The sequence below is a fragment of the Heterodontus francisci genome, chromosome 16 (genome assembly GCF_036365525.1).
Source record: "Heterodontus francisci isolate sHetFra1 chromosome 16, sHetFra1.hap1, whole genome shotgun sequence".
In the NCBI taxonomy this organism is placed as follows: domain Eukaryota; kingdom Metazoa; phylum Chordata; class Chondrichthyes; order Heterodontiformes; family Heterodontidae; genus Heterodontus; species Heterodontus francisci.
In genome coordinates, this window is record NC_090386.1 from 64,518,890 (window position 1) to 64,663,068 (window position 144,179).

At 43.0% G+C, this 144,179-nt stretch overlaps 1 protein-coding gene across 1 annotated transcript; it reads left to right on the forward strand.

Annotated features, from left to right (window-relative positions):
- The first annotated feature begins 1,460 nt into the window (after positions 1 to 1,460).
- LOC137378292 (sterile alpha motif domain-containing protein 10-like) lies at positions 1,461 to 95,954 on the forward strand. Its single transcript, XM_068048533.1, has 4 exons — positions 1,461 to 1,473; positions 10,148 to 10,326; positions 66,529 to 66,697; positions 95,785 to 95,954. Exons 1-4 carry the CDS (start codon positions 1,461 to 1,463, stop codon positions 95,952 to 95,954), a joined length of 531 nt encoding a protein of 176 aa, XP_067904634.1.
- Positions 95,955 to 144,179: the final 48,225 nt, after the last annotated feature.

Here is a 144,179-nt window from a genome sequence, read left to right on the forward strand (position 1 = left end):
ACAGAAGTAAAATGGGATAAGGTCATGGAGGAACTTGAAGACAAGGATAAAGATTTTAAATAAAATATCTTGGCATGTAGATAAATGAGGATTGGAGTGAGGGCAAATGGGATATTGAGCAGGATGGTGATTGATATTCTGAGGTCAGTGGAACAGGGTGGTGAAAGAGGTAATAGGAGTAAGGAGGATGTTTGAGATGATAACCCCAAGAAACAAGTAGGGTGGAAGTCAGATTGATGAGATTTGAACAAGGAGTTGTAAGGAAAACAGGCATGAAGCTAGAGGTGACGGTTGGTCAACGGTTGGCTTTATGGGGAGAAGGGTGATGGTAATGATTTTTAAAATGAGAGGGGTGGTGCAAGATTAAAAGGAGCCATTACAATGTTGGCAAGCGTGAGGGTTAGGAGGAATAATATTCTTAAAATACCAAGGTCAAAAGTAAAATGGAATGTGTTCTAAGGCTGTATCACAAGTAAGGGGTTCTGATGATATCAAAAACTGAGATAGCAAAAGATTACCTTGAACAGTTTAGCAGGTTAGCAAAACTCCAGGAGTTTCTGAGCCCATAAAACTAATTCTCATATCATATACCATATTTACCTGGATGCCTATTTTAAAAATAAATGTTGGCCTGCACATTGTGTAAGTCACCTCATGGCTTGTGTTGCCATTTTCCTTCATGTTATTTGTTAGTGTGTGCATGTTTATTTCAGTAATCAGTGTGAGGAGCGGATAAACTTCCATCTGGTATAGAAATGGGTTGAGAGTGAACAGGGGTCACAGCAGTTATTGAGTAAAATAAAACACTCCTACTGTCATTGTCGAAATACAAAGAGACAGTTTTATTGAATGTCTGTTTCGGATGGTATTTTCTTTTTAGATACTAGAAACTAAATGAATAAAAGAGGATTTTTTTCCTGCGAATTTCACTCTTTTGGAGTTATGCACTATTTTAGATGATTATGAAAAAAACTTTCAGTGTTTCCGCTGGGGCTTTGAAAGTTAGTACAATTCCACGTTTATATCAGTAAATTTGCCGACAGTCTGTTCCTTTGTTCTGAGTCACCTCCCTTCGGGTGCTGCAAGGTAGGGTAGGGAAATACCAGAACCCATTCTTCAGGGATACAGGTTGTGACCTGCGTTTTAAGGATAGTCACCTTCGATCAAGTCACCTATTGGTGCTAATTTTCAGTCTCTTGAGAAGATTCTGCCTCACAAAAGAATCCTTTCGCACCGCAACCAACGTGACGTTGAGAATCGTGTGATTTTTGTGGATTGCCCCAAATTTAGCTCTTTGAAAGGAGGCTCCGGGCGTATTTCCGGTGGCCTGGAGGCGATGTGAGAGAGTAGAGGAGCTGAAAACATCCTGTTACTGTCCAGTAGCATCCAGTGATCCTGCAGCCGGCATACCGAGCGCCTGAATAGGATGGCAACCTTATAGACTGCTAGCATTCAACGCAATGGCTGTGGACGGTAAGTCAGGCACAAAGAAAGGATGCAGAGCTCTTGCAATGGATAATGCTGTTTGTATTTTGCTTGCCAAAGGCATTGTAACATTAATATGAGTGTAAGATATTCGCTGTGACCCATCAGGTAAAATGCACCTCAAGCTTTACTGTCTCATTATTGTGATGATTTGATATTGATTTTTGGTGCACAGCTCGTGTACTCGTAATATTTAGAGACTAAAGTGTGCGGCTGTTTCCAGTCTTGATTCATCAGGTCCCCTAACATAGTTAACATCAGCAAATGCTATTAATAAATCCTATAGTAAAGTGGTTATCCGGACAGGGTGAGATAAATATTGTTGTATTGTATCGTCTTCTCTTATTTTCCGTCACTGTAAAGCGTTTATCTCGGGTCTCTTTTGCTTGTCACGCTTATGTGTAGCCTGTGAGTCTGTTGTAATTTATTTGAAGAAATTATACATTAGTTTAACATCAAGAGATGGTTAATTGTATTCTCATTTACCTCTATTTAAGGACCGACGTCGCCTTGTTCAGCCAGTAAAATATATTGAGACCGGTCATATTTGTTAACTCATAGTTCCATTTGTTAATTGATGTATGACTTGTGATGCTTAATTAAAATGACTGAGTCGCAGTTGTGTAGAGGAATGTTTAACCAGGTTTTAATAAACTCGAATTAACTACTACTGCAACCATTTGTCCTCGTGAGAAATTGACCTCCCACCACCACCCCTCCCGCAATCAAAAAGAGGTAAATCTAAGGATCTTAAATGTAAAATTAATAGAGTATCAAATTGATAGTGAACCTAAGGAAATTTAGTTGTTTGGCTCTTGGTTTCACTCCGTCCATTATGGGAAAGGAAATGATGTGAGATATCCAGAGCCTTGTCTATTATATCAAAATGTTTCAGTGAGCTGAAATCAGATTGAAGTTGCACAAATTTCTGGCTGAACTTGCTGGCTTTTGAAGGCATGTAAGCCTCAAAATTATTATATAAAGCAATTGTAAATCAAAATCTTCTTTAGACATTGTTGTTCATTAAACTTTGCTTTTCAGTGTTGCGAATTTACAAATCTATTATTTTGGTAGCCGTGATATTTTAGAACTTTTGAATATATTCAAAACCTCAAAGGATAGTTAGTTAATGGAAATGTACGTTCATTATTCATCACACTGGGTAATTTAGAATTTATAAAGATTCAATATGAACTTAAGTTGCTTTGCATATGCTTCTTTATAGTAATTGACTTAAGAAGATTTTCCCTTATATCTCATTATTTTTTCAAATTATGTTTCAGATAACTTTTATGAAAAAGCCTGCATGCCCAGGTCTTGGGTGTACTAATACTAAGGCCAAATTAAAAGATTGTGTTATTGCTTCTTGATGGATTATTTTTTCATGCTTGTAAGGTAGTTTTAGAATAATGGAGAGAAATGCTAGTTCACTGTTACAATCTTCATAACATCGCTAGGTAAATAAACTGATTAATCCACAGAGAAAAATCAGTCTACAATCTATCAGCTCATTTATCCTTTCACTCTATCCCAAGACAGTGATGGTGGTTTAGTAAGATTTGGATGAGAGAATGGGGATCAATAATGAATTCTGCATGAGGTACAGATAGCAGTTAACAAGATATCCAGGCTGTGTAACTAATAAGCACATCAATATATTATTTCAAAAAATTCATTTTTTAAAGCTATTATATTTAAAGAAAATGAATTGAGTAAAGCAGAATTGAGATGAATTCTGGGACTATAATTTCCATAATCTGTCGGTGTTGATCACAAACGGGTTAGTGAATATTGTGGCCTCTCAGTTGAAAAGGTAGAATAGTTGTTCGAGTGAACTTTCTAAATTGAAATTTTGATAATTAATGGACTTTAGATTTCTAAAAAAAAAACAATCTTTGCACATAGTGCAGCTTCATGTGTGGATAAAATGACTTAATAATCTGAGTCAGTTGCCATATTGAAGAATCTAATAAAGTCATTTGTCTTCTCAGTATTCATGAATAAAGGCAGTAAATGAGTCTAATGTAATAGACAGGAATTGCCAGAAAAACGTAATTGAGCTTGCTGCATGGATGTCCTGAAGTAGAAGGTGTTATTTGATTGGAATGATGCAGGTTGGATTCCCATTGTTAATTGCTCAGTACAGACTGCTGCCAGGAGCCAAACCTGGAACAAATGTCTGTGAAATGAATTTTATTCTAAGGGGCATGTGCTGCTTGCAAACGCTGATACACAGCTGGAATATAAATGTAACTAGATCAAGATCAAAAGACGAGGTTCTAGGTGACCCAATCCTTTTGCTTAGCTATATCCTTTTGCTAAATGGTGGTGGTGGTTGGGGTGTGGGGATGGGTGATTAGTGGTGCAGTGGGTGAGGATGGGGGATGCATGTGACATAAAGCATTTTGAAAAGTCAAACTACAATTTTGGTTTAAATCATATTAAACAGTTATGCTTTAGCAAAGTATATGTTTTATTTGCATTGTTTTATAATCCTTAAAATAACAATTAAGTAATTAAAACAAGAAGCAGAAATGGCAAATTTAGTAGTATTTATCTGTAAATATTAAAGGTGAACTGATACTTCACACATATTCTAAAAAAGTGGATGTTCCTAACACACTCAAAGCTCAGTTTCTCTCGCCATTTCAATATGTTGTTTGTCAAAAAGGTAATACCTTAGTTGGTATTCCTTCATAGCCAGCCCAACTTAAATGGTGTTTGATAGTTAAAATTACTCTCATGTCAATTTTTTTTAACAAAGATAAAATGCCTATTTTTTCATTTTGTGGATACTTGTACACTAATTATCATAGTTTTCTTGCAGACGTTCAAATTTGTATGTATGAAGCTACTCTGAAAGTGTGAACATAAAGTGGGAGATTTGTGGGAGCAATTCAATCATTTGTGTTATTTTGCTAAAAGCACTGTAAGTATCAATAATGATCCTTCATGTTAATGTTATTATCAATTTGCACCTATCCAAAGTGAAATAATCACAATAAAGGCAAACTATATGTTGCTTTGTAAATTTATCTGTGGACAGATTGCTGACATATATTCTGAAAGCTATTAAACAGCAATACAGAAAATGAGAAAAGATCTCCCCATCATTTCCTGTTAAAATGTGATATGAATATCTAAGGTACACTTAATACAGCAGTTATAACATTTGAATTATGGAACAATCAGACTCATATTTGTAACTCAGAAATATATATTTCTTCTCAAACTATACTGCCCATTTTCCTCGAAGATGGAGAGAGAATTCAATGCCCACTGAGCAACAAAAGTGTGCCTAGATAAAAGAAAAAATAAACAACATATGAATACCAAAGAAAAACGATTATGTAAATTGACCGTAAGTAATGGAGCTGGATAAGAGAGAATAGAATTTGCTCAGCTTGATTGAACATAACCACTGTAAAATGAAAAAGGACTTGATTCGAGCAGGCCTCCAGTACATCTGAGAATGTGAACTGACTAGTCTTTTAAACTTGCTTCCTAATAGCCTTCTCACGCATATTTATGGAAAGTTGTTTCAAAGCAACTCAAAAGGGTGTTGCCAGACATGCTAAATTTCTGGGATAGTGTGATCTGAGCATTCTCTTTCAATTGCATTTATACTGCAGCTATTGGTCTCAGACTGTGGATTACAACCAGGCAGTGCCCTATTTAAACTGCCTGACTGGACATCCAATTGTCGTATCCAGCAGTCTGCTGTATGTATCTATGGTTCGAGCAACTAAATATTAATGTTTGAAGAATTCAGATGGGTGAAACACTCTCTCTAAATGTTTAACAGCAGCTAGTGGTCCAACAGTTCCTCCAAGTGCTTTATAAGCCAACTTTGACACTGCACTGGAGTTACGCTCTATGATGGGTCCAGTTCAAATACCGTGAGATTTTTTCTATTTCCCACTCTCTCCCAGGGATTCCAACACTGTTTCTCTCTGGAATCGGGACAGACCCTGACTTTGGATTAATTGCAAATTCAATGTTTGTGGAAAGGGAACACTGGTTTTTACCGAGGTTAAACTTGTCAGTGTTAAAATTACCTTAAATATAATCATGCCGGTTACACTTCAGGTGCTAAATCCTTGAATTTGCTTGTTTTGTAATTGCAGATTTTAGGTTGTTTGATTAGCTTGTATTTAATAAAATGTTGTACATTAAATAAAACATTTATAATATCTTTCAAGAAGGCTGGTATGATGATGTGGTTGAATCATGTCTGTACACACAGGAATATACATAGTTTCCATGGTGACAATGTCCTTTAAGGGCCCTTACAAAATAATAATAATGAAGAAAACAGTAATAATAAAGCAAAAAATGTGCCCATAAATAATTGCACCAATGTAAAAAAAAAATGCTAATTGCAAAGTTTTAACAATTTCAATATTGACTTTCCATGCCTGTACATTGCATTATCACTTATAAATTGCTACTTGGTGATGGACTTCTCACTGACGTCACATTAAATTTTTGCCAAACCATTCACATTTGGGTGCTCATCTCAATGTTATCCACATAATTTTTCATACAGAAAGATGCCCAGCATTTTAGTTGATAAATTTGAAGTGTAGATTTGGATCATTAGGTTTTAATAATTTAATATTGAGCTGTCTGAATTTTAGAAAGGTGCTATTAGGAAGGTGAAACTTTTTAGTTCAACAAAATGGTTGGAAGTTTTCCTGTTGACAATTGGTTATGTTTAACTTATAAATGTTTCCATGGTGCACAAAGCAAAATTGCTACTGTCCGTTAAACAAAGTCAGGAAAGTAAACCAGCCAATTATTTTGGAACTCTCACAGCATTACTTGATAGGACATCTGATATTTATATGGTTATATTTCATTTTTCCAAATGTATGTACATTTTCTAAATACATTCCAAACTTTACAAATGTCAAATAGGCTTTATTTTAAAAAAATTGAGGTTAAAAAACCCAATTACAGCTAACACATATGAAATAATTTAATTTTTGCAGTACAGAATTTGGTTTTACACGTCACAAGAAAATTATATATATGTGTATGTACAAAACATAAAGTTGCTGTTTGGTCACCATAACTGATTAGGCACAGGTTTTGTGATTTTCTGATTAGTTAACTTTGATTTATTGTGCATTTTCCAATCCTACCTATATCCACTGTACAATAATTAAATCCACTGAGCATGTTACATAAAGCTCTAAACACATGTAGAAATCTAAAAGCCTGCAGATGAGGGTCTAATGAAAACATTCAGTTGTGTTTTCATGGCATATTTGCCAATAGCTAGGAGATCTGGGCCAAAAATTCTGATGTCATCATGCCTGTTTTTCAGGCACTAAATGGGTGCTTAAGCATCCAATATGGCAGGCAGGAAGCACATGTTCATTATGAGCTGAAAGATTGGTGCCTGCCATATTTGTACAAACATAAAATAGGCACCCAAGGCCTGAGCTTGAAATAGGTCTGTTGCATTTACAACTAAGGGACTTAACATGTGTTTGAAATCACCTCTGCAATATTGGTCCAGCCCAGTCAGTGCTGGGACGAACTGCAGTCAGAAAAAAAAACAGGTTTACATACAGCCTAACAGCCATTTCTTAAAGGGCCCGCTGAGCCCACCACCAAAAAGGTAAGTTGGTTAAAAATACTGAGCTGAATATGGAGCCCTTGTTGACCAGCACCACGAGCCTCCCTAATCCTGACTACAGCTTCCTTCATCCTTGATGCCCAGTCTCCTGATTGCAGCCATCACTCCCTCTTTCCTGGTCTCTCCTCAACCCTCCATCTTTCCCAATTGCCCCTCTCCTAGTTGCCCCCCTTTCAAGGTACTCTTTAAGGACTTGACCCGAGGGCCACTGTTGGCAACACAGCGGTTCAACCTCTGAGGCCTCTTTTCTGGCGAGTTGCTGGAAGCGCCATATAAGTGTCTGCAACTTGCCAGTTTGATGATAATAAGGCATAAGGCTGAATATTAGGGGTGCACCTCGGATTTATCCATTCAGGTGCAAGGATTGTTCCCTGCGTCCCCTACCCCTGTGTGATCATTTTTGAGTATAAATGAGTATTCACCCTCCTGAACTCTTGACAGCACCACTTGAATGTTGTTTGTCAATTGTTATGTAACTGCCAAGGTGGATTGCTGTCATTTTACAGCAACTGCTGCACTACTGTCAAGAATGATTGTGTGGGCATCGGGTTCCTGTAGCAACCAATGAAAAAGTAGAAACGACACACTTCAACCAACGTGTCATTGACTTTGTTAAAGGTAGCTATCAGCCGTTATATCAATGTCACCAATAGATGAAGTACTGGTAAATGTTTGAGTGTAAGAGTATCAAGAGGTCAAGATACAAGAAATTGAATGAGAAATGGTAGAATGATTTTAAAAATTACTTTCTGAATCCCCAGCAGAAATTATCATCTGGAAAATGATGCAAAGTACCAATGTATCCTCATCACAACAGATAACTGTATTAAATACCAATCTTGAGTTCTATTTGAAGCAGATAATTGGTTTAATTTTTGTCAGTAAAAATTATAATGGCCTATACAAGAAAAATCAATTGAATATAGGTCAATGCAAGAATAGGCTGAATTTTACGGAGGTGGCGGGGGTCCCAATGCCGAGCCAGAAAGGTGGGGGGATCCTCACCTCGGCCGTTTCAGGGACCCCCGGCCACGTTTTACAGTGCTCAGGCAGTTAACTGCCTGGTGCCGGGGTTCTCGTCCCTTTAAGCATGAGGATACCGCCTCCAAGAGCTGCTGGCTGATCAGAGTGCCAGCAGCTCAGCAGCCTCAGCAGTCCCACAGGGAGTGGTGGCCACTGCTGGTACTTCACTCAGCTAGAAGAGGCAACATGGACGCTGGCCTTGGAAGCAGGTAAGTGGGGACGAGTTTGCTGGCCCCAGTGAGGGGGGAGGTTGGTTGTTCAGGGCGGAGTGTGGGCACAGGGGCAGCCTTTGCCGCTGGGAAGACTAGTGTGGGCCACAGAATGCCCAAGCAGGAAGGCACCTCACCCAGCCCGCAGGAAGGCCACCTGGTTCTACTGAGCAGTTCCCCCACGTGGCGGGGGCCCCACCAGTCACTGGTAAAATACCAGCGGTGGAAGGAAGAAGCCCTTAAGTGGCTATTAATTGGCCACTTAAGGCCCCCACTTGGCCTCTGAGCAGTAAGTTCATCCTTGACCATCCCCAGCCTTGGCTAAATTCAATGGCATTGGGAAGGTGACAGGCACTCCACCCCCCTGGATTCAGGGCCCCATGGTGGAGTGATGCTTTGGGATGAGTAGGAAAAAATCAGCATGGGGTGGGAGCCTATCCTACTACAGTAGCTAAAGGTATTTTTTTTAAAAAGGTGTTTTGATTTTGTTTACCTCTTCAAAAATAAAAATGAACTGCTATACACTAAAATTTTGTTTGCTTTGACTTCTATCTGTTTAATTCTACAACAGGAAGTTAGTTGTAGTAGTAGAGACATTTATTGTATAAGAAACAAATATACATTCCATATGATCCTAGTGGCAATCTTAACAATGCTTTGTACATAAAAATGATCACGGGTTGTCATGCATAATATCCATGGTGGCTGTGTAGCAGAGAAGTATTGATTTGATAATTCTCAACAGATCTCTTGTCATCTGACTGAAATGAGTGTACTGCAACTAATAGATCTGTACTATTATGAACAAGAATTTGCACAGCTCCACACCTGAGCCAGACTTCACATGTTTAATATTTTTCTCTGGCTCATTTTTAATGTTGATAATATGTATTTTGGAGCTATCTATTAGCTATCTGTTAGATATCTGTTAGCTATCTAATCATAAAGCTAAAGACAGGTGACAGGGCATATGAGACTTTATACTCCAATCTGATGCTAAATTACTTGTCAAAAATCAATTAAACCCGCCAATCAGTGGAGTCCGGACCACACTTTTACTTCCTTTTTTATGAATATGCAATTTTCATTCTTTATAGCTATGGACCTGTATCACTAATAACTTCATAAACCCCATTTACTGTATATATTCAATGTAACTTTCTTTTAAATTTTTAAGCGATGCAAGCAATGCAATCTAAACTCTCAGCATTGTTTCTTCTGGAAGTATTTGAAAACAACTATACCAATGTATGAATTCCATTTATAATTTCAACAATTCAAATAGTTTTTCTTGAGGTTTCCCATTATTTTGCTAATGAATCGACCTGTTTGGATTTTCAGAAAATACTTCAATAATGTAAAATGTATGTTTGTGTGCCCCCTCATCAATTTTCTTCTGTACTGGATTCTGCTGGCCCTCTGGTACTTTACCCAAGTGACCATTTTTCATCTGTGAACTTCGATGATGAGTGTCGGTAGGCTATTTGATAATGCAGCACATCATTGCTGAGCCTAATCTTGTTCTCACTTGATGTTCACACATGTTCATTTCAGGAGTCACAGGATGCCATTTTGCAGTCTCTAGTCCAGGGCACTGAGGTCAACTGCAGTGCCTTAATGGCTGAATGTTACAATAGGTAGTGTTGTAGTTTCATATTGGCTGCTGAGTTTAAAATGTTCTATTATTTAGTTGGTTTGATATAGTTATTCTTTCTGTGTAAATGAATGCAGAAAAGGGTCAAAGCTCCTCCTCATTGCATCTTTCTCTTTCTTCAATTTTCAGCGGCTTCACATTTCAGCTTTTGCCGAAATGCCCTGGATCAAAGTGTGTCAACAGATGACATAAACTGCAGGTTGCAAGATGATGCCGATAACCTTGCCTGGAATGATGGTAGAGGTCAACGAACAGCTGGGGGCAGGAACATAAAGCTGTTACAACAGCCAGGAACAGAGCATTTTCAGGTATTTGGAAGGATTTGCATGTTCGTATTGTTTCTTGTTTAACATGTAAGATTGTCCAATACATAATTGGCAGGCTGATGCCCCAAGAGTCTCCTAAGAAACATTTTTGATTTTTAACTTTTGTTTGATATACATGATAATGAATAGGCTTGACAAAATATCTCAGGAATTAATCTTGTAAGCTCAAGGATCTGTCATTTGTTACAAGAGGTTTTTTTTGTACAAAAATCTTAGAATTCTGTGTGTTTTAAAACACTGAAAAAGGATTTTTGCTCAGTGGACATTGACCTGCAAATAGCTGAAACTTTTGGGTGTTGACTCTGCACAAAAGAACTGGCAAGCAGGCAATTTCAAGGAAACAGCAAGGGGTTTTGACCTCCTAAGAGCAATGCTTTTGAATGACAGTGGAGATTCTCCGTCTGCTCACGTGATCGGTTCAGCAAGGTTTTTGCTTTCACTTTGGACTTTTAAAAACCAGTGAGTTGGACAAAGAGCAGGCATTTGAAACTTAGACCTGACCTGCCTGGAGACTAGAGAAAAAGACCTCTCTCTGTAAAGGAAACCTGCATCTTTTGCAAAGAAACCCCTGTATGTCTAAGGTGGCAGATTCCTATTGCCTCCTGTTTCTGAAGAATTTCTGCATCCAGTGTGGTTCCTGTTGCCTCCTGTGTTTTAGGAAATCCTAGAGTGTGAAGAAAGTTTCTACTGCTGTATTGCTACTGTGAGTCCTAAGCAGACCTGTTGCTACATCCCTGCTGAAAGAACTATCTGAGGCCTGCTGTAGTCGAATTGCCTTGAATGCCTACCCATCACAGACTGTTCATCAATCTCGCCTAGACAGACTTTGGGTGGCATCAATTATTCGTCTCTGGGACACCTCACCAACCCAAAAACATCCTAGCAGAATGTGACAAACTCAATTTTATTTTTTCCTTTTTATTCCTAAGAAACAGCTGTAAACCGAAAAATTATTTTTCCCCGGTTAACTGTTTTTTGAATATATGTGTGTGTGCATGAGGGTTAGAAAGAAAAAGGAGCTTTAAAAAATCTTTTTGTGTATAGATTTATCTCATTATTGTTTAAGACTTAGTTTATTAATAAATAGTTAATTTGTTGTTGATTAAAGAAACCTGGTTGGTGTGCATTATTCTGGGGGACATATAGAGTATGTAATTGGCTGTTTTTTTGGTTGGTGAGAAAAATTATTGATATGCTATGACCCGTGGAAATGTAGGACTGAATTAACAGTGCATTTCTCCTGTCTTGGTCTTAGCATATTTGATAACGCTGGAAAGTATGGTCTAGTCTGTTAGTATCTGCAAACTAGGATTTAAAGATATATAAGGGATAATTTTGTTTCCTTCCATCTGGTGTAAACAGGATAACAGTGACACAGAAATGGTGTTGGCTGACCTTCTGGATCACTTACACTGCTGATCTGGCCATTGTAGTCTTGGGAAGGATCATGTGGTGATTGGCCAGAGCTGCTGCCTGTTTTAGACCTGAGGCCACCTGCAATATGCAAATAGGAATGCTATGACATACATAGAGCTCCAATTACAATATCAAGATACAAATGGGTGGCGTGTTTGTCGTGCATGCTCCCGCCATTTGTATTAGGTGTTGAGTAGTCAAACTACTGGAAGACCACTGGAGGTTCCTCAAAAACAGTACTGTCTTCTTTCTGTCACTCTTATAAGCTATCTTTTATTACTTGTTCTTGGGATGTGAACATCATTGGCAAAGCCATCATGTATTGCCCATCTCTAATTCTCCTTGAGAAGGTGGTGGTGAGCTGCCTTCTTGAACTGCTACAGTCCATTCTGTGTAGATACATCGACAGTGTTGTTAGGGAGGGAGTTCCAGGATTTTGGCCCAGCGACAGTGAAGGAACGGCGATATAGTTCCAAGTCAGGATGGTGAGTGACTTGGAGGGGAACTTGCAGATGTTGGTGTTCCCATACGTCATCTGCCCTTATCCTTCTAGGTGGTAGAGGTTGTGGGTTTGGAAGATGCTATCAAAGGAGACTTGCCGAGTTGCTGCAGTGCATCTTGTAGATGGTGCAGACGGCTGCCACTGTGTGCTGGTGGTGGAGGAAGTAAACGTTTAAGGTGGCGGATGGGGTGCTGATCAAGCGGGCTGCTTTGTCCTGGATGGTGTTGAGCTTCTTGAGTGTTGTTGGAGCTGCACTCATCTAGGCAAGTGGAAATTATTCCATCACACTTCTGACTTGTGTATTGTAGATGGTGGATAGGCTTTAGGGAGTCAGGAGGTAAGTTACTCACTGCAGAATTCCCTGCCTCTAACCTGCTCTTGTAGTCACAGTATTTATGTGGCTGGTCCAGTTAAGTTTCTGTTTAATGATAACCCCCAGGAAGTTGATGGTGGGGGAATTCAGCGATGGTATGCCGTTAAATGTCAAGGGGAGATGGTTAGATTCTCTCTTATTGGAGATGGTCATTGCCTAGCATTTGTGTGGCGCAAATGTTACTTGCCATTTATCAGCCCAGGCTGAATATTGTCCAGATCGTGCTGCATGCAAGTACGGACCACTTCAGTATCTGAGGACTTGTGAATGGTACTGAACAATTGACAAACAATTAATGGGAGGAGGAGGCTCCAAAAGCAACACCATCCTCAATGATGGGGGAGCCCAGCACATCAGTACAAAAGACAAGGCTGAAGCATTTGCAACTATCTTCATTCAGAACTGCCGAGTGGATGATCCATCTTGGCCTCCTCATCATTATAGTTGCCAATCTTCTGACAATTCACTTCACACCACATGATATCATGAAACAGCTGAAGGCACTGGATACAGCAAAAGCTATGGGCCCTGACAATATCACAGCTGCAGTACTGAAGACCTATGCTGCAGAACTAGCCACCCTCTTGGTCAAACATCAGGAAACATCCCCTCTTCCGACCTTATGTTGGAGGGAAGGTCATTGATGAAGCAGCTGAAGATGGTTGGGCCCAGGACACTACCTTGAGGAACTCCTGCAGGTGATGTCCTGGGGCTGAATGATTGACCTCCAACAACCACAACCATCTTCCTTTGTGCTAGGTATGACTACAGAGAGTTTTCCCGCTGATTCCCACTGACTTCAATTTTGCTTGGCTCCTTGATGCCACACTTGGTCAAATGCTGCCTTGATGTCAAGGACAGTCACTCTTACCTCACCTCTGGAATTCAGTTCTTTTGTCCATGTTTGGAGAAAGGCTGCAATGAGGTCAGAGCTGAGTGTCCCTGGCTGATCCCAAACTGAGCATTAGTGAGCAGGTTATGCTGAGTAAGTGCTGTTTGATAGCACTGCCGATGACAACTTCCATCACTTTGCTGATGATTGAGAGTAGACTGATGGGACAGTAATTGACCATTGGATGTGTCCTGTTTTTTGTGAACAGGACATGCTTGGGTAATTGTCCACATTGTCGGATAGATGCCAGTGTTGTAGTTGCGCTGGAACATCTTGACTAAGAGTGCGGCTAAGAGCAAAAGTCTTCAGTACTGTAGCTGGGATTTTTTTCAGGGCCCATAGCCTTTGCTGTATCCAGTGCCTTCAACTGTTTCATGATATCATGTGGTGTGAAGTGAATTATCTGAAGACTGGCATCAATGATGATGGTGGGGACCTCATGAGGAGGCCAAGATGGATCAGCCACTTGGCAGTTCTGACTGAAGATGGTTGCAAATGCTTCAGCCTTGTCTTTTGCACTGATGTGGTGGGCTCCCCCCATCATTGAGGATGGGGTTGTTTTTGGAGCCTTCTCTTCCCATTAATTGTTTAATCGTTCACCGCCATTCATGTCTGGATGTGACAGGACCGCAGAGCTTAGATCTGATCCCTTGGTTGTGGGATTGCTTAGCTCCATCTATAGCACGCTGCTTCTGCTGTTTAGCATGCATGTCGCAGCTTCACCAGATGGGAACCTCATTTTATGTATGCCTGGTGCTGCTCCCTGGCATGCTGTCTTTCAGTCCTCATTAAACCAGGGTTAGTCCCTTTGTTTGATCATAATGGTAGATTGAGGGATTTGCTGGGCCTTGAGGCTACAGATTGTGGTTGAATAAAATTCTGCTGCTGATAGCTCACAGCACCTCATGGATGCCCAGTTTTGAGCTACTAGATCTGTTCTGAGTCTATACCATTTAGAAGGTTGGTAGCGCTACGCAACACGATGAAAGATGTCCTCAATATGGAGATGGACTTCATCTCCACAAGGATTGTGCAGTCGTCACTTCCACCAATACTGTCATGGACAGATGCATCTGTGACAGGTAGATTGGTGAGGACGAGGTCAGGTAGATTTTTCCCTCTTGGTTCTCAACACTTGCCGCAGGCCCAGTCTGCTGGATATGTCCTTCAGGACTCGGCCAGCTTGGTCAGTACTGGTGCTACTCTGCCAGTCTTGGTGATGGACATTGAAGTCCCCCACCCAGAGTACATTCTGTCCCCTTGCTACCCTCAGTGCTTCTTCTAAATGGTGTTCAGCATGGAGGAGCAACTGATTCATCAGTTGAGGGAGGTCAGCAGCAGGAGATTTCCTTGCTCATGTTTGACCCTGATGACATGAGACCTAATGGGTCTAGAGGCAATGTTGAGAACTCCCATGACTACTCCCTCCTGACTGTGCTGCCAACTCTGGTTGGTCTGTTCTGCTGGTGGGATGGTGATGGAGGAGTCTGGGACATTGGCTGTAAGGTATGATTTGGTGAGTATTACTATGTCAGGCTGTTGCTTGACTGCTCTGTGGGACAGCTCTCCCAATTTTGGCACAAGTCCCCAAATGTTAGTAAGGAAGACTTTGCAGTGTTGACTAGGCTGTGGGTGTCTTATCGTTTCCAGAGCTTCAGTCGATGCCAGGTGGTCCATTTGGTTTTATTCTTCTTCAACTTTTCTGTAGCAGTTTGATACACCTGAATGGCTTGCTAGGCCATTTCCGGGGGCAATTAAGAGTCAACCACATTGCAGTGTGTCTGGAGTTACATGTAGGCAGACCAGGTAATGACTGTAGGTTTCCTCCCTGAAGTACATTAGTGAACCAGATGGATTTTCTTCGCAACAATCTTTTCCCCATCTCTCTTATTGTTTCTTCATCTTTCACATTACCCAAATCTCCCCCTTTGTTTCTATCTCCCATCTTTTCTTTTATTCCATACTTTTCTTTCTTTCTCCCAATTTAGCGCTCTCACTTTTTAAATGTATTTTATTCTCTATCACCATCCTTCCTCACAATCTTGGTCTGTGTTGTTTAAATCTTCATTCCTTAATTCATCTCTTTGTTTATTTCCATTTTGCTCCACATCTTCCATTTAATATTTCACTTTTTAATCCTGCAGGCTTTTTGTACAAATCTAAAGCATAGCAACCTCCAACCAAATGTGGCAATTCAGCAATCACACTCTTTCTTTGACGATAATCCTATTTCTGATCAAATCCCAAATTGATTAGAGCCCAGCATATTGCAGGTGTGAGCTATGATTGGCTGCATTCCTATGTTAGTTGCTGAAGATAGCTGTGCAAATGCTTACAAGCCTTGTAATGTTTGGTAACAGGAAAATGCTTTAATTGGACTTGAGTGGGCTGTGCATTGCCTAGATTGGCTTTACTGCAGACAGACAGGAAAAGATCCCTGAGTTTGAAACACCTTTACACTCCTCTTGGGTGAACATAGTCTGCAAACAGCCGAATACAGAAGCAACATTAGATTTGTGCTGGACTACCATGAACAGACCATTGAAGGCCCACTTTAAACACAGACGCATAGCGTTGCATACTCAGGTTTGCTGTCATGATCATGATTAGTTAATTTAGCACTGATTGCAGATCAAATTTGGGATCCTCCTGATCTATGTGACTCACTATGTGGCTCATTATTGGATAATCTTAGTGGCTCACTGAGGATCCTGATATCCCACGTTTAATCTTCCAAAGGCAGTTGTAAATTAGCTATTTTCCTGTATTTCTTAAATTTCCAGCAAAAAGTCATTCACATTCATAGAAGCTGTTTTTCTCAACTGGAGACAAATGGGCATTTGAGATACAAGAAATAGTCTATTAAGTTGTATCTCTATGTATTTTTCTGGCTCTTTACTGCATGCCAGATGTATCAAGTTTCAATATAATGAATTTGCATAATTACAGGATTTCTTTGAGAAGATTGAACTTCTTCAACTTTATGTCAAAAGACTATATTCATCTTTCTGTCTTAAACCACAATATTCATGGGGTTACAATGGTGCAAAGGCCATGGCCTTAGGCTCTGTGTAAAATACAATGAATTTTTGTTCTCAACAATAATTTGAAATAAGTAATTTTAGATCAGAACATGTGATGTCTTGATTCATGCCAACTGGAGACATGGGCAAATATCTGAGTGTAACTCCAGGCGCGTATCCATTGTCTCTCGAGATAAGGAGGCCCAAAAGAAAGAAAAAGAAATACTCAACTGTTAAATGTTTAGTCCATTTACATTGTCTTCAAGCTGTGTATTAAAGATGAAACTAACAGGAGAGGAAAAAAGAACATACTTTTATATAGTGTCTTAGCATTTCTCCATCCCTAACACCACATCCTCCTGATCATGGCCAACATGCGCATGAAGCCCTTAAACAGCTGGCCAGGACACTAGGAGAATTTCTTACTCTTCTTTAAATAGTGTTACATCCACCTGAACAGGTAGATTAAGACAGGGCCTAGGTTTAATGTTTTATCTAAAAGACAGCACCTCCGACGATGTAGCATTTCTTCAATATTGCAGTGCACTGAATTTATGTACTCAAGTTCTGACTCAGATGAAAAGGTGCTGCCATGAAACCACAATGAAATAGTATTGAAGCTTAATGTTGATGTGAAACTTTTCTCTACATAATCTAAGCACTCACCAGTTCAAGGAGAAGGAGCATCCTTATTTCTCTGGCCAACTAGAAATGGCTATAAGCATATGAGAATAGAATGGTAGTCAACATAAAAGGGAACCCAAAAATCTTCTACTGGCATGTAAATAATAAGCAGGTAGCAAGAGGTGGAATGGGGCCTATTAGGGGCAAAGAAGGTAATATATGCTTAGATGTACAGGGAAAGGCTGGAATACTTAATGGGTACTTTGTATCAGTGTTTATTAAGGAAGAGGAATCTGACAAAATATCGTTAGAAGCGGAGAGAGTAGTAGAGGGAATGGATAGGGTGAATATTGAGAGGGAGAAGGTACTGGAAAGGCTGGCTATACTTAGGGTAGATAAGTCACCTGGTCTGGATGGCTTGCATCCCAGGTTGCTAAAGGAAATGGGGGTGGAGATAGCGGAAGGGCTTGCCATAATCTTCCAATCTTCCCTACATACGGGAGAGGTGCCAGAGGATTGGAGAGTGGAAAATGTGACACCCTTATTCAAGAAATGGTGTAAGGACAGTCCTAGCAACTACAGGCCAGTTAGTTTAACATCAGTGGTGGGTAAGGTTTTAGAGACAATAATCAAGGAAAAAATCAACAGACCCTTGGAGAGTTAATTAAGGATAGCTAGCACGGATTTCTAAAAGGCAGATCATGCTTGACTAATATAATTGAACTTTTTGATGAAGTAACAGAGAAATTTGATGAAAGGAATGCAGTGGATGTTGTCTATATGAATTTTAAGAAAGTGTTTGATAAAGTACCACATAAAAAGCTGGTTAACAAAATTGAGGCTCATGGGATAGGAAGGTCAGTGTCCAATTGGATAAAAAATTGGCCTAAGGACAGAAAACAGTAAGTCATGGTAAATGGTTGTTTTCCAGACTGGAGGATGATAGACAGTGGTGTTTCCCTAGGGTCAATGCTAGGACCACTGCTTTTTTTGCTATATATAGATGACTTGGCTCTTGGAATACAGAATAGAATTTCAAAATTTGCCGATGATACCAAACTTAGTGGAGTAGCAAACAGTGAGGATGATACAAACTGCCTGCAACAGGACATAGATAGGCTAGTGGAATGGGCAGACAAGTGGTAGATGGAATTTGATAGCGACAAGTGTGAGGTGATGTATTTTGGCAGAAGGGATAGGGTGAGGCGATATAGACATAATGGTGCAGTTCTAAAGAGTGTGCAGGAACAGAGGAACCTGGGGGTGCATGTGCATTTATCTTTGAAGGTGGCAGGACATATTGAGAGAGTGGTTAGCAAAGCATATGGGATCTTGGACTTCATAAATAGAGGCATAGAGTACGAAAGCAGAGAAGTTTTGCTGAATCTTTATAAAACTTTGGTTAGGCCCCAAATAGAGTGTTGCATCCAGTTCTGGTCACTGCACTTTAGGAAAGATGTGAGGGTCCTTGAGAGGGTGCAGAGGAGATGTACCAAAATGGTTCCCGGGATGAGTGATTTTAGTTACAAGGTTAGGTTGGAAAAGCTGTGGTTGTTTTCCCTGGAGCAAAGAGATTGGGGGTAGATTTGATAGAGGTATATAAGGTTATGACAGCCTTAGATAAGCAAGGAAAAACTGTTCCCATTAATTGATAATACAAGGACTAAGGGACACAGACGAAGGTTTTGGGCAAGAGATGCGGGGGAAAGTGAGGAAGAACTTTTTTACACAGAGTGGTAATGACCTGGAACTCACTGCCCACGAGGGTGGTGGAAGCAGAGACAATCACTAACTTCAAAAGGAAGTTGGATATGCACTTGAAGGAAATAAACTTACAGGACTACGGGGATCGAGTGGAGGAGTGGGACAGACTGGATTGCTCCGTGGAGGGTTGGCCTGGTCTTGATGGGCCGAAAGGCCTCCGTCTATGCCGTAATTGATACAAGACTCTATGGCTTTGTTGGCACTGCCCAGATCCTAAGAAGAGATCAAGGAAAAGTTAAAATGCTACCATTTGGTATCATGTCATCACAAATGTTTACTCAAGAAATCACAGTATCCTTGAGTCAAGATTTGTTATGCAAATACACAGCAAAATGGGTTTACAGGTCACATTAAAGCTTCACACTGCAATCCTAATGTGATTTTTAGTTTATATGACGGTTTAGGATTAAAAAAAAGCATTTGTTCAGTATATACTTATGTATACATTGTAAATACTTAAGCATCTGCTAAAGCTAAGCATTACTACTATTCAAGGCTGTTGCCACCATCCTTAATCATCTGTATCTGCTGACTAGTGACATCACAAAATGAATCCAGGCAAGTTTTAATTATTATTTTAACTGTGACACAGAAGTCTCATGCAGAGCTAATAATTAAAGCAATGAAGCTCATAATGCTCATGGTGAGGGATTACTATCTTCTTTGCTAAACTTTTAGAACTTTTTACATTATGTGATGAGATGCATAAAAGATTGGGAGCATGTGTTCAATAATTTGTAATTGTGCATCTAATCTTGTAAGTGAAATGGTCAAACCCTTCTGTAGATAACTAATTATATGCAATTTGATTCTAAATTCCAGTTTATTCCAAACAAATTCATATTGATTCCATAATAAGGTGGCAATTTTAACCTAATCTGCCTGCCAGGAAACTGATAGAACTGGGTACAATGATGGTTTTATGCCCTGCCCAATTTTACTTGCCTCTGATGTCTGGTTGTTTATAGTGTTTTGTCTGTTTCCATTATTGTATATAGAATCATATCAATACTTATTAGGTTAAAGTATATCACTGTCCTAGGAGCAATCTGCAAATTATGCCCATATAACATTATTCCTTACATTGGTGTGATGCTAATTTTTTGCCATAAATGTGAGTTTTAAATTGGGAATAAGAAATGGGTAGAAGCAGTTGCAAAAAATCTCAGATAATATATAATCATAACATCTAAATATGAAGGAATTTCAAATGTTCGACATTGGCAACTAATCATTCACCAAATAATGCCACAGTGGTGACTTACTATGCCGACGATATATTTCTGTGTGACTGACAAAGAATTCATCAATATGTATGAATTGTATATTAATTGTGGTTAATTGTATACCGGTGGTAGGCATTAACTGTGCATTCACTTGAGCTCCCTATAAAAAGTCATAGACAAAAACTGTGGTTGTTGGGTTGGAAGGTGTACACTTGCACTGCGTAGCTCTAAATAAATATAAAAGTGTGTAAAGATTGGCTTCAGTTCTACCCTTCACCAGCTGGCTTTCTGGAGTAGAACATGTTGCATTGGAAACATGCCCAACCCCTTTTTCAACATTGAGGTCTTTAGTGATGAAATGATACTCTACAAAATGGTTAATATCCTCCCGCCCCCCCACACTGCCCACACCTGATAACATCAACTGCATGAATGGCCATTTCTTTCCATATCTGCCTCTAATGGGAAAATAGTGTGTTATCTTCAACTCTGAAAAGCTGGCAATAACTGTCAGAAGATTGGCTGTGAAGTTGCCCAACAACTTCTAATCTATCAAGAGACTAATCTCTCTTCAGTTATAAACATTCAGATCTTGTACTTCGTAATAACACATGAACTCCACTGGGAAAACAAGTAGCTAAGTGGTTTCTGCATTATGAACTTCACTGTTCCACAAAGCCCAGTAATGGAACAGTGTAGCTGTGGTCAGTCAAACTGGGAGGCAGAGTTTGTTAAATTGAACCAAATAATTTAAACATAATGGAATCTTAAAATATTACAATTGTCACTTGAGACTATTATATTACAGTACACCAGAAATAGGTTACTATAAAATATGACTTTGACAAGTATCGAACTAATAAGGTAGAAATTTATTGAGTCTTTAGTCACTATGTTGCAAAGCAATTAAATCAGATTACAGATTAATCACTGACAATTTAAGCATACACCTTCCATTAATTCACTGTCATTTTAAGTAACTTGCATTTATATAGTGTCTTTCACAACCTCATTACATCATTTACGATTAATAAAATACTTTTAAAGTGTAATATATTGTTGAACTGGTGTAATGTTAGGAAACACAGCAGCCAACCTGTGCACGGCATGGTCTCACAAACAGCAATGAAATAAATGGCCAGATTATCAGTTTTATATGTTGATTGAGGGATAAATATTAACCAGGACACTGGGAGAACTCCCATGCTCTTCTGCAAGGAGGATCTTTTAGGCCCATCTGAGAACACAGATGGTACCTTGGTTTAAAGTCTCATCCAAAAGATGACACTTCTAACAGTACAATATTCCCTATGTACTGCACCAAAGACCAACCTAGATTATACGCTCAAGCATCTGAAGTGAGGCTTGAACCCACAACCTTCTAATTCAAAAACAAGATTATTACCTCTGAGCCAAGGCAAACATACCAATTTACCACTTTAGATACAGCTATATTATGTTAATTTGATTCTTAGCAAGTTTTCAATGATGGGTGTGATTGGTGTGAGAGTGCTTTTTTTTATTCGTTCATGGGATTTGGTGTCACTGACTAGACCAGCATTTATTGCCCATTCCAAATTGTCCTTGAGAACCGCTGCAGTCAATGTGGGGTAGGTACACCCACAGTGCTGTTAGGAAGGGAGTTCCAGGATTTAGACCCAGCGACAGTGAAGGAATGGCAATATAGTTCCAAGTCAGGATGGTGTGTGGCTTGGAGGGGAACTTGCAGGTGGTGGTGTTCCCATGCCTCTGCTGCTCTTGTCCTTCTAGGTGGTAGAGGTCGCGGGTTTGGAAGGTGCTGTCCAAGGAGCCATGATGAGTTGCTGCACTTCATCTTGTAGATGGTACACACTGCTGCCACTGTGCGTCGGTGGTGGATGAGGTGCCAATCAAGCGGGCTGCTTTGTCCTGGATGGTGTTGAGCTTCTTGAGTGTTGGAGCTGCACTCATCACACAGAGTATTCCATCATACACCTGACTTGTGCCTTGTAGACAGTGAAGAGGCTTTGGGGAGTCAGGAGATGAGTTACTTGCCCCAGGATTCCTAGCCTCTGACCTGCTCTTGTAGCCACGGTATTTATATGGATACTCCAGTTTCTGGTCACTGGTAACCCCCAGGATGTTGATCATGGGGGATTCAGTGATGGTAATGCCACTGAATGTCAAACGGTAATGGTTGAATTCTCTCTTGTTGGAGATGGTCATTGCCTGGAACTTGTGTAGTGCGAATGTTACGTGCCACTTATCAGCCCAAGCTCGGATGTTGTCCAGGTCCTGCTGGGCATGAGCTGTTTCAGTATCTGAGGAGTCGCAAATGGTGCTGAAAATTGTGCAATCATCAACAAACATGCCCACTTATAACCTTATGATTGAAGGAAGGTCATTGATGAAGCAGCTGAAGATGGTTGGGCCGAAGACACTACTTTGAGGAACTCCTGCAGTGATGTCCTGGGGCTGAGATGATTGACCTTTAACAATCACAACCATCTTCCTTTGTGCTAGGTATGACTCCAGCCAGCGAGGAGTTTTCCCCCTGATTCCCAATGACTCCACTTTTGCTGGGGCTCCTTGATGCTATACTCGGTCAAATGCTGCCTTGATGTCAAGGGCAGTCACTCTTAGCTGCAGTTATTTTTTTCCATATCCTCATTACCACATCAACAGTCCCACTCAGACTGTCAAAAGTAGGAGGCACCTTAATGCAAACTGCTGTTATATTTGGATTCAGACTTCAATTTTCAAAGTATGTGTCTTTTGATTTTAAAGGAGCCATTATAAAGATTAATGTTTTTTATCCTCAATATTATAGAATAATACTTAAAACTCTTGCATTCAACTGTTTTTGTTTTTAATTCAAAATATAAACTTACAAAATGCTGTTACAATGATCTGCTGTTACTTCCTTGATAAAATACCAATATTTTGCACAAAAATCATTTTGCTACCCTGCATTGAATCCTTCTTTTCAGTTAGAATAAGCAGCACATTCATAGACTCATACAATGTACAGCACAGGAGCTTGGCTCATTAAGTTTGTTCCAATGTTTTTGTCCACGTGAGCCATTTAGTCTAATCCCAAGCTCCTGATTGCTCCTCATACCCTTACATATTTCTCTTTTTCCAGCATCTAATTCCCTTTTAAAAGAATTTATGGACCCTGCTTCAACATTTTTTGTGGCAGAGAATTCTACATTCTAACCATCCTCTCTGTAAATATATTTTCTAACCTCCATTTGCTATTCATGATTATATTAAATTTTCTCCCGCTCATTGCCGTATGACTTATGTTATTCTAATTCTTGAAAATTATGAAGACCTCTATCACATCTCCTCAAAGTTTTCAGTTATAGGAACATAGGAGTAGGCCATTCAGCCCATCGAACCTGCTCCACCATTCAATAGGATTATGGCTGATCATCCACTTCAATGCCTTTTTCCCACACTATCACCATATCCCTTTATGTCATTGGTATTTAGAAATCTGTCAATCTCTGCCTTAAACATGTTCAATGACTGAGCTTCCACTGCCCTCTGGGGTAGAGAATTCCAAAGATTCACAACCTTCCAAGTAAAGAAATTTCTCCTCCTCTGTCCTAAGTGGCTTCCCTCTTATTTTGAAATTGTGTCCCCTGGTTCTAGACTCCACAACCAGGAGGAACAGCTTACCTACATCTACCCTATCTATTCCTTTAAGTATTTTGTAGGTTTCAATGAGAGCACCTCTCATTCTTCGAAACTCTAGAGAATACAGGCCCAGTTTCCCCTATCTCTCTTCATAGGATAGTCCCGTCATCCCTGGAACAAGTCTGGTGAACCTTCGTTGCACTCTCTCTATGGCAAGAATGTCCTTCCTAAGGTAAAGGGACCAAAGCTGCACACAGTACTCCAAGTGCAGTCTAACCTAGGTTGTATACAATTGAAGCAAGACTTCACTAGTTCTGTACACAAATCCTCTTGCAATAAAGGCTAACATACCATTAGCCTTCCTAATTGCTTGCTGCGCCTGCATGTTAGCTTTCAGTGACTTATTGACGAGGACACCCAGGTCCCTTTGTACATCTACACTTTCTAATCTTTTACCATTTAACATCTGTTCCTCCTACTAAAATGGATAACCTCGCATTTTTCCACATTATATTCCATCTGCCACATTCTTGCCCATTCACTAAGTCGGTCCAAATCCCCTTGAAGCTGTTTTGCATCTTCCTCACAACACACATTCCACTTAGTTTTGTATCATCTGCGAACTTGGAAATATTACATTTGGTCCCCACATCCAAATCATTGATAAATATTGTGAACAGCTGGTGCCCAAGTACTGATCCTTGCAGTACCCCACAAGTCACAGCCTGCCAACGCGAGAATGACCTGTTTATTTCTACTTTCTGTTTTCTGCCTGTTAACCAATCCTTTATCCATGCCAGTATATTACCTCCTATCACATGTGCTTTAATTTTACTAACCAACCTCCTGTGGGGGATTTTATCAAAAGCCTTCTGAAAACCCAAGTATACTATGTCCACCGACTCCCCTTTATCAATTCTGTTAGTAACATCCTTAGAAAAACTACAATAGGTTCGTCAAACATGATTTCCCATTCATAAATCTATGTTGACTATGCCCAATCAGACCATTATTATCCAAGTGTCCATTTATCATATCCTTTAGAATAGATTCTAACATTTTCCCTACTACTGATGTAAGGCTGACAGGTCTGTAGTTCCCTGTTTTCTCTCTCCCTCCCTTCTTAAATAGTGGGGTGGCATTTGCTACCTTCCAATCTGCAGGAACCTTTCCAGACATATAGAATTTTGGATGCATCCACTATCTCCATAGCTACCTCTTTCAACGCCCTGGGATGTAGAATACCAGGTCCTGGGGACTTATCAACCTTCAGCCCCATTAATTTCTCCAATAAACCTTCTTACTCGTATTAATTTCCTTCAATTCCTCATTTTCCCTAGTCCCTTGGATCTCTAATTCTGGGAGATTTATTGTCTTTTCCTCAGTGAAGGCAGACACATGCTGAAAATGCCCTTACATTTCCAGCCTATATTTATAACTGTAAAGTCTCATTTTTGGTAATATCCTAATAATTCAAACCTTCACCTTTTTCCATTGTATTTATATTCCTCTACAATGGGATACTCAAAACAATAAATAATAAATAAGTCTCTTGCATGTGTATTCTATACATTTAAATACAAAACCAAAAGATTTGATTTGCCTTTTTATATTATTGTTACGACCGAGGCAGGAGAAGTGCACTGTTAATTCAGTCCCACTTCTCCACAGGTCACAGCATATCAATAGATTTTCCCAGGAAACAGCCAATTAGATGCTCTATTTGTCCCCAGAATAAAGCACACCAACCAGGTTTCTTTAATCAGCAACAAAAATTAACTGTTTATTAAAAAAACAAGTTTTAACCGATAATTAAGTAAATCTATGTACGAATTGAGATATTAAAGCTCCTTATATTCCACACCGCTCATGCATACGCACATACGTCCAAAAACCGCTTAACCGGGGGAAAAAAAGGGATTTTGGTTTACAGCTGTTTCATAGGAATGAAAGGAATTATAAAAATCTTTATCATGATCTGGAAGGAAGTTCTTCAGTTTGGTGAGATGTCCCAAAGTTGAATAATTGGATGTCACTAGAAGCCTTTCCAGGCAAGGTTGATGAATAGTCTGTGATGGGTAGGTGTTCAAAAAACTTCAATAGTAGAAAGCTTCACATAAGGTCTGCATCAGGTGTGCAGCAACAAGGATCTTCTTCGGTCTTAAAGCAGTAGTATGGCAGTAAAAGGTTTCTTCAAATATTCAGGATTTTTGAAACTCAGGAGGCAACAGGAAACATACTCGATGCAGGGATTCTTCAGAGACAGGAGGCAATAGGAATCTGCCACATTTGAAATACAGGGTTTCTTCTCATGAGATGCAGGATTCCTTTTCAGGGAGGTAATCCTTTTTCTGGGTCATCTTCTGATCTCCAGGCAGGTCAAAATCAAATTTCAAATGCCCGCCTTTTGTCCAAACTCACTGGCTTTTTAAAGTTCAAAACTGAAACCAAAACCTTTCATAAACAAGTCATATGCCCAGTCATAAATTATTTTTTGTCATAGCAGAGGGTAACTCTGAGGACAGCCCCTGCTGGTTTCCTTGAAATTACCTGCATTCCAGTCCTTGTTTACCAGTTCAGTTTTTGTTGAACTTCCTTTCAAAACATCCATAAAGTTCACATATTTGCAGGTGTCTCAATGTCCACTGAAATCCTATTTCAGTTTTTAAAAACACAGAATCCTAAGTTTTAATACAAAAAAATGCTCGTAACATTATCCATTTACCCAGCAACTATAGGCCAGTCAGTTAAACATTGATGGTGGGAAAGTTTTTAGAAGCAGTAATCTGGGAGAAAATTAGCAGTCACTTGGACAAGTGTGGATTAATTAGAGAAAGCCAACACTGATTTGTTAAAGGCCAATCATGTATAATTAACTTGATTGTGTTTTTTGATGAAGTAACATGGTTGATGAGGATAATGTGGTTGATGTGGTGTAAATGGACTTCCAAAAGGCATTTGATAAAGTGCCACATAATAGACTTGCCAGCAAAGTTGAAGCCCATGGGATAAAAGGGACAGTAGCAGTACGGATATGAAGTTGGCTGACTGACAGGAAACAGAAAGTAGTGGTGAATGGTTGTTTTTCGGACTGAAGGAAGGTCTAGAATGGGGTTCGTCAGGGGTTGGTACTAGGACCACTGCTTTTCTTGAGATATATTAATGACCTAGCCTTGGGTGTGCAGGGCACAATTTCAAAATTTGCAGATGACACAAAACTTGGAAGTATTGTGAAATGTAAGGAGGCTAGTGATAAACTTCAAGAGGACGTAGACAAGCTGGTGGAATGGGTGGACACGTGGCAGATGGAATTTAATGCAGAGAGCTGTGAAGTGGTATATTTTGGGAGGAAGAACAAGGTGAAACAAAATAAAATAAAGGGCACAATTTTAAAGGGGGTGCAGGAATAGAGCCACCTGGGGGTATATGCTCACAAATTATTGAAGGTGGCAAGACAAGTTGAGAAAGTGGTTAAAAAGGCTTATGGGATCCCGGGCTTTATAAATAGAGGCATAGAGTACAAAAACCAGGAAGTTATGATGAACCTGTCCAAAACTCTGGTTTGGCCTCAACTGGAGTGTTGTGTCCAGTTTTAGGCGCCACACCTTTGGAAAGATGTGAAGGCTTTAGGGAGGATGCAGAAAAGATTTATGAGAATGATTCCAAGGATGAGGGACTTCAGCTACTTAGAGAAGTGGTACAATTGAGGTACCATTATTCAAGAAGGGTAGCAGGAATAAATGAGGTAATTACAGGCCAGTGAGTCTAACATCAGTGGTAGGGAAACTATTGGAAAAATTTCTGAGGGACAGAATTAATCTCCACTTGAAGAGGCAGGCATTAATCAGGGTTAGTCAGCATGGCTTTGTCAGGGGAGATCGTGTCTAACGAATTTGATTAACTTTTTCAAGGAGGTGACTAGATGTGTAGATGAGTGTAAGGCAGTCGATGTAGTCTACATGGACTTCAGTAAGGCTTTTGATAAGGTCCCACATGGGAGATTGGTTAAGAAGGTAAGAGCTCATGGGATCCAGGGCAATTTGGCAAATTGGATACAAAATTGGCTTAGTGGCAGGAGGCAGAGGTGATGGTCAAGGGTTGTTTTTGCGAGTGGAAGCCTGTGACCAGTGGTGTACCACAGGGATTGGTGCTGGGACATTTGCTGTTTGTCATGTACATTAATGATTTAGATGTGATTATCAGAGGTATGATCAGTAAGTTCACAGATGACACTAAAATTGGTGGCATCGTAAATAGTGAGGAGGAAAGCCTTAGATTACAGGACAATATAGATGGGCTGGTAAGATGGGCAGAGCAGTGGCAAATGGAATTTAATCCTGAGTAGTGTGAGGTGATGCATTTTGGGAGGACTAACAAGGCAAGGGAATATACAATGGATGGTAGGACCCTAGGAAGTACAGAGGGTCAGAGGGACCTTGGTGTACTTGTCCATAGATCACTGAAGGCAGCAGCACAGGTAGATAAGGTGGTTAGGAAGGCATATAGGATACTTGCCTTTATTTGCCGAAGCATAGAATATAAGAGCAGGGAGGTTATGATGGAGCTGCATAAAATGCTAGTTAGGCCACAGCTGGAGTACTGTGTCCAGTTCTGGTCACCACACTATAGGAAGGATGTGATTGCACTGGAGAGGGTGCAGAGGAGATTCACCAGGATGTTGCCCGGGCTGGAGCATTTCAGCTATGAAGAGAGACTGGATAGGCTAACGTTGTTTTCCTTAGAGCAGAGAAGGCTGAGGGGGGAACCTGATTGAGGTATACAAAATTATGAGGGGCATTGATAGGATAGATAGGAAGAAACTTTTTCGCTTAGCGGAGGGATCAATAACCAGGGGGCATAGATTTAAGGGAAGGGGCAGGAGGTTTAGAGAGGATTTGAGGAAAAGTTTTTGCACCCAGAGAGTAGTTGGAATCTGGAACGCACTGCCTGAAGGGGTGGTAGAGGCAGAAACCCTCACAACCTTTAAGAAGTATTTAGATGAGCACTTGAAACGCCATAGCATACAAGGCTATGGCCACATGCTGGAAAATGGGATTAGAATAGATAGGTGTTTGATGACTGGCACAGACACAATGGGCAAAAGGGTCTGTTTCTGTGCTGTATAACTCTATGACTCGAGGAGAAGGTTGAGAGAAGTGTTCAAAATCATGAAGGGGTCTAGACAGAGTAGATAGGGAGAAACTGTCTGTTTTGGTGGATGGGCCGAGAACCATAAGGCACTGATTTAAGATGATTGGCAAAAGAACCACCAGCGACTTGAGGAAACACGTTTTTACATAGTGAGTTGTTAGGACCTGGAATGCACTACCTGAGAGTTTGTTGGGAGCGCATATACAATCGGGGCTTTCAAAAGCGAATTGGTGAAGCATTTGAAGCGAAAAATCTTGCAGGGCTACAGGGTAAAGGCAGGGGAGTGGAGCTAGCTGAGTTGCTCTTGCAGGGAGCCTTTGTGGACACAATAGGCTGAATGGTCACTTTCTGGGCTGTAACCATTCTATGATTTCTGGTGCTAATGGTCTGTTTCTCTACATGTCAAGTTCTGCAGCTCGATTTAAAATCTTACTGTTTAAAGTCTATTTCCCTTGCTTATTCTTAGTCTAAACTTTATTATCTTTTTACTTGTATTGCATCTGCCACCTATCTTCCCATCTTGTTAGCCTACCGATTTTTTTCCCTGTAGTCTTTCACAATCTTTGTCATAATTTGCTGTACCCTACCCACCATAAAATTCAGCTTCGTCACCAAATCTTAATGTCGTTCCTTCAATTCCTGATATATGCAGTAGAGCACCCTCAATATATAGAGCATCACTCACTATACTTTTCCATTCCAAAAATCTTCTTTTTACCCCGAGGGCTGGATTTTGTAGATGCACTGCTGAGATCGGCAGTGGGGAAGTAAAATGTCAGTTGTCTGGCTGCGCTGCGCCGATTATGCCGAAAGCAGCCACTTACCATAATGACGGCAGCCGTTCCCCCAATCACATGACAGGGGCAGCATTGGAGACACCGTTTACGGCGTCTCCTGATATTGGATTTCAAAGTTCAACCCTGCCCCCCACATCTCTGCCCACTTGCAGAGATATCCTTCCACCCCCAACAGTACCAACTTGCAGACACATCCCTTCCACCACTCCCCGACAGTACCCACTTGCAGAGATATCCCTTCAACCACTCCCCGACAGTACCCACTTGCAGTGCTCCCCCCTTCCACCCCCAAAAATATACTTTGAATGCAGGCCTCGTATGATCTGCAATATTTGTTGTAGACTCCAACTACTGTTTGAAAATGAAAAGTGGAGCTGATTCAGCACTGCTGGAGGACTAGAAAATAAGCCACAGATCTCCAGGCTTGATAGAAAGACTGTAAGACTATTGTTGTTGGGACAGGATATTTCTTGCTGCAAGTGTGTTATTGTTTTATTGTTATTTGAATAACAAATTTAAACCTAAAGCAGCAGTGGCAGGATTTCTTCAGTGACAACAAAACAATGAGAAAGCCTTTTAGATATAGTCGTTACAATTTTCTGCAGCTACTTTGAGATCATTGTCATCAGATTTTGACATTGCTTGTGTCTTTTCACAATAACTGGAAAAGAACTGCTGACATTTTTTGGAACTCCTACTCCTTCCTTTCTGTTATTGAACACTCTCACAGCCAAATTGAGAAGTTTATTTTTTTAATACAAACATCAATTCTTTGTTATTTGCTATTGCACTTTCTGGGGTAACATTTTATTTAGTAGCGGTGCTGATCATTTCAACAGTTTGAACAGCAAATCATGTGAACATATTTATCTTCTATTCTCAAATTCTATGCCTCCAATATTCAATATTCTTACTTGCTCCATGATTATGAGACTCCTTTTCTTTTTCCCCTTTCCCTCCTTATTATGCTAGCTCTCCTCTGCTCAGATATCACAATAGGAACATAGGAAGATAGGAACAGGAGTAGACCATTCAGCCCCTCGAGCCTGTCCCACCATTCATTGAGATCATGGCTGATCCGCGGCCTAACTCCATATACCTGCCTTTGGCCCATATCCCTTAATATCTTTGCTTAACAAAAATCTATCTATCTCAGATTTAAAATTAACAACTGTTCTAGCTTCAACTGCTGTTTGTGGGAGCGAGTTCCAAACCTCTGCCACCCTTTGCATGAAGAAGTGCTTCCTAACATCTCTCCTGAATGGTCTGGTCCTAATTTTTAGACTATGCCCCTTAGTTTCAGAATCTCCAACCAGTGGAAATAATTTATCTTTATCTAGCCTGTCTTTTCCTGTTAATATCTTGAAGACCGATCAGATCACCCCTTAACCTTCTAAATTCTAGCGAAAACAGGCCTAATTTGTGTAATCTCTCCTTGTAACTTAACCTCTGTCGTCCAGGTATCATTCTTGTAAACCTACTCCCTCCAAGGCCAATAAACCCTTCCTAAGGTGTGGTGCCCAGAACTGCTCACAATACTCCAAGTGGGGTCTAACCAGGGTTTTATACAGCTGCAGCATAACCTCTGTGTCTTTACACTCCAATCCTCTAGATATAAAGGCTCGCATTCCATTAGCCTTTTTGATTATTTTCTGTACTTGCTCGTGGCATTTTAAAGATCTATGCACCTGAACCCCCAAGTCTCTTTGTACTTAACCTCTTCCCATTTAGAAAGTACCCTGCTCTATTCTTTTTTGGTCCAAAATGGATAAACTCACACTTGCCCGCATTGAAATCCATCTGCCACAGTTTTGCCCACTCACCTAGTCTGTCAATATCTCTTTGCAATTTTATGCTATCATCTAGACTGTCTACAATGCTGCCTAACTTTGTACCACCAGTAAATTTGGATATATGACTTACTATGCCATCATCCAAGTCGTTAATCAATATTGTGAATAATTGAGGCCCCAACACAGATCCCTGCGGGACACCACTAGTCACATCCTGCCAATCAGAATACTTACCCATTATCCCCACTCTCTGTCGCCTACCACTCAACCAACTTCTTAAGCATGTCAATAATTTGCCCTCAACTCCATGGGCTTCTACCTTAGTTAACAGTCTCTTATGTGGGATTTTATCAATTGCCTTCTGGAAGTCCATATAAATAACATCCATAGACATTCCCCTGTCCACTACCTTTGTCACCTCTTCAAAAAATTCAATGAGATTTGTCAGGCATGACCTTCCCGTCATGTATCTATGCTGGCTGTCCCTGATTAGCTGAAATTTTTCTAGGTGTTCAGTCACCCTATCCAGCAACATGCCCACTTCAGATGTCAAGCTAACAGGTCTGTAATTTCCTTGGTTCCCCCTTTCACCCTTCTTAAAAAGTGGAGTGACATGTGCAACTTTCCAATCCAGAGGAACCATTCCTGAATCTAGGGAACTCTGAAAGACTATAGTTTGGGCATCTACAATGTGCTCCCCTACTTCCTTTCACACCCTCGGATGGAAACCATCAGGTCCTGGGGATTTCTCACTCTTTAGTTCCATTAATTTCCTTGTTACTGATGTTTTACTTACGTTAATTGTATTAAGTCCCTGTCCCCTATCAGCTATTAATTTTTTCAGGACTTCCGGTAAGTTATCCTCCTTTTCAACTGTAAATACTGAGGCAAAGTAATTGTTCAACATGTCTGCCATTTCCCCATTATCAATGACAATATCTCCATTTTCAGCTTTTAGTGTGTCTACGTTGCTCTTGACCACCTGCTTTCCCTTTATGTAACTATAAAATTTCTTCTTATTGATTTTGATGTCCCTTGCAAGTTTCCTTTCATAATCTCTTTTAGTAGCTCTTATAAGCTGCTTTGTGACCCTTTGCTGGTCTTTGTATCGATCCCATTTGGCCAGATCTGTGCTACGTTTTGCATTTCTATAAGCTCTTTCTTTTTGTTTTATGCTATCCCTAATCTCTTTAGTTGTCCATGGTTGTTTTTTCTGTAAAGTGGAGCTTTTTCCTCTACTTGCTCTGTATTTCGCTAAATGTTTCTTTAAATATTCTCCACTGTTCTTCAGTTATTTGACCCATTAACAGATCTACCCAGTTTACTGTGGACAGTCTCTGTCTCATCCCGGTAAAGTCAGCCTTACCCAAGTCTAAAATTCTAGTAGCTGATTCATGCTTTTCACTTTTAAACGCTACCTTGAATTCGATCATGTTGTGATCCCTATTTGATAAATGTTCACACACAGTTAGGCTACTAATTAAATTTAGATCATTACTCATAACTAAATCTAATATTGCCTGTCCCCTTGTTGCATCTAGGACATATTGCTGTAGGAAACTATCCTGAACACATTCCAGAAATTCACTACCTTTCTGACAGGTGCTAGTTTTCCTCTCCCAATCTATGTGTAAGTTAAAATCCCCCATTAATACTACTCTGCCTTTGTTACACACTTGCCTAATTTGTGCATTCATACAATCTAACACCTTGGAACTGCTGCCAGGGGGTCTATACACAACACCTATTACAGTTTTAGATCCTTTTCTGTTCCTCAATTCCATCCATAAGGTCTCCACTAGATTTTATCCCCTCATTGTATCCTCCCTCACCAATGAGGTGATACTATTTCTAATCAGTATGGCTACTCCACCCCCTCTGCCCATTTTCCCTGTTCCTCCTGTAAACTTTATAACCAGGTATATTTAGATCCCAGTCCCGACCATCCTGCAGCTACGTCTCTGCAATGGCCACCACATCATAATCTTCCATTTCAATTTGTGCCTGCAGCACATCTAGTTTATTCCTTCCACTCCGTGCATTTGTATATGGAACTCCTATTTGGGCGATACCCCCTAACCTGACCCTCAGCACTGATGATTTATTCGCCTGTTTATTATTTCTCTCTTCTGGCTTAACCAGTATACTTCCTGCAGTTTGGTAACAATCAGCCTCACCACTAATCTGCACTCCTACCTTCTCCTTTAACTTCCTGTTTTTCCATGCAACTGAACCCTCCCCCCCCACCCCCACGCTATTTAGTTTAAAGCCCTATCTACAGTCCTAGTTATGCGATTCGCCAGGACTCTGGTCCCAGCATGATTCAGGTGGAGCCCGTCCCATCGGAACAGCTCCCTCCTTCCCCAGTACTGGTGCCAATGTCCCACGAATTCAAACCCATTTCTCCCACACCAATCTTTGAGCCATGCATTTACCTCTTTAATCTTATTGACTCTTTGCCAATTTGCTCATGGCTCAGGTAGTAATCCGGAGATTATTACCTTTTTGGTTCCGCTTTTTAATTTAGCCCCGAGCTGCTCATATTCCCTCAGCAGAACCTCTAACCTCGTTCTACCTACATCGTTGGTGCCTACGTGGACCACGACAGCTGGATCTTTCCCCTCCCGCTCCAAGTTCCTCTGCAGCCCAGATGAGAGATCCCGAACCTTGGCACCAGGTAGGCAACAGAGCCTTTGGGAATCTTGATCCTGGCCACAGAGAACAGTGTCTATGCCCCTAACTATACTATCCCCTATTACAACTACATTTCTCTTTTTTGCCCCCACTTGAATGTCTCCCTGTACCACGGTGCTGTGGTCAGTTTGCTCATCCTCCCTACAGTCCCTGCTCTCGTCCACACAGTGAGCAAGAATCTTAAACCTGTTGGACAAGGACAGTGGCTGAGGCAGCACTACCTGCTGGATCCCTGTACCTGCCTCACTCATAGTCACACCCTCCTGTCCCTGACCACTGGCCGAATTCAAGGTAGTTAATCTAAGGGGTGTGACTGCCTCCTGAAACACAGCATCCAGGTAACTCTCCCCCTCCCTGATGTGTCTCAGTGTCCGAAGCTCAGACTCCAGCTCATCAACTCTGGGCCGGAGTTCCTCGAGCAGCCAACACTTATTACAGATGTGTTCACCAGGAACCACAATGGGGTCCACCAGCTCCCACATCATGCAGGTACAACACATCGCCTGGCTCTGCATCTCTATTTTATTTAATTAGATTTTAATTTGTTTTTCAAATTTCCGACTGCTCTTTCGTTTTTAATCTGTTAAATTTTTCTCCTATTCACCTTTAATCTGAAATCAACTTAGAATAGGTAATTCAAATTAGCACTTACTTACCAACCAATGAATTTATGGTTTTCCTGTGATGTCACTGTTTGTTTATTTTTCACTCTGTTTTTACTTCCTTAAATTACCCAAAAATTAGATTATTTACAGCAGGAACCTTGATTTCCCCCCCCCCCCCCCCCACCAAAAAAAACTACTATATTAAAAAAGAACTGTAGACCTTTCTCTTTACTTTAGTTACGAACCCCTCTATTTAGAGTTTTCCTTAACAGCAGTTACTCACCAACCAATCACCTTGCAGCTTTCCTGTGATGTCACTGTTGACTATTTTTCAAACCTCCGGCGCAGTCTGAGTGAATTCTCGCTCTCTCTCCCGGTCTCTTTGTGCTCTGCTTCACTCTCGCTGTTTCCCGCTGTCTGAGTGACAATGCTTCCTTCCTCAACTCCATCCCTTTAATAGCCCTCCTTCCAATTAATGCCCAAACTTCTTTTCCTTCCAAGTCCTCAAACATGCCATCACCACCCAACTTTATGACCATCTCTCCCACTATGTTCTTTTTGAATCCTTTTACACTGATTTCTGGCCTGGTCAAAGTTTTTAACAATAGCCTGTGTTGCTGCAAAGCTAGTATGATAATTCTCCAGTCCTTCTTGACTTGTTCTGTATGTAATCTCCAATATAATTGGCTTCTCTATCACCTCCTTTGTGATACAGCCAACTCATGGTTCCGCTCCGATCTGTTGTAATGCAGCTAACACATCTCCTACAATGGCTTCTTCTCCCATACGCGCACAGTCCATTCTGATCAGTGGCATAAGCAGGATATTGGTTCAGGAGATGTTTAGATATGAACATACCAGACCAAACAAACTTACTTCAAAAAATCTATTTTTCAAACAGGAATTACATAATTTTCAAACAGTGACATTGGGGAGAATTTTAGCATGGGTACGGGTGGTGGGGGGTTAAATCGGCAAAAATTCCAAGTGGTTGGAAAGCCAGTTCCAACCCTTCGACCTATGGGTTTTACTGAGGTGGTATGAGGAGTGGGCAACCAACACACTCCCAAGAGGAGTGTTAGCATTTTTAACATGTTAATGAGGCTGGAATTCTCACATTTAACCTACTTTGGAGGTTTATCTGTGGCCATTTGGGTTTCCGAGGCCGCGAAAATCCTGGCAGCTGCAGCAAGGTGAAGACAGCCTTGGGGAGAAGGCAAGTAACTTCACAGCACACATTGTGGGCCAAGGAGCAGGAGTGTTTCGAACCAACCCCTAAGCTCTCCCACCAGCAGACCCCCCAACATACAAACTGACCCTGCCCCTCCAGGATCCCCAGCTAGTCAGAGATTGAACCAACCTGGTCTCGAGGCCTCCTCTAGAGTGTTCCCTGTTCAACTGGAAGCCACGCTTGTTAATCAGGCTGAGTTCTGGACAGGGGACCTGCCAGGACCAAAAGTCTCATGTTGTCCCCACAGCATGCGGGAAAACCCAGACTTCTGGTTTCCTGCATGCTACTAGAACCACTCCTCCGCCACCCATTCCGCCACTGCCAATACATCAGCAAGTAAAAGTGCCTCCCCATTATCATTTCGAATAATCTAAAAATTCAAATAAAGCTAATAAAAGTCCACTACTTTAGTTCCCTTTCAAAAAATGCCATCAGCTTTGTTGGATGTATTATATGCATTATAAATCTATGCTGGCTCCCTCTGATTAGATGAAAATTTTCAAGGTGTTCAGTCTCCCCATCCTTAATTATAGGTTCGACTAAATGTTAAGCTAACTGGTCTCTAATTCCCTAGTTTTCCTCTCTCACATTTCTTAAATAGCAGAGTGGCATGCACAATTTTCCAATCCAAAGGAATGGTTCCTGAACCGAGAGAACTTTGGTAGATTATAGTTAGAGCATCTGCAATGTTCTCATCTATTTCCTTTCAAACCCTGTGATGGGAGCAACCTGGTCCTAAGGATTTGTTACTCTTTAGTGCCATTATTTTCTTCATTACTGTTATTTTGATTGCATTAATTTTGTTGAGTTACTGTCACTGTTTCAATATTAGTTTCCTTGGGATGTCCAGCATGCTGACCTCTTTCTCAACTGTATAAATTATATCAACATAGGAACAGGAGTAGGTCATTCAGCCTCTTGAATTAAATCATGGCTGATCTGTATCTTAATTCAACCTGTCCACCTTGGTTCTGCATCCCTTAATTCCCATGCCTTGCAAAGATCTATCAATCTCAATGAACATAGACCATAACATATCCCATTGAACGTTTAGAAGCAAAACTCCAACTAACCAATTTTCACTCTGCAAATTGCAAAACTGACTAACTCTGGAAGAACATCTGTTGTTTCTGTGTTCTATTCCAAATCCTGCCCATTTTTCTTTTTGATTTTGGCAGCATTTACATAGCCTCTGGGGTATTAAATCTGCGGATTCAAGTAGTAATCCATTGCTTGAGTGTATAATTGCGGCTGACATTACACTGCAGTATTGCAGAAGTGTTGCAGTGTCAGACGTGGCAACTCTTGAATAAATCATTAAAGCATGCCCACCGACCTATTCAGGTGGATCAACTGGATGTAAAAGATCCCAAGGGATTATTTGAAAATGAGTAGGGAGTTCAAATGGTATCTTGGCCAATGTTCCTCCCTCAGCCATCTCCACCAAAAGCAGACTAACTGGTTATTTGCCTCATTTGCTGTTGTGGGGTTTTAGTGTGCAAATTGGCTACCAGGTTTACCTGTATAACAGTGACTGCACTTTAAAAAGTATTTCATTGGATATCGGATGTCCTGAGGGCAAAAGGCACTATATAAAAAAACAGTCAGTTCTACTACCTGTTCCAGCATATGTCAGTGTACAAATGATGCATTTTAATTACAGAATCTGATGACCTTTTGGTGTTCCCACAGAAAGACAGAAGTTGTTATTAAGAGTCTGAACTTGAAAGACTAAATGGGAAGCCAAAATAAAATCCTGCTTCATGAAATGCTGTCAAAGACAATTTTATCAAACATTGGAAATAGGTTAACAGTACTTCCATTAAAATAATTTGGGAATTGATTCTTCTCATAGTGTCATGCAGGCCCCCACCTACCAAGAATGAGGCACATTAATTTTGTCACGTGGACATTAAATTTCAAATTGTTGCTGGGAAGAAGAGAAGGCCTGTTACAAGGTGTTGCCAGGTCCCTGGCTGGAAAGACATTTTTGCATATTAACAGACAGTATTTGTAGACAAAGGACCATTCCCTGACCCACACAATACATAAAACCAGAAATGTTTTTTTTTAAATTTAGAGATACAGCACTGAAACAGGCCCTTCGGCCCACCGAGTCTGCGCTGACCAACAACCACCCATTTATACTAACCCTACACTAACCCCATATTCTCTACCACATCCCCACCATTCTCCTACCACCTACCTACACTAGGGACAATTTACAACGGCCAATTTACCTATCAACCTGCAAGTCTTTTGGAGGTGGGAGGAAACCGGAGCACCCGGCGGAAACCCACGCAGACACAGGGAGAACTTGCAAACTCCGCACAGGCAGGACCCAGAATCGAACCCGGGTCTCTGTTTGGTCACGTGACTACCCTGATGGCCAGCTTGGGGAGTTTTAAATTGTAGAGACAGTGTTTTGAACTGGCAGGAAAGCTGAATGCTCCTGGACTGAAGCAGACCTCCTCTCCTGTCCTGTCTGCGCCCATCTCTTTCTCACGGAACTCCAAAAACCGACAGAAGACACATGAACCCCAAAAGAGAAAGGTCTTCTCCTGTGAACAAGGTTTAAGAAGAATACTGGGCCCCAAGGAAAAGCACGAACTACCTACAAAAGGACTCTGCAGTGAGCTCAAAGAACTGTAACAACAACTCTTCAGATACTGCCTCAAACCTTACCACTTTAATTTTTTCTTCTGCTCTTTTCTGTCTCTATTTGCATGTGTGTATCGCATCTGCATGCTAGCGTGGGTGCGTCTTGTATCCCTGGGTGTCAGCCAAATTAGAGTTTACGTTGAATAAAATTTCACCTTTCTTCTTTAAACCTAAGAAAGCCTGTTTGTGCTCATTTCTTTACCTTATAATTGGAAAGCAGTGAATAAGGATTCACCAACGGGGAGCTAAAAACAGTGTGTTTAAAAATAATACCCTGTTACAGTAAGACCAGGTGAAGGCTGAAATGGAACCCTAGACCTCTTACCTAGTCGTAACAAAGCTTTTCATTTTTCCATTCATATCATGTTAAATTACATAAATTATGTTTATGGAGGTGTTTTTTTTTTGCAGTTCAGTCTTGAAATACTGGCTGTATCTCCCTGAAACAATATTAGTGAAACGAATGTCTAAAGACAGGAGCTGAGTTTGGCTGGAAAAGTTGATTCTGCTGCATATAAGTAAGTGGTATGATTTAATAAGTTCAGATATATGATTACATAGATGGGATACTAAACTTCACTATGAAATTAATGATCATCACTTATATTCCACATGGTTAGAAATTCCTCCACATAGTACATTTATCCCACAGTATAATTTTCCTTATAGGATAAGTATAATGCACAAAGGAATTTCTATTCAATAATACATAAATGAGCACTGCTGTATTTAGACAATGGGGAGCATTCAGAAGCAGCAGGCAAGGATAAAAATGGCTGCTTCTCCAATTGATGTTGCTCACTGGCTGTTTGCCCAATCAGCTGTTGTTCTGACCATTATCATGGCTGCTCCGTGGGTATCATAGAGTCCTAGAGTCATTTACGGCACAGAAGGAGGCCATTCGGCCCATCGAGTCCATGCTAACTCTCTGCAGAACTATGCAGTCATTCCCACTCTGCAGCTCGAACCCCGTAGCTCTGCAAGTCTATTTCTCTCAAGTGGCTATTCAACTTACTCTTGAAGTCATTGATTGTCTCTGTTTCCACTACCCTTGTGGGCATCAAGTTCCAGGTCATTACCAACCACTGCATACAAAAGTTCTTCCTCATATTCCCCTGCACCTTTTGCTCAAAACTTGCAGTTGTGTCCCCTAGTCCTTGTACAATTTGTTAATGGATAGAGAAACCGTCACAGTTTAAAACAATAACTGTGCCAGCACAGGAGATGGTGAATGGCACCTGCAGTTGGTAGCTTTTTTTAACTTGGCATGTAGAATTTTAGAGGTGCCATCCATTTGTTTTCCGTATCAGGATACTAAATTGTCATAGGCCTCAGATAAAGTTCTGAAGTAGAATTCAATCAGCTTGGAGGGCAGGAAGAGTTGCCAAATTCAGAACAGTTAAGTGCTTCAAACACGTTGGATTTGGCAAAATTAATATGCTGCCTCCTTGCTATGCTGTTAAGGTCACAAGTCCTCAATTGTTGCTCTTCTCATCACGAATTTAGACCAGAGACTTCAAAGCAAAGTAAGGAAAAAGGATGTCACTTTCTACAGATGTAATGTTAAGGATAACCAAGAAATTGAATCTTAATCCAAGTCAACTAAACGTTGCTGAATAAAATTACTTTGACTGTAGCTTCTAATTGACAATCTTGCTGCTGCATACTCTGAGATAGAAACTACATGGGCAAGGAAATGAATGGAAAACCCAGCATGGCTTCTGACTAATCCCATACCTCGTTTCAGCTCATTCACATCTAAAGTGCAGAGAACGTTAGCTGTTTTATCACTTTCTGAAAAAAATGTGCTGCGGCTACTCAGCGTGAGACTGTCTGATCTGCTACTGACTCTCCTCTAATGTACCAACAGAAAATCCATATAAAGTAACTCTCCTGCATACCCTTCACTCTAACCTGCTTTTCAAATGGCTGTCAGAGGCAGCATAATGGTAAGGCCAACTATTGAAGACATTGGCGCGAGAACATTTTTCTTTTTTGATTCTCTATTTGTTCCTAACAATTTAGTCATCTTATTTGACTTAAATTAAATGTAGGTTTTAGTTGGAAAGTCAGATTAAAGTACTGACTGGAGTGATGCCTCGATGTTCTGGTTCACTGCAAAAGCAAACAAATTTAATTTACACTGCAAAAATGTGTTTAGGACATAGAACTGCTTGCTGAAACTTTCAATAACTTAATATACTGTGAAATAGATCTTTTCATTGTTTACCACTGATACCAGGCAATATAATTAAGTGAAATATTCTTAACCTCTGCTAGTAATGTAACACAACATTGTGGAGTAAATTCCCCTATGGATTGAGATGTTGGGCTGAATTTTACCGGCTCTGGGGTGGTGGGAGCGGAGGTGGAGGGGGAGTAAAATAGCGGGGAGCCATGCTGGCTTGGATCCCCGATGCAGTCCGCCTCTGGGAATGTTTCCTAGCGCCAGGCAGGAGGCGGACCTGGGTGTGGATTGGCTGCCTAATCCACAGAGATGGGCAGCTGATTTGCACAATTAAGGGCCCTGTTAGGGGCCATAAAGTGGGACCACCAGAATTTTTCCAATTGTGGAGTGACCGCCCACCCATACAGAGGCCACCAGCTTCATGGAGGTGCCCTCCTTGCAGCAGCCCGGGGGGGTCTATCGGAGCCAGAGGCTTCATAGCCCAAAGAGGGGACCATGGGCAGGAAAGTCAGCCGACATGGCCCCATCAATCCCCCAGGAGGGCTTTCCCCTCTGATCTGTAGGGTCTTCCACCCCCAGTCATGATTAATTTTTTTGTTTCACTTACCCCTTCAGGCTACCGCAGCAAGGCCCACCTCTTCTGGTGGTGCTGTTTAGCCTTCAGAGCTGCCAACCCTCTGATTGGACCGGCAGCAGTGGGCATGGAGGCAGCCAATTAGGAGGCTGCCTCTGGGAAAATCAATGAGCCAGTCCCGCTGCCAGCAAGTGTGGTCTCGGGACCCCCACTGGTCTCAACGTTGGCATCCCGAAGCCAGCAGTAAAATTCAACCCAGTGTATCAATATCTGAGTTTTAGATTTCTGATATTTGCTATGATAGAGTATTAGCTTTTCTGCCTTTACTCCTTTTGTTTCCAATGTTGCGAAAGTTCACATTGCATTTAAACAATGAGATCGCAAGACTTAGTTTGTAGAATAGCTGCTGTGCTGCTTCTACACACTTTCAGTGTGGCCGCACAGCGCGCCATGATTGGAAGGGCCCTAGTCCTGCGGGTATGTCGTGTATGCGCTGGAATCATGCAGAGCGAACAGATCATTATGCTAAACAGTGTCTAACACTGATTTGGTGCCCAATCTGCCATTTGACTCACAGGTCTTATTAACACACCCGCTTAAACCATTTAACATGCATTCAGCTGCACAAGTGGACCATTTCCATGCTGAAAAGGATGGCTCCATCTTTGCATGAAGCCATGTGCCAAATTGGAGCCGGATTCCTCCACGCTCTTTGACAGTGACAACAGGCTCTGCGGTATGCCTGCCAATGCACCAAGCATCTCTCTGTGCCTGCCCATCAGTGTTCTCCTGTATACTGCACAATTGAAGTTCTCATCTGAGTCCTCTGCAACAGAACTTGTCTGTGACCTCATATCTGTTGAGCCAGTACATGCAATATTCTTTCTCCCTCTCCTGGCTGCAGCCCACTCATGCCCAGTGACTTGCCATGTGCTGATCCTGACTCTGCACTACCCTTAAACTAAGTGCAGTGCCAGTACCTGAGCTGGTGGTGAGTGTAAGATCAAGTGATGGTGCTTCTTCATTGGAAGCTGGTGATGAGTGTAAGATCAAGTGATTGTGCTTCTTCATCGGATGCCTGCTGTTGCTCACGTCCTTCATGGTGAGGGTGGCAGTTCTTGAATATCTGAAAGTCAAAATGCACTTCATGCCAGACAGCAGGATGAGGGTGAAGTGGGGTTTGAGAAGGTGCAAAAGGCAGGAACATACCATCATCCTGAATGTTCTTGGTGACACCGGATGCAACTGCTTCAGTGACTGCAGGTATTATAATGCTATGCACCATCTCCTCCAAAGGGCTCAAGAAATGTAGGTGTGCCTGTTCCCTGGCAGTTCTCTGCTGCTCCCGGTAGTTATGTGCAACCTTATCTGCAAGAGAGAGGGAAGAATGGCAGTGAATGTATTGCAATGTGTTTGGGTGATGTGCCTGCCCTAGCTGAATAGAATCATAGAATGGTTACAGAACAGAAGAAGGCCATTGGGCCTGTCGTGTTAGTGCTGGCTCTTTGCAAGAACAACTCACCTAGTCCCATTCTCCCGCCTTTCCCCCATCGCTCTGCAATGTTTTTTTTCTCTTCAGATAAATATCCAATTCTCTTTTGAAGGCCTCGATTGAATCAGCCTCCAACACACTCTCAGGCAGTTTATTTCAGATCACAGCCACATGCTGTGAAAAAACATTTTTCCTCATGTCGCTGTTGCTTCTTTTGTCAGTCACCTTAAATCGGTGTCCTCTGGTTCTGGATCTTTCAGCCAATGGGAACAGTTTGCCCCTATCTCCTCTGTCCAGACCCTTCATGATTTTGAACACCTCTATCAAATCTCCTCTTAATCTTCTCTTCTCCAAGGAGAACAACCCCAGCTTCTCCAATCCATCCATGTGACTGATGTTCCTCATCCCTGGAACCATTCTCGTGAATCTTTTCTGCATCCTCTCTAATGCCTTCACATCCGTCCTAAAGTGTGGTGTCCAGAACTGAACACAATACTCCAGTTGAGGCTGAACCAGTGTTTTATACATGTTCTTCATAACTTCCTTGTTTTTGCACTCTATGCCCATATTTATAAAGCCCAGGATCCCATATGCCTTCTCAACCTGCCCTGCAATCTTCAATGATTTGTGCACATATACCCCTGGGTCCCTCTGCTCCTGCACACTCTATAGAAATGTACGCTTTAATTTATATTTCCTCTCTTTGTTCTTCCTACCAAAATGAATCACTTCACACTTCTCTGCATAAAATTTCATCTGCCACTTGTCTGACCATTCCATCAGCCTGTCTATGTCCTCTTGAAGTTTATCACTATCCTCCTCGCAGTTCACAATACATCCAAGTTTTGTGTCATCCACAAGTTTGGAAATTGTACCCTGTACACCCAAGTCTAGGTCATTAATATATATCAAGAAAAGTAGGGATCCTAACACTGACCCTGGGGAACCCCATTATATAGCTTCCTCTGGTCCAAAAAACAACCGTTCACAACTACTCACTGTTTCCTGTCACTCAGCTAATTTTGTATCCATGCTGCTACTGTCCCTTTTATTCCATTAGCTCTAGCTTTGCTGACAAACCTGTTATGTGGCACTTTATCAAATGTCTTTTGGAAGTCCAATGTACACCACCTCAACCACATTACCCTTATCAACCCTCTCTGTTACCTCATCAAAAAACTCAAGCAAGTTAGTTAAACATGATTTTCCCTTGACAAATCCATGCTGGCTTTCCTTAACTAATCCACATTTGTCCAAGCGACTATTAATTTTATCCTGAATTATTGTTTCTAAAAGCTTTCCCACCACCAAGGTTAAACTGACTGGCCTGTAATTGCTGGGCTCATCCTTACACCCTTTTTTGAACAAAGGTGTAGTATGTGCAATATTCCAGTCCTCTGGGACCACCCCTGTATCTAAGGAGGCTTAGAAGATTATGGCCAGTGCCTCTGCAATTTCCACCTTTACTTCTCTAAGTATCCTTGGATGCATCTCATCTGGTCCTGGTGACTTAAAGTCCAGCCAGCCTATCTAATATCTCCTGCTTATCTATTTTTAGCCCATTCAGTGGCTCAGCTACCTCCTCTTTAATTCCCTTGGGCAGCATCTTCTTCCTTAATAAAGAGAGAGGCAAAGTACTCGTTTAGTACTTCAGTCATGCCCTCTGCCTCCATGCATAAATCCCCTTTTAGGTCGCTAATCGGCTCCATTCCTCCTTTTACCACACTTTTAATATTTATATGCTTTTAGAGTCCCTTTTGTTAACTGCAAATCTCTTCCCATACTCTCTCTTTGTTTCTCTTATTTGTTTTCTCACTTCCCTTCTGAACCTTCTATATTCAGCCTGTTTCTCAACTGCATTATCCATCTGTCATATGCACCCTTTTTCTGCTTCATTTTCTTCTCTATCTCTTTCATCATCCAGGGAGCTCTGGATCTGTTTGCTCTGCCTTTCTCCCTTGTGGGAATGTACCTTGACAATACTTGAGCTATTTCCTCTTTAAAAGCTGCCCATTCTTCAGTTGCAGCTTTGTCTTTGAATCTTTGAATCCAATTTACTTGGGCCAGATCTGTTCTCACTCCATCGAAGTTGGCCCTCCCCAACTGGTGGTGCAGTGGGTGGGATATGTCATTTAAAGCTGTGTTCACTGACCTTCTGCACCTGCATGAAGTCATTGAACTTCTTCTGGGAATGCAGCCAGGTCCTTGAGGCCATATTCTGGGAATTCACCTCGATGGCCAGCTACTCCCCTTGTATGGCATGTCTTTGGAGGCTCCTGTCCCCTGTGGAAACCTTTTTCTTCCTCTCGACCTCCTGGATTACAGTCTCCAGTGCCGCATCAGAGAACCTAGAAGCCCACCCTCTGGCCTGTTTCACCATTTACAGCCTCCTACCTTCCCTCAAAAACACTTTCTGACACAGTTCTACTAGCTACTGCATGAGTCCACATCCACTTTAAAAGAGGCAGGTTGCCTTTGAGAATTGCAGGTTAGCTGTATGTTGTGTTTGCCACGCACACTCCATGCCACAATCATGGTATGAGCATGCAGCATAAAGTTTGCATAGTGCCTGTCTCAACTTGACCAGGTAAAGGGGTAATCGCACATCACGATCCCTGTGCCCGCTAACGGGCCTGATCCAATTTTTATCCGAGAAAGTTTATGCAAATTGGGAACCAATTTGTAATAGCTTGCATTTTAATATGCTCTGGGTAAATTGTCAACAGTATAACCCAATACAATATACGCTTATTTGTTCCCTGATGGACGAGTGAGCTGCTTAGCCATACAGACCAGAAATGTTTAGATTCTGCTTCCATTCTGTGAAGAGTTAGCTGAGTTTAGCCAGAAATCTATAATTGGCATCCACATCCCTGGATTAGGAAGGAGAAAATCAAGCACAGATTCTACCTCTGATTACTAGCCATCAACCCCTACTGTAAATGCAGGTGATTGCCCATGTGTCAGCTCATCCCTCATTCATGCCTTCGTTACCTCTAAACTCGACTATTCCAATGCACTCCTGGCTGGTCCCCCACATTCTACCCTCCAAAAACTTGAGGTCATCTAAAACTCTGCTGACTACGTCTGAACTCGTACCAAGTCCAGTTCACCTATCACCCCTGTGCTCGCTGGCCTACATTGGTCCCCAGTTAAGCAACTGCAGTGTCATCCCTAGTGGAAACACTAGTGGAAATGGTTAAAGCTGCCTGATTGGTCTTTCCTATCCATCATTATATTAAAGATGGGAATGGAATTAATTACATTCAATCCAGTGGACTCGGGCTCCTGATCCTGCTGCTGCTACATTATTATGAGAGGAGAGATCAGAGATGGGCACTTGGTCACATTCTATTCTTCATTAATACAGATAATGGGAGTTCCAGTTTTTCCTGCATTACAACACATTCAAAAGTACTGCATTGGCTGTGAAGTCCTTTGGTCAAGAAAGGTGCTGTAGAAATTCTCATCCTTGTTTTTAAATGCTTCCGTGGCCTCAACCACCCCATCTCTGTAATCTCCTCCAGGTCCACAACCCTCCGAGAAATCTGCTCTCCTCTAATTCTGGCCTCTTGAGCATCCCCGATTTTAATCGCTCCACCATTGATGGCCATACCTTCAGTAGCCTAGCCCCTAAGATCTGGAATTCCCTCCGTAAACCTCTCAGCCTCTCTACTTCATTTTCCTCCTTTAAAACACTCCTTAAAACCTACCTTTGACCAAGCTTTTGTTCACCTGCCCTAATATCACCTTATGTGACTTGGTGTCAGACTTTGTTTTCTAATGCTCCTGTGAAGCGCCTTGGGGTATTTTATTACATTAAAGGTGCTACATAAATATAAGTTGTTGTTATGGTTGAGTTCAGTTGTCATGCTGCCCACTTTCCTGGTTGAGTAGCTTCCTAGCTTCCTAATAATGGCCACTTTAGTGAGGTACCAGAGAGCAACCAGCATCCATGGAAAGATTCAATACTTTCAGGACAGGAGAGACAAAAAACCTAGCAAGAGGTTTAATACTGATGCAAAATGAAACATTTACATCTAGTGACTGCATCAAGTCTTGTCTGGATTGAGACCATAACAACCAACTTCACTAATACCCTTACCTCCTTCTTCTTCTTCTTTGGGCTCCTTGTCTCGAGAGACAATGGGTAAGCGCCTAAAGGTGGTCAGTGGTTTGTGGAGCAGCGCCTGGAGTGGCTATAAAGGCCAATTCCAGAGTGAAAGACTCTTCCACAGGCGCTGCAGATTAAATTGGTTGTCAGGGTTGTTACACAGTTGGCTCTCTCCTTGCACTTCTGTCTTTATTTTCCTGCCAACTGCTAAGTCTCTTCGACTCGCCAGTCTTTAGCCCCACCTTTATAGCTGTCCACCAGCTCTGGCGATCACTGGCAACTGACTCCCTCGACTTGTGGTCAATGTCACAGTACTTCATGTCACATTTGCAGACGTCTTTAAAGCGGAGACATAGATGGCCGGTGGGTCTGATACCAGTGACGAGCTCACTGTACAATGTGTCCTTGGGGATTCTGCCATCTTCCATGCAGCTCACATGGCCAAGCCATCTCAAGCGCCGCTGGCTCAGTAGGGTGTATATGCTGGGGATGTTGGCCGCCTTGAGGACTTCTGCATTGGAGATACAGTCCTGCCACCTGATGCCAAGGATTCTTTGGAGGCAGCGAAGATGGGATGCGTTGAGACGTCACTCTTGGCTGACATACGTTGTCCAGGCCTCGCTGCCGTAGAGCAAGGTACTGAGGACACAGGCTTGAAACACTCGGATTTTTGTGTTCCATGTCAGTGCGCCATTTTCCCACACCCGCTTGGCCAGTCTGGACATAGCAGCGGACGCCTTTCCCATGCGCTTATTATTTCTGCATTGAGAGACAGGTTACTGGTGATAGTTGAGCCTAGGTAGGGGAACCCTTGAACCACTTCGAGAGCGTGGTCGCCAATATTGATAGAGCGTTTCTGACGTCCTGTCCCATGATGTTCGTTTTCTTGAGACTGATGGTTAGGCCAACTTCATTGCAGGCAGCCGCAATCCTGTCGATGAGTCTCTGCAGACACTCTTCAGTGTGAGATGTTAATGCAGCATCGTCAGCAAAGAGGAGTTCCCTGATGAGGACTTTCCGTACTTTGGTCTTCGCTCTAAGATGGGCAAGGTTGAGCAACCTGCCATCTGATCTTGTGTGGAGGAAAATTCCATCTTCTGAAGACTTGAACGTACGTGAGAGCAGCAGTGAGAAGAAGATCCCAAACAGTGTAGGTGTGAGAACACAGCCCTGTTTCACATCACTCAGGATAGGAAAGGGGTCTGATGAGGCACCACTATGCTGAATTGTGCCTTTCATATTGTCATGGAATGAGGTGATGATTCTTAGTAGCTTTGGTGGACATCCGATCTTTGCTCGTAGTCTGAAGAGACCACGTCTGCTGACGAGGTCAAAGGCTTTGGTGAGATCTATGAAAGCAACATAGAGGGGCATCTGTTGTTCGCGGCGTTTCTCCTGTAGCTGGCGAAGGGAGAACAGCATGTCAATGGTGGATCTCTCTCTGCTCAAAGGCCACACTGTGCCTCAGGGTAGACATGCTCAGCCAGCTTCTGGAGTCTGTCTAAAACGACTCGAGCGAAGACTTTCCCCACTATGCTGAGCAGGGAGATTCCATGGTAGTTGTTGCAGTCACCCTTGTTCTTATAGAGGGTGATGATATTGGCATCGCGCATGTCCTGTGGTACTGCTCCCTCATCCCAGCACAGGCAAAGCAGTTCATGGAGTGCTGAGAGTATAGCAGGCTTGGCACTCTTGATTATTTCAGGGGTAATGCCGTCCTTTCCAGGGACTTTTCCACTGGCTAGAGAATCACTGGCATCACTGAGTTCCGATTTTGTTGGCTGTTCGTCCAGCTCATCCATGACTGGCAGAGATTGGGCTGCATTGAGGGCGGTCTCAGTGACAACATTTTCCCTGGAGTACAGTTCTAGGTAGTGCTCCACCCAACTTCACTAAGAATCCTTACCAGGGACAGGATTTTCCTGCAGCCTTCTAAACCGCACTGTCAGACTCAAATGTGGGTCAGAAGCTCACACTGGGTTGGATTTTGTTCTCCCCCAGGCGTCAGGGTCCTCAGATGGCTTGGGTGGGTGGGGGGTGGGGGAGGGGTGCTTGAAGATGCCTCCGGGAGCGGGCTGCCTGTACCCCGATGCTCGGAGGTCCCGGCCCGATATTACCGGCGGCAGTGAGGCCTCATGGAGGCCCCCCAGCTGCTCAGTGACAGGACCCTCATTTGAATGTTTAAATAAATTAAAATTAATGAATTAACGGTACGCACGTAACTGCCGGATGTCCCGCTGTGATCTCGGGGCCGGCGGCCGGCACTCCAGGGCCTTCAGAATACCGTCCAGGGAAACGAGGCACCACACTAGTGGGGAGGAGGTAAATTTATCAGTGCGGGAGGGGGGAATGGGATCAAAGTAGCATCATGGGTGTAGGGGATGGTGGGAAGATTTGGAGTTTTAAAGTTTATGCAGTTTGGAGGGGGTGAAAGATCAGATGGACAAGGTAAGTGTTTTGTGGGGGAGAGGGCAAATAATTAATTTCATTATTATTGGGGGTGCGGTGGGAGAGGGGCAGAAGAAATGTCTATTTATTTTATTTACTTTGTCTTTAAATATTTAAATTTTTGGCAGGGCTGACAGCCCTTTAAAAATGGTGCCAGTACCTGCGCACAGGCAGCTGACTCCATTGCCGGGGTCAGACAGACAGCCCGCCCGCCCCTATACGTGTTCGGTGGGGCAGTGGAGGGACGGCCCACCCTGGCTATTTAAATGAGCCACTGCACAGATGATTGCGGTGGCTCCACAACATGCGGCCCGCCATTTTGTTCGCCCATCGCTCACTGGTGGTGGGGACAAAAGATTCAGCCACCTGTGTGAGAAACAGTCACTCACATGTGATTTTCCCCAAATTGGCCAATTAATGGCCAGAGGGTGGGCTCACTGTCCAATTAAGGACAGCAGATGGGATCTCAAAGCTGAAAGGTTAATCAGAGGCTCCCCAGCTTGAAAGCAGCAGCAGGGTGCCATGGCAGGTAAGTGCGAGAGGGGGCATCCTAAAATAGCGGGGCCGTCTCTCCACATTTTCAAAGTTAAAGTAAAAAATACATTCTGCAGCCTGGTCACTGTGGTGGCCATTATGGTGAGGAGTCCCTCCACAGAGCGGCCTATGGCTGCTGCTGAAGCCAGGCAGGCAGTGCGGGCCTCTAAGCTTGCCTCGAGCACTGCCCTGCCAACCCACCCCCACCCCCAAATCTGCTGCCAGGAGGCCACCTCCAGACAGCTAAACTGTACCCCATCGCCTGCAGAGACCTGGAGGCTGACTGGAAAATCCCAATCGGCCTCTGTTAACAGGCCTCCCGTCCCGCCTCTGGGAAAATAGCCCTGGGGGGAATGGAACCAGGAAATCGGCACGCAGGCTGGAGGCACAAAGTTCCGCGCTCACCCGCATCCATTCCCGGTCCCGGCAGGGGTTAACAATCATGCCCCAATTATCATCATCAGATTTGTCTGAGTTCTATTTGAACCTCAGTCTCAGAAGTGAAATTAATCATATTCAATAATGAATAATGTGCTACCCATCCTCAGTAATGTATTCTTAATCTGTTGTGAGTATGGATTTCCAGCACTTTCTGTGAATAATATATTCTCCAACAAAGAAGGGATGGCATAAAAGCATTTATATGAATATTTTAACTCTTCACTTCTTGCTTTTGGTTACTTTCAATATTTTTCAGCATGTATCCTTAATAAATTCAGAGTAATCAACAAATCGATGAGGGTAAAAAACTGATTCAAGAACATCAGAAAGTTACTACCACAGAGGACATCAGCAATATCAGTTAATCAGCAGTTCACAGGTTGTTTTCACCAGGGCAAATCATTTCATTGTATTCTCCAATAGATAACCAGAATCAGAATTTGAGGGCTGTGCACTTTTTTTGCATGGCGGGATTCCTTAAAGCTCATTCTTCAAAAAGCTTTATTGGAGATTGTGAGGCTGGTATATGGGGCGGGGCAGGGGATTGGTGGTGTGTAGAGTCACTCCATCACAGTATAGGACACTCAATGCACTCAGGTGTTTTTTTTGTATATATTCCTGAGTTTGTATGCATCCATATCCAGACACAATTTTATTGCCTTTGTAAACTGCAAGGTTTTCAGTCCATCACGTGCAGGTTATCTGTGACCAGCAAAATTGTGTCATGCAACTGAATGAGTGTTTCTAAGCAGCAGCTATGCCACCTTCCACCATGTTAGGATTACTTAAAGAAGATGGCAATGGCAAAGATGGAGACCAAGACGAAGGATTAGATTGTGTAACATAGAGTTGATACACTACCCGATTTATTTTAAGATTTTGCATCCAAAGGCACCCATTGTTTTCTCCAATGAAGATGGTCCTCTAAGTAAACAGAATCCAGTGCAAAATGAAAGGGGTGAAAGGGCATATCTTTTCTTGACAAAAGATGGACGTATTCATAACACAAATTAGCAAGAGAAGAGAAACTGGAAAGGTACCTGCAGACCAGCTGGAGAATGGAGACACATGATCTGAAAATAAAGAGCAAATAGATAAATAGGCATACGTATAAGGCTGGTGTCCTGGCCAATATTTATCATTTAATAAAGCCGTTTATATTTATCTCATTGCTGTTTGTGAGACCTGGCTGTGCACAAATTGGCAGCCTTGTTTACCTGCATTACAACAGTGACTATACTCCAAAAACTGGATGCAGTGGGCTTTTGGGACATCCTGAAGTTGTGAAAGGTGTTATATGTGCAAGTCCTTTCTTTCTTTCTAAAGCTGTTTATTTACTCTAGGCCAGGACTTGGAAGAGTCTTTTTCTAAACCAGGTTCACCGTGGGGTTCACTACTCTGTGTACCTGCAGACTGGCTGTGACACTTTTGCCAGTGCATCATGATGGTGCTATCAAAATGCTCTGTATTGCTGGAACAGTGTTTTCCCTGTCCCCAGGAAACCTGGCAGCTGTCAGGAAGACCCAGTTTAAAATAAAGTGTCCTCTAGGCCACTGGTGTTTGCATTTAAAAATAAATTTAGCAATTTTCATGTTGCTGATCATTGTGCAAGGCCTGTGCCAAGGAAGCTAACACCAGAAGCGCAGTACAAAACACATTGAAAAATCTGCAACGAACTGGCACAACTTGAAGAGAAACTTGTAGAATATTGCTGCACATAAATACCACATTTAGACCATTGGTTCTGTCCTGATTTTTTTTTGGATATAAACCATCAAGTCGAAGACCACTCCTTTCATTACTACCCACACCCTTTATTTTTTTTATTCTTTTCATGGGACATGGGTATCGCTGGCCAGGCCAGCATTTATTGCCTATCCCTAATTGCCGATGAGAAGGTGGTGGTGAGCTGCCTTCTTGAACTGCTACAATCCATGTGGGGTAGGTACACCCACAGAGCTATTAGGAAGGGAGTTCCAGGATTTTGACCCAGCGACAGTGAAGGAACGGCAATATAGTTCCAAGTCCAAGCAATGTGTGGCTTGGAGGGGAACCTGCAGGTGGTGGTGTTCCCATGCATTTGCTGCCCGTGTCCTTCTAGGTGGTGGAGGTCATGGGTTTGGTAGGTGGTATCTGAGTAACCTTGGTGCGTAGCTGCAGTGCATCTTGTAGATGGTACACACTTTTGCCACTGTGCGTCGGTGGTGGAGGGAGTAAATGTTCTTGGATGGGGTGCCAATCAAGCAGGTTGCTTTATCCTGGATGGTGTTGAGCCTCTTGAGTGTTGTTGGAGTTGCACCCATCCAGGCAAGTGGAGAGTATTCCATCACGCTCCTGACTTGTGCCTTGTAGATGGTGGGCAGACTTTAGGGAGTCAGGACGTGAGTTACTTGTTGCAGGATTCCTAGCCTCTGACCTGCTCTTGTAACCACGGTATTTATATGGCTACTCCAGTTCAGCTTCTGATCAATGGTAACCCCCAGGATGTTGATAGTGGGGGATACAGCGATCGTAATGCCATTGAATATCAATGGGTGATGGTTAGATTCTCTCTTGTTGGAGATGGTCATTGCCTGGCACTTGTGTGGCACGAATGTTACTTGCCATTTATCAGTCCAAGCCTGGATATTGTCCAGGTCTTGCTGCATTTCGACATGGACTGCTTCATAGAATCATAGAAGGTTTACAGCACAGAAAGAGGCCACTTGACCCATTTTGGCTGTGCCAGACGATTCTAATCCCACTTTCCAGCGTTTGGTCCCTAGCCTTCCAGATTACAGCACTTGAGGTGCTTTTCCAGAGTCCTTTTGAATGAGTTGAGAGTTTCTGCCTCAACTACCCTTTCAGGCAGTGAGTTCTGGACACCCACCACCCTCTGGGTGAAAACGTTTTTCCTCATCTCCCTTCTAATTTTTCTACCAATCACTTTAAATCTAAGCCCCCTAGTAACTGACCTCTCTGCTAAAGTGAATAGGCCCTTCACCTCCACTCTAACCAGGCCCCTCAAAATTTTGTACATTTTAGTCAGATCTGCCCTCAGCCTTCTCTGTTCCAAGGAGAACAACCTCAGCCTGTCCAACTTTTCCTCATAGCTGCATTTTTCAAGTCCTGGCAACACCCTCGTAAATATCCTCTGTACCCTGTCTAGTGCAATTACATCCTTTCTGTAATGAGGTGACCAGATCTACACACAGTACTCAAGTTGTGGCCTAACCAATGATTTATACAGTTCCAGCATAACCTCCCTGCTCTTATATTCTATACCTCGGCTAATAAAGGAAAGGATTCCGTATGCCTTTTTAACCACCTTATCGACCTGTCCTGCTACCTTCTGTGGACATTCACTCCCAGGTCCCTCACTTCCTCTACACTTCTCAGTAATTTTCCATTAATCATGTATTCCTTTGCCTTGTTTGACCTCCCCAAATGCATCACCATACACTTCTCCAGGTTGAATTCCATTTGCCACTTTTCTGCCCATCTGACCAGACCATCAATATCTTCCTGCAGGCTACAGCTATCCTCCTCGCTATCTACCAGACCTTTGTGCCGTCTGCAAACCTCTTGATCATGCCCCATACATTTATGTCTAAATCATTGATATATACCACAAAAAGCAGGGGACCCAGTACTGAGCCCTGCGGAATGCCACTGGAAACAATTATCCTTTGTTTCCTGCCACTGAGCCAACTTTGTATCCACCTTGCTGCATTTCCCTGGATCCCAAGGGATTTTATTTTTTTAACCAGTCTGCCATGTGGGACCTAGTCAAAAGCCTTGCTAAAATCTATGTAGACCACATCAACTGCACTACCCTCATCTACTGTCCTTGTTACTTCTTCAAAAAATTCGATCAAGTTGGTCAAACAAGATCTTCCTTTAACAAATCCATGCTGACTATCCTTGATTAACCTGTGCCTTTCTAAATGACAGTTTATCCTGTCTCTCAGCATAGATTCCAATAATTTGCCCACTACTGAAGTTGACCTACTGGCCTCTAATTATTCGGTCTATCCCTCGCTCCCTTTTTAAACTGAGGTACAAAGTTAGCAGTTCTCCAGTCCTCGGCACCACACCTGTATGCAGTGAGGACTGGAAAATGATGGTCAGACCTTCTGCTATTTCCTCTCTTGCTTCTTTTAACAGCCTAAGGTACATTTCATCTGGCCGTGGTGATTTATCAACTTGCAAGGATGCTAATCCCATTTATACTTCTTCTCTCCCTATGTTTATCACATCCAATATTTCACACTCCTCCTCCTTAACTACAATATCTGCATCGTTCCCCTCTTTTGTGAAGACATGCACAAAGTATTCGTTAAGAACCAGACCAACATCTTTAGCCCCTACACATAGGTTACATTTTTGGTCTTTTATGGGCCCTACTCTCTCCTTCGTTATCCTCTTACTCTGAATGTATTGATAAAACATCTTTGGGTTCACCTTGATTTTCTTTGCTAATATTCTTTCATGCCTTCTCTTTGCTTTCCTAATTGCCTTTTTGATTTCACCCCTCCACTTTCTATACTCCTCTCGGCTGTCTGTAGTATTGAGCTCTCTGCGTTGGACATAAGCTTTCCTTTTCTGCCTTATCTTACCCTGTAAGCTCCTTGATATCCATGGGGCTCTAGATTTGGCCGTCTCACCCTTTTTCTTTGTGAACTTGTTTATTCTGAACCTCTTGAATCTCCCCTTTGAATGCCTCCCACTGCTCTGACACTGATTCATGTAGCTGTTTCCAGTTCAGTTTCGCTAAATCACTCCTCACTTTAGTAAAATTGGCCTTGCCCCAATTGAGAACTCTAACTCCTGTTCTATCTCTATCCTTTTCCATAATTATGTTAAAACTGACTGAATTATGGTCACTACCACCAAAATGCTGTCCAACTGCCACTCCTTCCACCTGCCCAATTTAATTTCCTAAAACTAAATCTAAAACTGCATCCTCTCTTGTTGGACTTGCTACATACTGGGCAAAAAAGTTCTTTTGAATGCACCTCAAGAAATCTGCTCCCTCAATTCCTTTGACACTAAAACTATCCCAGTTAATATTGGGGTAGTTAAAATCCCCTACTATTACTGCCCTATTGCTCTTGCACTTCACAGAGATTTGCCTACATATCTGCTCTTATATCTCCCTCTGACTGTTTAGGGGTCTATAGTGTGCTCCCAGCTGTGTGATTGCCCCTTTTTTGTTCCTTAGCTCAACTGACATGGCCTCATTTGATGAACCTTCCAACATATCATCCATCCTCATAACTGTAATAGTTTCTTTGACAAAAATTGCCACTCCCCCTCCTTTCTTATCCCTCTCACGTCTGAAATTGAGCTGTCATTCCTCTATCAAGCCATGTTTTTGTAATAGCTATGATGTCATACTGCCTTCAGTATCTGCGGAGTTGCGAATGGTGCTGAACATTGTGCAATCATCAGTGAACGTCCCCACTTCTGACATTATAATTGAAGGAAGGTCATTGATGAAGCAACTGAAGATGGTTGGGCCTAGGATACTCCCCTGAGGAACTCCTGCAGTGATGTCCTGGGACTGAGATAATTGACCTCCAACAACCACAACAATCGTCCTTTGTACTAGGTATGATTCCAACCAGCGGAGAGTTTCCCCCCTGATTCCATTAACTCCAATTTTGCTAGGGCTCGTTGATGTCATACTTGGTCAGATGCTGCCTTGATATCAAGGGCAGTCTCTCTCACCTCACCTCTTGAGCGCAGCTCTTTTGTCTATGTTTGAACCAAGGCTGTAATGAGGTCAGGAGCTGAGCGACCCTGGCAGAACCCAAACTGTGCGACACTGAGCAGGTTATTGCTAAGCAAGTGCCGCTTGATAGCACTGTCAATAACACCTTCCATCACTTTACTGATGATTGAGAGTAGACTGATGGGGCGGTAATTGGCCAGGTTGGATTTGTCCTGATTTTTGTGTACGAGACATACCTGGGCAATTTTCCACATTGCTGGGTAGATACCAGTGTTGTATCTGTACTGGTAACAGCTTGGCTAGGGGCAGGTCAAGTTCTGGAGCACAGGCCTTCAGTACTATTGCCAGAGCCCATAGTCTTTGCATTATCCAGTGCCTCTAGTCATTTCTTGATATCATGTGGAGTGAATCAAATTGGCTTAAGACTGGCATCTGAGATGCCTGGGACTTCAGGAGGAGGCAGGGATGGATCATACACTTGGCATTTCTGGCTGAAGACTGTTGCAAATGCTTCAGCCTTATCTTTTGCATTGATGTGCTGGGCTTCCGCCATCATTGAGGATGGGGATATTTATGGAGCCAGCTCCTCCTGTTAGTTGTTTAATTGTTCACCACTGTATGTGGCAGGACTGCAGAGTTTAGATATGATCCATTGGTTGTGAGATCGCTTAGCTCTGTCTCTCTCATGCTGCTTACACTGTTTGGCATGCAAGTAGTCCTGTGTTGTAGCTTCACCAGGTTGACACCACATTTTGAGGTATATCTGGTGCTGCTCCTGGCATGCCCTCCTGATTGAACCAGGGTAGGTCTCCTGGCTTGATGGAAATGTTAGTGTGGGGAATATGCCAGGCCATGAGGTTGCAGATTGTGTTTGAGTACAATTCTGCTTCTCCACAGCACCTCATGGAGGCTCAGTTTTGCATTGCTAGATCTGTTTGAAATCTATCCCATTTAGCATGGTGGTTATGCCACACAACGCAATGAAAGGTAATCAGCAGAAGATTTCCTGGCCCATGTTTGACCTGATGCCATGAGATCCCGAGTCGATGTAGAGGACTCTCACAGCAACTCCCTCCCCACTGTACTGCCCCCTCTGCTGGGTCTGTCCTGCCAGTGGGACAGGACATACCCAGCAATAGTGATGGTTGTGTCTGGGACATTGTAAGGTATGATTCAACTGATATGACTATGTCAAGCTGTTGCTTAACTGGTCTGTGGGACAGCTCCCCCAACTTTGGCTCAAGCCCACAGGTGTTAGTAGGGAGAACTTTGCAGGGTCAACAGGACTGGCTTTACCATTTCCAATGCTGGGTGGTCTGTCCAGTTTCATTCCTTATCAACTTTTTAAGCAGTTAAGTGCAACTCAGTAGCTTGCTAGGCCATTTTAAGAATCAGCCACATTCTGGAGGGTCTGGAATCACATGTAGGCCAGACAGCAAATTTCTTTCCCTAAAGGGCATTAGTGTACCAGACAATCCACAATGGTTCCACTGTCATTAATTTTTAATGCCAGAATTTTTTTTTTGTAATGCAAATCAAATTTCACCTGCGACTGTGGTGGGATGCGAACCCATGTTCTTTGAGGAAAACTCTGGGTTTTGAGTCTTGTGACAATGCCACTACACCACTGTCTCCCCATTTATTGTTCCTGTTTTTTCAAGCAACTGTTTAAACCCTGTTGAAAATAATTATGGATTCTGTTTCAGCAATGGTTTCTGCCAGAGAATTTCACATTCCAACTAAAATCTGTTGTCATTTCCCAATGTGGCCATATCCTTATATTCTTCCCACTCACTCTTATTTTTCAGGATACTTTTGATCTCCCGCATTAGTTTAAATCCTCTCCCAGATACCCTCTGCCTGCTCTTTGCAAGGGCACTGGTTCCAATTTATTTTAAATGAAGCTCATCTTATATTAGTAGATTCCCAGTTTATGTTTAGAATGAATTTAACTGTGGTACAATGTGTTTCCCTACAATGCACAGCCCAAACAATAGAATGGAGAAAACATCAGAAACCTGAGATTAGAACTACATTGATAAGATTGTTCCCATTTGTCTCCCTCTCGACCTATATTGCATCTAGTGTGCCAAATATTATACATGCATAGACTCTGTCAGGTACCTTGGCATGCAAAATGCCATAGGAAAATCAATCAAATTGTTGAACAACTGTCTGATACACATTGGCTCAAATATCACTATCAGGAAGGGCAAAGTTATGACAAACTCTGCAAAATCAACCAAATTGCTCAACTTCTTCAAAGCTATTTTGGTGGTCGTATTGTTTTCCAGCCCATTGTATTATGTACCCTCTAATAATTACACTTAAAACACATAACAAATGCATAAAAATTATATGATTCAAAAAGTACCACAAATTTGCTCATTTTATGTGATGATAACCCACATTAACTGTCCTGTGCAAAGACTTGTCTTTCTGAGGCCTGAGTTCTTCTCCAGTCTCTATTTTCTTGCCATTATATTAAGATGGGAAAGAAAACATTTCTCAATAAGAATCAAATGAAGAAAGCATTTTTAAGCAAAATTTCCCAATGTCCGTTGCCCCTGAAGTTGGAAATGCAAAGAAATAAATCTCATCTAGGGAAGATATTAAAATACAGAGGCACATCATCCTTTGGCAATTGATTAATGAAATGCATTCAAAGAACAGTACAGCACAGGAACAGGCCATTCGGCCCTCCAAGCCTGTGCCGATCTTGATGCCTGTCTAAACTGAAACCTTCTGCACTTCCGGGGACGGTATCTCTCTATTCCTATCCTATTCATGTATTTGTCAAGATGCCTCTTAAACGTCGCTATCGTACCTGCTTCCACCACCTCCCCCGGCAGCAAGTTCCAGGCACTCACCACCCTCTGTGTAAAGAACTTGCCTCGCACATCCCCTTTAAACTCTGCCCCTTGCATCTTAAACCTATGTCCCTTAGTAACTGACTCTTCCACCCTGGGAAAAGCTTCTGACTATCCACTCTGTCCATGCCACTTATAACTTTGTAAACCTCTATCATGTCACCCCTCCACCTCCGTCGTTCCAGTGAAAATGCAGGACATGAAACCAACTGTCAGGTTGCTAATACTGTGAAAGCAGATGAAAATTTTAGCCCAGAATCAAGAGATTTTAGGAGTCGCTGTTTATTCTGCAGGCAATTTGACAAACACCTGTGTCTACAGAGTAGAGCAAATGTTATCACTAAGGTCCATAGCCCTGTTAATATTCTGTTATAAAGATAATGGGGGAATTTCAACTCTTCCTGTTGGGCAGGAACAGAGTAGATGAGCAATTAAAATTGAATGGCTCCATTTCCTGCTCAGTTTCTATCAATTTTTGATTATAGCCCCGCTAGTTTTGGTGAAAAATGATGCATCCACCTGACTCAGGCAAATGACTCATGTATAAATGCTAATCAGGATCCTGTGATGTTAGCATGACCCCGATGACATTTTAACTGGATCATGAGTGGACAAGCAGCTTGGTAGCTGGTGGAAGGAAGGAAGAAGAGGCCCTCCAGGTAACGCAGTCTGCCCTGCCGACAACTTCTCCTCTACTGTACCCACAAGAGTCTCTCCCACCCCCGCCCAACACCCTTACCCACCTTGCCAAACTCTCTCCCTCTCAGTTACCTGTAATCAGCCAAGGGGCCCTTGGTTGCCCGATCTTCACTTGCTGGCAGCCTCAAGTGAGGAAAGATGTGGTAAATTAAAGAGCGAGGACAAGGCAAGAGAGCAAGGTAGCAATAAGGGAATTGATAATCTGAGTATGGCAGGAAGGGACAGAGCATACAAACTTAAGAGTGCACCATCAGATAAGGCTAGAGGTTGCAAAAATAATAAAAAGACCAAATTAAAGGCACTCTATCTGAATGCAACCAGCATTCGCAATAAGGTAGATGGATTGATGACACAAATGGAAGTAAACAGGTATGGTCTACTTGTCATTACGGAGACGTGGCTGCAGAGTGACCAAGGCTGGGTAACGCTGGTAATAAAGGATGCGATCAGTCCATTTGTGAGAGATAATCTTAGATCGGACGATCAAGATGTAGAATCAGTTTGGATAGAGCTAAGAAACAGCAAGGGGCAGAAAACATTGGTAGGAATTATTTATAGACTACCAAATAGTAGTGGTAATATAGGGCACAGTATAAATCAGGAAATTAGAGGTGCATGTAACAAGGGTAATACAGTAATCATGGGGGACTTCAGTTTATTTATATATATATAATGGGTAAACTTAATTGGCGCTAATGCTGTTGAGGATGAATTTCTGGAATGCATACAAAATGGTGTTACGACCAGATGAGAAAGAGGTCGCGGGTTCCCTTTCAGCCTTCACCTGGTCTTACCGTAACAGGGCTTAATTTTAAACACACCGAGTTTTTAACTCCCCCTTGGTGAATCCTTGTTCACTGTTTTCCAATTATAAGGCAAAGAAACCAGAATGCTTTCTTAGGTTTAAAGAAGAAAAGTTGAAATTTATTAAACTTAAACTCTAATTCGGTTAACGCCTACGGATACACGATGCACCCACGCTAGCGTGCATACATGATACACACATGCAAATAGAGACAGAAAAGAGCAGTAGAAAAATTAAAGTGGAAAAGTTTGAGGCAATATCTGAAGAGTTTTTGTTATGGTTCTTCGAGCTCGCTGTAGAATCCTTGATTGTAGGAATATCTTGCTTTTCGTTGGGGCCCAGTATTATTCTTAAACCTTGTTTGCTGTAGGAGACTTTTCTCTCTTGGGGTTCATGTGTCTTCAGTGGATTCAGAGGCTTGTGAGAAATGAGATTGGAGCAAACAGGAAGGATCTTCTCAGTCCAGGAGCAAACAGACACTGTTCAAACTGTTTGTACAAATTCTGAGGTTGCCCAGCAGGTTAGTCATGTGACTAGCTGGTTTGACCATGTCTGTTTGTGTATTTGGCCATCTTAGCAGTCAACCTGGAATGTGAGCTCCCCCACCTTCAGTGTCTGGTGATCAAAAGTCCATTGTGGGTTGAATGTGTCAGGGAATGGCTGCTTTGTCCTTCCAAACATTGTCTGTTAATTTGCAAATGTATTTTCCAGTCATGGCTGATCTATTTAACAAGTCTTTTCTTCACTCCAGTAACAGTTTAAAATCAATGTTCATGACAAAATTAATGTGCCTTATTCTTGGCAGGTGGGGACCGAGCATGACAATGGTTTTCTAAAACAGTATATTGAGGAACCAACTAGAGAATGTGCCATTTTAGATCTAGTATTGTGCAATGAGAAAGGGCAAATTAATAATCTCGTTGCAAAGGAGCCTCTAGAGAAGAGCGACCATAATATGATAAGAATTTTACATTAAGTTTGAAAGTGATATCATTCAATCCGAAACTCTGGTCTTAAATCTAAACAAAGGAATGTACAAAGGATTGAGGGGAAAATCAGCTGTGGTAGATTGGGAAACTACATTAAAAGGTATGACAGTAGACTGCCAATAGTTAGCATTTAAGGAATTAATACATGGTTTACAACAAATTTACATTCCTTTGAGGCACAAAAACCAGCAGGAAAGGGGGTCCAACCAGGCCTAACCAGAGAAGTTAAAGATTGTATTAGATCAAAGGAAGTGATTTATAAAGTTGTCAAAAAAAGTAGTAAGCCTGAGCATTGGGACCATTTTAGAATTCAGCAAAGGAGGACCCAAAAACTGATAAAGAAAAAGAAAATAGAATATGAAAGTAAACTGGCAAGAAACATAAAAACAGATTGTAAAAGCTTCTAGAGGTATGTAAAAAGAAAAAGATTAGCAAAGCCAAATGTAGGCCCACTACAGGCAGAGACAGGAGATTTCATAATGGGGAATAAGGAAATGGCAGAGAAACTAAACAAATACTTTGTGGCTATCTTCATGGAGGATGAAAAACCTCCCATTAATACTTGAGAACCAAGAGACTAGCGAGAATGAGGAACTGAAAGAAATTAGTATTAGTAAAAAAGTAGTACTGGAGAAATTAATGGGACTGAAATGGATAAATCCCCTGGACCTGATGATCTACATCCCGGAGGGTAGAAAGAGGTGGCTGTGTTGAGATAGTGGATGTGTTGATGGTCATCTTCCAAAATTCTATAGATTCTGGAATGGTTCCTGCAGATTGGAAGATAGCAAATGTAAACCCACTATTGTGGAAAGGAGGAAGAGAGAAAATGGGGAACTACACACCTTTTAGCCTGACATCAGTGGTAGGGAAAATGCTAGAATCTGTTACAAAGGATGTGAGAACTGGACACTTAGAAAATAATGGTAGGATTGAGCAGAGCCAATATGGATTTATGAAAAGGAAATCATGTTTGACAAACCGGTTCCATTTTTTTTGAGGATGTATCTTGCAGAATAGATAAGAGGGAACCAGTGGATGTGGTGTATTTGGATTTTCAGAAGGCTTTCAATAAAGTCCCACACAGGAGCAAAATTAGAGTACATGGGTAGGATAATATACTGGCATGGATTGAGAAATGGTTAACGGACAGAAAACCGAGAGTAGGAATAAACAGGTCATTCTCAGGTTGGCTGTGACTAGTGGGGAACTGCAAGTATCGGTGCTGGGGCCCCAGCTATTCATAATCTAGATCAATGATTTGGATGTGGGGACCAAATGTAATATTTCCAAGTTTGCTGATAACACAAAACCAGGTTGGAACGTGAGTTGTGAGGAGGATGCAAAGAGACTTCAGGGGAATTTAAACAGACTAAGTGAGTGGGCAAGAACATGGCAGATGGAATATAATGGGGAAAAATATGAAGTTATCCACTTTGGTAGGAAAAACTGAAATGCAGAGTATTTCTTAAATGGTGTAAGATTGGGAAGTGTTGTTGTCCAAAGAGACCTGGGTGTCAGAGTTATACAGCACAGAAACAGGCCCTTTGGCCCATCGTGTCCGTGCCGGCCATCAAGTACCGATCTATTCTAATCCCATTTTCCAGTACTTGGCCTGTAGCCTTGTATGCTATGGCGTTTCAAGTGCTCATCTAGATACTTCTTAAATGTTGTGAGGGTTCCTGCCTCAACCGCCCCTTCAGGCAGTGTATTCCAGATTCCAACCACCCTCTGAGTGAAAAAATGTTTGTATACCTCAATCAGGTTCCCCCTCAGCCTTCTCTGCTCTACGGAAAACAATGCTAGCCTATCCAGTCTCTCTTCATAGCTGAAATGCTCCATCCCAGGCAACATCCTGGTGAATCTCCTCCGCAACCTCTCCAGTGAAATCACATCCTTCCTATAGTGTGACGAACAGAACAGTACACAGTAGTCCAGCTGTGGCCTAACTAGCGTTTTATACAGCTCCATCATAACCTCCCTGATCTTATATTCTATGCCTCGGCTAATAAAGGCAAGTATCCCTAACCACCTTATCTACCTGTGCTGCTGCCTTCAGTGATCTATGGACAAGGACACCAAGGTCTCACTGACTTTCTGTACTTCCTAGAGTCCTACCATCCATTGTATATTGCCTTGACTTGTTAGTCCTCCCAAAATGCATCACCTCACACTTGTTCATAAGTCACTGAAAACTAACATGCAGTTGCAGCAAGAAATTAGGAAGGCAAATTGTATTTTGGCCTTTATTGTAAGTGTATTTTAAGTACAGGAATAAAGAAGTCTTGCTACAATTGTATAGAGCCTTGGTGAGACTGCACCTGGAGTATTGTGTACAGTTTTGTCTCCTTACCTAAGGAAGGATATACTTGCCATAGAGGGAGTGCAACGAAGGTTCACCAGACTGATCCTGGGATGGCAGGATTGTCCTGTGAGGAGAGATTGAGGAGATTGGGCCTATATTCTCTAAAGTTTATAAGAATGAGTGTGATCTCATTGAAGCATACAAAATGTTTACAGGGCTCAACAGGGTAGATGCAGGAAGGATGTTTCCCCTGGCTGGGGGGCCTAGAACCAGCGGACACAGTCTCAGAATATGAGTTAGGCCATTTAGGACTGAGATGGGAAGAAATTTCTTCACTCAGAGGGTGGTGAGTCTTTGGAATTCTCTACCCCAGAGGGCTGTGGAGGCTGAGTCATTGAGTATATTCAAGATAGAGATCGATAAATTTCTTGATTATTGCTGAAAATAGAGGCATGTTGTCAAAGCTTTTTGTCTTGCACTTATCAGGATAATCCACAAGAATACCAATGTAGGGGAAAATAACAACTTTATACTGTATACGAAGAGAGTGCTGATTGGTTGGCAAGTGAACTCTGATTGACAGAGGCATTGCCTGGAGAATGCACCAGTTTATGGTTACTGACAGTTAACTGCCAAGCTTAGTTTGAAATTTAAACCAGGCAGCTTGACTCTGGTCAAGGCATTGCCCTGAGGAATGAACCAGCGAATTGCTGCAACTTATTTTGTTTTGCTGAAACAGGCGCAATATTTGTACAAGTTCTTTCTGTCTGCAAAGAACAGGGCCCTGTGTATTAATATATGTAGCTTCCAGTATGCGCAAATGCGCCACACTGCGAGCCCTGCTGACAATCTTAAATTGGTTGTCAGTGCATTGAGGATTATTTAGCAAATGTTGTCCAATCGCGGAATCACATCTAATGTTGGACACTGTGTTTTGAGTTTTGAAAACATGGGCTGGTTGGTACAGCCTGCACCTTGCCTGTTGCAAACAGCAGAATGGACATGTTGATATATGAATGTCAATGTGGTGCGAGGTATATAGGCCATACAACCCAAAGACTGGCAGATCATATCAAACAATATGTCCGTTCCGCTTATTAAGCAAAGCATGCATTTTAATATATCTGAAGATCAAAAATCCTCATTTTTTTATTTATTTCATGTGATGTGAGCATCACTGGCATGGCTAGCATTTGTTGCCCATCCTTAATTGCCCTTGAGAAAGTGGTGGTTGGTAAGCCACCGCCTTGAACAGTTGCAATCCATCCAGTGCGGATACACCCACAGTGCTGTTAGCGAGGGAGTTCCAGGATTTTGATTCAGTGACAGTGAAGGAACGATGATATATTTCCAAGTCAGGATGGTGTGTGGCTTGGAGGGGAGCCTGCAGATGATGGTGTTCCCAAGTGGCTGCTGCCATACAAACTAGGAGTAGGCTATTTGGCCCTTCGAGTCTACTCCACCATTCTATAAGATCATGGCTGATCTGTTTGTGGCCTGAACACCACTTTCTTGCCTACCCCTGAAACCGTTTGACTCCCTTGTTTGTCAAGAACCTGTCTGCCTCAATGGGCCTGCCTCCACCACTCTCCGGGGAAGAGAGGTATGATAGTAATGTTCCCTGACCAGGGATCGAAGCTGGGCCACAGCAGTGAGAGATCTAAATCCTAACCACTAGACCATCGGGGAGCCCTTATCCTTTTAGATGGAAGAGGTCGCGGGTTTAGAAGGTGCTGTCGAGGGAGACGTGGTGAGCTGCTGCAGTGCACCATGTATATGGTACATGCTGCTGCCATTGTTCGTCGGTGATGGAGGGAATAAATGTTTAAGGTGGTGGATGAGGTGCAGAACAAGTGGGCTGCTTTGTCCTGTATGGTGTAGAGCTTCCCGAGTGTTGTTGGAGCCCCACTCATCCAGGCAAGTGGAGACTATTCCATCACACTCCTGACTTATGCCTTGTAGATGGTGGGCAGGCTTTAGGGAGTCAGGAGGTGAGTTACTCGCTGCAGAATTCCCAGCCTCTGACCTGTTCTTGTAGCCACAGTATTTATGTGGTCATTTCAGTTCAGTTTCTGGTCAGTGGTAACCCCCCAGGATGTTGATAGCGGGGATTCAGCGATGGTAATGCCATTGAATGTCAAGGGGAGATGGTTAGATTCTCTCTTGCTGGAGATCGCCATTGCCTGGCACTTGTGTGGCTTGAATGTTACTTGCCTGACTCACCGGGTAGATGATAAGTCTAATCTACTTACAATCTATCTCCATCATTCAGATGCAGTGTTTTAATATTGGATGATTTTCTCCAGTGTTTTCCCATTTGTCTCCCTGCCATATAGCAAACAGGTCAGCATTACATACAGCAGGATGGTTGTGATTAGAAACTTGAGGCATGGGGAGCAGACTCCTGCCTGTCTGATTTGTGATGTTCCTAAGTTTTAATCACTGTAAAATTGGGGGTGCTATAAATTGGGCCTGCCGGCCACCACAACCAGTACTCCAATCTGCTCACCTGCCAAGCAAGGCTCTGTGCCTGGAGTGGGGTCATTGCAAGATTTACCCCATTTATGTAGAATAATTTAAACCCCAAGGTAAATTATGTAGAAGAATTTAATGTGTTTCATTTTATTTTGCAGATCGGATCCACTGAAGGGTACTGTAGTTTTCACACAAGTCCGACGTTCACAAGACACACTAAGCCTGTGGTGCTGTGGACCCAGCAAGATGTTTGCAAATGGCTGAAGAAACACTGTCCACATAATTATCTCACCTATGTCGAGGCTTTCTCGCACCATGCTATAACAGGTACACTCCAGGAACTGATTAAAAGAGACTGATTATGGTACAGGTTCCTTGTTAGCATATTTTCTGAAACTAAGGGGGTAATTTTAATCAAAAAATAGTAGATTTGGGTCAGGTGGGCAGGCGGGTGGGAGTAAAATCTTAAAAATCATAATACCATCCCAAACCTGATTTCCAACTCATCCACTTCGAGGCGAGAATGTAGCAATCAACCGCTCCAAGCTGTGAGCCTTATTATTATTCAGCTTTTCAAAACTGTGGTCAGCAAGGTTTTATTCAGGTCTGTATATCCAGGTAAGGGTTTCTTAAATCCAGGAGGTAAGTGCCTTTATACCTACCTCCTCTACCTCCTGGATCCAGTGTGCCTGGTGAGCAACATCTGCGATCGGGCACCAGCGCCCTAACCTGATCTTCCCCACGCATTCTTTGATTCCCATCTGCAAGGCCTCTGACCTTTCCCCCAAGGCTTCCAATCCCTTGTTACCTGCCACTGCCCTTTATGTCTCTGATTACAACAGCTCAGGCATTCAAACCTCCCCTGATCCCCCTCACCCAACCTCCCCATTGAAGCCTCCAATCTCCCCTCCCAGGGATCAGCAACTACCACCCACCCCCCTGCCAGAATTGATACATCCACCATCAGTCGCCCTTCCCGCCCCTGATCCACCCTCTTCACCCTGATCAACTCTCTCTCCTCCTCCCCCCCCCTCCCCCCAACTTCTCCCCACTGGGAGCAACCCCATCTGTTCCCAGATCAACCCCCTTTCCTCCTTCCCCCACCCCCACCCGGGTTTAACTTCAACCCACCCTCAGAATTGGTCCCCTTCCCCAGCCCCCAGCTGCTCCCCCCTCCTCCCCCACCCCCGGCGCATACCAAACTTGCCCTGCGACCTTCACCAACCAATTCCCCTGTGTAACTGGAAGTCAATCAGATGTCAGATCAGATCAGACAGTGGTGCAGTGGTTAGCACCGCAGCCTCACAGCTCCAGCGACCCGGTCCGATTCTGGGTACTACCTGTGCGGAGTTTGCAAGTTCTCCCTGTGACTGCGTGGGTTTTCGCCGGGTGCTCCGGTTTCCTCCCACAGCCAAAGACTTGCAGGTTGATAGGTAAATTGGCCATTATAAATTGCCCTAGTATAGGTAGGTGGAAGGGGAATTGAGGGAAGGTGGGGATGTAGTAGGAGTATGGGATTAATGTAGGATTAGTATAAATGGGTGGTTGATGGTCGGTACAGACTCAGTGGGCCGAAGGGCCTGTTTCAGTGCTGTATCTCTAAATAAATAAATGTCATGCGCATGCTGTGAAGTTAAAACACAGCATGTGGAAGAATCCCAACTTCCATGTTCCCCATGCCTTTCAAACCCCCCAGACCTCAGTGGGTCAGGCAAGTCAAAATCCAGGCTAAGTCTTTGTTAAAAACAGATTTATACAACTTCTTGTTAGTATGACCATATTATCAGAGATATTACATGGTGTACTAACATTTTACCAAACTGTATTTCTGGAAGGAACCAAGCCAGCAACAAGGTAAGGCTTTTGCATTTGTGTTGTCTATCAACATGCTATCATTCACCTCTGCATTGCAGTGCAGCCTGATAGTAAAAACTAGTTGTGACCATTCTCCTTCCCTCACAGGGTAAACAAATCACTAATTCAACAATCTCTAACAAAATTACAAAACTCTGAAAATTTCTGCAAACATTAGGGTTCAGAAAAATAGCTATATAAAGATAATACTTCATGGAATTGGAATGGTATTTATGACCCAAGGAATGCAATTTATGCATTCATACGATAAGCGTAGAAATTACTTCATAATGTCATAGAGTCATATACAACATTGAAAGAGGCCATTTGGCCCATCGAGTCCATGCTGCTCTCCGCGAAGCAATCCAGTCAGTTCTACTCCCCTGCTTGATTCCCGTAGCCCTGCAAGTTTAATTCCTTCAAGTGCCCATCCAATTTCCTTTTGCAATCATTGATCATCTCCGCTGCCACCACCCTCGCAAGCAGCGAGTTCTAGGTCATTACCACTCACTGCCTATAAAGTTCTTCCTCACATTCCGACTGCATCTCTTGCGCACAACCTTCAATCTGTGTTCCCTAGTCCTTGTACCATCAGCTAATGGGAACAGGTTTTCCTTGCCTAACTTTTCTAAGCCTGTCATAATCTTGTACACCAGGCTGCGTTGCTGATGTAACGCCAATGTGGTGGATTCCGTTCCTGGTTCACATATAGGCCAAGAGTTCCTTCCTTTATAGTCGGTACACTTTAATTAAATCTGCCTTTACAATCTGCTCAATCCAGAGAATTTCTTGCTCATTTGTTGCCATGATCTATAAATGTGGGAAGTTCATTTACTCAAGTAGCCATCTCCTGCTATCTCCTTGCTGGACAGTGACTTGGGTCCCCAAAATTGCCAACTGCCTCAGCTTACCTCTTTCAGGAGCATTTCAAGACTCTTGTTGAAGGGGATAGTTCGACATTTTGTTCCAGGGCACAAAGGAATCTCCAGAACAGTGTGCCTGAAATGTTCGCATGCTTAAAAAATGAACAATAACCTTTTAAGAACTGCAGTAGTTCCCATTTTCTGTGCACCTGCCACCATATTAGGAAAGCTTTTTTAATTCAGATGACCTCACTAAATCTGGTAGAAGTGCACAAGTAATGTAATCATGCATTTTCTCTGTAATCAGGCTTTATTAATTCTAATGTTGCTGTGAAGCAGAAATTGCTTCAACAATGCTATAGTTACAGTATAATACATTCTTCCTTTATGTCCTAAAATACCTAATGTTATATAGCACTGCTGTTTAAAGCGTAACCTTGCTTTTTATTTATTTTTATTGAACAAAGCTGGAAATATTGCTAACTATGCGTTTTTTTTAAAGGTGTTTGGTCTTGTGCAATATTTATTATTATAATCATCTTTTCTGTGATACTCAGTGAACAGTTCTCAATTTCCATTCTGGTGCAGATATAAAACTTACTCATTTTTAGTGAAGTGAATTATTGATCTGTTACTAATACATTGTTAAATACATAAAAATTTAAAGGCCAGTATTTTACAAGGAGGCAGTAGTGCCATCCACCGACTGGAAAGCTGGGGCTGAGCCCACCTCCTCCGGCCCTGGAAGCCATGTATTTTGCGTGGCTCAGGCAATTAATTGCCTGCAGTCATGGCTTCTGCCCTTCAGAGGGAGGATGTGCTGCCTCCAAGAGATGCTGGCCAGTCAGTGGGCTGTCAGCTCTTCTGGCTCAGCAGCATCACCAGGAGTGGTGGCCTCTGCTGGGACTGCATCCAGCAAGAAGAAGCAGGATAGAATACTGCTTCCAAAGCTGGTAAGTAGAGTTGGGGCTCGCTGTGGCCAATCAGCCAGGCCCCAGCAAGGGAGAGGGACATCCATGAGGTGGTCTTCCAGCAGCGGCAGCCTGTGACGTTGGAGGGGTGGTTGCCTTCCATGGGGCACAGGGTCCCTGATCAAGAGGGCCTGCCCCCCGCAGCCCACAAGGAAGCCGCTGGCCTCAATTGAGCAGCCTCTCCATGTGGCGAAGTACAAGCAGCAGCGGTACGAGGCCTTTGTGACCATTAATTGGCCACTTAAGGGCCTCATTTGGCCTAAGGGCATGCGGGCCGCCAGACATCTCCCCGGTCTCTGGTAAAATACTGGGGAAGTGGGTAGGCGACGGGTAAAGCACCCCTGCCATCCCACCCAATTTTACACATCCACCCCACCACCTACCAGCCCATGCCCGGGGTGGGTGTAAAATTCCGTCCAATTTTTCCACAGTTTATTGAAAACCATTCTTATCACATTCATCTTTCCCAATCCCCACAACTAAGTATTTTTGTACATTATTCAAGAGAACAGTAAATAAGCCATAGGATTAGATTTCAAATGTCAAGTTTGCTACTTAAACACTTGAAGGATTCGCATGATGTACAAGGCTGACGTGTGAAATGCTCTTCATTCTTATGCCTGGAGACCTATTCCTTCAGCTGCAATAAATATGACTGAATCTTTCCTTCTAGTCACAAGAGTCAGTCTTGCAACCAGGCAGCAAAGATCAGATAGTGCAGACTGCATATACATATTGTTGCTATCAATCTGACATTTATAACTGGAGTGTAGCATGATGCTGAGCAACAAAGAGTAAAAATTTAATTTCTAAAATTGACATTGAACTTTTATCCAGGTATTACTTTTCCTTAAATAAAAACAAAAAATGCTGGAATTACTAACCAGGTTAGGTAGCATCTTTGGAGAGAAAATTAAAGTTAACGTTTTAGGTCAATGAGCTTTCATCAGAACTTTTCCTTGCTGGCTTTGTTTCATCGCTTTGTGCCCTTTAGTCAGCGTCTCTACTAGTTCAGTCTCCATCACAGCACACACACCTCTATCTCTAAGCTCTAGATTTTGCTCCTTCCTCTGCTCTGCGTCTCCAAGTTCTGTCTTTCCTTTCCATATCCTTTTTTGTCTTATATCAACTGTAATCTTTAGGGGGCTACAGCTACTGCTTCTGGCATTTTGTGGAAGGATATATGAATAATGCATGTAGCAGCACCATAGCGGTATTATTAAGTAAATCATTTTATTTTTGATACTTTTATGATTGAAGAAAAGGTTGAGGTTTTCTACACATTTGACAAATCCACTGGTTTCATCCGAACATACATACGAATTAGGAGCAGGAGTAGGCCACTCGGCCCTCCAAGCCTGCTGCGCCATTCAATAAGATCATGGCTGATCCGATTGTAACCTCGACTCCACATTCCCGCCTACCCCCAATAACCTTACGCCCCCTTGCTTATCAAGAATATTAAAAATATTTAAAGACTCTGCTTCCACTGTCTTTTTGAGGAAGAGAGTTCCAAAGACTCACGACCTTCTGACAAATAAATTTCTCCTCATCTCTGTCTTAAATGGGCGACCGCTTATTTTTAAATAGTGACCCCTAGTTCTAGATTCTCCCACAGGGGAAACATCTTTTTCACATCCACCCTGTCAAAACCCCTCAGGGTCTTATATGTTTCAATCAAGTCGCCTCTTACTCTTCTAAATTCCAGTGGATACAAGCCTAACCTGTCCAACCTTTCCTCATAAGACAACCCACCCATTCCAGGTATTAGTCTTACCTTATTTTGATACTTTTATGATTGAAGAAAAGGTTGAGGTTTTCTACACATTTGACAAATCCACTGGTTTCATATGAACATACATACAAATTAGGAGCAGGAGTAGGCCACTCGCCCCTCCGAACCTTCTCTGAACTGCTTCCAACACATTTACATCCTTCCTTAAATAAGGAGACCAATACTGTACACAGTACTCCAGATGTGGTCTCACCAATGCACTGTATAACTGAAGCATAACCTCCCTACTTCTGTATTCCACTCCCCTTGCAATAAGCAAGAACATTCTATTTATCTTTCCTAGTTACATGCTGAACCTGAATACTAACCTTTTGCGATTCATCCACTGGGACACCCTCTGCATCTCAGAGCTCTGCAATCTCTTGCCATTTAGATAATATGCTTTTTTATTCTTCCTGCCAATTTGGGCAATTTCACATTTTCCCACATTATACTCCATTTGCCCACTCACTTAACCTATCTATATCCCTTTGTAGCCTCCTTATGTCCTCATCACAGCTTACTTTCCTACCTATCTTTGTGCTATCAGCAAATTTAGCAATCATACCTTCGGTCCCTTCATCCAAGTCATTTAAACAGGGTTAGATAAGGCAGAAAAAGAAAGCTTATGCCCGACACAGAGAACTCAATACTACAGAAAGCCGAGAGGAGTATAGAAAGCGGAGGAGTGAAATCAAGGAAATTAGGAAAGCAAAGAGAGGGCATGAAAGAATATTGGCAAGCAAAATCAAGGTGAACCCAAAGATGTTTTATCAATACATTAAAAGGAAGAGGATAACTAAGGAGAGAGTAGAGCCCATAAAAGACCAAAAGGTAACCAATGTGTAGATCTTGGTATTGTTCTTAATGAATACTTTGCATCTGTCTTCACAAAAGAGGGGGGCGGGGGCAATGCAGATATTGTAGTTAAAGAAGAGGGGTTGTGAAGTATTGCATGTGATCAACATGGGGAGAGAGAGGACTTATTAATTGGATTAGCATCCTTGAAAGTTGATAAATCACCAGGGTCAGATGAAATGTACCCCAGCCTGTTAAAAGAAGCAAGAGAGGAAATAGCAGAAGGCCTGATCATCATTTTCCAGTCCTCACTGGATATTGGTGTGGTGCTGGAGGATTGGAGGACTGCGAACATTGTACCTCAGTTTAAAAAGGGAGCGAGGGATAGTCCTAAATAATTACAGGCCAGTCAGTCTAACCTCAATAGTGGGAAAATTATTGGAATCTATTCTGAGAGACAGGACAAACTGTCACTTAGAAAGGCATAGATTAATCAAGCATAGTCAGCATGGATTTGTTAAGGGAAGATCTTGTCTGACCAACTTGATCGAATATTTTGAAGAAGTAACAAGGATAGTAGATGAGGGTACTGCAGTTGATGTGGTCTAAGTGGACTTTAGCAAGGCGTTTGACAAGGTGCCACATGGCAGACTGGTTAAAAAAGTAAAATCCCATGGGATCCAGGGAAATGCAGCAAGGTGGATACAAAATTGGCTCAATGGCAGGAAACAAAGGGTAATTGTTGACGGCTGTTTTTGTGACTGGAGGGCTGTTTCACAGGGCTCAGTACTGGGTCCCCTGCTTTTTTGTTGTATATATTAATGATTTAGATGTAAATGTAGGGAGCATGATCAAGAAGATCAAGAATCAAAAAGTAGGGAGCAATGATCAAGCCACAAAGATTGCCATGTGGTAGATAGCGAGGAGGATAGTGGTAGGCTGCAGGAAGATATTGATGGTCTGGTCAGATGGGCAGAAAAGTGGCAAATGGAATTTAACCTGGAGAAGTGTGAGGTGATGCATTTGGGGAGGTTAAACAAGGCAAAGGAATACACAATTAATGGGAAAATACTGAGAGAAGTGTAAAGGAAGTGAGGGACCATGGAGTAAATGTCCACAGATCCCTGAAGGTAGCAGGACAGGTTGATGAGGTGCTTAAGAAGGCATTTGGAATCATCTCCTTTACTAGCCGAGGTATAGAATATAAGAGCAGGGAGGTTATACTGGAACTGTATAAATCATTGGTTAGGCCACAACATGAGTACTCTATGCAGTTCTGGTCACCTCATTACAGAAAGGATGTAATTGCACTAGAGAAGGTACAGAGGAGATTTATGAGAATGTTGCCAGGACTGGAAAAATGCAACTATGTGGAAAGATTGGTGAGGCTAAGGTTGTTCTTCTTGGAACAGGGAAGGCTGAGGGGAGATCTGATTGAAATGTACAAAATTATGAGGGGCCTGGATAGAGTGGAGGTGACGGGCTTATTTACCCGAGCAGAGAGGTCAGTGACTAGGGGGCATAGGTTTAAAGTGATTGGTAGAAAGATTAGAGGGATGATGAGGAAAACTTTTTTCATCCAGAGGGTGGTGGGAGTCTGGAACTCACTGCCTGAAAGGGTTCCTTTGGGCCTCCCTATCTCGAGAGACAATGGATACGCACCTGGAGGTGGTCAGTAGTTTGTGGAGCAGCGCCTGGAGTGGCTATAAAGGACAATTCTAGAGTGACAGGCTCTTCCACAGGTGCTGCAGAGAAATTTGTTTGTCGGGGCTGTTGCACAGTTGGCTCTCCCCTTGCGCCTCTGTCTTTTTTCCTGCCAACTACTAAGTCTCTTCGACTCGCCACATTTTAGCCCTGTCTTTATGGCTGCCCGCCAGCTCTGGCGAACGCTGGCAACTGACTCCCACGACTTGTGATCAATGTCACAGGATTTCATGTCGCGTTTGCAGACGTCTTTAAAGCGGAGACGTGGACGGCTGGTGGGTCTGATATCAGTGGCAAGCTCGCTGTACAATGTGTCTTTGGGGATCCTGCCATCTTCCATGCGGCTCACATGGCCAAGCCATCTCAAGCGCCGCTGACTCAGTAGTGTGTACAAGCTGCGGATGTTGGCCGCCTCGAGGACTTCTGTGTTGGAAATACGGTCCTGCCACCTGATGCCAAGTATTCTCCGGAGGCAGCGAAGGTGGAATGAATTGAGACGTCGCTCTTGGCTGGCATACGTTGTCCAGGCTTCGCTGCTATAGAGCAAGGTACTGAGGACACAGGCCTGATACACTCGGACCTTTGTGTTCCGTGTCAGTGCGCCATTTTCCCACACTCTCTTGGCCAGTCTGGACATAGCAGTGGAAGCCTTACCCATGCGCTTGTTGATTTCTACATCTAGAGACAGGTTACTGGTGATAGTTGAGCCTAGGTAGGTGAACTCTTGAACCACTTCCAGAGCGTGGTCGCCAATATTGATGGATGGAGCATTTCTGACGTCCTGCCCCATGATGTTCGTTTTTTTGAGGCTGATGGTTCGGCCAAATTCATTGCAGGCAGCCACAAACCTGTCGATGAGACTCTGCAGGCACTCTTCAGTGTGAGATGTTAAAGCAGTATCGTCAGCAAAGAGGAGTTCTCTGATGAGGACTTTCTGTACTTTGGACTTCGCTCCTGGACGGGCAAGGTTGAACAACCTGCCCCCTGACCTTGTGTGGAGGAAAATTCCTTCTTCAGAGGACTTGAACGCATGTGAAAGCAGCAGGGAGAAGAAAATCCCAAAAAGTGTGGGTGCAAGAACAGAGCCCTGTTTCACGAGGCAGAAACCCTCAACTCATTCAAAAGGAGTCTGGATATGCACCTCAAATGCTGTAATCTGCAGGGCTATGGACCAAATGCTGGAAGGTGGGATTAGAATGGATGGAACATTTTTCAGATGGCACAGACACGATGGGCCAAGTGGCCTCTTTTTCTGTGCTGTAAAATTGCTATGATTCTATATAAATTATAAAAGGTTGATGCCCACGCACTGATCCCTGCGGCACACCACTCATTACATCTTGCCAACCAGAAAATGACCCATTTATGCCTACTCTCTGTTACCTGTTAGCTAACCAATCTTCTATCCATGCCAATATGTTACCCACTACACCATGAGCTTTTATTTTCCGCAATAACCTTTGATGTGGTACCATATCAAATGCCTTCTGGAAATCTAAGTACAGCACATCGACCAGTTCCCCTTTATCCACAGCACATGTTACTTCTTCAAAGAACTCCAATAAATTGAATTTAATTGAATCAAGGAGTTACATTTGCCATTTTCCAATCTAATGGAACCTTCCCCAAATCTAGGGAATTTTGGAAAATTAAAACCAATGTGTCAAATAGCTCACTAGCCACTTCTTTTAGGACCCCAGGATGAAGTCCATCAGGACCCGGGGACTTGTCAGCCCACAGCTCCAACAATTTGCTTAGTAACACGTCCCTGGTGATTGTAATTTTCTTCAGTTCCTCCCTCCCTTCCATTTCCTGATTTACTGCTGTTTCTGGGATGTTACTTGTATCCTCTATAGTGAAGACCGATGCAAAATACCTTTTCAATTTATCTGCCATCTCCTTATTTTCCCTTATTAATTCCCCAGACTCACTTTCTATAGGACCAGCGCTCACTTTGTTAACTCTTTTCTTTTGAAAATATCTACAGAAACTTAGTATCTGTTTTTAATATTTCTAGCTAGCTTTTGCTTGTACTCTAATTTTTCCCTCTTTATCAATCTTTTAGTCATTCTTTGCTGTTTTAATATTCTGTCCAATCTTCTGACTTGCCACCCATCTTTGCGCAATTATATGCTTTTTCTGGAAGTTTGATACTGTCTTTAATTTTTTTTAGTTAACCACGGATGGTGGGTCCTCCCCTTGGAATTTTTCTTTCTCATATTATTCTGTGTATTCTGAAATATCCCCTTAAATGTCTGCCACTGCATCTCTATTGACCCATTCCTGAACCTAATTTGGCAGTTCATTTTAGCTAGCTCTGATTTCCTGCACTCATAATTGCCCTTGTTTAAGTTTAAAATACTAGTCTTGGACCCGTTCTTCTCTCTCTGTCAAACTGAATGTAAAATTCAATCATATTATGATCACTGCTACCTAGGGGTGCCTTAACTATGAGGTCATCAATTAATCCTATCTTGTTGCACAATACTAGGTCTCGTATAGCCTGCTCTCTGGCTCCATAACATTTCAGACCATGAGACGAGATTTGAACATGTGGATATTGATTAAAGAACGATAAAAGGCAAATTCAGAAATGATGTCAGCAAGCTTGTCATCACTCATTAATTTATATCCGGAAGTGTAGTTCTTACACACTTGGCTCTGCCTAGATATTATCTTGGGGTCAGCAGTGCTGGTCACTCTAGCAAATGGTCCAAGCATATGGTGTTCAGGAGCATGCCCCAATCCCTCATTATGTAGTATTATATCCTGGGACAGTTCCCTTTGTGAACTGGATATCACAACTTTCACACATTCCCAGACTTGAAGGGAGGGGTAATATTGGCTTTTGACGATAGTGTAAAAGGGGCGATATTGGTTTGGTCACGCGTTCTACACCTCTCCCAAATTCTTTTTTTTAAATTCATTCACGGGATGTGGGCATCGCTGGCCAGGCCAGCATTTATTGCCCATCCCTAATTGCCCTTGAGAAGGTGGTGGTGAGCTGCCTTCTTGAACCGCTGAAGTCCATGTGGGGTAGGTATACCCACAGTGCTGTTAGGAAGGGAGTTCCAGGATTTTGACCCATTGACAGTGAAGGAACGGCGATATAGTTCCAAATCAGGATGGTGTGTGACTTGGAGGGGAACTTGCAGATGGTGGTGTTCCCATGTATTTGCTGCCCTTGTCTTTCTAGTTGGTAGAGGTCGCGGGTTTGGAAGGTGCTGTCTAAGGAGCCTTGGTGTATTGCTGCAGTGCATCTTGTAGATGGTACACACTGCTGCCACTCTGCGTCGGTGGTGGAGGGAGTGAATGTTTGTAGATGGGGTGCCAATCAAGCGGGCTGCTTTGTCCTGGATGGTGTCGAGCTTCTTGAGTGTTGTTGGAGCTGCACACATCCAGGCAAGTGGAGAGTATTCCATCACACTCCTGACTTGTGCCTTGTAGATTGTGGACAGGCTTTGGGGAGTCAGGAGGTGAGTTACTCACCTCAGGATTCCTAGCCTCTGACCTGCTCTTGTAGCCACAGTATTTATATGGCTACTCCAGTTCAGTTTTCGGTCAATGGTAGCCCCTAGGATGTTGATAGTGGGGGATTCAGTGATGGTAATGGCGTTGAATGTCAAGGGGAGATGGTTAGATTCTCTCTTGTTGGAGATGGTCATTGCCTGGCACTTGTGTGGCGCGCATGTTACTTGTCACTTATCAGCCCAAGCCTGGATATTGTCCAGGTCTTGCTGCATTTCTGCACAGACTGCTTCAGTATCTGAGGAGTCGTGAATGGTGCTGAACATTGTGCAATCATCAGCGAACATCCCCACTTCTGACCTCATGATTGAAGGAATGTCATTGATGAAGCAGCTGAAGATGGTTAGGCCTAGGACACTACCCTGAGGAACTCCTGCAGCGATGTCCTGGAGCTCAGATGATTGACCTCCAACAACCACAACCATCTTCCTTTGCGCTAGGTATGACTCCAGCCAGCGCAGGGATTTTCCCCTGATTCCCATTGACCTCAGTTTTACTAGGGCTCCTTGATGCCATACTCGGTCAACTGCTGCCTTGATGTCAAGGGCAGTCACTCTCACCTCACCTCTTGAGTTCAGCTCTTTTGTCCATGTTTGAACCAAGGCTGTAATGAGGTCAGGAGCTGAGTGGCCCTGGCGGAACCCAAACTGAGGATCACTGAGCAGGTTATTGCTAAGCAAGTGCCGCTTGATGGCACTGTTGATTACACCTTCCATCACTTTACTGATGATTGAGAGTAGGCTAATGGGGCGGTAGTTGGCCGGGTTGGATTTGTCCTGCTTTTTGTGTACAGGACATACCTAGGCAATTTTCCACATTGCAGGGTAGATGCCAGTGTTGTAGCTGTACTGGAACAGCTTGGCTAGGGGCCCGGCAAGTTCTGGAGCACAGGTCTTCAGTACTATTGCCGGAATGTTGTCAGGCCCCATAGCTTTTGCAGTATCCAGTGCCTTCAGTCGTTTCTTGATATCACGTGGAGTGAATCGAATTTGCTGAAGTTTGGCATCTGTGATGCTGGGGACTTCAGGAGGAGGCCGAGATGGATCGTCAACTCGGCACTTCTGGCTGAAGATTGTTGCAAATGCTTCAGCTTTATCTTTCGCACTGATATGCTGGGCTCCCCCATCATTGAGGATGGGGATATTTGTGGAGCCACCTCCTCCAGTTAGTTGTTTAATTGTCCACCACCATTCACGGCTGGATGTGGCAGGACTGCAGAGCTTAGATCTGATCCGTTGGTTATGGGATCGCTTAGCTCTGTCTATCGCATGCTGCTTACGTAGTTTGGCATGCAAGTAGTCCTGGGTTGTAGCTTCACCTGGTTGACACCTCATTTTGAGGTATGCCTGGTGCTGCTCCTGGCATGCCCTCCTGCACTCTTCATTGAACCAGGGTTGGTCTCCTGGCTTGATGGTAATGGTAGAGTGGGGGATATGCCGGGCCATGAGGTTACAGATTGTGGTTGAGTACAATTCTGCTGCTGCTGATGGCCCACAGCGCCTCATGGATGCCCAGTTTTGCATTGCTAGATCTGTTCGAAATCTATCCCATTCAGCACGGTGATAATGCCACACAACACGATGGACGGTATCCTCAATGTGAAGGCGGGACTTCGTCTCCACAAGGACTGTGCGGTGGTCACTCCTACCAATACTGTCATGGACAGATGCATCTGCGGCAGGCAGATTGGTGAGGACGAGGTCGAGTATGTTTTTCCCTCGTGTTGGTTCCCCCACCACCTGCCACAGACCCAGTCTAGCAGCCATGTCCTTTAGGACTCGGCCAGCTCGGTCAGTAGTGGTGCTACCAAGCCACTCATGGTGATGGACATTGAAGTCCCCCACCCAGAGTACATTTTGTTGCCCTTGCCACCCTCAGTGCTTCCTCCAAGTGCTGTTCAACATGGAGGAGTACTGAGTCATCAGCTGAGGGAGGGCGGTAGGTGGTAATCAGTAGGAGGTTACCTAGCCCATATTTGACCTGATGCCATGAGACTTCATGAGGTCGGGAGTCGATGTTGAGGACTCCCAGGGCAACTCCCTCCCTAATGTATACCACTGTGCCACCACCTCTGCTGGGTCTATCCTGCCGGTGGGACAGGACGTACCCGGGGATGGTGATGGCAGTGTCTGGGACATTGTCTGTTTGGTATGATTCCGTGAGTACTACTATGTCAGGCTGTTGCTTGACTAGTCTGAGGGACAGCTCTCCCAACTTTGGCGCAAGCCCCCAGATGTTAGTAAGGAGGACTTTGCAGGGTTGACAGGGCTGGGTTTGCCGTCGTCGTTTCTGGTGCCTCGGTCGATGCCGGGTGGTCCGTCTGGTTTCATTCCTTTTTATTGACTTTGTAGCGGTTAGTTACAACTGAGTGGCTTGCTAGGCCATTTCAGAGAGCATGTAAGAGTTAACCACATTGCTGTTTCTGTTTCCATTGAAGTCAATTTTCCAATCTTTCAATATGTAGTCTGAAAACACTACAGTGAGATGAGGCCAGATGCAAATTATTAAGCTGCTGAATATTATAGAAGGCAAATTAATGTACAAATTAACAGCTGTAATTGAATTTCACTTCCTTCATTTTCCTCTGAATACCTAAGAAAAATATTAAATCTCACCACGTTGCTCCATGTTAGCAGCCGAACTTGATTTTTTTCCCCCCGGTCAGCCTTTAGGTTCTGACTGAATAAGTTTATTGATGAGTGAGTTTTCACTTGCTAGACTGGTCTCCTTCGCTACACCGAACTCAATTCTCTGACCTTTACATGTTTTCTTTTGCCCTTTTGCTCACTGTGCTCACAGGAAGTGGAAGGGCTGTTCCCCAGACGAGACTATATCTCCTTCAGGACTTGCCCTTAGGCCTGTTGTTAAGACTATCTCTCATTTCCTCCTCCCTCTTTGAGGAAAACATCTTCTATTATTCTGAAAATGAATAGAACCATCCTGACAGAGTCTGGAATAAGTCAATTGACTCTTAATATCTCAGTTAGAAATGGACTGAGAGCATTCACAATTCCATAAAGTTCACTTAGTTTTACTACACATCTCCACTCTCTGGCTCATGAAAAGTTAAGTTTCTCTTTGCCTCCAGCAGCTGCAGCATAGAGATCTAAAGAGAATTTTATACCTGTGTGAGCCTGTTTTGACTTAAAGCATTATCATTGCCAAATACTTTCAGTGCAGAAATGGTCAATAATTCCTAAAACTTGATAGTAGTCTGCAAAAGTTCTCCATTCATTCAAGAGGCAATTAGATGTGTTTCTGAAGTGGAAAACTTTAATCAACTTTGCTTCCAATTTTCACCCTTCTCTCACCTTTACATGGTCCATCTCTGACACTTCCCTTCCCTTCCTCAACTTCTCTGTCTCCATCTCTGGGGATAGGCTGTCTACTAATATTCATTATAAGCCCACCAACTCCCACAGCTACCTCGACTACACTTCTTCACACCCTGCCTCCTGTAAGGACTCCATTCCATTTTTCCATGTTCTCTGTCTCCGACGTATCTGCTCTGATGATGCAACCTTCCACGGCAGCGCTTCTGATATGTCTTCCTTTTTCTTCAACCGAGGAGCCCCCCCACCACCCCACTGTGGTTGACAGGGCCCTCAACCGTGTCTGTCCCATTTCCTGCACCTCTACCCTCACCCCTTCCCCTCCCTCCCAGGAGTGCAACAGGGTTCCCCCTTGTCCTTCCTCTCTACCCTACCAGCCTCCACATCCAAAGGATCACCCTCCACCATTTCCGCCACATCCAGCGGAATGCCACTACCAAACACATCTTCCCCTCCCCTCCCCGTCAGCATTCTGAAGGGATCGTTCCCTCACATGGTGCACTCCTCCATTACCCCCAACACCTCAACCACTTTGCGGAACACCTTTTTTTTAATTCATTCATGGGATGTGGGCAACGCTGGCCAGGCCAGCATTTATTGCCCATCCCTAATTGCCCTTGAGAAGGTGGTGGTGAGTTGCCTTCTTGAACTGCTGCAATCCTTTTGGGGTAGGTATACCCACAGTGCTGTTAGGAAGGGAGTTCCAGGATTTTGACCCAGCGACAGTGAAGGAACGGCAATATAGTTCCAAATCAGGATGGTGTGTGACTTGGAGGAGAACTTGCAGGTGGTGGTGTTCTCATGTATTTGCTGCCCTTGTCCTTCTAGTTGGTAGAGGTTGCGGGTTTGGAAGGTGCTGTCTCAGGAGCCTTGGTGCATTGCTGCAGTGCATCTTGTAGATGGTACACACTGCTGCCACTGTGCGTCGGTGGTGGAGGGAGTGAATGTTTGTAGATGGGGTGCCAATCAAGCGGGCTGCTTTGTCCTGGATGGTGTCGAGCTTCTTGAGTGTTGTTGGAGCTGCACCCATCCAGGCAAGTGGAGAGTATTCCATCACACTCCTGACTTGTGCCTTGTAGATTGTGGACAGGCTTTGGGGAGTCAGGAGGTGAGTTACTCGCCTCAGCATTCCTAGACTCTGACCTGCTCTTGTAGCCACGGTATTTATATGGCTACTCCAGTTCAGTTTCTGGTCAATGGTAGCCCCTAGGATGCTGATAGTGGGGGATTCAGCGATCGTAATGCCATTGAATGTCAAGGGGAGATGATTAGATTCTCTCTTGTTGGAGATGATCATTGCCTGGCACTTGTGTGGCGCGAATGTTACCTGCCACTTATCAGCCCAAGCCTGGATATTGTCCAGGTCTTGCTGCATTGCTACACGGACTGCTTCAGTATCTGAAGAGTCACGAATGGTGCTGAACATTGTGCAATCATCAGCGAACATCCCCACTTCTGACCTCATGATTGAAGGAATGTCATTGATGATGCAGCTGAAGATGGTTGGGCCTAGGACACTACCCTGAGGAACTCCTGCAGTGATGTCCTGGAGCTAAGATGATTGACCTCCAACAACCACAACCATCTTCCTTTGCACTAGGTATGACTCCAGCCGCGGAGGGTTTACCCCCTGATTCCCATTGACCTCAATTTTGCAAGGGCTCCTTGATGCCATACTCGGTCAACTGCTGCCTTGATGTCAAGGGCAGTCACTCTCACCTCACCTCTTGAGTTCAGCTCTTTTGTCCATGTTTGAACCAAGGCTGTAATGAGGTCAGGAGCTGAGTGGCCCTGGCGGAACCCAAACTGAGCGTCACTGAGCAGGTTATTGCTAAGCAAGTGCCGCTTGATGACACTGTTGATGATACCTTCCATCACTTTACTGATGATTGAGAGTAGGCTGATGGGGCGGTAATTGGCCGGGCTGGACTTGTCCTGCTTTTTGTGTACAGGACATACCTGGGCAATTTTCCACATTGCAGGGTAGATACCAGTGTTGTAGCTGTATTGGAACAGCTTGGCTAGGGGTGCGGCAAGTTCTGGAGCACAGGTCTTCAGTACTATTGCCGGAATATTGTCCGGGCCCATTGCTTTTGCAGTATCCAGTGCCTTCAGTCGTTTCTTGATATCACGTGGAGTGAATCGAATTGTCTGAAGTCTGGCACCTGTGATGCTGGGGACTTCAGGAGGAGGCCGAGATGGATCATCAACTCGGCACTTCTGGCTGAAGATTGTTGCAAATGCTTCAGCTTTATCTTTCGCACTGATGTGCTGGGCTCTCCCATCATTGAGGATGGGGATATTTGTGGAGCCAACTCCTCCAGTTAGTTGTTTAATTGTCCACCACCATTCATGGCTGGATGTGGCAGGACTGCAGAGCTTAGATCCGATCTGTTGGTTATGGGAATGCTTAGCTTTGTCTATCGCATGCTGCTTACGCAGTTTGGCATGCTGATTGTCCTGTGTTGTAGCTTCACCAGGTTGACACCTAATTTTGAGATATGCCTGGTGCTGCTCCTGGCATGCCCTCCTGCACTCTTCATTGAACCAGGGTTGGTCTCCTGGCTTGATGGTAATGGTAGAGTGGGGGATATGCCGGGCCATGAGGTTACAGATTGTGGTTGAGTACAATTCTGCTGCTGTTGATGGCCCACAGCACCTCATGGATGCCCAGTTTTGCATTGCTAGATCTGTTCGAAATCTATCCCATTTAGCACGGTGGTAGTGCCACACAACACGATGGATGGTATCCTCAATGTGAAGGCGGGACTTCGTCTCCACAAGGACTGTGCGGTGGTCACTCCTACCAATACTGTCATGGACAGAAGCATCTGCAGCAGGGAGATTGGTGAGGACGAGGTCAAGTATGTTTTTCCCTCGTGTTGGTTCCCCCCCCACCTGCCGCAGACCCAGTCTAGCAGCTCTGTCCTTTCGGACTCGGCCAGCTCGGTCAGTAATGGTTATACCGAGCCACTCTTGGTGATTGATATTGAAGTTCCCCACCCAGAGTACATTTTGTTGCCCTTGCCACCCTCAGTGCTTCTTCCAAGTGGTGTTCAACATGGTGGAGTACTGAGTCATCAGCTGAGGGAGGGCGGTAGGTGATAATCAGTAGGACGTTACCTTGCCCATGTTTGACCTGATGCCATGAGACTTCATGGGGTCCGGAGTTGATGTTGAGGACTCCCAGGGCAACTCCCTCTCTACTGTATACCACTGTGCCACCACCTCTGCTGGGTCTGTCCTGCCGGTGGGACAGGACATAACCGGGGATGGTGATGGCAGTGTCTGGGACATTGTCTGTAAGGTATGATTCCGTGAGTATGACTATGTCAGGCTGTTGCTTGACTAGTCTGTGGGGCAGTTCTCCCAACTTTGGCACAAGCCCCCAGATGTTAGTAAGGAGGACTTTGCAGGGTCGACAGGGTTGGGTTTGCTGTTGTCGTTTCCGGTGCCTAGGTCAATGCCGGGTGGTCCGTCCAGTTTCATTCCTTTTTATTGACTTCGTAGCGGTTAGGTACAACTGAGTGGCTTGCTAGGCCATTTCAGAGGGCATGTAAGAGTTAACTACATTGCTGTGGGTCTGGAGTCACATGTCGGCCAGACCAGGTAAGGACAGCAGATTTGCTTCCCGTAAGCATGATCCCAAGGTTCCGTTTGCTTGCCATTTCAACACACCCCCCTGCTCTCATGCCCACATATCTGTCCTGGGCTTGCTGCAGTGTTCCAGTGAACATCAACGGAAGCTCGAGGAACAGCACCTCATTAGGCATGCTACAGCCTGCCGGACTGAACATGGAGTTCAATAATTTCAGAGCATGATGGGCCCCCCTTTTATTTTTAGTTGTTTTTTCGTTTTTATTTGTTTTATTTTAATTTGTTTCATCATTTTTTCTTTTACCATGTGCCTAACCACTGTTTTTTTTCATGTTTGTGCTTTGGGCCAGGGCTATTCATTCTTCTGTCACTCTGTTCTTTTCCCTCTCTGCACTAATGCTTTGTCTTTCAGTGCACCATTATCATTCGTTTGCCTTTGCTCCATGACTTTCTGGTCAGTTATTGTCTGAGACCCTGTCCTATCAACATCTTCCCTTTTGTTATCTCTTGCCCCATCCCTGCTTTATTTGCTTAAAATCTATTTCATTTCTAACCTTTGCCAGTTCTGATGAAAGGTCACTGAGCTGAAATGTTAACTCTGCTTCTCTCTCCACAGATGCTGTCAGACCTGCTGAGTATTTCCAGCATTCCTTGTTTTTATTTCAGATTTCCAGCATCTGCAGTATTTTGCTTTTATTATAGATGTTGTGATGGTTTGTCTAAATGTTTCCATGAGGGATGAACTAAGTGGGCACAATGGTCATCCTGATCTCCAAATTTATGTTTATAATCTTGCTAACCCTTTGCGCTAATCTTTTTAAACAATGTTCCACAATGATAGCAATTTTTTTTAGATAGCTGACTTTTGGAAGATAGCACAGAGGTCCTCAGGAGTGTATTAGTTTTCATAAAGGATGTTGGGAATGTGCCAGTGTTTGCAGGCAACCCTGAGAGTGTGTCAGTATTTTCAGGAGCTAGCCTATCACCTACACAGAAACAGTTGAGAACTACTGTTGTCAATGCATTTAGAAACAAACTTTTAAGGAACAGATAGGTTATTTAGTGTGGAAAGGATAATTTCCTTTTGGGTTATCATTGATCCACATTGCGTGGTACACACCAGAGAACTGTAATATTTTTGAAACGTTAAATTATAAACCAGCACATTAGTGATCATTCTATATCCAAACCTCTCTTCAATGGACCCTCTGTGTGTGGAATAAATTAATGCTTCTGGTTCAGACCTCACCAGTGGTGAATTCAAGGAGCGTATGTTCTGAATTCAAGTGTGAATATCAGGGCATGTTTACCTTTATGGCTGAGTTTTCAATGTGCACTTCTGTCACATGTGTTAGAAACATTAATTAGTAAATTCGACATTGAGTTAGATTGATTTGGCCTAGCAGTATAGATGAGCTAGATTGCCATATGGCTTCCCTCAACTGTATTTATCTTTTGAGAATTTCTTCTCATTAACCAATGAATGCTAAAGTTAACCATAGTATTGTATCAGTTCTCCAGCTATTTCAGCACAGGCCAGGGATAAAACCTCGGACTTTCCTGATCAGTATGCCTCAGTACCACACCATAACATTCATTAACTGAATAAGCCCTGGGGAGTTTGCGGGGCTTTTCCTTCATTCTGAATAGTCCTGAATCTCCTGCCAATCCACATATAAATTTAAATGATCTCTTGTACTAGTATATGTTTGAAATTGTACTGATCTATATATTATGTATTGGTTGTATTTTGAATACTTCATTACATCCACATGCTCCATCGATCACTGCTTTTGTATCAGCAAAATGTAAATACAAATAAAATATTTAAGAGAAAATATTTTTGATTAGTATTGCAGATTTTAAAAAAATACATTGTTCCGGACTTTTTCAAGGTACTAAATGTAAAGTTTATATGATGCCCATGAATTAGAATACAGTTGTACAAATTGAATTTTTTCCAAGGTCTTTTGTTAAAAATGATGCTCAGGGCAAGATGCTATAGGTTGTTTGAGGCCAAATATATGGATATAGTTATAACCAAGGCGGGAAGCAATGTACTGTCAATTCAGTCCCATTACTCCACAGGTCGCAGCATATTTTTAAAGTTTTCCCATCCAACTGGAAAACAGCCAAATTAAACCCTCCAGTAACCCCCAGAATAAAACAGACTGAACCAGGTATCTTTAGACAACAACAAATTAACTATTTATTAAAATAAACTAAATCTTATACACTATTAAGATAAACCTATGTCTAAAGACCTGTTAACTTCTAATTTTAACCTAACTTTTCCATTCACACACATACACACAGAGATCAACGGTTAATTGTTTCTTTAAAAAATTAATGTTTTAAAAATTAGCTCTTTCTTGAGAATAAAAAAAACTGGGTTATAAGTCTTTGTGGGTTACGTTCCTGATAGGTGAGGTATCCTAGCGCAAAAATAATTAGATGCCACTTGAAGTCTCCATGCAAATTTGGTGAACAGTCTTTTAGTAGATAGGCATTTAAATCACTTTGGCTGCAGCAGGCATCAAACAGTTCTTTAAACAAGGAGAATAGCAACGGCTCCAATCAGATTTTAAAACCAACAATCTCTCAGTTGAAACTTTACTGCGAATTCCAGAAAACACAGGCAGTCAATTGAGATTCAATCTTGAAGCAAAGACGTCTTGGATTGGAAGTAAAGAAAAGGAATTTTGCTACCTTTAGCAATACAAATGATCTCTTCAAAAGGTTTTTTTCTCCTTAGGCAATTAGCATGGCCTGTAGCTCAATGTAGAATTTCTGCTGAGAGAAACAGTCAGCTCCTTCCTCCAGTAAGCACGCTTTGCTGGTGTCTCTCAAAAACTGGTTTTAGCTGTTTTTTAAACATAGTTAAAGGGAAACCATGTGACCACCTCACTCTCCTGCTGTTGCTGAGGTAAGAAGTGCAGCTGTGGCACACTGTTCTCAGAAGTCTAAAACTTCTCTCTCTGTCTTAAAGATACACTTTTAACAGAGTCTTAAAGGCACACTGTTTCAAACAGAGAAGAAAAAATACAGTTCCGTGACATCTCCGCCCTTGGCAAAATGAAATGCCATTCTTAAAATGCATTTCATTACAATGCAATTTACAACATTTTCTTTGTACCATCACCATCCATATAACTTAACATGGTTAAATTTGTGGCAAAGTGTCAGCGATAACATTGTTTTCCCCCGAGGCATGTACAATTTTCAAATGATAAGGCTGTAACAACAAACTCCATCTAAATATTCTAGCATTTTGATTTTTAAATTTTTCCACAAACATTAATGGGTTATGTTCAGTGTATTTTAGTGTTTCTTTATTGTCTTGGTGGATATATACTTCCAAATGTTTGAGAGTCAGCAAACGTCCGAATGTTTTTTTTTTCCACAGTGGAATACTTTTTTTGATGGCAATTTAGTTTTCTTGAAATGTACCCTACTGACTTCTCTATGCCCGTCATCCTGCAATAGGACTGCACCAACCCCCAGGTCGCTAGCATCGATCACTATTTTAAAGGGTTTAGCAAAATTTGGAGCAGCCAACATTGGTTCACTAATTACGATTGCCTTTAGCTTTTCAAAAGCTGGCTGGAATTCATCTGACAATACTACTTTGTTTGTCTTTTTTTGTAGCAAATCGGATAACGGAGCAGCCACAGTACTAAAATTCCGTACAAATTTCCTGTAAATAAACAACACATCCCTAAAAACCTCATTATTTCCTGTTTAAATTTAGAGATAGGGAACTCTACGAAGGCTTGTACTTCTGCCTTTTTTGACATTACTTGTCCTTGCCCCACTATGGGTCTGAGGTAAGTTACTCTTGCTTTTCAGAATTCTCTTTTTTCCAGATTTATCACGAAGTCCACTGCTTGTAGTTTTTTAAACAGAATTTTTAGTTGGTTTAAGTGTTCTTGCCAAGTGTTACTGTATGTTAATGCATCATCGAGATATACTACACAGTTCGGAATACTGACTACCACCTGATTCATTAATCTCTAAAAGTGGCTGGGGCATTTTTTAGCCCGAATGGCATCACCTGGCACTGATAAAGACTGTCAGGTGTTACAAAAGCTAATATCTCTTTGGCTAGAGGAGTCAAAGGAACTTGTCAGTATCCCTTTAACAAGTTGATCTTGGTAAGAAACCTAGCACTGCCGACTGTGTCGATGCAGCCTTCTAAACACGGAATTGGGTAGAAGTCTGCCTTCATTACCACATTGACTTTTCTGTAGTCTATACAAAATCGGGTTGACCCATCAGGTTTAGGTTTTAGACCTATTGGTGAGTTCCAGCTGCTTTGACTAGGTTCGATCAAGTTGTTTTCCAGCAGGTAATGGATTTCTGCTTTTACTTGGGCCTGTTTGTCTGGACTTAAGTGGTAATCATGTTGTTTTAAAGGAACGGTTCACCCTATATCCACAACATGGGCTGGATTTTACCTTAGGCAGACAGGACTTCACCACCGACATAAAAGTCGGTGGCGAACCCACTTCCACCTAGCCCAGGGAACCGACCTGCATTTTATGGGTCCCCAGGCTTTATTTGCCCTGAGGCAGGACTTCCACCCACTTGCGGGTGGAGGTCCCGCCTCAGTGAGCTGCCGACCAATCAGCGGGCTGGCAGCTCTTAATCCCAGCAGCGCCACTGGGAGTGCTGGCCACTAATGGCCATGGAGCCAGGATTGCAGGTAAGCTGGGCTTACCTGCACTCCTGAGGGGGGGATGATTGGTCATGGCAGCGAGGCAAGGGTAGTCTTTTGGTGGGGGTGGGGGGGCGCGTCTTGAGTCCTGGGGGTGGGTTGGGAGGCGTGGGGGGGGGCCCTCAATTGGGCACCCTGTGCCCGACTGCCATGACCCCACCCCCCAGTGTGCGGAAAGGCCAGCAGCTATCGCTGGGTTGCCTTTCACATCCCCAGCACGCCCGCTTGCCACGGGTAAAATACCCATGGAGGCAGCCGAGGGCCCTTAAGTGGCCATTAAGTGGCCTCTTAAGGGCCTAGATTGGCTTCGGGCGAATGGCCATTTCCCCCCACCCCCGCCCGACTGCCGTAAAGTTCGGCAGGGGCGGGAAGGCCACCCGGAGCCTCCTGCTCAATTTTACGCTGCCCCCAAGCCACCATCCGATCCGCTGGGGCGGCGTAAAATTCAGCCCCATGTGTGGTTAAAGTTGTTCATCCCAGCTTATCCCTACAAACTCTTTGAAATGTTGTGAAAAGCCTGGTTAGGTTTTCACATTGTTTTGCCTCTAAGTACAAAAGCATGTTGTCCAATTTTCCTAGCCAATCTGTATTTGCTAATCTGATAGTTGGAGGTTCAATCTGAGAATTGTCTAGACCTCCTGCCTCATCCTCACTATCCTTTTCCTTCTCAACAGTCCTGATTACCTGACATACCTGTACTGGCTTATCCTCCTCCCTGCGATAATATTGCTTTGTCATATTGATGTGACATAACCGGTTCTTCTTCCAGCGATCAGGGGTGTCAATCAAGTAATCTACCTTACCCACTCTTTTGATCACTCTATATGAGCCACTGAACCGTGCTTTTAATAGTTCCCCGTAACAGTAATAACACCAATACCTCATCCCCTGGTTGAAAATTGAGTGTTTTTGCATTCTTGTCTGCCCATTTTTTATATTGGCTTGGGATGCTTTAAGGTGTTCCAGAGCCCTACAAAACCACTTTATGTCCTTTGTAAGGCCTGGCCAGTAATAATGTTGGCTTATACGTGATTTGGTCTTCTGAATTCCCCTATGTCCTGCAAAAGGAATGTCATATGCTAACCTTAATAGTCCCTGGCAATCTTTAGGTGGTACCACTATCTGTTCGACAACTGTCCAGTCTTCGTCCCCAGGTCTATGAGGCGGTCTCCATTTCCTCCCCAAAACCCCATTTGTCATATAATAACCTTCCAGAACTCCTTTCACCTCAGCTTCTGTCTGAGCCCTCTGTGCCATTTGGTATAACTCTGGATCAGCTTGCTGTGCTGCAATTATAGAAGATCTCTTACACATCTCATTTGGATTATCTAAATCCCAAATAAGGTTTCAGATACTCAGCTATCTGTTTGTGGTGCCACTTTTATCTCCGACAATGGATCCTGTTTAGCCATTGCTCGGGAGACTATAAATGTAGGAAATTTTCCTGGAACTTGTTCCTGTAATTGTTCTGTTTCCCTAACCTCACTTGGTTCCTCTGTAATTATAGGAGAAACTGATTCTTTTGATCCGGCCAAATCATTTCCTAGGAGTAGTTCAATTCCCTCTACTGGCAAACTGTGGACAACTCCTACAGTTACCATCCCAGATAGTAAGTCACTCTCTAGGCACACTTTATATAAAGGTACGGGTATATACTGCCCGCCAACTCCATTAACTAATATAAAAACAAGAAATGCTGGAACCACTCAGCAGGTCTGGTAGCATCTATGGAAAGAGAAGCAGAGTTAAAGTTTTGGGTCAGTGACCCTTCTTCCATTAACTAATACTTTAGCTTTCAAGGTGCTCTCTGGTGGAAACTTAATATCTTTCCTCAGCAAGAGTGTTTGGATTGCTCCTGTATCCCTGAGTATAATGATAGGTTTTCCTGCCTCACTTGAAGGACATGGAATTACTTTCCCCTTTGACAAAAATTCATTATAACTTTCAGGTATCTTATTCTTAACCTCCACATTCACTTTAGTTTTCGTATTTGGTTTTACAGCTGCTGTTAAAGCCTGGTCTGCTATACTCTCAGTCAGAGTCTTTTCCTGTGCATTAGCTCTGCATACCCCAACAAGTTCTGTGGGTTTACCTCGCAATGTCCAGCATTCTGAACGCAGATGACCCATTTTGTGGCAATGATAATACTACGGTTTGCGAACCTCACTTCTACCCTCTGCACCTTCCTTTCTGGCCTAAGGAGGTGATCCACTAAAACTTCTCTCTCTGTCTTAAAGGCATACTGTTTCAAACAGAGGAGAAAATATACAGTTCAGTAACAATATATTATATTGTTTTTTTTCTTTTCCAAGAGATGACAAACTGCTCAGCAAGTATTTACTTTGTCCATTTTGTTGTCATCAATCAGATTATTATCCTTTTAAGTTTTACAGGTCCTTTATATGTGAAATCAGAGGCACAGTAGCACAAATCCAGTATTAGTCTACATAGCTCTCTTAGGGTGCATTTATGCTACAGTTCAGTTCTTGACTGGCTTCAACTACATTTGTCCTGTCCGGTACAGTGCTTTGTGCATATGTGATTACAGTGTATATGCAGAATTCTCTTCCAGTAAAATTTAAATGTTTTGAGAGTCTTGGCAGTAGTTTCTACACTTTCTAAACACTTAATTAAACTCTGGGTAGTTATGAAAAAAATTATCAGGAGTTCCAAGAGACTCTTTTCTTCTTGAGCACTTTTTACACCAGTTCTGAAATCACACTGGTGTTATACCACCTGCTGTCTCACACAGCTCAGCCCCAAGTTGGGCTGGGCTCTGATTCAAGAGTTATACCTCAACTGCAACCAACCCTAAAGTTTCAGTATAAATATAACCTCTGTGTACTTCTTTCTAGTAAGTTCATGTGTTCATCCTTGTATTCAGTTTTACTTCAGCAAAGCAGTACTTATCAGAAGAACATATAGTGCAACATCCAATGCTTCTGTCAACTTTACCTTCATGTCGGTTATTTCTTAAAATTGGAATAGGAGCTATTTGAATCTAAGATTGTATTTAGATTGTGTTTTGTTTGGTGGGTAGCTGCAGTTAGATATTCTCTATAAGGTATTGCAGTTCTTTCCCTTTTCTTTGGCTCTTGTTCCATGCCAATCCCATCAAAACTAAAAGGTGGGTGACCAAGTATCCTAAATAGGCTGCCTCTCAGTTTTAGCCATGGCTCAGTTGATTACACTCTTACCTTTAAGTTAGAAGGTTGGGAGTTCAAGTACTACTCCAGAGACTTGAGTACAGAAATCTAGGCAGACACTCCTGGGTGGTACTTACAGAATGCTGCACTGTTGTAAGTGCTGTCTTTTGGATGAGACATTAAACTGAGATCTGTCTCCTCTCTCAGGTGGATATAAAAGATACTATCAAAGAAGAGAAGAGGAGTTGTCCTTGGTGTCCTGGCCAATGTATATCCCTCCATCAACATCACTACAAACATATTATCTGGTCAATATCATGTTGCTCTGTGTGGGGTCTTGCTGTGGGTAAATTGGCTGCTGACACTTCTTGCATTACAACAATGACTATACTTCAAAAATACTTCATTGGCTGTAACGTGCTTTGGGATGATCTGAGGTTGTGAAAGGTGCTATATAATTGTGAGTCTTTCTTTTCTTTGTGTTTTTTTTCCCTCCCTTAATATGTCTCTGCCTATCCAGAGCACCAAGGTGGAGATCAGGAATTTAGTTGGTGGATGACTGAGGAGTTAGAAATGCTGGAAGACAGTTAAAGGTTACCTTTGTTTAAGTCAAGTAAGAAGATCCATTGATGTGATAAAGCGTAGCATGTTGTTTTGAAGATAAGTTGTACGGATTGAACTAAGTAAACATGATCGCTACTCCCATTGTATATGCTCGCTCACCTTACTGTGAAATAATGCTGCTTTTCAATTCATTTCTAGCGTTGTCTCACCAAGTGTTTGCTCATGGGCCATCAGAGAAGAAGACGCACACATGCAAGGAACATCAATATCTATTTCAGGTCACAAAGCAGTACCATAGTTACATTACCTAGTTATGCTATCATGCAAGTAGAGTCAATTTCTATAAAGGTAGGACACTGAATGCTATGGAAGCTGGCAGGTTCAAATTTGTAACACAGGTTTCTTATGATAATATGGTAAATTGACTGCCTCCGCTTCCTACATTTCAACAGTGACTACACTTCAAAAGTACTTCATTGGCTGTAATGTACTTTGGGATGATCTGAGGTTGTATTCTTATACCTTGTCCATTATAGAACAGGTTTTGAGCAATTGAAAATTTTGTTGCCTTTTTACGAAATATATTTTGGATGACTTTGCTTTGCTGACTCTATGATATTGATAAGCAGTTCTGGATACAAGGATATTTTTCCACTTTTGAACCTTGCTAGAACACAATCCTACTTACAGCACTGCTAGGTCAGCTAAGAAGAAACCTAATGGAAATATTAAGCAGCCATCACACCCAACCCGACATTTCCTCTGATATTGATCTTCTGCTGCTCCACTTAACTGACTGGAATTTCTCGATAAGCTCAGCCAAGTGAGCTGACTTTTAGCCACCCTTTACCCAGATTATTTTTAACCATAACTAGCCAGAAGTACATTGGGATTATTATTTCATTTTGCTTTAACTGGCTTCTAAATCTGTCACTCTGTAAATAATTGTTGCAAAATATTGGAAATAAAGCCTTCGAAATGCAGAAGATATTAATACAATAGTGAAATACTGTAGATGCAGAATATCTGAAATAAAATTAGAAAATGCAGATGAAAGATCATTGACCTGAAATGTTGAGCTGAATTTTATGTAGGAGATGGTGCACCCAGTGCTGGGCCAAAAAGGTGAGGGAAACCTCCCCCCACCCAGCATTTCCGCAGCCCACAGAGCGATCCTCTGGTGTTTTTCAATTAAAGTTTCCCGTGCCAGGATCCCTGTCCCTTTAAAGATGGGGATCCCACTTCCAAGAGCTGCCAGCCGATCAGAGGGCCAGCAGCTCAGCAGTATCTGGAGCACCACGGGGAGTGGTAGTGCAGAGGCCTTGGACTCAGGCCCAGTGCTAGAACCCTGGACAAGAGGTAAGTGAAGCAGGGTCACTGGAGAAAGCCCAGAAGGCCTTGGCGAGGTGGGGTGAGGGTGTGGTTGTGAAGTTCAGAGGGAGGGGGGTCCCAGGGGGGTAATGCAGTTCCTTGTGGGGGTCCTCCATTGGCCACAAATTGCCCACGAAGGAAGGTGCCTCGTATTGCAAGGCATCTTCCCCATGCGGCAGAGGCCCCCCTCCCCCACCCCCACCACAGCTGGTAAGATCCCAGTGGTGGCAGGACCAGGCCCTTAATTGGCCATTTATAGGCCACTTATGGGCCTCAATTAGCCTTTGGGTGGGAAGGCTGTCGTCGGCCCATCCCGCCCCCGGGAAGATCGCTTGGCAACAAGGAGATGGTGAGCCCTCTGCTCTGCTGCCCCACACCTCCTTCCCTGCCTCAGGGGGCCCATAAAATCCCAGCCATTAACTCTGTTTTTCTCTCCACAGATACTCCCTGACCTGCTGAGTATTTTCAGCATTTTCAGCAGATACTAATATTTCATTTAATTTCATCTGTAGGTTAGGATATTTGATGAGAAATTGATATGTTATCTAAGACTTACTCCTTTTGTGGCATGGAGTAATGAGGCATTGAAGAACAAACCAAATATGTGAGCAGCTTTGTATCTGAGAATGGTTTCATTTTTATTCTAGTGCTCATTAATGGCAAGTCTGTATTGACAGGAGTGTATAGATGTTGGTATAAGTCACTGCAAGGACATATTCTGTCATTCTGAAAGAAATTGAATTGAATTGATTCCTGTCTTCTTTACTAGATTAAAATTGCTGCGAGGCAAGGACAGTATGTCTGAGTGAATAAGTAGCTAATGAAACACAACAGAACACTCGCTCATGTCAGAGCTATTATTCATGATGTCCTGATGGTTTTATGCACTTATTGAACAATTACTTCATTTAGATTTACAAATATATTATTTTCTTCTTGGGCAGTTTTGGATTGTTGAGTTGATTGCTTTTTACAGAATTCCCATAGCTCCTGCAGTACTTAATAGACTTAATATTAAGCAAATAAAACTTATTTCAGTAAAAACATAACATTATCTAACTTCTAATCTATCTCATTTGCTTTATTTCCTGCAGACTATAAAAATTGGATGTAATAATAAAGGGAAAATCTTATTGTATGGCCATTCCGTAAAATCTACAAATGCCAGATTTTTAAAAATTTATTCTCTTCTCAGGTCGGGCACTACTCAGGCTAAATGGTGAAAAGTTGGAACGGATGGGAATAGTGCAGGAAGGCCAAAGGCAAGAGGTACTTCAGCAGGTTCTCCAGCTGCAGGTACGAGAGGAAGTAAGAAACCTACAACTACTTCGACAAGGTAAAGCTGGTTCTATGTCACAAACATAATCATCTTTACATTTTCGCATTCTGTTTCTCTAGTGAACTTAGTGAGATCCCTAGCAGATTTGAGGGCCAATGATTCTGCTACGTAAAAGCACTGCTGGTTGTCTGGACATGAAATTCAAATAATGCAATATTTTCAATTTACAATACAGAAGCTTGAAATTACTGTTGTCTATTTTAGCTGATGAATACTTATAGGCTTGTATAACATTTCTCTCCGCTATTTTACCTAAGGTGTTAACTTATTTAAATAATTGGGTTAGTCCTCTGTTAGACTAGCAGAGGAATGAAGGACTTATAAATGATTTAAACGTTTGTCAAGTAATATCATCAATAGTAGTTTTAAGCCTGAGATCTTAATAACCGAAATGAATTTTAATTCAGAGGCATAATAATGATTATGGAGCTTTATTCAGATTATACCAAGAACTACTTAGGGCTGATTTACAAATCTACAGTGCATCTGTTGTCAGATTGTAAAATTTAAAAAAAACAAGTCGATGGAACAGTAGATCTTCTGGAGTTTTCACAGGATTCATTGGTGCATCAGTTTATGGAGCACAATTGTGAAAAGTCTGAAAGTGGTCAGGTAATTGATCAAATTTCATTTAAATTAGATTTTCCAGGTTATAAAGCAAACATTGAAAATAATGCAATTTTTTGCTGGACAAAATTATCCGTGGATAGGAATCAATCCAAAAAAGATACATTGATATGGAATGTGGGGATTATAAAGTCTTAAATGTCTAAATTCCTGTAAAGATACTCTAATTTCATGGAGTTACTCATTTTCTGTATGGATCGCAATTTTTAGCAGCATTATCTTTATACTTCAATCAGAAGACCGTTAATACATTGGGTACATGCCTTTCAACAACCCAATACTGCACTAAATACTGCTGTTCAGCTTTGATTTGCACAAGAGTTTTTGTTTAATGCTATTCCTGAATTGCAGTCTTTGGGCCATAGTTTCTCAATCTAGCCCACAAAGCCCTGGTGACTTAATGTGAAAAGATCAACTGGATTGAAATTGTGCCATATGACATTAGTAATTAATGCATTTGGATGATTTTTCTCCTATTTGCCTTTGTTAAAATGAGACAGAGAAAATTCATACTAATTACTAATATTTCACCATTATTTTAACCTGAAAAGTATTTAAATATGAAAAGCATATGGGTTTTCAACTCCATTTTTAATAATTGCAGGTTAACACTCTGCACAAGAGAAATGCATTTTATTTATTTATCCTTTCATTAGATGTGGGCATCGCTGGCGAGGTCAGCATTTATTGCCCATCCTAATTGCCCTTGAGAAGGTGGTGGTGAGCTGCCTTCTTGAACTGCTGCAGTCCACGTGGGGTAGGTACACCAACAGTGCTGTTAGGAAGGGAGTTCCAGGATTTTGTCCCAGCGACAGTGAAGGAATGGCGATATATTTCCAAGTCAGGATGGTGTGTGGCTTGGAGGGAACTTGCAGTTGATGATGTTCCCATGCATCTGCTGCCCTTGTCCTTCTAGGTGGCAGAGGTCGCGGGTTTGGAAGGTGCTGTTTAACGAGCCTTGGTGTGTTGCTGCAGTGCATCTTGTAGATGGTACACACTGCGCCACTGTGCGTCGGTGGTGGAGGGAGTGAATGTTTGTGGATGGGATGTCAATCAAATGGGTGCTTTGTCCTGGATGGTGTCAAGCTTCTTGAGTGTTGTTGGAGCTGCACCCATCCAGGCAAGTGGAGAGTATTCCATCACACTCCTGACTTGTGCCTTGTAGATGGTGGACATGCTTTGGGGAGTCAGGAGATGAGTTACTCGCCACAGGATTCCTAGCCCCTGACCTGCTCTTGTAGCCACAGTATTTATATGGCTACTCCAGTTCAGTTTCAGGTCAATGGTAACCCCCAAAATGTTGACAGTGAGGGATTCAGCGATGGTAATGCCATTGAATGTCAAAGGGAGATGGTTTGATTCTCTCTTGTTGAAAATGGTTGGCAATGGCCTGGCACTTGTGTGGCGCGAATGTTACTTGCAACATAGCCTATTGGGCTCCATGTAAGGAACACTAGTCATTGTTACTGTCATTTTAAAAAGGCATGTTTTTTAAAAAAAAAATTCAGTTCTACTTTTAGTATCAAAAATGGGAGAAAACAGGAGAAGAAAACCTGGGTATGTTGGGATAAAATTATTAAAAATAAGTATTTATTTCATTCATTGTTAAAATGCAGGAAAATTAAATTCCACATTGGAACACAGAGCATTGCTGTGGGCAAATGACCATTTTGCGTGCTAATACTTGAGTGTACTCTACTATCAGTATTCAATAGAGAATTAATTAATGTGTGGTGAACCATAAAAATAAGGAAATATACTTGGAGAGGTATTTTCACAGAAATTACAACAAATATACATTGCACTGACTTTTATAAGCAAACCACACATTAACTATGATAGATTGGAGAATGTTACTTACAGGGTTGACAGTGGATAGGCAATGGCTAGCATTTAAAGAGCATATGGATGAATTACAACAATTGTTCATTCCTTTCTGGCGCAAAAATAAAACGGGAAGAGTGGCTCAACATGGCTTACAAAAGAAATTAGGGACAGTATTAGATCCAAGGAGGAGAAATATAAAATGGCCAGAACAAGCAGCAAACCTGAGGATTGGGAGCAGTTTAGAATTCAGCAAAGGAGGACAAAGGGATTGATTAAGAAGGGGAAAATAGAGTATGCGAGTAAGCTTGTAGAGAACATAAAAATTGACTGTAGAAGCTTCTATAGATGTGTGAAAAGATAAAGATTAGTGAAGACAAATGTAGGTCCCTTACAGTCAGAAACAGGGGAATTTATAGTGGGGAACAAAGAAATGGCAGACCAATTAAATACATACTTTGGTTCTGACTTCACAAAGGAGGACACAAATTACCTCCTAGAAATGTTGAGGAACATAGGGTCTAGTGAGAAGGAGGAACTGTATGAAATCAATATTAGTAGGGAAATGGTGTTAGGGAAATTGATGGGATTGAAGGCCGATAAATCCCCAGGGCCTGATAATCTACATCCCGGAGTACTTAAGGAAGTGGCCCTTGAAATAGTAAATGTATTGTTGATCATTTTTCAAAATTCTTTAGACACTGGAACAGTTCCAATGGATTGGAGGGTAGCTAATGTAACCCCACTAGTTAAAAAAGGAGGCAGAGAGAAAACAGGGAATTATAGACAGTTAGCCTGACAACAGTAGTGGGAAAAATGCTGGAGTCTATTACAAAAGATGTAATAGCAGAGCACTTGGAAAACAATGACAGGATCGTACAAAGTCAACATGGATTTATGAAAGGGAAATTATGCTTGACAAATCTACTGGAATTTTTTGAGGATGTAACTAGTAGAATAGATAAGGGAGAACCAGTGGATGTGGTGTATTTGGACTTTCAGAAGGCTTTCGATAAGGTCCCACATAAGAAATTAGCATGCAAAATTAAAGCACATGGGATTGAGGATAAGGTACTGACATGGATAGAGAATTGGTTGGTGGACAGGAAACAAAGAGTAGGAATAAACGGGTCTTTTTCCAAGCAGCAGGCAGTGACTAGTGGGGTACCGCAGGGATCAGTGCTAGGACCCCAGATATTCACAATATATATTAATATAGATGAGGGAATTAAATGTAATATATCCAAGTTTGCAGATGACACAAAGCTGGGTGGGAGTGTGAGCTGTGAGGAGGATGCAGAAAAGCTCCAGTGTGATTTGGACAGGTTGAGTGAGCGGGCAAATACATGGCAGATGCAGTATAATGTGGATAAATGTGAGGTTATCCACTTTGGTGGCAAAAACAGAAAGGCAGATTATTATCTGAACGACGATAGATTGTGAAAGGGGGAGGTGCAGTGAGACCTGGATGTCCTTGTGCACCAGTCGCTGAAAGTAAGCATGCAGGTGCAGCAGGCAGTTAAGAAGGCAAATGCGAGAGGATGTGAGTACAGGAGCAAGGATGGCTTGTTGCAATTATACAAGGCCTCGGTGAGACCACATCTGGAGTATTGTATGCAGTTTTGGTCTCCTTATCTGAGGAAGGATGCTCTTGCTATGGAGGGAGTGCAGCAAAGGTTCACCAGACTGATTCCTGGGATGGCAGGACTGACGTATGAAGAGAGATTGGGTTGATTAGGCTTGTATTCACTAGATTTTAGAAGAATGAGAGGGGTTCTCATAGAAACCTACAAAATTCTAACAGGACTGGATAGACCAGATGCAGGAAGGATGTTCCAAATGGTGGGGTGCCCAGGACCGGGGGTCACAGTCTAAGGATAAGGGGTAAGCCACTTAGGACTGAAATAAGGAGGGATTTTTTCACCCAGAGAGTGGTGAACCTGTGGAATTCTCCACCACAGAAAGCAGTTGAGGCCATATCATTAAATATATTCAAGAAAGAGTTAGATATAGTTCCTGGGGCTAAAGGAACCAAGGGATACGGGGAGAAAGCAGAAACAGGGTACTGAGTTTGGACGATCAGCCATGATCGTATTGAATGGTGGTGCAGGCTCGAAGGGCTGAATGGCCTACTCCTGCTCCTATTTTCTATGTTTCTGGAGATGAAGAGTGACTAGAGGAGGAAGGTGGGGTTCGGTAATTAACGGGTAGGGATGGTTAGCCAAATAGTGGGGAGGAATCAGAGTTTGGGTATAAGTGGGAAGAACATGCGTTTATCTGCCTGAAGAACTTCCTCAATTGTGCTATTTAAAAGGACAGGCATCTAACTTGCAGTTGAATTACTTCTGTTGTGGCAAAGTTTGTAGAAGTACTGTGGAGGGCTTTTTGTGAGTTGGTGCATCCATTCAGGGAAGACACGGGATTTCATCACCTGTACGCAACAAGTGACCAAGAGTATGGAGGCTGTAGTTACAATGCCTCTGGGTCTACAACATGACCAACAAATGAATTGGAGGCTGCGGAAGGGGGAAGAAAGAAAAATAAATACTTGCATTTATATAGTGCCATTCATGACCACAGGACATCTGAAAGTGCTTCACAGCCGATGAAGTACTTTTGAAGCATAGTTCCTGTTGTAATGTAGGAAACATGGTAGCAAGCTCCCACAAACAGCAATGTGATAATGACCAGATAATCTGTTTTAGTGATGTTGATTGGTGCCTTGGGATCTTTTACATCCACCTGAGAGGGTGGATGAGGTCTCGATTTAATGTCTCAAAAGAAGACAGCACATCCGACAGTGCAGCAGTTCCTCAGTACTGCACTGGAGCATCAACCTTGATTTTGTGCTCAAGTCCTGGATTGGGGCTATGAGCCCACAACTTTCTGACTCTGAGGTAAAAGTGCTACCAACTGATCCACGGCTGACGATGTGAAGAGGGAGAAGGACGGCTCACTTTAGAAGGCCCTACCTACCATGTGTTTTCAGAGAGCACTTCTCATACCACCACATCACCCAGGAACATTGCCTGTGGTGATTCAGATGCAACAAGGTGGTGGTCACAGAACAGTGTCACTTCCTTCAACAGGACCTGCAGCCTCGCACCAGGGCAAGTGGCTGTAAAGGTAACAGTTGCATCAAAATTCTACACGACCAGATCATTCCAGGCGGGTGTGGGCAACGTAGCTAACATCTCCCCAGTACACGGTCCATGAATGAATCTGGGAGGTTGCTGGGGCCCTATATGTGAAGAGAGGCAATTTCATTATGTTCTCTCTGCTTAGAGAGTAGCAGGATGAATGGGCCCAGGGATTTGTCAGGATAGTGGGATTCCCAATGGTGCATAGAATTATCGATTACACACATGTGGCTCTGAAGGCCCTCCATGTCAATGGGGAGAGGTCCAGGAACTGCAAGGGCAATCATTCCATCAATGTGCAGTTGGTTGCAACCATGCCTAGAGCATCATGTCAGTGAATGCTCGCTATGCTGACAGCAGCCATGATGCTTACATCCTGAGGCAGTCTGCTGTTCCCGCTGTCTTCAGGCCTCCAAGAAGAACCAGAGGGTGGCTGCCCGGAGACAAAGGGCTACCACCTCTACACCTGGCTGATGACTCCCCTCCACCATGAGGACAATGGGCATATAGTGAAAGTCACCAGAAACATCGTGGAGCAGACCATCGGTGCACTAAAGCAATAGTTCCACTGCCTGGGCCACTCGGCGGTAGGCCTACAATACTTACCGGAGCAAGTTCGTGGTGGTCTGCTGCAGCCTTCACAATCTAGCCATCATGAGATTGCAGCCATCATCACCAGGCATTGGGAGACCACCTGAGGAAGAGGAGGAAGTAGGGAATATCGTGAATCGTGAATTGGGTGCAGATGAATTTTTACCCCATAATTATTGTTGGTGCTGTTTAGTGGTAAAAAAATTCTATATGGTTTTATTATAATCAGTATATGATTTACTAATCAAAAAGACTAATGGAATGCTTACATTTATTATTAGAAAGGCAGAATATAAATCAGGGATGCTTTTCTACAGCTATGCAAAGCCCTATTTAGACACCATCTGGAGTCTTGTGTACAATTCTGGGCATCTCATCTTAGGATCTTTTTGCCTTGGAAAGACTGCAGAGCAGATTCACCAGAATGCCATCAGGGGTCCAGGGGTTAGCTAATGAGGAAAGATTACACAAACTAGCCTGGTATTCGCTGGCATACAGAAGGGTATTTGTTTAGGTTTTGAGGATTTTGAAAGGAATTGATAGGACAGATAGAGAGAAAAAATTTTCACTGGTGGGGGAATCCAGGACAAGTGTCGGGATTTTTATTTAGAGGACGGGACCGGGGTGGGTGGTTGCTTAAAACTGTCCGTTGGGTCGTCATGTCGGTTTCCCGATGCAAAGTCGGCACGCTCAAAGTTTAAAAGGCTCCGCCAAGAGCCAGAAGAGGCAACCCACCTGAGATCAGTTAATGACCTATTAAACTTACAAACGAGCTTGTTGTCAGCTCATTAGGGGTCACTTTTGAATTTGTTTCGGAGGCGCGTGATCCTTGCAGGGTCTCAACCATGGGAGGGAGGAAGGAAGAGGCGCAAACACAGTGGGTATTCAGTCAGAATGGTGAGAGAGAAGCAAGAGGCACCATTAAAGTGGAAAGGCTCAGAAAAGGCCCTAATTCACAGGCAACCAGTTGTACAGAGTCAGGAAATTTATCTGTCATATCTCTTCACTTGACAAGGGCATTTTGGGGGTGAGGGGGAGGGTGGCTTTGGGGGAGGCAGTGGATGGGTTCCTTGGCTTATAGGCCTCACTGGCTCATGAGAGGGGAGTTCAGGAAGAATGCATATTCAAATTGAAAACAGGAATAACAGGAAATGGGATTAAACTATCCTGAGATAGGATCAACTAGCGATGAAGCAGAGTATCTGCAGAAGCAGACGCAGACCCCTGGTCAAGAGGGGTGCAGGGGTCAGGAATGAGGGGCAGGAAGACAACAAAGGAGATATCCTCAGCAGAGGGTCTACCACCAAAGGAGAAGCTACCTGGACATGTCGGAGCATCATTGCTACAGAAGGCTGTGCCTGTGCAGGCAGATAGTTGCTGACTTGTCTGCCCTCGTTGAGGGTCATCCGAGGGTTCACAGGAACCATCATCGTGGTCTTCCTGTGGCTGTAAAAGTCTCAGTGGCCTTGCAATTTTTTGCAACCGTGTCCTTCCAAGTAGCAGCAGCAACATCAGTGGCAGCTCACAGGCAGCAGCAACATCATTGCATCACGGAGGTAAAGGATACTTTGTTCGTGAGGGCAGGCGATTTAATTGAATTCAAGGTAGATCGCAGCACTGAAGCTCAAAGGGCAGTGGGATTTGCCTCCATCGCCTGATTCCCTCAGGTGCAGGGGATCACTGATTGCACCCATGTGACCGTCAAGGCACCGACTGACCAACTGGGGAGATTCTTCAAAAGAAAGGGATTCTACTCCCTGCACATTCAGCTGGTCTGTGACCAATGTAATGAGAAGTTTGTTATGTTGTCTGATGCAACATTAATGAGATGTGTGGAGTTCAGTTGACTGAAGATCTCAAACAAGTTTATTAAACAGCTAAACTATTATGCAGTACAGAACTAACTATTTACATGACTTGCCTCTAGTTGTTACAGTAACAGAGAGAGACTGGCATATAGTCACATGACTGCGTCCTGTCACTTGGCTCATTAGCATACTAATATCTTAAAGGTACATTACTCTTAAAGGCAGTCATACAACATCCCCCTTCTTTCCAAAGATAAGTTTTGTATGCGAAAAGTAAAAACACATAACATTAGATAACATCAAAATTATTTACACAGGTATAGAGATTATGAACTTTACAAGTATAGCGGTTCAAAAGTCCATTTATCGTTTTGGTGGTTTGACAGCTCTTGCTCGGGGAATTTGTGTCTCTTCTGCTGTTCTTACTGAGGTTTCTTCCTCTCTGCACTCAATTTCTGCTTTCAGCCCGCGAACATACTCTGTTGCTTTTCTCAATGTGACCACTTTTGAGGCCTTGTCATTCTTGGAAAGTTCCAGCACCTCATCTCAAAGAGCCAACAGACATTGCTTCACCTCATTCCTCCTCAGCTTCTTCAGGACATTGCGTGTCCTTCGCCTCTCCTCTTCCTCTAACTCTGAAGGCTTGTGGCCCAAGGTCGAGGACCCGTTAGGCAAAGAGTGTTGGTCTCATAGAGATACCTGTCTGTTCTGGCTCGTTGTGGTGCTGGCGGTTCTCTAGAGAGCAGAAGTGAAGACGCAGCATATTTGTGCATTTGCTGGGATCCAGACTGTACCATTTGATGCTGGTCAGAGTCTGCGAGCGGGTTCCGATCCTTGGAGATTTCCCCTGGGCAATGCTCTTGTGGATAGTTATGTTGTTGAGGTCCTTACACACTGGTATTCCTGCCAGTGCTGGTCCACTCGTGTCTACTAGATAGAACGTTTGTAGTTTCCATGCTGACTTGCCATAGCTGCATGCAATTGTCAGTGTGCCACTGCAAAGGATGGATGACCCGTTGTATGCAGATAACTTTGCAGTTGTCAGTTGTATCATTGATTTCCAGAAAATCCGGTACATATCTTTGAGAATTTGGACTGGTATGATATTTGCATTAGCACCGGTGTCAGTCTTGACCCTGAGTGTATGTTTGCCAGCTTTCTTTGAGCACATGATGTTAATAGTGGCGAAAGCTTCCAGTTGTTGGACTTCATCAACATGATGTGTCAGGTTTACAATGTGGAATGCTTGCTCATCTTCTGTCTGAGAACTACTTCTCTCTGAGTCTTATGGCTGGTGACATCATGTATCGGTTTGCATTTATTCAGGTCTCTGGTGCTTTCCTTGCTGATGTTGCCCTGTTATCTGTTCGTTTGCATTCTACCATGACTTCTGGCTGCGTCTTTGGAGCCAGAATTCCTGCATGGTGGGCCCAGTGTCCTTTTGCCCTGCATGCCTTGCATAGGTCACGATATGCAGGACAGCTTTGCCTTGAGTGGGACCAACCACATTTAACACACAGCTTGCTTGCTTTTTTGACCTGGTTATTGGCACTGATACTGTTGGCTATACCTAGTGCTTGCAGGTGCTGTTGTTCAGCAACAATGGCTTTGTACCTCCTGCCATCTTTGAATAGTGCATCAATGCTGTGACCTTTCTTTTTCCACAAGAGATCCTTCTGAAATGCTTCATTGGGTGTTGATACAATTACCAGCTCCATTATTTGGTCTAACAGCTCAGTTTCTGAGAAGTCTCATTTGTTGCCCTTACTACAGCATCTACTGATGAAGTAGTGTATTGAGGCCAGGTGGTGAATTTGAAAATTCACTCTCAATCAGAGCTGATTTTCCAGCACTTTCCATATCTTTGCTTGATTTGTCTGGTCCTCTTCAGATATGCCTGAGGTATTGATTCTGTGTAATCCCTCATTTACAATTGCTATCATTATTTTTACAGCTTGCTTTCCTGGTTCTGTAATTACTTGGTCACTGAAGCATAACTGCATTCTTTGTTTGAATACTTGGAACTCAGGTAGGATATCAATGGCCGTCCAGTTCATGCTGGGAAGTTTGGTATCCATCTTCCTGCTGTTCTTTTGCTTAGAACTTGCTTTAAGAAGTTGCATTATGACTCTGTACTGTTTCCCTTTTAAAGAAAATCTCTCTTTTAGACTTAATGGTTTGATTGACAGGAGCAGCTTGTCTGTTTATCTGGCTTCCAGCACTCTAGTCTGTTTGTTTATACAGCTGATCAATAGGTAATTCTTCATGATTGAGTGGCTTTATGAGTTTTTTAAAACTTAGGCCAAGTGATTGAAGGCTCTGTAGCATTTGATTGGTTTAATGGTTTCTTTTTATACATTTAGCTGCGAGCTGTATGAATGGAAGATTCCTGCGCTTTTTGCTGTCAGGCGGCTTCTGTAATGGCGTAGACCTGATTAGCCTCGGCGAGGAATTAGGTCTTCCCTGAATTTTTTACTATCCCAGGGACCCTTTAAGAGGCAAAAAAAAATCAATCGTTTAAGGACTTAAAGGCTTTTTTTTAAGTGGGGTTCCTCTACAGGCAGCACACTGACTCACCCGATCACAGTGATTGATTTTCAGCCTGTCATTCAGTGCACTGTCTTCTGCAGCTGGTGGTGTGTTTTGTTGTCTTTACACTGTTTGGCCAGTGTTTCTTTTAACTTTCTCTCTTTTAGGTATAGGTAGATTTTCAAGCTGTTTCCTGTGGTCTTCGATCTTGGATTCTGTCTTCTCACTACAGCTGCCACCATGTATTGAGAAGATTTTTATGTTATCTGAGGCAACATAAATAAGATGCGTGGTGTTCAGTTGATTGAAGATCTCAAACAGGTTTATTAACAACTAGGGCGGCACAGTGGCACAGTGGTTAGCACCACAGCCTCACAGCTCCAGTGACCCGGGTTCAATTCTGGGTACTGCCTGTGTGGAGTTTGCAAGTTCTCCCTGTGTTTGCGTGGGTTTCCTCTGGGTGCTCCGGTTTCCTCCCACATGCCAAAGACTTGCAGGTTGGTAGGTAAATTGGCCATTAGCAATTGCCCCTAGTATAGGTAGGTGGTAGGGAAATATATGGACAGGTGGGGATGTGGTAGGAATATGGGATTAGTGTAGGATTAGTATAAATGGGTGGTTGATGGTCAGCACAGACTCAGTGGGCCGAAGGGCCTGTTTCAGTGCTGTATCTCTAAACTAAACTAAACTATTATACAGTACAAAGCTAACTATTTACATGACTTGCCTCTAGTTGTTACAGTCACAGAGTGAGACTGGCATGTAGTCACATGGCTATGTCCTGGCACTTGGCAAATTAGCATACTGAGATCTTAAAGGGACATCACACTTAAAGGCAATCATGCAACAACCACCGCAAGACCTTTATGCAGGTGTGTGCATGCTATCCTGGAAGCTGCCCTGCGCCTTCATCCTTTGGCAATCGCAGGTGCTGCAGCTCTTCATGGCGTCATCAGAAAGGCATGGATGGCTGTTAGCAGAGCAGGCTTATCCCATGAGGAGATGGCTGATTGTTGTGCAAACCTGCCACAGAGGCTGAGAGACATTGCGACCGATGCCACCTGAGCACAAGGGTGATCACTGAGCAGGATATCGGCCTCCTGAAGATGAGGTTCAGGTGCCTTGACTAGTCAGGTGGCACGCCCCAGTACACTCCATCAACGGTCTTGCATATTTTGGTGTTTTGCTGCATACTTCATAACATGGCCCTTCAGAGAGGTGTGGACCTTGAAGAGGGAGAAATGCTGTAATGGCACAACTCCTCAGAGGAGGAAGAAGAAAAGGAATAGGAGGAGGAAGACAGGATGAGGAGGAGGTTGAAGGAGAACTGGAGAACAGTCCCCATACTTTGCAGGGATGTCGTAGTGATAGGCTCAGGAGGGGGAGTGCTTACCAAGATGTATGGGATGCGAGAGTCACTCTGATCCAGACACGCTTCACCTGAGCGATACTCAGTCTGCAGGACATTTGGAGAGTAGATTCTCCTTCATCTGAGTGACAGCAAACATTCGTTAAGAACAAAAGTCAGCAACCTTCCAATGGCACAAGCACTGTGAGGCTCCAGAGTCTCCAGCTGACACACTCTTCCCCAACACACTCCTTCGCTTTGCCAAACCTTATTGCCCGTCACAACAAAAAAGCAAAATACTATGAATGCTGGAAATCTGAAACAAAAACAGAAAATACTGGAAATACTCAGCACAGGAAGCATCTGTGGAGAGAAAAGGAGAGTTAATGTTTCAGGTTGATGATCTTTCATCAGAACTCTGTTTTTCTCTCCATTGATGCTGCCTGACCTGTGGAGGATTTCCAGCATTTTCTGTTTTTGTTTCTTATTCTCCATCCTCCTGCCTTTTGTCATGAAAAAATGAAAACACATAAGTCTGCCTCAGTGCAACAGCATGCCCAGTGCTTTATCTAATAACAGTTTGATGTAACATAAACACCCAAGTGACCCACAAAGTGACATTATCGACGTGGTGGCCTGCACTCACAGCCACTCCTACAAGTTGCTCCCCCTGTGGCTGAGGATGAGGTGAAGGCAGACTGCTCGCTCATGCTTGTCTGGGACTGAGATAGAACATAGAACATTAGAACATTACAGCGCAGTACAGGCCCTTCAGCCCTCAATGTTGCGCCGACCTGTGAAACCATCTGACCTACACTATTCCATTTTCATCCATATGTCTATCCAATGACCACTTAAATGCCCTTAAAGTTGGCGAGTCTACTACTGTTGCAGGCAGGGCGTTCCACGCCCCTACTACTCTCTGTGTAAAGAAACTACCTCTGACATCTGTCCTATATCTATCACCCCTCAACTTAAAGCTATGTCCCCTCGTGTTTGCCATCACCATCCGAGGAAAAAGGCTCTCACTATCCACCCTGTCCAACCCTCTGATTATCTTATATGTCTCTATTAAGTCACCTCTTCTCCTTCTCTCTAACGAAAACAACCTCAAGCCCCTCAGCCTTTCCTCGTAAGACCTTCCCTCCATACCAGGCAACATCCTAGTAAATCTCCTCTGCACCTTTTCCAAAGCTTCCACATCCTTCCTGTAATGCGGTGACCAGAACTGCACGCAATACTCCAGGTGCGGCCGCACCAGAGTTCTGTACAGCTGCAGCATGACCTCGTGGCTCCTAAACTCGATCCCCCTACTAATAAAAGCTAACACACCATATGCCTTCTTAACAGCCCTATTAACCTGGGTGGCAACTTTCAGGGATTTATGTACCTGGACACCAAGATCTCTCTGCTCATCTACACTACCAAGAATCTTCCCATTAGCCCAGTATTCTGCAATCCTGTTACTCCTTCCGAAGTGAATCACCTCACACTTTTCCGCATTAAACTCCATTTGCCATCTCTCAGCCCAGCTCTGCAGCCTATCTATGTCCCTCTGTAACCTACAACATCCTTCGGCACTATCCACAATTCCACCGACCTTCGTGTCATCCGCAAATTTACTAACCCACCCTTCTACATCCTCATCCAGGTCATTTATAAAAATGACAAACAGCAGTGGCCCCAAAACAGATCCTTGCGGTACACCACTAGAAACTATACTCCAGGATGAACATTTACCATCAACCACCACCCTCTGTCTTCTTTCAGCTAGCCAATTTCTGATCCAAAGCACTAATTCACCTTCAATCCCATACTTCTGTATTTTCTGCAATAGCCTACCGTGGGGAACTTTATCAAACGCCTTACTGAAATCCATATAGACCACATCCACGGCTTTACCCTCATCCACCTGTTTGGTCACCTTCTCAAAAAACTCAATAAGGTTTGTGAGGCACGACCTACCCTTCACAAAACCGTGCTGACTATCTCTAATGAACTTATTCTTTTCAAGATGATTATAAATCCTATCTCTTATAACCTTTTCCAACATTTTACCCACAACCGAAGTAAGGCTCACAGGTCTATAATTACCAGGGCTGTCTCTACTCCCCTTCTTGAACAAGGGGACAACATTTGCTATCCTCCAGTCTTCCGGCACTATTCCTGTCGACAATGACGACATAAAAATCAAGGACAAAGGCTCTGCAATCTCCTCCCTGGCTTCCCAGAGAATCCTAGGATAAATCCCATCTGGCCCAGGGGACTTATCTATTTTCACACTTTCCAAAATTGCTAACACCTCCTCCTTGTGAACCTCAATCCCATCTAGCCTAGTAGTCTGTATCTCAGTATTCTCCTCGACAACATTTTCTTTCTCCACTATAAATACTGACGAAAAATATTCATTTAACACTTCCCCTATCTCCTCCGATTCCACACACAACTTCCCACTACTATCCTTGATTGGCCCTAACCTATCTCTAGTCATTCTTTTATTCCTGATATACCTATAGAAAGCCTTAGGGTTTTCTTTGATCCTATCCGCCAATGACTTCTCGTGTCCTCTCCTTGCTCTTCTTAGCTCTCCCTTTAGATCCTTCCTGGCTAGCTTGTAACTCTCAAGCGCCCTGACTGAGCCTTCACGTCTCATCCTAACATAAGCCTCCTTCTTCCTCTTGACAAGCTCTTCAACTTCTTTAGTAAACCATGCTTGTGGCGGTCAGCCTCGGTGTGGAAGTGCCGGGCGGTTGATGGGTGGGGTGAGGGGTCCGGGGGTGGGGGGGGGGGTGGTGCACCTCCAAAGGCTGCTGCACTGGCATCACTGCAGAGGCAGCCTCTGTCACAGGGCGTAACTCTACAGATGCTTCGTCCATCGGAGAGGCCATGGGGGCGGATGATGATGACGGAGCCCCATGAGGGGTGGCCTTCTCATCACCATCTGGCACCTTCTCAGCCCTTTCATGGCACCCTTGATCACTAGAGGGAACCATGCCATGCCTCTTTACGCCATTTGTGCCACTGACCAGTCAAAGCTACAGACCATGGTATGCATTCCGTGCAGTGCGCTGTTCCTGCATCCACTCTGAGTGATACGGCATATGGCTCTCCATGAGGTTGGCCACTCTCTCATTGCAGGAACTCATGCACTGAAAGCACTGAACCATTGTGCAGCACATGAGATGAATGGACTCTTTCATTCTCATCCCATAGCTCCACATTGCCTCAGGTAACTCCGATTTGTGGACAGACATCTCACGCTAGTTCTCCAGGTAGAGCCGCCTGTTTCGTGACTCTGTAGGCTCTGCATCTCTGCCCTGCTGCGCCTGTCCTCCATCCTTCGAGGAGGACTGACCACAGTTGACTCTGCCTCCCCCGTATCTTCCCGCTTTGATGTGATGTGCACTTCACCCTGTGTCACCGTCTGTAATAACGCGCGAGGACCCATGAAGGTGCAAGTATCTGCACTGGTGGAAGGTGCATAAGAAATGTATAGCAGGCTCTGAGTTGTCTTCCTCCTCTGACTCCTCCACAATAGGTTGCTGGTGTCTTGACTCCTCCCCCTCTACAGCTGGCCCTTTAAGAGACATAACAGAAGGTGGTTATGAGAAATCGGCACAATCAACAGATGCTTCAACTGCATGAGTTAATGAGATGACAGCTTGTTTCACGGGGAGGATTGCCATGCATCCCCTGAACCTGGGGATGTTGAGATCTTTTCACTCTGTCTAAGTTGGACTCCTGTTTCTCCATCTCCAACATTGCGGTAGCTAGCGACTGCCAAATCAAGGTCCAGCTCCTCAAAATGCGTCAGTGATGTGAGCTGGGTGTCCCCACTGTTCAAGTGTGCCCCTTTGCGCTCCCTGGCATTGTTCTCTCATTTGGCCTGCGAGGTGAAAAAGATGCCATTAGGACAATGCCTCTCTCCCTCACCACTTGCAGCTTTTCATTCACATAGGATGTTGCAGCCTTTCCCATAGCCCATTGTCCAATAGCACTAGGGTTATGAAATATGCTTATGGTCATCAATGCTGCTGTGCACACATCTCTTCTATGGTCAGGAGAACTCTTTGCATCCTCAGGATTCCCCTCACTTTTATTCTGGTGACTGCTGACCAGGAGGCATGGCATATGGGTCTGTATTTGGACTCACCTTGCCGAAGCAGGCCATTGACACATTTCCTGCACTGGACCCAGTTCCTCCTCACCACCTCTCTGCTGCTGACTTCATGAGCCACCTCCAGCAATGCCTTCTTGGTCAACTTTGCAGGCTTTCTATTGCTGCTGACAGTGAACAGGATGCTTCTCCGTGCTGTTAGCACTAACAGCAGAACCTCAAGTGTGGCATCAGAAAATTGGAGGGCTGCCCTGGCACGGTGGCCCTCCCTACCCACTGCCCTCTGCTCAGCTTCACCTTCCATTTTTCAGAAGAATGACAACCACAGTAATTGTTGCCCCTTGCCCTTTAAATCAGGCCTGCTCCTCTCGGTGTCCTGCCAACTTCCCATGTTCGCTGCTGCTAATTGTGCCGCAAATGCAACTCTGGGCCAATTATCCAGTTTTCCAATTAAAATTGCAACGCATGCGCGTTGCCAAGCAGTGCGGGTTGGGGACCCGGAAGTGAACGCGAATTGGTGTCCTGACCCCAGAATGGAAATCCCACGCAAGGTGGCATAACCTTAAAATCAGTGCTCGGCCATTCAGAAGAGATGTTGTAAGCAGTTGTTTATGCAAAGGATATTAGAAAAGTGGAAATTTCTCCCACTAAAAGCAGTACATGCTGGATCAATTAGTAATTTTAAATCTGAGATTGATAAATTTTTGCTAGGATATAAAAGTATATGAATCCAAGTTAGGTGGATGGAATTGAGATATAAAGCAGATATGATCTCAGTGAATGACAGAACAGGCTCGATGGGCTAAATGGTCTACTTCGGTTCCTTTGTACAAAACTAAATTCTAAAGTACTTAAAATATAAAAATAACAATAGTATCTCCATCTCATACAGCCAAAGAAAAGGTATAATCTGGTTATTTTAAAATAATGAACAGAGGAATGTCGATGTTTAGCTAATAACAGCGGTGGTCTATCCGCGGCTTATACATTTTAACACTTTTCTTCTTTCATCACCGGTGCTTTCTATTTTTTTTTGGCTGATATCAGAACTAGCTAAATAAAAACAAAGAACCTGATTAGATTTTCAGTACATTGAACAGACAGGTTGTGAGTAATGATAGAGAACGCCATAAAATGATATGCTACAGTGCACTACACAGCACATATCAAAGTTCAACCATTGCACCTTCTCAGGTGACTGTTGCACTGATTTATTCTGTAAATCATGACCAAGATTGAAAGCTCTCTGAAGGCTATTGTTGTATGCTTTGCTTTTACATAATGTCGCTGGGATTTGAAACTTAATAGTGCCATGTGACAAGTTAGACATTTTGAAATAAGTGTCTTCTTTGATTTTTATTTGGAGTTGTCAATAACACTGTCGTTGAATTTTAAACCTAGTAAAGGATCCCCTAAGGTATTTTTCATGGTATGTTTGAAGATTGGCTGTTTTATAATGACAGTAGTGTGCACTATGTAATGCACATTCCACTTTAAGCTGTGCTTAATGTGGGCTGTCCCTTTAAGGTCGCAAAGTCAAATTGTTGTAAATAGACAGATCCTGAAGTCAAATGAAGGCTAATTACAGTTACTGAAGAAAGTTTGTAGATTGGCAGTTGCTTGTAAATCTGAAGCTCCAGGTCAGAAGAAACGGGCAGGAAATGACTACATCAGAATATTGGAGCAGGAAGAAGCCATTCAGTCCCTCAAGCCTGCTCAGCCATTCATGGCTGACCTGTAAATTAATTCCATTTGCACCATATCCCTTGATTCCCTTACTGAACAAAAATTGGTCAATCTGAGACTTAAAAATGTAAATTGGCCCAGCATCCACAGCCATTTGGGGTAGAGGTTTCCTCCATCATTTCTGTGGAAAAATTGTTTCTTGGGTCAGAATAGTACGCCACCACCCTCCCCCCAACCCCAGGAGTGGGATGGGGGAGGGGGGCGTAAAATCAAGTGGGAGACGGGGGTGCCATTCCCATCACCTATCTGTCCCTGCTGCCATTTTACTAGCAATGGGGGAGGTTGAAAATGGCCCACCCGCCCCAGGCCAATTGCTGTCCTTAAGGGTCTCCTCCCGCCGTTGCTGGTATTTTAGCACCTGGTAAAACCTGGCAGCTTCCTTGGGGGCCTGGGGGGGTGTGCCTCCTGATTGGGCACCCTGTGCCCCACAGAGGTACACCCAACGGCACAACTGCCTCCACTGGTGCACCTCCCTCCCCACTTCTCAACCGACCCCACCTGCCTCACTGGGGCCCAGCCAATTGTCCTCGGCAAGGCCCCACACACTTAATTCAATTCTGGGGCCACTTCCATTGCTACTCCTCTTGCTGGGTGCAGTCCCAGTAGTGGCCATCGCTCCCAGTGGTGCTGCTGGGACTTAAGAGCTGCTAGCCCGCTGATTGGCCAGCAGCTCTAGGAAGTGGGACTTGCTGCCTCGGGGGGGCAGATGTCCCGCCCGAGGCCAATTAAGGGCCTGGGCCATGTAAAATCACAGCATGGCTTCCAGGCCCAGAGGAGGTGGGCTCGACCTCAACATTTTGGCTGGTATGCAGGTCCTCCGCCCTGACGTAAAATTCTGGCCTTGATTTCACTGCACACATATGGAGGCATTTTATTTTATAAGATAAAAATAAAAGTTACATTAGCAATCTACACCTAAACCTGATCCTGCCCTTACCGAATTTCCACTAAAGTAGAAATCAATAAATGGTCAGGACAGTTTTCCAAATTTAGCCAAGGGGCATTGAAATCCATTGTAGTGGCCTAGTACTGCTGTGAGTTCAACTAACTCGACACACAACCTGAAAACTTTTTTTAAAATTTGTTTCATGGGATGTGGGCGTCGCTGGCAAGGCCAACATTTGTTGCCCATCCCTAATGGCCCTTGAGAAGGTGGTGGTGAGCGGCCTTCTTGAACTACTGCAGTCCATCTGGTGTGGGTACGCCCACAGTGCTGGTAGGGAGGGAATTCCAGGATTTTGACCCAGCTACAGTGAAGGAACGATGATATATTTCCAAGTCAGGATGTTGTGTGGCTTGGAGGAGAACTTTCAGGTGGTGGTGTTCCAACGCATCGGCTGCTGTTGCCATTCTAGGTGGTAGAGGTCGTGGGTTTGGAAGATGCTGTCAAAGGAGGTGTGGTGAGTTGCTGCAGTGCATCTTTGCTACTCACTGTTTTCATCATCTGGAGCCATTCGAGGGAGCATGATTGCATAAGTTAATGTTACAAGATTTGTCTTTACTTTTCAGGATCTGAACGTATTTTAAATTAATAATATCCAATTAATAGTGGTGCTGTGCACCATGAAAGCAATTGAGTCATGGGCGTAGTGGAATCTTGAATTGGTAGAGCAGGTTCTGTGCCCCTTGCCTACTGGGTTGAAATCCTGTGTCAATGAATAGCATCTGGCATTTTATGTTCGAGTGTTTATGCCCATTTCATGCTTTAACTTCTTTTGTAACTCCAGATGTAATGCAAAGTTTGTTTGCAACACTTACTTTTATTATTAGGCATCATCTCCACATTTTGGAAATGTTTGGTATTTTACTGAGAAATTTTGGAGAGCCAAGTTTATTTTAGAAGTGCCTCAAAATATTTTATTTCTGAAGCAAATGATCAAGTACCAGGCTCTATCTGCCAATCTTGGCATGCCTAGCTGTCAGTGATCAAAGACCAACTGCCTCAGCCGACTCAAAGTTGGCATGCAGCCAGTTGTAGAGCTTTTCCATCTGTAGCACTGACACCTGCAGCTATGTTGTAACATAAATTTTCGATGGGTATTAGTAAGGTCACCACTACCTTCAACTGTTACGCTTGTGGTTCACTCATAGCTAGTACAGCAATACTAGTTAATGTACTGTTCATATATATTAAGCGAGTGATTGAAACATTGGTCAGCAATTTCATATCCTTTCCTCCTGAAATATGTCACCATACTGCTGTACTTCCCCAAATAGAAGAGGTAATTGATGGCTGCTATATGCCCACCAGGAAGCCCATCCTGAATGCCAGTAAATTACTATGTTTGTGTTACAGCTGTTTAATGGGTGATGCCTTTGGAAGATAAGAGTATGATCAAGCTTCCAACTGCAATTCTCTGTTTAAGTATGTTCCCTGTTGAAGTATGGATAGGCATGAAATGCAGTGACAGAAATGCATGGGTGTGGGTGCTTGGCAGGGGTCAGCAGTAAAATGTAATAGGTTGATGGACAACATTCTGCTGCATGCAATCTTGGTTCATCTAGCTGATATGTGGTACTGTTTGTTAGTCGCACCTTCCACGTTCCATAAAGCATGCTATCCTTTTCCATGTCTGTTTCTAGATAATGCAAATAATTGACATTATGTTGAGCATGGTTGCTACCTCCTGCCAGGCATGATGCTTACTATCTTGAGAGGAGGGTAGGCTCAGTGTCAAATAGGGAAAATCCTTCTCACTTCTACCTCATGCAATAATAAGTCCACTTTACAATAAGGGATTGAAGGCTACACCATTTTACCACTTGCCCTGGCCCCATTTTCTGTCTTAATATTGGGTTTTCTTTCTCCATGCTGTAAAAAGCCTTGAAAAAGTCACACCTCGTTGAATGAGGTGCAACTGAGTTTTTAACAGTGTACGATGTTCATAATTACTGCTGGACAGCATCACTGTCCCTGAAAAAATTATTTTATATTTGTGGAATGTCAAATTTCTCCATTATGATTAAAAAAAAAATTGACCTTTTTAATTTTTTAAAGAAGAAAGTGTATCATCACTGTGGGCGACACAGTGGCGCAGTGGTTAGCACCGCAGCCTCACAGCTCCAGGGACCCGTGTTCGATTCTGGGTACTGCCTGTGCGGAGTTTGCAAGTTCTCCCTGTATCTGCGTGGGTTTTCGCCGGGTGCTCCGGTTTCCTCCCACATCCAAAGACTTGCAGGTGATAGGTAAATTGGACGTTGTAAATTGCCCCTAGTGTAGGGAGGTGATAGGGAATATGGGATTAATGTAGGGTTAGTATAAATGGGTGGTTGTTGGTCGGCACAGACTCGGTGGGCCGAAGGGCCTGTTTCAGTGCTGTATCTCTAAATAAATAAAAAAATATATATTTTAGATGCTACCTTAATTCCATGTGTGCGTCCTAATCATTTTTTGTTCTTTGTAAAATAATAATCAAAAGTGAAAAGTTCAGTGCATTTTACTTGCTGGTTCACTGTTGGTAAGAATACTTCAATGTGATTGGCTGCTTACCTTGCTTGATGACATCACTGATGGCATCGCTGGATGCCTGGAGATCCCCTTGTCTTGGCGCCACCTTCAAACTGCTCTCAGGAAATGGGAAATCCATGCCATAGAGATCGCTAGATCTTTGTGGACAGCTTTCTTTGAAGTCAGCGGCAAGCACTGATCGCAAAATTTGGGCCATAGACTCCTGCAGAGTATTTTGAATTGAAGGACAAATGACCTTGGGCTGCCTGTCAAACTGATGATTTTGCAACTGGTAATGTAGGGTTTTCACACCTGTGTTGCTAACATGCATGACATTGTAAGTTTTTGAAACCAATCATCTCTAACAATTCAAGTATAAAAAAAATGACTAATTTTGTGAGACACCATAGAATTAATGAATGAAATACGGGAAGCAGCACAAATCAGGCATCCTGACCCGGACACTTAATTCTCTGATCCAGACTCCTTTCAAATGGCGTCTTGCAAATTTAACGTCAAATCTAATTCTTCTTCTCATTCACAGGGCTGTATTTTACCAAGCCCACGATGTTGGGTTCCGTGATGGGGTGGCTGGAAGATGGCTGCAGCAGAGGCCTGTCATGGAGCTCGACACCGGGAGGGCCCGGCCCGATTCTCCTGGTGGCGTCGAGGCTCCGTGGCAGCCCCCCACCCTCCAGTGGGTGATGGGACCTGCATCTACATATTTAAATCAATAAAATGAATAAATTAACATAAATGTACCTTCAAACATCTGGGCCCGCCACGATCCTCAGTATGGCGGCCAGCACTTTTGCACCTTCAATTCCCTGTTTGGGGAAAGCCGGCGTGACACTGGTGGGGAGGGGGGAGGAGTTAAAAATTTCCAGTGTGGGGGTGGCAGGGGATGGGGTCAAATAAATGTAATGAGTGCAGGGATTGTGGGAAGGGGTAAACTTTAAACTTTGTGCAGTCTGGGGGAAGGTGGTCAGGTTTGAAAGGTAAGTGTTTTGGAGGAGGGAAGGGCAAATAGTTAATGTAATTGTTATTGGGGGGTGGGAAAAGGGAATTAGAAATTTATTTGATAAATTTTGGGGGAGGGGTGGTTTCCTTTAAAAAAAAATTAAATATGCCAGCAGGGCTGGTTGCCCTTTAAAAATGTCACCAGCGCCTGCGCACAGGCAGCTGATGCCATTGCCGGGGACGGACAGCCCGCCCCCTCTACGTGATGTGGGGTGGGCTGCCACGGCTATTTAAATGAGCTGCCGTGTGGGAGATTGTGGCGGCTCTTTGGCATGCGGCCATTTTTTAAGCTCACCGCTGAGATCGGTGGCAAGCTCTTAAAATTCAACCGACAGCTTGTCTGAATCTCTGTCTCATTGTTTTTCTCCATCTCTCTACCACTACATCTATCTCTTGTCTTTTTGCTGGGATTCTGTCTCTCATACTTGTCTCTCTGTGTTTGTCTCTTTCTTTCTCTTTGTCACTGCCTTTCACATTAGTATTCTTACTTTCTCTCTCTGTCTCTTGTTCACTCACACATTCTGGTCAGGATTTTATTCAGGTGAAGAGGGTCTTGACCAGCAAAAGCTCCACCGAGAACCCCACGTTGCCCCTTCTGTGGGAGGCCTGCCGAATCACATGCCAATTACGCACTTAATTGGACAGTGGTGGGCCTTCCACGCGATCGAGGACCCCGGCAACGGATATCCCGCCCTCAGAGCTGCCCCAGCCAATCAGAGGCTGGCAGCTCTTTAACTGAGCAGCGCCACCACAGAGGCGGTGGCTGCTGCCGGTGGAGCACCTATCCGAGGCCTAGGAGCAGCACTGGACCCAGGCCATGAGTAGGTCGGGGGGTGCTGGGGGGAGAGTGTCTTGCGGGATGGGGGTCGGGGGAGGGAGGTGTCGGGTTGTCGGCAGCAAAGGAAGGGATATGGCTTTCAGCAGGCCCCTTCCCTTCCTGATGCCGGTTCCCTCATTCAGGCACTGTGTCTTTTAACGAAGGACCCCCCTGTCACCCTGGAGCCAGCAAACAACGTGCACGATTTTTCTTGCCGTGCTCACCATGCAGCGACAGGCCCTCGTGCCACTGGGCTGATTGTGACGATGGCGGGATGAAGTCCTTAATTGGGCGTTAATTGCCCATTTAAGGGCCTCAATTGGTGGCAGGGCGGGAAGGTTGTCCACAGGCCTTCCTGCCCCGGACTTAATTTTGGCGGAGGCGGGTAGGTGGCGGGGTCCCCTGTCACCATCCCACGCAATTACATGCTCTCCCCACCTCTAAATGTGCTGTGGGGAAGAGCATAAAATTCCCCCACCCATCTTTGTGCCTCCTCCTCTCTTGCTCCATTTTCTCTGTCTAAATGCAAAAATGATCTTATTGCAGAAAAATAGTCATGCTCGAAGCATAGGGATTGATCCCTGGTAAACTATACAAGTGATGATGTATTAGCAAGTATGTGGCTAGTATAAATCAGTCAGATCTGTGAATACAATAGAAAACTATGGGCAAATTCTGTTAATTATGTTCTTTATTTCTGAAGCATTTAATTGGATTGCAGAAATAGTTGTCATTTAACTAATTAAGCTGACCATAGAGTCTTTATTCCATAGAGATGCCAACCTTCTTGTCACTGATGATCCCATCTAGTTTATGGTCAGCCAGTTGGATGTTCTGAATACAAAATTCCTGTGAGATAACTGAGCATCAATCTAAGAATTTAAAGTGACTGCTGCAAAACCTAGAAGTTCTTTCTTCTTAATCCTTACACCTGCTGTCATGGAAAACTTGTGCATTTCATTGTTGGAGTGATAGATGGAAAAGACTTCTGTATGTCTGAGTCCAGGTGAACAACAACACCTGCAGCTTCTGGAACTGTGACAGTGCTGAAGAATGGGACAGAAAGAGAAACATTGCCAGTGTAGCAGCAATTAGAGCTCAGAAATTAGGCATCTCATTCACAGACATCTGCCTCTGCCATGCCCAATACAAACAATCTTTAGGTATTTGTCTGATACAGGCTTCCAATCAACAGAGAGTAAAGGGGTAATTTTCCACTCTGACATTGCAAAGTAGCACATGGCAGGTGTACATATTGGACACAGAGGATAGCACACCTGTTACACAGCATTAATAGGTAGACAAACAGTTGGTCCGCATGCCAGGTATGATATCCTCCGTGCCAATTATTCTGATGTATGCACTCAGCTCTCTGAGTGCTGTTGTGTGCCAGGAGTTCAATTTAATTATCACCTGTCTTCTGTCGAGGCTGAACATGCATTTCCAGAGCTGGAGTCATTTCTGCAAAACTCTTGTCTCATCTTGATAATGACATTCCGGACGCTCACAGCTTTCTGAGGACCATTTACACAGCTGCAAAATGAACAGCTGTGATTTGATTTCCCTGTGCTTGCCTTGTTTTTTGATGGTTGCATCTTCTTGATTCTTTCATAGACTATTAAAGTTAAAAGTTAAAAATGGAAGGGGAGAAAGTATATTACGTACGCTAATGATGGCCTGTTATTGTGCGGTGTGAAAGTGGATGTGTGACTGTTACTCGGTCTGCAATTAGTCATTTCAGAATGCGCTAAATATGAATGACAGAATCACAGAATTGCTACAGCACAGAAGGTGGCTATTTGGCTCTTCGTGTCTGCACCGGCTCTCCAAGTGAGCAATTCACTTAGTGCCATTCCCCCACCTACTCCCCGTCTCATGTACGTTCTTCCTTTTCATGTAACTATCTATTTCCTTATTGAATCTTCCTCCATCACATACTCTGGCAGTGCATTCTAGATGCTAACCACTCGCTGTGTGAAAAAGTTTTTCCTCGTGTCACCATTGCTTCATTTGCCAATTACCTTCAATCCGTGCCCTCTTGTTCTCGATCCTTTCACAAGTGGGAACAGTTTCTCTCTATCTACTCTGTCCAGACCCATCATGATTTTGACTACCTCTATCTAATCTCCTCTCAGCCTTCTCTTCTCCAAAGAAAGCAGTCCCAACTTCTCCAATCCATCTTCGTAAATGTAGTTCCTCATCCCGGAACCATTCTCATGAATCTTTTTTGCACTCTCTCCAATGCCTTCACGTCGTCCCTTAAATGCGGTGCCCAGAACTGGATGCAGGACTCCAGCTGAGGCCGAACTAGTATCTTATACAAGTTCAACATAACCTCCTTGCTCTTGTACTCTATGCCACTATTAATAAAGCCCAGGATACTGTCTTCTTTATTACCTGCTCTCTCAACCTGTCCTGCCACCTTCAATGACTTCTGCACATATACACCCAGGTCCCTCTGTTCCTGCACCCCCTTTAGAATTGTACCCTTTACTTTATGTTGTCTCTCCATGTTCTTCCTACCAAAATGAATCACTTCACATTTCTCTGCATTGAACTTCATCTGCCACTTTTCCGCCCATTCCACTAGCTTGACTATGTCCTTTTGAAGTTCTATACTATCCTCTCAGTTCACAATGCTTCCAAATTTCGTATCATCTGCAAATTTTGAAATCGTACACCAAGGTCCAAGTCAATATATTATCAGGAAGAGCAAGGGTCCCAACACTGACCCCTGTGGAACTCCACTACAAACCTTCCTCCAGCCCGAAAAACATCCATTAACCACTACTCTGTTTCCTGTCACTCAACCAATTCCGTATCTATGTTGCTACTATCCCTTTTATTCCATGAGCTACAACTTTGCTCACATGTCTGTTGTGTGGCACTGTATCAAATGCCTTTTAGAAGTCCATGTACACCACATCAACTGCATTGCCCTCATCAACCCTCTCTGTTACTCTTCAGAAAACTCCAGAAAGTTATTTAAACATGATTTTCCCTTCAGAAATCCTTGCTGACTTTCGTTAATTAACCCGCATTTGTTCATGTGACTATTAATTTTATCCCAAATTATTTTTTCTAGAAGTTTCCTCACCACTGAAGTTAAACAAACTGGCCTGTAGTTCCTGGGCTTATCTTTATTTCATTTTTTGAACAAAGGCATAACATTTGCAATTCTCCAGTCTTCTGGCATCACCCCCGAGTCTAAGGAAGACTGGAAAATTATGGCCAGTGCCTCTGCAATTTCCACTCATTTCCCTCAGTATCCTTGGATGCATCCCATCTGGACCTGGTGCCTTATCAACTTTTAGTATAGAGAACCTATCTAATACCTCATCCTTATCAATTTTAAATCCTTGTAGTGTATTAATTATCTCCTCTTTCACTGTGGCCGGGGTAGCATCTTCTTTCTTGGTAAAGACAGATGCAAAGTATTCATTTATTACCTCAGCTATTACCCCTGCCTCCATGCTTAAATCCCCCTTTTGGTCCCTTTTGGACAGCGCTGGAGCTGAAGGCAAACTCTGTCAAGATGACCAAAGAGGAATCATGATATTGGATTTTTATGTTTAAAAAAGCACAGTTAAATTATGTTCCCTCTGTTTATTCCCCTTCCACTGCAGGTATTAGTGGATCAAGAGCACAGTTCCTTTTTCTGTGTGCATACATAGTGATGCTGATTCCTAAACCACATTTGTGGGCTATGCAATATTGGATCCTGAAGGCCCAATAGGCATTGGGAACTGCAAACCCCAGTGCTAAGGACTAAGTAGGTAAATGCATTGCCTCGTGTAGTTCGAGGCCCGATCTATGCTGAGTTAGATGATCTCACCAGACGTGCTACAAATGGCCTCAAACTAGGACAAGCTGTGATTGCTATCCTGAGATCTCAATTAGAAAGTGCATATGCAGTGAGGTTTGGTAAGAACAGGGTCAGGATTGGCATGACGTACTCCCATGGTCAGATAGCCTGCAAATACTCTACCCGGGTTCACACCTGAAGGAAATGCATTGGGAAAGTTCAAATACTTGCGAAACCATATTCCGGCATGAATCATTCAGGTGAGAAAGAAACTGGCGATGATTAAAAGCAAAATGAGAGATAGGTGTTCAGAATGCAGTCAATTATGGGTCTTAGTAGACACATCACAATGTGCAACTGATTTCCTGTTCGGTGAACTTACACAAACTGAACAAATGTAAAAATTAAGTAGAAATTTATACCTTATTGCTGTCAGGTTCATTCATTCTCTGTTTCTTTCTTTTCAGCTTCATTTGATAATGGCTGCTAGCTGACACCTCCTTTGGCAGCTTGCTGTGACAGAGTGGACCTTCAATACCACTGGGATGAATCTGTGGGATGTAGATATGAAACTGTGGAAAATCATGCAGTGAATGAATGTGATTGTTCTGCAGCAGAGGAACTACAGTCTAAGCGGAATTGCTAAACCTGATGATAATTTACTTAAATCAGCTTTCAGGCAAAAGAAGAAACATTAAAAAATTTATTTTGTAGTTTTGTAAATTAAGTATAAAAGTCAAGTGTTAGTGGTGATTGAATGGTGCTACAATATTTTGCTCTGTTTCATTCTACACCTACTGATACTAATGGTTTGTTGTAACACTAGAAAATAACAGGGAATTTATTGTTGATATTACAATACAGTGAAATGAAAGTGCTCCTGACATGTATGGTTAGAGCCTTTAGGTCTGCTCCAGGGTTCCTATTAACTTATAATGTTATGTGAGTATTTCAATGTTGCTTCCACATCTTTAACTTTTTAATAATATAAAATGCTGACCAGCAAAAATAATCCTTGAATTGAAAAATCTCACATATTGGTAGCATTTTAAAATAAAAGCTTCTTTGCAACTACATTTCACTATGCCAGAAATTGGCTCCTTAAGATCCAAATAAAAACTTGTTCAAGCTCAACTGTAACAACATTGTTAGCTGAAATACAATTATTCCTGATGTGCATGTAAGAAGTGGAATTCCAGTCCAGACATAAGGTGACCATGGTGCAGTTTGCTTGTATCCTATAGATTAACAGGAATTAAGGCTTTCATTAAGTGTCATTAAAAGAGTCAAAGAAAAGTAAGCATTTTATGACTGAACAAACTGGTTTCCATTGATTGGTTAATGGGCTAAATAATAGACTTAGGACTTAGATTTTCTCCAAAAGCAAATAATAATTTATTTGCAATTGGCATATTATTTACAAGTTAACATTGTATGTGAATATGGAAAAGTATGATCTTTATCTGTGGAAATTTTTATGCAAGCCACTGGTATAAGCATCCAAGAATTTGTGGAAGAAGTTTTGCTTTGGGAAAATTCAACAAATGAAAAGGAAAATCTCAATTTCAGTATAAGGCCCAACTTTAGCACAGCTTTTTTATAAATCCCATTGAGAATCATTTTGTGAAATCTCTGATATTTTTACAGTTGTCTCTAGTAGTATTTTATGCGTATGTTATATGAAAGAAAAACTCCCAACAGTGGCTCTGAATAGTTATGCTGTAGGCATGCACTTGTGACTGAGATACTGCCAGTAGAGATTTGAAAGTCTTGTTTGTATTTTTACTCATTGCTGCAAGTTATTTGTAACAAATGTATCTCGTATATTAGCTAAACCTGTAATATAGTTTGTATTGCTCAAGTAAGGCAAATCTTGGAAATTACTGTGCAAACATCATTGTAATCAATGAACACTGTTAAAACAAATACCATTCACTGTGTGCTGCAGGTGCTGGCACTACTTGATGTGGCCAGTATTCAAAAAATAGCTGATTCTAAATGCATTGAGGGGTAATTCCATGATCCTGCACACCCAGCAGAACAGCCACACTCAATGGGAGTGTTGGTTGGAGATGGGGCTCCAACATCCCTCCCTGCAATTGAGATCATGGAATCAAGACTTATGTGACTACATTGTATAGCGAGGGGTCAGAAGGATCTCTACTTTCATGACTTACATAGAATTGGTCTGATTTTCTTCTGTCTCAGTTGCTATAAAGCAATTTTCTGCTGCTGTTTGTACAGAGTATAAGAGGCATACCCCTCTGTATTGCTTAGTGATAGTTAATATGCATCTTTTTGGTAAACTTTTCATGCTAAATTCCATTATACTAAGTATACCATGCTCTAGATCAGTCAGTTTCTGCTAACTCAGCCATGCATCTAGGAGTAAAACCAGTGTAAAGGAAAACAACTTCTTACCACACTTGTGAAGTATCATTTTTAACAAGTACAGTAACATTGTAGGGGTACTGTTGCCCCAGTCCAGATTCAAATTTCAAAGCATTGATGATTACAATTATGCAAATTTAAGATTAATTCTCAAAACTGACAATAGCACCCTTATCTTAAAATAAATATACTTTGGACCTATGGGTCAGTGTTCTGACCTTTTATCTTTAGGGCCACCTATGTTGATGAGACAAAAGCCTCCTCTGTCTGTTAAGAGCTCTATATCAAATTAATTTAGCAATTCCAACCCAATTTCACAATGCCTCTGAGTATGTAACACAAACTACTCATAATTTCGGTCTTGAGGGAGTGAGGCTGAGCTCTCAGAATGCAACCTTGCTAGAATGAAGTGCAAGTTGGAGGGATGGCGAAAACATCATAGTCCTTCTTTCTCTGATGTGCTTCTGAGCACAGCTTTACTGAATTTGCAGTAAGATTAGAAATCTTGTAGTAGAGAAGCAATAGGGATAGTCTCCTTGTCATTAGTAGGAAAGGAATCTGGGGTCAAAATTTTTCTCGCACAGTGGTGCAAAACAGCAAATATCGGATCAGCCGCCTGTTATATGCAGCGCCTGATATTCGTTTCCCCCATTGACTGCAATGGAATTAAATATCAGGCACTGGGTATAACAGGCGGATAATCCGATATTGCCCATTTTGCATCACCACCCAAGACAAATTTCAAACCCTATACCTATATCAGATTACAACTCAGGCTATAAACCACGGTATGAATTTACTGAATGTAAGTGAACAGTACACAGTGAAAACAATATATTTGCAATAATTACAAGCTTTACTAATCTCCTTGAAATGTCATAAACAGAAAAATGCTTCTCTTGAGCTGACTCTCAACTTGAAACTGACGCTTGAAATACAGTGGCTTACTTCAAATGCAGCTATCTGCTTCCGTGGATTCCTCTAACCAGCCTCATTAGCTTGATGACTCCCGACTGACAACTGTCTTCATGCACTACTACCCAAGAAATAGCTCCAAAATATAGAACAAGATGTCATAAAAACTGTATCACAAAACTAGAGTTGGTGGTTACAAAATTCAGAAGTGTTTGCTCACTGCCATAAAAACACATACTATGAGCAGTCCCACAGGATGATTGTATTTGAATTGAATGGCTTGACACATTGATCTGTTTGAAACAGTTTTGGACTGAATTTTCGGGCCCTCCTGCCAAGGTTGGGAAAAGAGGCTGGGGTGGGGGCCTGAAAATACTACCGCCAGCCAGCGTCTCAGTTGCATGCCACTGTTCCTGGCACCTGCAATGTTCACCAGTGCGGGGGGACGGCAGGATAGCAATGCCACCCGCCTCACCATTGAGGTGAATTAAAGTAGTTAAACAGCTTATTAAGGAGGAGGGTGGAATTTTGAAGGAGGCACACAGGTTTCAGGAGCTGTCCATTTCTAATCAACTGAATAGAGGTAGGTACAGAGTGGGGATCCAGTCATGGCTGCATCACAGCATCACCCCAGCCCCATAGAGGGTCAAAGGGGGCTCAGCACTTGCAAAGGAGGTGCCCTTGGTACTGCACAGGAGGTGGGGGAGAGTGAGCACTCAGCGGTTTGGCATTGAATGGGGTCGTCATCACCCCTGGCATTGCAGGGCGGCACAGTGGCGCAGTGGTTAGCACCGCAGCCTCACAGCTCCCGGGTTCGGTTCTGGGTACTGCCTGTGCGGAGTTTGCAAGTTCTCCCTGTGACCACGTGGGTTTCCACCGGGTGCTCCGGTTTCCTCACACAGCCAAAGACTTGCAGGTTGATGGGTAAAATGGCCATTGTAAATTGCCCCTAGTGTAGGTAGGTGGTAGGAGAATGGTGGGGATGTGGTAGGGAATATGGGATTAATGTAGGATTAGTATAAATGGGTGGTTGTTGGTCGGCACAGACTCAGTGGGCCGAAGGGCCTGTTTCAGTGCTATATCTCTCTATGACTCTAAAAGCAGGGCCCAAGACTGCCAACCACAATAGGGCAGCCACCTGTCCAAAAGGAAGGCTGCAGCTGGCAATGAGGGCACAACTGTCAGATTTCAGACCCAGTGGTCACCATACCCTGTCAGTAGCCATCAGTCACTGTGGCCTTGAACTTCTTCACTTCTGGTTCCTTATAAGGATCGGCGGTGGCCCTTAGTGGCATCTTGCAAATAGCAGCTCACTGCTCATTGATGCCCTCTTTGCCAGAGCTGGACAGTACATTCATTTAATGACAGATGCAGGGACAAAGGGCATTGCGTTTTGCCTCCATCGCTGGATTCCTCCAGGTGCAGGGAATCATGGATTACATCCATGTGGCCATCAAGGCACCCAGCGACTGACAAGTGAGATCCATCAACAGGAAGGGCATCCATTCCCTCAAAGTCCAACTGGTCTGCGACCATAAGAAGAGTTTCCTCTACATGTGTGCTCGCATTCCTGGCAGATGCCTTCATCCTCCACCAGTCCACAGTGCCTCAGATCTTCACTCCAAATCTAAAGTGTGGGGATGGATCCTAGGGGACAAGGGATATCCCCTGAAGACATGGCTACTCACCCCTGCATGGGAACCCCAGGCAGAGACACGGAGGCAATACAGCCAGTGCACCTGGCTCAGTAGGACACCATAGAGCAGGCCATTGGGCTTCTGAAGATGTGATTCTGGTGCCTGGACTGGTTGGGTGGAACCTCCAGTACTCTCTTGCTAGGCTCTTGATCATTGTGTTGGTGTGTTATGTTCTCTATAACATGGGCCTCCAGAGAGGTGTGGACTTTGAGGATGGTGAGGCTCTGGAAGGAGACAGCTCATCGGGTGAGGAGAAGGAGTTGAGAGAGGAGGAGGAAGTGGCAGATGAGAGAGATGACCCTGAGAAGAGAGGTGCTCGTGCTGCACAACAAGGTGGCTGGGCAGGGCTCGGGGCACAAAGGTCTCATGAGGATGCCGTGAATGTCAGGATCTCCTGATCCAGGAATGTTTCAACTGTGCCAATTTGACCCAGGTTCAGGGGCATGGCATGCAAGGGAGTCTGAGATACCTGCACATAGAAGATGCAGCTTAGAACATCTAATCACTTACCACCAATGAAGGAAGCACATCTGCCCAGAGGCTTTGCCCTCACCATGGAGGGCACCATGGCTTTATCTCATTCACCACCTCACACCACTTTACCTGTCGTGGCAGCACTAAAAGGAGTCCCAGATGTGTGGCTTAAAGGGTCATCATTCATACAGTCCAAATAGAGGAAAACAGTAGACCGAGATCATAAGAACACAACCCAGTGACACACTTAGTGCTCTGTGTGACATGATGGTCTCCTCCTGCCATTCTCCGGGAAGATCACCTTCCACCTCTCCATCACAGCCTCTAACAATAGATTCAGGTCAGCATTGATGAAGTAAGGGACTGTTCTGCCCCAGGTGCCAGGCCTTTGGCTCTTCTGTGACATCTCACTTCCCTCTGGTGCTGTGGAAGGCTTTGGCACAAACCACAGATTTCTCCCTTAGTGCTCAGCAGCTTCAGTGATGGCTGCTGTGGAGAATCTAAATCAGTCCTACACTTCTTCTGCCCTGCCTCTGTTCCCACCCCCACTGTTTCTAATTGGACAGGAAACCCCTCTCCATAGCAATGAAGAGCTCACCCTGCCTCTGCAAACCTTAACTTTAATCAGTTTCCCACCAGAGGCGAGTTTCTGACCTGAAAACAAAGCCAACTCCCGTTTCCCACCTCCATGATGAAAATTCAGCCCTTAATTTGAATGATATTTTAGCTGGATCTCTGTTCAAACACAATGTTTGCAATCAATCCACACATATCAAGGCCTTCCTGAATTATACAATATCTTTGCCTTATTCAGGGGTGTGTTCTCTTCATCTTACAGAAACAACTAGCAGTAATAAATTTTAATGCTGTGTCCACTGTGACCACGAAGAACGAACACAATAGATGATCCATTATAGAAAAAAAGATTTCACCCAGGCCCTCAAAATTCAAACAGGATAAACTAGTGAATAAATAAGTTTGTGGTTCAAGGACTGGACTGACTGAGCTCAGGGACTGCAAGTGATCAATGAACCACAGTTTGGACACTCTGATTTAACAGTTACATTTCTTTACCTACTTCCGCATGTGAATATTTTTAATCAAGCAATTCACAAAAGATTTATTCCTGCCAGTCAGGTAGAACTTAGCAGCAGCACTAGATTATGCATGAATTCAAACAGTCTACAATGGCACCGAGGAAAAACACAGCGCTAAGAATAATTAGGCATGCACTGTTGTAATTACAAAAATTGAATTCATGATTTGTATTTTATTATAGATGTAATCAAAGTTTTGCATGCAGACTTTGCTTTTTTTGGCCAAGTTTGAAATTGGTTTTGATGAGGTGACATGACTGGGAGCTGTGTGAATTAAGAGCACAGGGAAGGGTCTGTAGACTGGCATATATGTGATGGGAAATGGGAAAATGTAAACAGAACTGTGTATGTAGTGGCCAATTATGATACAGAATTTGTCTCCCATATCAGATTGGCATGAATGTCTCTTGCTTCTGATGGGATCTTCATCCTCTGAGGCAAAATTGTACCGTAGGCAGCACACCAATACAATCCTAGGATCCTCATCACAGTATACTGCACGATATCCCAGATAGATCCAGGCACCTGAAGTGTGCCTTCCACATTACAATATTTCTTTAATGATATAGTCTAGTAGATGAATGGATCTTATTATAATGCAGCTCGCTTAGGATCTTGGGGAAGTACATATATGTCATTCGTTACGGCTGTAAAGGATAGCCATTATCACCAAGAAGCCACCGTTTTCCCTTTCTGGGTTTTAGAAAGATACTGGCATAGTAGAGTTTATTAAAATAAAGGCAACTGCCAGGGAAATAAGTATTAATTTACATGCTTATGTGCTGCTGCTTGCAAACCATCTGCACATTGAGGGAATTTTTTTCATTACTGATGTACATGTAGCCATTGATGAAAGGAGTGCATATGGCTGCATTTGTCCCATTTAGAACACTTTGGACCTTGGGAAACCCTTGCAGAGTTCTTATGTTGGCAATGGCTGTCTATGGAGAATCTGATGAAATTGTTAGGTCTGGACAACAGTGTTTGTGTATGACTTGCTTGATGCATTTGTGTATACTGTTTGGCTTAGGCTACAGATATCCCTGGTGGCAGCCTGGAATGACCCTGTAATTTAGAAGTTGGAAATTTATTGTACCTGTTTGAAAAAGGATGCAGGTAAATGGCAGCCCCTCATCAAATGGCAAAAAGCCTGTTGGCAAAATAGATAGTAACAGACAAATTAAAAAAAAATGTTTGAATAGCAACAGGACTGGATAAGCTTATCCCTCTGAGCATAGTTTGTGGCACTTGCTGAACAAATCTGAACATGGGTTTTACACTGTGGACATAGGTGCACAGTAACTATTGCCATAATCAAAACTCATGTAAATATGGTTGGAATCACAGGGAATTATATGTTTAATGGCACCATATCATTATCATCTTATTTACATGTGCCCATCTAAACACGAACAAGTTTTTCAACTGGAAATGACGGAAATTCGGCAGATGCTAAAGTTGTCAGGATTCCAGTGTGCCTGATCTCTGCCCCTTTTCCTGCCCCAACCTGCCTAACTATCCCAAGCTTAGGCAAAACACTGTAAAATATAAGCTTTAGTTCACTGATATTGTATGGTTTATAGTTTTTTTTTTGTGCAGTGATGAAAAGGATAATGAGGAATTGCTTCATTAATCTGACGCAGAGGGATAAAATTATGTATTATTTCTGATCTTTATAGTATGCTAGGAAGCTGGTACCGGTAGTATGCCACCATGTGTAAGCACAATAATTCAGTTCTTTATAGCTGATTTTGTAGTGGAATTTTTGATTTGTGGATCAATCTAATCGACTAAAAGTATTGCACAATGCAACAGGTAAAAATTCCTACACTGTGACAGAATATGTCTGTACAACACTATTTTCTCGCTAAGAAGTATGTGTGAAGCATACAGTTCCTGCATAGTGCTGTTATAAATGTAAGGCTAAATTTTGTGATGCCCGTGCTGCTTTTACAGCCAACAGCTATTTGTTGGAATTCAGGGCAAGGGAGTCAACGAATATAAAAAAATTAACCCTTTATCCCCTGTTCCCAAATTCTGAAATGATTCAGTGATAATCCTTATTGGTGACAGTGGTTATATTTTATTCAGTATAAGTAAGGCTTGACACACACTTATGTTTGAACAGCAATATCAAAGCACAGCAGCATTACCGTTACAGTCTGGGTAGAAGGTAGAAGTGTTCACTCCCAGGTCCCTCTGCCAGCCCTGTTCTTCTGCAGGATGGTCCCAGGCTCCTCTGGTCAAATATCTCTCTCTCCCTCCCTGCCTAGGGGATCCCTTTCTATACTTTGTTTTCATAGCAAAGTCGACGGCGACCATTTTAACCCAATTATTACCTCGTTATTATTTGAATGGTCCAATTACAAAAGATGTCATTGAACCATCTGTGCCCACCCAAGCCAGATCAAACTCTCAAGATCTTTGGCTTCTCATGCTCCGGCATATATCAGCTCATAAACATTCCAACGCTAGTGCCTGGCCAAATAGTGGCCTTGGCACCCAGTTATTTTGTTTCGACTCTAGCTACATCTGGGCCTTTGAGAGGTGTTTTATCATTTAGCTCCCACACAGCAAATTGTCTATTTTGACACCAAATTATGTTTCTGCTGAAATTTGTCTTTTGACCATTTGGCCCCTTTTACACCTTTCGGGCCAATAAAACATTTGGTCAATGAAGACCCAAACCACAGTTTCCCATCATTGTCACCTCTCAGCTGCTTTGACCCAGAGTGTACCACGAACAGGGTTAAAAATATAGTTCAGTGCAAGATTCAGTATAACAATGAAATTGAAAAAGTGTGTAGTCAGTAATAGTATCTAAATTAATTAATTTAATCTTACATATTGAAAAACTGCAGCCAGAATGTTTGACCACATTGACTGTGTGCAAGGCCCTGTTGGTTATGTAGCACCTCACCAAATTTTCCCTATATGACTGTACCTTTACCGAATCAATAATTTAAAAGGAGAAAAGTAGATGTTAGTAAATGGTCGAAATGCAAACAGATTATTTGGCAGTTTTTAGTACTCATCTGAGGAATCGTATCTCTCCAACAATGAATGAAGGAATGTTAATGAAAATGTGTGAGAAGACCTTTGTTTTTCTTGTCAAGGGTCTGCTGAATGCCATAATTAAGGGGCTTATACAGTATTCCATGGCTGCCCAGACATGCATCACCAAAATAGTGACAAATATTTACTATATAAGCTTGTAGAGGAAGGAATTGGTGGTAAAGGAAGTAGTGTTGGTTGATTTGAATGAATGCCAGATGGAATGTAACAGGGTCTTCAGAATGTTTAATTTTATTTTAATTAGTACCTGTATTCAGTGTTGAGCAGTTCTAATCTGCACTATCTTGTGCATGGGGGCAGGATTCCAGCAGTGGAGAACATGTGTATGGGAAAATACTTTGCATGATATAACTCAAGCTCTTAGGCTGGGTGAGTAGATACTGTTATGGGGTAGATGTAATAAGACAGTATTTAAAGAAAATAAAAGAAGACAAGGAGATGTAGGTTTAATAAAGGAATAATAAAAGAGCATTAGAGACAATTCAGCAATGGGATGTTATTATGTACAGGCTCAAATGTAACCATCTACCACCATGTCTAACCATGTATCTCTTGTGCTATTTAGTGACGTTTATCATTTTCACACTGCTGTCTTTGGATGTTTTCTTATGCACTTAAAATGTGCAACATTTCCAAACACCATTTCCAGCAGCCAATTTTATTTTTCCAGACCATGTCCAATGTGACCATTGAACAGAAGACAGACAACTGGCATAAGGCATCACTGCACATATATAGCTGTCTGATGACAAAAACAAATCACACCTCGAGGATTTATAATTGTGGCTAGGCCTATCTTTAGGGCAAAATGTTGCATGGTTTGTGTATAGGGGAATAGCAAGAAGAGATCTGCAAGAGCAAGGTAATAAAAAAATTGGTAAAGCCTCTGTGTGGGATTCATTTTATTAAGAAACTGAGTGAAAGGCCAAGGTCTACTTTGTTAAAAGAAAAAGGAGATAGAATGCACTTATCAAGGTAAAATGAGGTAATAGTGGCTAGGTGATGCATTTGATTGTAGCTATTTTAAGGAAATACATTCTCTAGGGTTTTGGCATGATAAAGTCAGGTTTGCAATGAAAGTGCAGGAAACAAACTATGGGCTAATTTTTTCTCCCCATGACACGCAGGCTAGGTTTATTGCTTGAAACCAATAAAAAAGGAAATGCAAAAAGACAGAAGGCAAATATAAAGAAAACTTAAGATGGACACAAGAACTAAAAGCAAGCCTGGATTAAAATATTTTTAAAATGTAAAAGAAAGAGCAGAGTCTGCGTTGAGACTTTCCTACAACTTGGAACAGTAACTGGTGTTTTATTTAAAACTTTGTGTGGAATCTTAATGCCTTTAAAGATTTTCAGAGGTTGGGAGCAAAAGTGAGTCTTGAACCCACTGATGATGCCTAGTTGCCTACCTGTGTAATCTCACCAGAGGTGGCCAATTAAGAGGATGCGTCCAAGAGCGTCAATTAAAGACAGCGGGTGGGATATGCACCCGGCTGGGTCAGTGGAAGGCTCCGCACAATTGTCCTGCCAGCAGCCCCACCGGAGGGGTGGGCGATGCTGTGGCAGGCAGGAGAACATGAGGGCGGCTCAAGATGGAGGTGCTCTCTGAAGATGTAGGAAAATTTTAGAATTATTTATGGCTACAGCTCCCAGGCCATCATTGTGGAGGGAAACCCCATCCACAAGATGACCTATGGCCGCAGCTGTGACCCTATGGCAGAAGCAGCTTCAGTGGAGGTGGGATTGGGGTGGGGGTGGGGGGAGGGGGCGGGGGGGAAATGGAAAATAAATAAAGGAGGCTTCATTGCCCTCCTGGCCTGCTGCTGGGTGGCAGCCTCCAGGGACCTGTTACACTTTGCCTGCTGTGTGGGGCCCCTCTGCTGTGGTAAGATCCTGGCAGTGTCCCCAGTCTGGCCCCAAGTGGCCAGTTAATTGGCAATAATTGGCTACCTGCCACTGCCAGGTAGGTAGCCACTTCCATTGCTCACCCTCCTCCAGCAAGATCAGCAGGACATGGGATCAGACTGGAGACCCAATGCACCATTTTCAAAAGCTGCCCCATTCCTTGTCCATCACCAAAGCTTCCTCCATGCAGCTGGTAAGATTCCACCCATTATTTCCATAGTCTTCCTGCTGCAGCATGGTGGCGTAGTGGTAATGTCACTGGACTAGTAATCCAGAGCCCAGGCTAATGCTCTGGGGACATATGTTTATGTCAGATGGTGAAATTTGAATTCAGTTAATAACTCTGGAATTAAAGCTAGTCTAACGGTGACCATGAAACCATTGTTGATTGTTGTAAAAACCCATCTGGTTCACTAATGTCCTTTAAGGAAGGAAATCTGCCATTCTAACCTGGTCTTGCCTACATGCGACTCCAGACCCACAACAATGTGGTTGATTCTTAAATGCCCTCTGAAATGGCCTAGCAAGCCGCCTAGCCAGCGACGCCCACATCCCACAAAACGAATAGATTAAAAAAATTTCCACATCATCGACAAAACTGAATAAGCATTTCTAATTGTAATAAATGTTAACCTTTTGGTAAGATCTGGGGGCTTGTACCAAAGTTGGGTAAGCTGTCCCATAGACTAGTCAAGCAGCAGCCTAACATACCATACTCACGGAATCATATCTTACAATGTCCTAGACACCACCATCACCATCCCCGAGTATGTCCTGTCCCACCGGCAGGAACGACCCAGCAGACATGGTGGCACAATAGTATACAGTTGGGGGCTAGTTGCCCTGGGAGTCCTCAACATCGACTCCAGACCCCATGATATCTCATGGCATCAGGTCAAACATGGGCAAGGAAACCTCCTGCTGATTACTACTTACTGCCCACCCCCCCCCAACTTAGCTGATGAATCAGTACTCCTCCATGTTGAACACCACTTGGAGGAAGCACTGAGGGTGGCAAGGGCGCAGAATGTACTCTGGGTCAGGAACTTCAATGTCCATCACCAAGAGTGGCTCAGTAACACCATTTCTGACCGAGCTGGCTGAGTCCTAAAGGACATAGCTGCTAGGTAGGAGTGACCACCGCACAGTCCATGTGCAGACGAAGTCCTGTCTTCACATTGAGGATACCCTCCATCGTGTTGCGTGGTACTACCACCGTGCTAAATGGGATAGACTTCGAACAGATGTCTGGAGTCACAAGTAGGCCAGACCAGGTAAGGACGGGTTTCCTCCCCTAAAGGACATGAGTGAACCAGATGGGTTTTTACAACAATCGAAATGGTTTCTTGGTCACCTTTACACTAGCTTTTTTTCATATTTTTTTAAATTCCAGATTTATTAATTGAATTCAAATTTCACCAATGTATTGCTCATCATAAGCAACCTGTGAACATTTGTATCTGACTCTTTTTACAGAACAGCAAATGCATGCCTGGATATGCATGGCCTCCTGGTTAAAAGGCAATTTTCTCTTAATTTTTTGAGCCATGTATCACAATAGTGTGCACTTTACAGTTGGATTAAGGAACTTTCTAACATTTATGCTGGTTAAGTTAGCTGCGATACAATTAAATAGTCATTGTTTTGGGTGCATTATAAATGGTTGATAGTTCTCTCTTCCTGAATACACAGAAAGTGCACATTTCAAAATCATACTTTCCTATTGTTTCAGGAGAGTAAAAAAAAACTGTTTTCTCTTACTTTTCCAAAGCAAACTATAGCCTATAATAACATTAATTACATAACCATGATTGTACAAATGGATAACGACAAAATGTTCTTTAAATGTCTTTTTCCTGCTTTATTTTTAACTGGAACGGTGTTGTAAAATTATATATAGTACCAATTTGTCTGCTGTAATATTATTACAGTAATCTAGAATATGTACAAGATTATGAGGGGCATGGACAGGGTGGATAGGGAGCAGCTGTTCCCCTTAGTTAAAGGGTCAGTTACGAGGGGACACAAGTTTCAGGTGAGGGGCGGGAGGTTTAAGGGAGATTTGAGGGAGAACTTTTTTACCCAGAGGGTGGTGACGGTCTGGAATGCACTGCCTGGGAGGGTGGTAGCGGCGGGTTGCCTCACATCCTTTAAAAAGTACCTGGATGAGCACTTGGCACGTCATAACATTCAAGCCTATGGGCCAAGTGCTGGCAAATGGGATTAGGTAGACAGGTCAGGTGTCTTTAATGCATCGGTGTAGACTCGATGGCCCGAAGGGCCTCTTCTGCACTGCATTATTCTATGATTCTATGTATAAAGGTAGATGCTACGAATTAGTGTGCAGAGCTTTTTGGAAATTGGAACATGTATCAAGAATTTGAATACTGCTGTCAAATTAATGAAGAGGAAGTCACATGGGCTGTGCTTGCCTCCATGCCTGCATTCCAGATATGCAGTCTTGTCATGCAAAGCTTTGTGCCAGGACTGATAATTTGTAACATCTACCCCATAATATCAATGTGACACTTTGGAAAATTCCCTGTGCTTTATTATACAACTTATAGATTTATAAAGCCTCCTAGGTTCACTTTAACCCATTGATACCAAATGCATTTTGCATCTTTCATAGAGTCATAGAGTCATACAGCATAGAAATAGGCCCTTTGGCCCACCGCGTCCATGCCGACCATAATGCCTATCTATACTAATCCCACCTGCCTGCATTAATTCCATATCCCTCTATGCCTTGCTCATTCTAGTACCTGTCCAGATGCCTCTTAAATGTTGCTACTGTTCCTGCCTCCACCACCTCCTCTGGCAGCCCATTCCAGATACCCACTATTCTTTGTGTGAAAAATGTACTCCATTGATCCCCTTTAAACCTCTTCCCTCTCACATTAAATCTATGCCCTCTAGTTTTAGTCACTCCTACCATGGGAAACAGACTCTGGCTATCTACCCTATCTATGCCTCTCATAATTTTATATACCTCTAAAGCAGAAGGAAAATTTTATTTCTGTTGGGGACTGCTGATTAATGATGGTGCTATATTGTATTAGTTGGGGATGTAAAGAAACATCCTTTAACATGATGCCAAAAGTATCACTTTTGCCTGCCATCTTGGACGAAGCACAGGAATGATTCCAGACCATTATTTTTAGCTGTCCATAAATAAAATAATACTGGCAGGTCTGAAAAGGTGAAGGTCTTGAAGGGTGTTTATGCTGTTTACGTTTTTTCTCATAATTGCTCCCCATGATTCAGTAGATTACTAGTGGTAGTGAAAAATGTACGTCAATATTAATGATGTCGCACAATCTCCTTGTCATATCAAGGTACAAAAGGCATCATTATGCCATCAATTTTTATTCACATCAGACTTGGTTCCAATTTTCAGAGGTAATAAAATCTTACTTAGTGTTTCCTCTGCAACAGTCACAAATGTTTTATTCTTAAAACTGAAACTGAATAAATACAAATTAAAGAGATGTATCACATTTGAAGCATTTTGTCTGAAGCATGGATGTAAATACAGACCATAAGTTTTTTCCCCATATATGCGCTACTTTGACAATTTAATTTATCTCTCATTTACAATTGGCTTTGGAAGTAGGTCAAGTTTGGGGAACATTGTTCGGATGATCTAGAAGTTATAAGTGGGTATTATTTGTTTCCAAATGTGAGTAGTCACAAAGATGAAGCTGAGGCTGCAGGGCAGTGTGTGTGTTTCCAAAGACCAGAAGGAAACAACAATTATATGCATTTATATAGCACCATGAACATGGAAAAGCATACCACAGCGCTTCACAGAGACACAATCAAAAAATGGTCACTGAGCCAAAGAAAGAAAAGTTGACAATAAATTTGGCCAAAGAGATGTGTTTTAAGTGCGAATTAAAGGATGAGAGGGATTTAAAAAGGGAATTCCAGACAATGTGGCCTAGGTGTTTGAAGCAAGTTTGCCAGTGGTGAGGTGACAAGAGGGAGTGCACAAGAGGCCAGAGTCAGAGGAGCAGAGAATGTGAGGAGGGAGGGTTTGTAGGACTGGAGAAGTTTGAGATAGGGAGGTATAAGACCATGAAGGGATTTAAAAACATAGATGAAGATTTTAATTTTGAGGCATTTGGAGCCGGAGACATTGGCTTCAACCTGGAGGAAATTGTGGTTGATCCAAAAACTGGATGTCAGACAAGTAGTCTCACATGCATTATCCCTCCTCATCCTTCCTGGCATTTCAGCAGCCTTTGAGACAGTTGACCACACTCCTTCAACACATTTTCTCCAATATCCAGCTCAGTGGCATTGCCCTGGCATGGATCCTACCTATCTGCTCATAGGCAAAGCATCTCCAGGAATTGCTTCATTTTCTGCCCCCCAAAACTAGATGTTGGAATGTAGTCTCACAAAACAGAGGAAGTGGAGGAGTTGTGAGAAATGAAGGAGAGATAGAGCTCAGCATTGTAGAGCTTACACATGGAAGCTAACCCCATGCCAACAGGCAACATGTAGGTGAGGAAGAAGAGGGAGGCAATGACAGATCCTTGGGGGCTCTGGAAGTACCAGTGTGTGGGTAGGAAAGGAAAGCGATTCCTGGAGATGTTCTGCCTATGAGCAGATAGGTAAGATCCATGCAAGGGCAATGAGCTGGACATTGAAGAAAATGTGTTGAAGGAGGATAGTATGGTCAACTGTCTCAAAGTCTTCTGAAATGCAGGGAGGATGAAGACGGATAATGAATTATGATCACAGAGAGGTTTGCAAGGACAGTGAGTTGAGAGTGGGGAAAAGATGGCACTTTTGTAAGGAAAGAGAACAGTACCTGAGGAAAGGGAACAATGGCAGCCAGCAAAAAGGCCAGAATTGAAAGTTGGATGGTCAGCAGTTAATTGAAAATTGGGTCAAGGGAGCAGGAGATGGCGCCCATGGATGAGATGTACTTGGACAGGACATGAAGAGAGATGAGAAGAACTGGAGAAGGACGCAGGTTCACAGCTTGAAGGATTGACTCAGTTGGCAAGAGGAATGGTATATGGCAAAGCAGCTAAATGGATGTCTCAATTTTCGTGACAAACTCTTCGCACTTGTTGCTGGTGTTGAGGGTGGAGGGGGCAGAAGAGGTAGGGAGGGTTATGGAGATGGCTGGTAGTAGAGAAAAGAAGGGGGAAGTTATCTTTGCTCTGCAGGATGATCCTGGAACAGCGTGCAATTTTGGCATAGGAGAGTGAGACAAGATAACGTTTGATACTGTCCAGCCAATTCTGGTGACAGATGGCTAAACTATTTATGCACCAGATACGCTCAATTCTGTGCCCTTCGGACCTGAAGGACTGAGATGAGCAATAACAAGGGAACAACCAGGATGGAAGAAGGTAAAGCTTTTGCTGGGTACAAGGGCATCAAAGGTTCAGCTGAGGGAGTAATTAAGCTAGTTGACACTTGCAGAAGTATCCTGGCAAGTGGATGACCAAAGGCTAGGCAGTTGGGAGTTTGGAAATGCAATTGTAAGTGACTTAGGGTGGGTTCTTTTTCAGAACAAAATGCAGAAGGATTTGGAGTTGAAAAGAAGTAGGGGCAATGAGTAATGAGAGATACAAGGAAGTGGTCGGTGATGCCATTGTCAATGGTGGAAATTATGGGAGTAGAGAAACAAAGGGCGGTGACAAGGTCAAGTGGATAATTGTGAATATGGGGAAGGAGAGAGAGAAACAGAAAGAAGAAAAGAAAGAAAAACAAAGAAAGACAGAAAGATAGGCAGACAGACAAACTTGCATTTAAATAGCACTTTCATGACCTCAGGAAAGCCCAAAGAGCTTTATAATCAGCATAGAACTTTAGAAGTATAGTCACCTATGTAAAGTAGGAAATTAAGCAGCAAATTTGCCCACAGCAAGTTCCCACAAACAGCAATGTGATAATGACCAGATAATCTGTTTTTATGGTGTTGGTTGAGAAATTAATATTCTTCAAAATAGCACAATCATATCTTTTATGTTCACCCATAAGGGCAGGTATAACATCCCATCTGAAAGATGCCACTTCTGACAGTGCAGTACTCCCTCAGTGACTTGGAGGACAGTCTTTTTTTTCCAGGAGCAGGCAAATGCAGAAGGAATTGAGGTTGGAAAGCAGTAGGGGTCAGTAGAGTGTCAGATATTTTGTGCTGAAATCTCCAGAGTTGGACTTGAACTCACAACCTAGGAAGGCTTATATGATGGGACAGCTTTAGGTAGCACAGGAGCGCCATGAATTGAGAACATAGAGCAAGGAACCTGTGGGCGTGAGCAAGCAGCAGCTGAAACAGGCAGGTCCTCCTTAATAATATTGTAAAATACAGAAGCGACACAGTGGCGCAGTGGTTAGCACTGCAGCCTCACAGCTCCAGGGACCCGGGTTCGATTCTGGGTACTGCCTGTGTGGAGTTTGCAAGTTCTCCCTGTGTCCGCGTGGGTTTTCTCCGGGTGCTCCGGTTTCCTCCCACAAGCCAAAAGACTTGCAAGTTGATAGGTAAATTGGTCATTATAAATTGTCACTAGTATAGGTAGGTGGTTGGGAAATATAGGGACAGGTGGGGATGTTTGGTAGGAATATGGGATTAGTGTAGGATTAGTATAAATGGGTGGTTGATGGTCGGCACAGACTTGGTGGGCCGAAGGGCCTGTTTCAGTGCTGTATCTCTAATAAAAAAAAATTATAGGAACCAGCTGCAGGCAGAAATTAATTTAAAAAGCAAAGTAAGAAAATCAAATGAACAGTTTAAAAGCCATTTCTACAATTATTTTTTTTTCCTGCTGCCACTTCAGCTTTTTAATGTTTTTGTGGAAATTGCTCTGGTGTTATTTTTTTCCCAGTAACTCCATTTGTGGCACCAAATGGGTTTTCAGCAGGAATCTCCATATGTGTAAGCTTTTTGGAGAAGAAAGAAGATGAAAAGCTGCAGAGCAATGCCTGACAGGTCAGGATAGCTGTTCTGTGCCTACCTGCCAGTACCCTCACACACACACACATTTACAGCACATACCTTGCTGTGGTAGGGAATTAATCCATTTGCAAGCTCAAAGTAGATTGTGACAGCAGGTTGATGGCATAGACACAATATGAGAAGGCCTGATTTACTAATTCTGAATAATTCTTTGGAACGGCAACAATCACAGTATGTAATGCTTTCCATGCAGGAAAGAAGATATACAGGTGATCATTAGCCAGCATAGCCTGACAGGTTGCATTCACCAATATATCATCACACCTTGTTGCACCAACATAGCAATGAATGTGGGCAATAGGTTCCAGGTCGGTAGAAGGATATGCAAAGCTGTGCCATCTGCTGCAAGCACATATATAGCTAAAACTGTATAAGGCTGACACAGCCAGTGACAGTCAGACATCAAACCTTCACCTCCACCTTCCTTCACTTAGGCTGCAATGCTGATCTATGGAGATGGTACAGTGGAGTAGCAAACAAGTCCATCCTACTCTCAATAAGCTAATTCACTACCGTCTCTAATTCACCAATCATCAAACAAGGATCAGGTGTTAGGTTGCTCCATCACTTGCTTGCAGAATGATTTTGAATGAATCCCTTTATTTTTACTTGTCACCTCTTGGCCCTTCCCCATTTCAGCCTCACTAAAAGCTGCCAATGGGTTGAGATGTCTTTTGAGTCTATTCAAAAGTTGTAAGAATTTTTATGCCTAATCTGCCACTTCTCTTTATTTGTCTTCATCCCTTTAAATTCTACCATATGCTTCATTTGTTTCAGATTTCCAGCATCCGCAGTATTTTGCTTTTATGTCAGGATTACGCCTGTTTGACTGAGGGCTTAGGTGCCCCTCCCACCTCGTGCATTTATTTCCCTTCCTGATTGCAAGACCTCTGCAGGATAGGCCCAACAGCAGGTCCTGCTAATTACCTGGTTTCAGCAGGCGGACCTCTGTGCCATGCAGTTTTCCACAAGCCAGCTAGAGGGAATTAAATGTGCCTCTCCTTTATGAAGCAGTAGGTGACTTTCTAATTCATTCTTAAATTTTCTCAAGTAAACAATGCCAGCTAAACAGTGAATTGCAACTTACAAGAGCAGGGGAATTCTCCTGGCATTCGACATTTATCCTTCAACCAACATCAGCAAAAACTGATTATTTAGTTATTATCTCATGGCCGTTCGTGGGACCTTGCTGTCTACAAATTTTCTGCTATATTTTCATACAGTAAAACAGGGACTTCGCTTCATAAACATTTTTGTAAGCCCTAAAAACATTGAATGCAGGATCTTTCTTCCTCTTTACTGACTTTACCAAAATAAGTTCTTCTTCAATGATCTTTGTGACAAATGTTGATTGGCTCCAATTCTAACTAAAAATGGATGCTTCAGAGAATAATCTTTCCTTTTTGGAGGATTGTCACCTCCATACAGCTTTCTTCAGTAGACTGAGATGTGGACCAGGCTGTAGACTTCTGCATAGCATGATCTTACATGCTTAAGAACTTCTTGATCCAATTTGTATCAACTTTCACAATCTCACCAATGTCATCTTCGTCAATTGGTAAATGTATCAAATGGTATTATCATTATTTACAGTTACACATTTCCTGCTTTTTAATTGACTGTGGCCCTGAAATTACACCATTGGGAACTCACATGTACAAGCTTAATGCATCCAAAGTAAAGTTAGGGAACACTTTTACATGCAAAGGGTGATAGAAGTTTGGAGCTCTCGACCACGAATGGCAATTGATGCTAGATCAAATGTTAATTTTAAATCTGAGATTGCTAGATTTTTGTTAATCAAAGGTATTAAAGGATGTGGGGCAAAGGCAGGTCACAGATCAGCCATGATCTCATCGAATGGCAGAACAGGCTTGAGGGGCTAAATGGCCTGCTGATGTTTTTTTTTATTCATTCATGGGAATGTGGGTGTCGCTGGCCAGGCCAGCATTTATTGCCCAGACTTAATTGACCTTGAGAAGGTGATGGTGAGCTGCCTTCTTGAACACTGCAGTCCATGTGGGGTAGGTACACCTACAGTGCTATTAGGGAGGGAGTTCCAGGATTTTGACCCAACGACAGTGAAGGAACGGCGATATAGTTCCAATTCAGGATGGTGTGTTCCTATGTTCCTATTAATTGTTATATCAAAGTGTGTGAAGTTCCACTTTGTGCTATTTTAGTGGAGACACTAATCTGAAATAAATAGGTTAACACTTCCATGAAAATAGCAGACAGAATAATTTCAGATGAATGTATTAAGTATTCATATGCAATTATCCTATAGCATGATTTCTTGGCTGTGTCATTGATAATAATGACTTGACTGTGAATAGCTGCAAATTCATTAAAAAAAATGTAAATGTGTATCTGCAATGTAAAAGTAGTCTGTGATACCAATCCTGTTTCATCTGTTCAGCTGCAATCAAACAAAGCCCTGAGGTGAGACACAAGGCTACTACAAGATGTTCAGTTTCCACAACCTTACAAAGTGACAAAACCCATCAATAGTGTGACTGATGCATTCCAAGAGTCCAGCGGCATCAGAACTCAAACCATCGACCACTGCCCTCTTAAGCAAGTATCTTGTCCATCACACTATTGGTCTTATGTGTACAAATAATATTTTGTAATTATTATAACAATAAATCATTGTATACAAATTATAAATTTGTGTTGTTAAGGATCCATAAAGTCTGGTATCCATGATTGATGTTCTTTTAGGCAAGGAGTAAAGGAAATATAATTTTTAAAAAAAATGCTTGTCCTAGTTACAAATGGTTAAAATGTTTTGGGGAGGGAAGATGGTATATCCAGTGGAGCAACGTGTCATGTACAAGTAGACAGTGAAATAAAGTGAACTTTATAAAAACACACAATTCAATTGGAATCA

What these genes read in the sequence shown, in the direction of transcription:
- LOC137378292 (XM_068048533.1), top strand. An exon ending in CAGGAACAGAGCATTTTCAG is followed by an intron (nt 10,327 to 66,528) that starts GTATTTGGAAGG and finishes TTTATTTTGCAG; the next exon opens with ATCGGATCCACTGAAGGGTA. An exon ending in CTCGCACCATGCTATAACAG is followed by an intron (nt 66,698 to 95,784) that starts GTACACTCCAGG and finishes TTCTCTTCTCAG; the next exon opens with GTCGGGCACTACTCAGGCTA.